This window comes from Eretmochelys imbricata, chromosome 22 (genome assembly GCF_965152235.1).
Source record: "Eretmochelys imbricata isolate rEreImb1 chromosome 22, rEreImb1.hap1, whole genome shotgun sequence".
NCBI lineage: Eukaryota > Metazoa > Chordata > Testudines > Cheloniidae > Eretmochelys > Eretmochelys imbricata.
Window position 1 is genome coordinate 13,138,795 of NC_135593.1, and position 121,896 is coordinate 13,260,690.

At 44.8% G+C, this 121,896-nt stretch overlaps 2 protein-coding genes and 1 long non-coding RNA gene across 10 annotated transcripts; 1 reads left to right on the forward strand and 2 right to left on the reverse strand.

Annotated features, from left to right (window-relative positions):
• Positions 1-11,770: 11,770 nt before the first annotated feature.
• TECTA (tectorin alpha) lies at positions 11,771-77,866 on the reverse strand. 6 transcript variants are annotated; one of them, XM_077839658.1, is made up of 25 exons: positions 77,613-77,866; positions 73,818-73,962; positions 72,628-72,692; positions 69,227-69,360; positions 67,152-67,439; positions 59,156-59,293; positions 57,960-58,125; positions 54,801-55,213; positions 53,781-54,351; positions 51,161-51,753; positions 47,915-48,488; positions 43,254-43,864; positions 40,910-41,471; positions 35,959-36,158; positions 29,773-30,156; positions 28,582-28,868; positions 26,426-26,706; positions 24,753-24,863; positions 20,124-20,326; positions 19,109-19,272; positions 18,133-18,381; positions 16,734-16,896; positions 15,804-15,891; positions 14,385-14,501; positions 11,771-13,459 (listed from the first exon to the last, which is right to left on the reverse strand). In XM_077839658.1, exons 2-25 carry the CDS (start codon positions 73,859-73,861, stop codon positions 13,359-13,361), a joined length of 6,507 nt encoding a protein of 2,168 aa, XP_077695784.1. In that variant the 5' UTR covers positions 73,862-73,962; positions 77,613-77,866; the 3' UTR covers positions 11,771-13,358. The 6 variants fall into 6 exon arrangements, 5 of the variants coding, with proteins under 5 accessions (XP_077695784.1, XP_077695783.1, XP_077695788.1 ...); XM_077839657.1 differs by lacking the exon at positions 77,613-77,866 and having other exon boundaries at positions 73,818-75,118; XM_077839662.1 differs by lacking the exons at positions 40,910-41,471; positions 43,254-43,864; positions 77,613-77,866 and having other exon boundaries at positions 73,818-75,118.
• Positions 77,867-78,412: 546 nt separating this feature from the next.
• Positions 78,413-110,568, reverse strand: TBCEL (tubulin folding cofactor E like). 2 transcript variants are annotated; one of them, XM_077839664.1, is made up of 9 exons: positions 110,523-110,568; positions 107,021-107,133; positions 102,539-102,688; positions 99,209-99,348; positions 96,743-96,924; positions 94,791-95,047; positions 90,744-90,870; positions 88,724-88,840; positions 78,413-83,551 (listed from the first exon to the last, which is right to left on the reverse strand). In XM_077839664.1, the coding sequence occupies exons 2-9, from the start codon at positions 107,022-107,024 to the stop codon at positions 83,233-83,235; spliced, it is 1,296 nt and encodes a 431-aa protein (XP_077695790.1). In that variant the 5' UTR covers positions 107,025-107,133; positions 110,523-110,568; the 3' UTR covers positions 78,413-83,232. The 2 variants fall into 2 exon arrangements, with proteins under 2 accessions (XP_077695790.1, XP_077695789.1); XM_077839663.1 differs by lacking the exon at positions 110,523-110,568 and adding an exon at positions 109,845-110,366.
• A 112-nt stretch (positions 110,569-110,680) lies between these two features.
• Positions 110,681-120,664, forward strand: LOC144278491 (uncharacterized). Of its 2 annotated transcripts, none has more exons than XR_013348592.1 (3): positions 110,681-110,962; positions 117,138-117,311; positions 119,283-120,664. It is a non-coding gene; the product is annotated as an uncharacterized LOC144278491 (long non-coding RNA). The 2 variants fall into 2 exon arrangements; XR_013348591.1 differs by having other exon boundaries at positions 110,681-110,958.
• The last annotated feature ends 1,232 nt before the right edge of the window (positions 120,665-121,896 follow it).

Here is a 121,896-nt window from a genome sequence, read left to right on the forward strand (position 1 = left end):
AAAAAACCATACCAGCCTCCTTTGTAAAGCACTTTGAGATCTATGGATAAGAGCTGAGTATTATCAAGTTACTCTACTGAATGACCTATATTGTCATTTCCCTTCTCTTTGCTGACTTCCTCTTTGTCCATGTGGAACAGACCGTACATGTTAGACTTGAGCATAAAATGTCCTTACCCACTGAGGTTTCAAAAGGCTGGACCTAAGAGGATGTGCAAATGGGTACTCCTTCAAGGTGCACAGAAACCCAGCATCCCTCTGTGAATTGTATTTACACTGCGGCCCTCACTTTTTTGGATCAGGGCATGCAGAAACACAGCAATGAGGAAGGCAGCTCAGGGCATACTGACTTTTTCAAGAATGTCGCTGGCTCCAATCCAGCCCAGATCAGTAGCAAGTGAAAGTTACCATCTGACTATTCAATGGCTTTGGCATGAGATGAGTTTGATAGGTCTCAGTCCAGTATCTAGTGGCCATTTCACAAGAGCCCTTAGCAGTGTGCACTGATTGACACCTTCATTACCAAGTGTCAGCAGAGGGGAGAAACAACTACCTGAGGGGTGGGGTGTCTCAGTCATTATGGGCACATAAGCCAGGAACAAAACCCAAAGACCTTGGCTCTCAGTCCCCTAGTAGTTTGAACAGTGACCAGTCAACTCAGTGTTCAGAAAGACAGAACTTTGTTTTTTCACTCTTGTGCCAGGCATCATTTAAGGGAGTCCACTTCCACTCTGAAGCATCTTCCTGACTTGTTACTGGATGAGCTCTTTGTGGAAGTTCTCAGATCTCTCAGCTGATGTCATCAGAAGTGCCATGAAGGATTTTGTGGATGACTACTTAACCAGGGCTGCCATTTTTGAAAGCATAGATGGAATAGTAACCAAAGTGGTTCAGATGGTCTTGCCTGTCATTGTGAGTAAAATGCATGTCTCTATACATAGACTTCTGGCCATTCCTAACTAGACTTGGAACCAATGGCTTGGGTCACTGAGGCCACTGACAGCCATCAGTGACTCTGGTCAGTAACCAGCTGGGCTGGATATTTTGCCCCATAGTTAGCAATTTTGCTTGGTAGGCTATGATGTCTAATCCCTTCAGATGTAAAAATGTTTTTCTTCTGCGTCGGCTCAGCTCTGAGAGGCTCTCCAAGAGATGGAATACGAGGCTATTCTCCAAGAGGTCATTTCACAGGTCGTCGAGGAGGACGCTAAAGCCTTAGCTCACTCAGTTCTCAGTGACTACGACGCCAAGATGATAAAGCTGCAGCAAAGCCAGGTACTGTTGAAGCATGTGTGGCAGCATGGGTTATTCCATGTAAGAAATTAATTCCAGTGTTCTGGTGAGAAACCCATGTGGGCAATCAGACCTGACAGCAAGTCACCATCTGGTACAATTGAAAAGCCAAGTTCAATATACAGTACATCCAGAATAGTTCAGTAGGAAGAGCTTTTTAAAAGGCTGGACAGACTCAGTTATGCATTTTCTTGATTATAAAATTAAACTAAGAGTACTGGACCATGATTAAGAGGCATCATCCCAGTCTGGCTTCATTCAAGTATTGGAATAACTCTCTAACATAGGTTTTGTTAGATGTAATAAAACATGCTCACACCCCACCACTTTCAAACCTGGGGCCTGAAGTTAAGCTCCCCAACAAAAGTGGCCTGATTTTTTCCCCACAAGTCCCCCCAAATGCCTAACCAAGATATAGACCCCCCTCTGTTCAGACACATAGCAAGGGAGTGCCCTGAAGAGCTTGCAACTTCAGTGGACAAGAGACAATTGGGGAAACTGAATCACAAATTGTGATTGGCCCTAGGGCCACACAGGGAGGCAGTGGCAGGGCTAGGAATAGAACTGAGATCTCCTGACTTGTGGCCCTGTTCTTTGTTTTAAGTCCTGAGATAAAATCTCATGAAACCGAAATCTTGCATTTTGAACATTACAGCCTCAATGCCTCATTACTCTTGTTCACTGTTGGATAACAGGCCTCCTCCCAGAGGGAAGGGGAGGACAGGAAGTAAAAGTTCAACACCCTTATGAGCCATTTATCCATCTGGCTGCCTAGTGCAAGTCTCATCTCACTCCTCCCATAAACGTGTGTTGGGTTTACTAGATGCCAATCAAAAGCCCCCTGGACCAAATACACCCCTGGTAAAACTACACTTCATTCCGTGGGGAGGAATGAGCCAGTGTCTGTAGATCTCTAATGGAAAAGAGATTACAGATCAATGACTAGCTGACACAATCCTCTTTATCACTTCTGTGTTGATATCACGGGCAACTCAACCCTCCTGTTCTCCCCTGCTCTGTCCCATTCCCCACCGCATCTCCTCTGCCTTCACACTTTTCTCTTCACTCATCACCTCTGAACTAAACCCCATCCTCACCCCCCCCAAAATTGTGGCCCTAACATGACAGTTGCACTGTTACCCGGGTCACTGCATCACTCATCTGTTTAAATTGAAAGCTGTCTGGTACAAGACCATCTACCACTCTGCATTCGTACAGTGCCTAGCACAATGGGGCTTGGATCTTAGTTGGTCCTGAGGCACTAATCTAAATAAGCTTGATTAGTCATAAGACACACAGAAGCTTTCTCAGCAAAGCAATAGTGGGAAGCATGTGGGGTTTCCTATTGATCCCTTCATTTCCTGTGGGGGCAGAGACCAGCAGAAAGTGACTTTCCTCCCAGTTACACAGAACCCAGGCAGACCGCCCTTAAAGGAAAAACCACCTCACTACTGAGGAGGTGGAAAGGCACAATGTGAAAAGCTCTTTGGTTGAGCACTAAAGTAGAAACAGGACTTGACATGCTGAGTCACTGGCAGGTAAGGTATAGATTACACCCTGTCATATGGCAGGAACCCTGGTGTGTATTGTAATGGATTAGCATGTCTCTGAACAGACCCTGTACAGTGTACAGGAAGTTTGTTTGCAGAGATTACACTGCCCTGTCTGATATGCAAATGCATGTAGATGGCTAGCTGCATTACACTTGAAGACAATAGGAATGGCTCTTTCCAAGTAATTAGAGCTTGAAGGACTGAGCCTGGGCTGAATGATGGGCCATGCAAGTGAGCCACATTTCTAAGCAATGAGGAGATGGGCTCGCTCAGCACAGCAAGTAGTGATACAAACACCCCTTATTGTGCTCCAAGAGATTACAGGGAATTATATTTGACTGAAAAATATTAATTGGAATTGCAGCTTTAAGACAGTGTGCACAGGGGAGAGGCATTTTTTCCTGCAGAGACAGTCTCTTTACCAAATTAGCCCTTAGAACAGTGAGTACATTCTCATGGTAGCCTAACAGCTTGACCTGCTTATCAGCCTAATGTGCCTTCTCATTGCCAGGTCCCTTCCTCTTCCCACATTTCTCCTGCTGTTCCCCACCTGCCTCCCTGTGGTGCTATTTCTTTGGAGACACAGCGCTTAGAGGCCCCAGCTGAGATTGAGGGCCTGTACAACAGTCCCTCCCCTGAAGATCTAGTGGTTTAAATAGACCAGATCGACAAAGGGTGGAGACAGGACAGGCTGCTATCCCCATTTTACAGATGGGGGAACAAAGGCCTGGAGAGATGAAGTGGCTGAATCTGTAGCAGAGCTAGGAATTGAACCCACATCACCTGAGTGCCCCTCCACTGCTTGAACCACAAGCCTGCCCTTCCATGTGTTCCCAGGGGTTCTGTCCCCCCTGCCCAGCAATCTGTCCTGCAGGTCACATGCCAAGCACAAAACCAGGAGGGTTTTCTGCAGCAGGAGAAGAGCATGAGACTTCCTCCAGTGAACTCGCCTAAACTGCCCTGGCCAGAGCTATCTCTGCTTCCAGACTAGAGCCCTCTTCTACAGCACAACTTGTAAGCCCTCAGATACACCAGGATTCCAGAGGTTGAGCCACCTGGGAATGGGTTTGATTTTTTGAGGGTTAAAGTGATCCTCAGCCTACCAAGTGAAGAGCTGCTTACCTTTGGTGCTCCTGCTCCACTTGTCCTTTGGAGAGAGGAAAGCTTTACAATAGCTGAACAAATCTTTACGCTCCAGATTCCTTTTTGTGAATATAAGGCTACAGAACCAAACTTGGCAGTTTCACTTCAGGGACTGTACAAACATTTGCTCTGGTGGTCATGTTGTAGATGTTAAAGGCCAGAAGGGCCTTGATCTCTTCCTGCATCTGAGCCAGGGGACCTCCCCTGCTCACTTCCGCACACAGCCCATAACTTCTGTTTTAGCCTGCACTGGAGAGCTCATCTGTATTGAGCTCCCCTGCTCTCCCCCACTGACCCAGAGTTTTGCTTTGTTTCAAAGGGTGCAATTGTTACTGCCCTTTCTGTGGTCAGTCAGTAAAATGACTCTGGGCCCCTGGTGCTCAGCTGATAAACTCTCTGCCCTGCCCCTTCCACAGCTGACCCAGCTTCAGTTGTTGTTGGGCCCTGGCTGATTAGCTGTATTGCCCATGTCTGAGCTAGGGACTCAGAATTGCTCCAGGGGTATTCATATTTCTAGCAAACTGGAGAGCATGGGACTGCTCTTCTGCACAGCTTTGGCATCCAGTGATATGGTTTAACCTGCTGTGGGGCAGCCCCCCTCCCCTCAGTGGCACAGAGCAGCTGTAGTGGACCCTTTGCCTAGCCTTCTCCAGGGCCCATCTTAACTGGTGTGTCCAGGGGCAAGGGGGCTGTCTGGGTGGGGCATCTGCACTCTTGTGTAGCCTCAAGAAGCCAACACACCTGGGAGCAGAGGGGCAATTGTTTCATGGAGATTTCAATATTTTGATCATTGGGTTCATTCAGATTTCAGAACAAAACCCCAAAATTTCAACGTCCTTCATGAAAGGAATGGAGCTCTGGCTCCAGGGCAATTGAATCTAGTGGGCAGACTGCCCCAGAGCTGTGGGCCCTGGAAGCCCTGAGGTCCTGACTCCAAAGCAGTCCAGATGGCAAGCTGACTCCCCATCAGCTTGCCAGGCAGGCTGGGGAGGAGCCACAAGCCTGGATTCTCAGGGTTTCCAGTCTCTCAGTTCCCCACCAGGCTACCAAGGAGCTGGGCAAGGGCGCTGGCAGGAAACAAGATGATTTTTGATGAGGTTGCATCAGAAACCTCATCTCCCTGAAACATTTTGATGGGGGGCAGGGAAGTCTTGTTGGAATTTTGTCCACAAAAGTGACTCCAAGGCTGCTACAGCTTACCCCCCAGGGGTCAGTCCCAGAATTGGGACCACTGCAGGCATGGCATTAGGAGGGCGTTGCCTGCTTGCCACCAAGCTCTGGATAAACTCAGTGTTTTAAATCCAGGGAGCCTGATGCTTTTGCAAGCAATCTCAAACAAGATCCCAGCAGCCCTTTTAGGCCATGCATGTGAGCACAGCTGGCAGAATGGGGCAGTTGTCCCCAGGAGCAGCAAAAAGGGTTCTGAACGACTGCCAGAAAACTGTTCCTTTTGAAAAGTAATTAAGGCTTCTCTTTAAGATTACAGCAATTGCTAGTAAACTTATTGACACCTTTCTTCTGGAGCACTTGATCGGAATGACTAGTACATATGACCCTGGATTTAGAGGGAAGGAGCACTCCAGTGTCATTTTAGCAAGTGAGTGTTGAACAGCTGAGAAGGAGCAATTTCTGCACCTTCTTAAACATCATATGTAGTGCTTATTTAACACCTTCAATGTGAGCATCCAACAGGCAGTTTGAAGACTGCTAGCCTTGCAACACCTCTATGAAGTAGGCAAATATTGTTACCGTCTCAAGGGAGGCAGCATGACCTAGTGGGTAAGGCACTGCAGTAGCAGTCAAGAGACCTGAACTCTGATGTGGGCAAGTCACTGCCTCAGTTTCTCCCATAAATGGGAATAATGACACCTGAAGTGCATTGATATCTCAACAGGTGCTATTAGCTCATAGATAGCATCAAAGACAGCAGGTCTGAGCCTGACCCTTTAATATCTGGATGGCAGGGTGCCCAATTAACAAATAACTTACAGCAGGGTTAAGTGACTTGGCCAAGGTCAAACTGCAGGTCAGTAGCAGAGGTGGGGAAAAATATTGTAATCCCCAGATCTAACCACTACATGTGCTCTCTCCTATAACTTAAAACTGCCATGGCACTTCTCTCCTCTGTAATTTCCATTTAATCCTTTTATCTGAATTCCCCGTTTATTAGTAAGAGTGGCTTTGGAGGAACATCCCTAAAAAGGGAAACCGAGGGTGTTTAAGTGAGTGGCTAGAGGAAGTAAACAGGACACCTGGTTCTATTCCCTGCTCTGATCACTGGCTCACTGTCCAGATCACTTTACCTGTATCCATAACATTACTACTTTGATTTTGCACCAGCACCAAGTGGGTGCAGTATAGTTGGTAAAATGTGCCCCGAAGATCTTCCAATTGAAGGGCTCAGCCTAGCTCCTATACTGAGGCCAACAGCCATAAGATGAGGCCCAAACAACATACGTGGCTACAGTGCAGGAGCCACACAAGCGTGGCTTATTTTCATTAAACCTGAAATGCTCCATCGGGTAGAGGGCTTTTTCAAAAACAGGCCCCATCTCTGTATACTAGTCTTCTAGCCACAGGGTGTTTGAGGCGCAATTGTTTGTAGGGTGCTCGGAGATGCTCAGAGGAAAGGCACTACTTAAATCTGCATATGTGAACAATGAGAGACACACTACTGTAAGCTTCTCAGGGCAGGACCCATCTTTCTGCTTTGTACAATGCCTAGTACAACTGGGTCCTGGTCTGAGACTAGGGCTCCTAAGCACCACAATCATAGAAAATGAATAATACCATGGCACAATCATCTGCTTTGGTTTGTCAGCAGAACCCCTCTGTGCTGGTTGCTTTCCTTTACCTCACGCAAGAAAGTTATGCAGAACCAGGCCCTTAAATGGAGGACTGGAAATGCTGTTTGTCTACAACTAGAAAGTAACCTGCTGATTTTCTCTCCTGCCATTCCCGCCCCGATGTGGGTCCTCCCCACTGCTGCTCAAACATCTTACCTGAATCCTTCTTTCTTCTCCCAGGTTGGATGTTTAATATTCTCGTCAGGCAGTACTTTAGCATTCAGGAGCAGCAGCAGACTACCTCTGAAAATGTTCCGCTGGGAGATTTCTATCAAAAAGCTTTTGAGGTGGTAAGTAACCTCATATTTAGAGGTTGATTTTTGCTGTCTTGTAGCTCCCCCTGTACAGCAAGGTGGCGGGGGGGAGGTGGAGGGAAGAAATCCACCAAGGCTAATTAAGGATGAAGGGTTGATTGTAACACAAGGGATTATACACAACAGTACTTGTAGTAATTTTGTTTTCTGCTGAACCCAGCCTGTTCTCTCCCCCATATTTAGATAGACCACCACTAACATTCTGAATTCTTTTTAACCCTTAGGATGCTCAGTGTCCTCTCCTCCCCATGCTTCTTCTAGACTATACTCTTGTTCTTCTCCAGAAGGTTACATCACTCTGCATTTCAGCCCTTTATCCTTCAGAGGCAGCTATACTGAGTACCACACAGCTAGCTGTGTGGGAGACTTTTTTGTAGGTGATGCCATACACCACAGATCCCTTTTTCTCTGCACAGGCATTAAAGATCCCACAGCACATCTCATCACAATAGGCATTTGCCCAGATGCTAAGTGATGGCATTTCATGGTTTCCAGGGAACTGTCCTCAAAATGACACCTGGCACACAAGAAGATAGTACCTTTGCTTGACAGGAACATAGCATTATTTCAGAGTTGACTCTGAAGATCAGGTTGAATCTGAAGGCCCAAAGGCTGCACAATTTCAGGATGAATTCAGGGTAAAGTTGTCAATACTACATCTATTATCTGGAAATAGCCACTAGATGGCAATATAGTAAGCAATTTTAAATTTATTGCTACACTAAAGGAACAATAGACCCTAAAATCCTTAATTTGTAGGTTTTTTCCTGTGCCTTCAGGTTTTTATTTCTCAAGACTATAGCACCTTCACTGCCTCAGATCTGAAGGGATATTATGTTTTGTCTTGGATTACTCCAGAGACACACAATTTTTCTGTTAAAATCTGAAACAAAAGCTGTAGTCTGAGTCATCTCTGAAAATTGGATCCATCTTTTCAGCATATTGTCTCCTTTGTTTAGCGTCACTTGCTAAAATACCTTAGTTTAAATAAAGTATTAAGCTCCCTTTTTCTTCCAGATCAGCTCCCAACCTCGCTTTCTTTCATATTAAGTCTGGGATTTCTCTTGTCTTTCAGGCTTTAGATGTTATCTTGACAGACCTAAATAATCTGGCAGAGGAAGACATGGAAGATCTCCTGGAATATGAAAGGGGAGTACAGGCAGCTGGCTCAATGTCTTAAGGGCTGCTTTTCACAGAACTAAACAGTAAATGCACCTGCCTTAACAAATGGATATCAACAGGCAATGAACAAATTCAGGCTGGAAGTTAAGTTTCTAACCATGTGGGATGGGGATGGGAGACAAGGTTCTGGAACAGCCTCCCAGCAGGAGCTGTGGGGTAAACAACTTAATTCTCTTGAAGAGAGAGATGGGTACATTTATGAATGCAATTAGATGAAGGAACTGCTTGGGGTGCTCAGTGGCAGGGCTCAGCATGTCTGTATTCTATTCCTAAAACTGAAGCTTCAGGTTTCAGTTGGCCATCAGCAGGGGCAAGGAGGGGATATTCCAATCACCCTCTCTACCAGTGCATTGTTTTTCTCTCCCCTTCCTCTGAAGATCAGGGCCATGGAGGGAGAGGGCTAGGGCTGTGGGGTAGCACCAAGCATTCTCTCAGGTGCAAGAGTGGCTGGTTCTTGCTCACATGCTCAAGGTCTGATTGCCACATGTGGGGTCAGGAAGAAACTTCCCCTGGTCAAATTGTTAGTGACCCTGGGGGGTTTCACTTTCTGCAAGGGGTGAGCAGGTCACTGTCCAGGTTTATCTGGGTCTCTCTCTCCATTACTTCCCTGCCTGGGTGGGGACCTTGGCACTAGTGCATCTCAATCTCCCCTATTCTCTGTGTGGCTCATAATAGTCTAGTCTCCTCAGGGCTGCAATACTTCTAATTCCAGCAGTTGGGTTAAGGGCAGGTGCAGGGTGGTGCTGGGGGCCTATGATATATAGGAGGCCAGCCTAGGTGAGCTAGTGGTTGCTTCTGGCCTTTACCTCTACAGCCATGTTCCCCTGAGAACAGAAACACCATCACCTGTTTGCTATAAACATGCATGGCTACACTAGACCTTACTTTGGTATTTGCAATATACTCATGAAGACATAGTACCCATTAAGCCTTACTTTACCATGAGGATCTCTTCTCCCCTAGGAGAGGCAGCACACCCCCTTTCCAAATTCTCTCCACCTTTCACTCCCTCCATAAGACAGCCAATTACAGCCCAGCTGTATTACAACCCTTTTCCTTACTGCTGTTTCTCTCACCTCTGTTTTAGGCATCCATGCCCTTCCCAACCCCATCTCCCCAAAGATCTGATCCCACTCTGTTCATCACAGGAGTAACACTTCTCCAGTGTGGGGAGGTTTTCCTGCAACAGCAGGAAAGGGGTGATGTGGGATGTGATCCTGTTTCCATCAGCTAACAGAAACCCTGCCCCTGATAACCAGACTAGGTTCTTCTCAACACCCCCATCCCCTAAGTACATTGAGATCTACAGACAACAAGTGCTATCTCTGAGCTAATAGTATCAAAGACAACAGGTCTGAGCCTCACCCTTTAATATCTGGATGGCAGGGTACCCAATTAACAAATAACTTACAGCAGGGTTAAATGACTTGGCCAAGGTCAAACAGGTCAGTAGTAGAAGTCCTGTTTACTTCCTCTAGCCACTAACTTAAACACACTCCATTCGCCTTTTTAGGGATGTTCCTCCAAAGCCACTCTTACTACTAAATAGGAAGTTTAGATCAAAGGATTACATGGAAATTACAGAGGAGAGAAGTGCCATGGCAGTTTTAAGTTATAGGAGAGAGCACATGTAGTGGTTAGATCTGGGGATTACAATATTTTCCCCCACCTCTGCTACTGACCTTAGAGCTTGTCTACACACAGAGTTATTCAGGAACACCTGCTACACTTAGAATTCACATCCAACCTTAATCAAAATTGACTTTCAAATGTAGACAAGCCCCTAAGGCTTTGTCCATGCTGAGCTGGTACAGATTAGACACAAGCATTTTTACCACTGTCACCTGGCTATAATGTCTTCTTGCAATATCTAAGAGAAGTATATCCTCTAAAATGCACAATGCAAGTAGCTGCAGCAGCCAAATACTCCACAAAATAGGGTTGTTTTCTTTCCTCACTTGTGTCAGTACAAAGCAGGTTTGGTCCCTTTATTATGCTGCTGTTTTATGCATCAGCTAGATTTCAGCGTGCAAAATTAAACTATCATTGCTAGAAAAGAGCCATATTACTCAGAGCCCAGCAACTGCCGGCTCCTTCATCAGATTACATAAGAGGAATTCACATGCAGTGAAAAAAGGATCGCTAAATATTACATGACAGTTCCCTCCTCCTGTTATGTGCCTTTCTACACTTCACTGAGATAGCTTATCCTCCCAGATTTGTCAACATGCTGGGGAAATAGGTTCTGGCATAAAATACAAGTCGCCTGCGTTTCCCTCAATGATATGGTATTGCACAGAGGAAGATACAGAGGCGCTATTCCAGTGATCTCCTTTGAATGATTTAGGTGTTTGCGTTTCCTAAAAGCAATTTGGCTTAGGAGCGCTACACTGGAAATTTTCTTCCTCCAAGGCACTTGTCGTCATTCCCTCCAGGAGGCTGCTGCAGTAAAAACATATTGAGCCAGATCCTGACCCCCTGTTCTGTTTGCTTTGCACAACTCTGGTAGTGTTAAGCAGACCGAATGCTGGCTTCAGTGACTCCCTGGTTTAGGATCATAGAACGCTGCTGCACTCCAGCAATCCTCAGGTAGCACAATAGCCCCGTAGAGGGCTGAAAACAGCCAGTACAATTTAGAGCAGCCCTGAGGTTTCTCTACACTGTGCCAAAATCCTGAACTGTGGGAGGACTTGAATGGGGTACCTCTCACCTCCACTGAATGCAATTTAGCTGCTACAATCTCAAAGCATTGGCAATCCCCATTTTGCAGATGGAGGCACAAAGAGATTAAGTGAGTGGACAAAGGTCACAAATAGAACACAAACCACCTGCTTTCACCACTAGACCAGGCTTCCTCCTTCAAAGCATAAGGTAGGCAGTGCCAGAACCTTAGGAGAGTTACCAAGAATGGAGTTGATTTCAGCCACCTTCCCAGCTGGTGGGTACCTCATTTAAAACAAGACGAAAGCAAGCAAGAAAATCTTATTCACATATGTTGAGATTCAGAAGGGCCCACAGTGACTTCTGAGCTTCACAGAGAACAGAACAGTCACAAAAGCACACATTAGGTGAATAGATTCCAAGGCCAGAATGTACCATTGTGATCATCTAGTCTGACCTTGTGCATCACCCAGGCCAGAGACCCTCACCTAGCGATTCCTGCATTAAGCCCAATAGCCTGCGGTGGAATTAGTGCACATCTTTCAGAAAGACAGCGAGTGTCTTAATTTAAAGACTACAAATGATGGAAAATGTACCGCATTCCTCACCCCTCTGTTCTAATGGTTAATTACCCTCTCTGTTAAAATCATGCATCTTATTTCCAGCTTGATGTTCTTTAACTTGGAATAAAGAATCAGCCCTATTTTTGCATATGAAGTTCATGTGACCACGTGTCCGCAGCTTTAAATAAGAATGAGCATTCAGTGCACCAAGGAAATGAGAATATTTGAACACAACATTTATTTAAGAATAAAACATGTTTAAATTATTTGGCCGATTCATATAATAAAAAAAAGTGGTAGTGGGGGGAAAGATTTGCCCAGATGCAAACAAGAAAAAAAATCCAGTGGGGGAAAAGCTGCTTTTTCGGTACAAAGCAATCATTATTTGCAGTCAGCGTGTGGATCCCGTTAGAGGAAAGAAACGGTAGCTCAGGCTAAAAAATTTAAGATTTCAGAGCATGTCAAACCTTTCAATCATCTCAGCACTAAATTGCATCAGAGGCAATTCACTCCTCTCAATTGGCACGTTGCTGCAATGGAATTTAATGGCTGTTTTGCAATTGAGAGAATGACAGGGGTACAAGCTGAGAGGTGTTGTTATGGGTGCTTGACTCTGATCAATTACATTTATTATTGATACTGTGTCATAGACAGACAGGGTGTTTTCTAGTAAGTAAAAATAAAAAATCCACATGGTTAGGAGCAGAAAACGTTCCTGCTGTGACTGACTTATGATCTAAAGACAGGACTGAGAAGAGAAAGAACAGGCAGCCCTGGAGTTATGTGGGATCATTAACACACGAGGAGCAAGATGGGTCTGAAATGGATTTGCAAGAGGGGCTGAGAAGGAGTTTGAAGGGTAAGAAGACTCTGATGTCCAGGGGACACGTGGGAGCTACTGAACAAAATGAAAGTGGTGACCGTACTAGCGGACTGAACCAGTTATAGTTCAAACTGTTCATTGCGTCCATACTAACGATGTCGAATTGGTTTAAGAACGGTTTAGGGTATCCTGTGTCCACACTAGTGGTGTTCTAAATCATTTCCTCGCCTCTCAGAATTCTCAGTGCCACTCCCAGAAGCAGTGGATTCTGGGAGAGATCAAAACGCTTTGCGGACTAGATGAACCCTCTTAGCTTGTCTGTTTCCACAGTGGCACCAAACTGGTTTAGACTGATCTGCTTTTTAGCCTGCTGAAAGCCTAGCCTGCTCCAACCAGTTCTTGCACCCCCATTGAAATATATCTGTGTGGTGCAAAGTGCCCTAAGGGCTAAACTGGTTCTTACACAGGTAAATTTCTCTAGCACAAGCAAAGCTAGAGGGAGCAGTCAGGAGAGAAACTTAGCTGGAGCTTACGGCCTGATTCAAAGCCCACTGAAGTCAAGGGAAACACTGCTATTGGCTACAATGAATGTGGGGCTGTGCAGGATAGGGAAAGGGGAAGCAAGAGGGAATACTGTAAGCAGAGAGGCTGGGGAGCATTGTAAGGGTGTCAAAGAGGTGCCAGAAGTGAATATGAGAAGAAGGCAGTATGGAGACTTGAGAAAGGAGGAAGATCTTGGTCAAGTGTTTTCTGCTGTGGCTCCATACCTGAAATTGTGGCTGCTGTTACCGCCCATTGTATTAAAGTAGCTCGTAACCTCATTTAAATTGGTGTACCAGGCAACCGCCTTCAGCATTGTGATAGTTAAAAGCACTTGTTGTTGTTTGTGGTACAGGTTGTGAGTCAGGGGCACATGCTTTTATCCTACAGGGATTCAGAGTAAGTAAATTACAGTACTTTAAATAGAAGCCTTCAATTGATTACGAGGTCGGCTCTGATTTATAGATAAAACGCCATAGTGACAGCTGGGTTACGATGAGAAGAATGAGCCAAGCTTGAGGTCCAATGGAAGAGCTGGAGGCTAGAGGGAAAGACAGAGAACAGTTCTGAAAATCAAAAAAGGCGCAGTTCCAAATAATCAAAGGCTGTATCATTTAGAGATCAAAACGTGAGAGTCTCGAAAGGACAAAACTTCTACACTGTGACAGCACGAGTCTGCCGATCAGGGGTGTGAGTCACAGTAATAATATCGCCTTGCAATTTACTAGCATCCTTCGTCCAAGGATCACCTGATGCTGCACAAGCCCCCTAGTGATGAAGGTGGTGATATTATTGTTTGTAGATGGGGAATGCAAGGCACAGAAAGGTGAAAGCCCCGCGTTTTCAGAAGTGTCCACTCAAGTGAATTTGAGATTCCGAGAATTGATTTTCAGAGGTTCTGAGCACCAGCAGCTTCCACTGACCTCAACAAGATGTGTGTGTGCGTGCTCAGCACCTCGGAGACGTGCTGAAATCAGGTCCCAAGGTATTTCCCAGTTGGGTACCCAAAAATGGAAGCACCCCAACCTAGCTGATGTGTGAGCAGGAATGGCTTTCCCAGGAATCAGCATCGAATCCAAGAGCTGTGACTTCCTAATCCCCCATCTCCCTGCTAGATGACAATGCTCCCTCCCTCTTTTATTCCTTTAATGTTCCGAGCCTCTGAAACACACGTATTTATTTCAGAAGTCTCCAAAGTCCAATTCTTTTTCCAGCAGTTCCCTTCAGTTCCATTCCTCACCATTCTCTCTTAATTTTTCTGATGGTTAATGGTAGAGATGGGCCCAAACCCTGGATCTAGATCTAGTTTTTAGCTTTGTGTCTTGGAGACAGGACTATTTTTCTACGGTCTTTCCATACAGATTTAAAGGGGGGTTTGAAAAGAAGAATCCCTTTTCCCATCTGCATCATGCTGCTCGTCTGTTCCATCTACCCAGCCTCCCTAAGGCAGCCCTTCAGATAGTCACCTCTGCAGCTCTTGCCATCTTCTTGCAATGTCCCGGTAACACAGCTGCACAGGGGCCCGTCGACCCTGCTCGTGCAGATCTGCTCGCAGCCTCCGTTATCCTCGCACCAGTCTAACCCTGGAACAGGAGAGATCGGGGGCTCAGGAGAGAGCAGCACGCAGTTGTACGGAAAAGGGCATTACAAAGCTTAATAGCTAGAAATGACACTGAAAGCATTTTCTTGATTAAAGCATTCCCCCCCCCCGACCCCCGTTGCATTTACACCCAGCTCTACGGTGCCATTCAACCTGCCGCTGAAGGGTAGGGAGGCTTTGATTCAGACCCACCCACATCAATTCTTTGGACAGCCCTGCACTTAGCTTAGGACCAGAGAGCCTGCTCCCACTTAAGTCAATGGCAAAATCACCGACCCCAAGTGCACTGATCAGTGCTCGTCAGGCAGAGCCCACAAAGCACAGACCAGTGCAATCTCCATTGGCCATGGGCTGGGTAAAGACCCGTCTATCAATTGTTCCTCCAGATCAGCACACGGGGGCGTGGGTTGGGGAGAAGGAGGAAAGATGAACCTTCCGCTGGTCAGGATGGTGGGGAAACGGAGAAAAGAAGCTGAGGAAGAGGAGCAGGAGGAGAAGGAAGGTGTGGCGGAGAGGGGAGTTAGGATGGAAAGGAAAACTGAGGAGGAAGCCATTCCCTAGAAGAGTGGTTCTCAACCTTTTCCCAGTTGCCGACCCCTAAAATATTTTGAATGGAGATGTGGACCCCTTTGGAAATCTTAGACATATTCTGCCATCTGGGGGCTGTGGACCACACAGGTTAGGAACCACTGCCCTAGAAATCACCTCACTGGGGGCTGGCAGTGGGTGCTCAGCATTTCTAATAATGAGACTCTCTCTCTAGTTGGGTACCCAAGGACAGGGATGCCTAGAGCTGGTGGATGCTTTTGAGAAGTTGGGTCCAGGGTAAGAGATGCCTTAGCCATACCTCGGCTAAAGAGAAGGGGAAGGACGGATACATGTAGGGATGAATGGGCAGACACGCAGCGTGGGGTTTTGGGTGAGGAAGTGGCTCCACACGGGACTCTCTCTCCCCTACGAAGTGATGCACAGAACTGAAAAGAGTTGCCAGCTCAGGAGAACCAGAAGGTGAAACTGACCAGACATCAAACGTGAAACTGGTCAGCTGAGTTTTAGTGCCCTGCTGCATAAAATGTACATGTGACAAATGTAAAAACAAATGGTGAAACCTGCACGATTAAAATGGGTTTCTTCCTACTGTAATACATTCAGATGGGGTAAAAGGACCCTGTTTCTCAATATATTTATGATTTATCTTGCGCTTGCCCATTTAATAATCAAAGGTTCAGAATAGTTTACACAGGAGGGAATATTTTCCTCTACATTCTTAGCTGTGCACACTTACGCTTTCTCCGGATGGGCCCTACCGAGATGATCTGCTCCTTGGGCTCTTTGGTATACTCAGTGGCCATCCTGGAATTCTGGGGGCAGTTCTGAACAAACAAAACCGCAAGGGGCGATTACTGCAAGGCTTTGTGATCACCGTGCGCTAGTCTCTGATCTCAACCCTGGATTTGGCCTTGCTCCCATTGAGGCTGCAGTGGTGTTGGATTAGCATCATTAAGGGAAAATTCTGGCCCTTCTTCTCTGATACAGTGGACCTGAACTTGTTCTGCTGGGTGGGATTCCATGTAGCCTAATTGCACAGGGGCAAACCATGTGCCAGGCTCTGGGAGGATGAGGGAGTGAGGAGAGGAAAGTTATGTCAATAAGGAAAAGTTATTTATTTGTTCCCCTAATATAAGAACTAGGGGCCACCAAATGAAATTAATGGGCAGCAGGTTTAAAACAAATAAAAGGAAGTTCTTCTTCACTCAGCGCACAGTCAACTTGTGGAACTCCTTGCCTGAGGAGGTTGTGAAGGCTAGGACTATAACAGGGTTTAAAAGAGAACTGGATAAATTTGTGGAGGTTAAGTCCATTAATGGCTATTAGCCAGGATGGGTAAGGAATGGTGTCCCTAGCCTCTGTTTGTCAGAGGGTGGAGATGGATGGCAGGAGAGAGATCACAAGATCATTACCTGTTAGGATCACTCCCTTTGGGGCACCTGGCATTGGCCACTGTCGGTAGACAGGATACTGGGCTGGATGGACCTTTGGTCTGACCCAGTGTGGCCATTCTTATGTTAATCTATTGGGCATTGCTCCCTTTGGAACAATGCCCGGGAGTAGCCCCCAGGAAACTGTTCGCCTGCCACACAGTGGCCTTGGGGAAATGATTCCAGCATGGACCACCACCCAGCCCACAGAACACCCTAAGGCCGCACACACGTACTATTTTGCAGGAGTATTTTTCCGAGTCACAGAGGGAGACGGCGCAGTGGAGATGAACCTCATCGTAATCCCCGATGAACTTGAAGACGGTGACGTGGAAGCGACAGGTCAGGGATACCCCGTTCTCCTCAATCCCAATGGTGTTATCCTTAATATTTTGGCAACTAAGAGAAAAATACAGAGTCTCAGCTGGGTCCAGGAATGGTTGTGAGCTTCTAAAAAATTCTACAGATCCCCAGTGTTTGTGAGTTATGTCAACAGGGAAACTAAATGATCCTTTTCTCCAGATGTTGCTTGAACTCCCCCTTATGAGCCCTCTCAACTCTGGACTGTTCAGAATCCAAGCCCCAATTTGGCAGCTCGAGGCCATGCCTTATTAAAAAAACATTTCCCCTTTACTGTTTGCTGCAGTGAGGTAAGTAAACTGAGGTAATGCCAAGCTATTCTGATGACTAATAAACTTTGAATTTCTACAGCCCCTGCCATCCAAGGATCTCCGAGCCTTTACACCAGTAATTAATTATGCCTCGAGACATTCTAGAAGCACTGCGGGGTTACCTGACTTGCCCACGTCATATAAGGATTCAGTAGTGGAAGCAGATGTACATATTCTGTTCCCAACCTTGCCACTATCCTGATGGCATAGAAGGGTCCACTAGCCCTACATGCCCAAGCTGCAACCCTTGGGGCTTGATTTTCAGAGGTGTAGAACTCACAGGCTCCTGTAAGTTCAATAGCAGCTGTGTGAGCTCAAAACTATCTGAACATCAGGCCCTCCTGGATGTCTTGTGTTGAGCATCCAAATTAGTGGACACTCTTGAACATGTAAGCACTTCTCTTTTGTGCATCAATTTCTACATCTGCCATATGAGGGTAATGGCACCTTGCAAAGCACCTAGTCGCTCCTGGATGAAAAGGTCTATGTAAGTGCAAAGCTTTATTGTTATTAACTCCAAATGCAGGTGGTAACATATTAAAACTGTTAGAATTTCTCCCAGAAATAATCCACAAATGGGCCAACATTTAACCAAGTATACTGATATCTGCAAACATCTGCCTGTCTAGGGAATAGCATGGAGTCCAGGTTCTCCACCACCAGAGGCAATGCTAGATGTCCAACTACAGCCTTCTTCTAGGTTCTTAAACTGTGCTCTTCAGCATGACACTTGAGCACCTCTGGCCGTTCCCTTGGGATGCTAGGAATAACCACAGAGGTACAGATCAATGGTCCTTCTATTTTGGTATGGGACAGCAGACCTTAGTGCATGCATTAGAGGAAGAAATAAGCCTCCTGTAATGTTCCTAGGTTCAGACCATCTGTTGCTTTACACCAGCCAATGATTTTTAGATCCCCAAAGGAAAATAAAACAGAGAGAAAAATCTTGCCAGATGTCACTGACCCTCCTTCGATGATGAAATATCTGAGTTTGTCATTGCTGTCCCGAGAAGGGGTTGCATAACATTTGTTCAGCGTTAGAATCAGGTGTGTGGAATCTGCCCCGACAACGAAGACCCCAACATAAAGCACGTCCCGGGTGGTTAGAACCACTTCACCCTGTCGGTAGGGGTGCTTATAGGATGAGTTTTTGTACAATGCCATCTTGGTTGTGAAACTGCCTTCTTGTGTTGGGACTGTCAGGTTAATCACACTAAAGGAAAGAAATAAAGCTCATGAGAAAGCAACAGAAAGATCGTCCTCTACAAAAGGGGAGGGTAATGGATAGGGTCTAAGGGACAGGGACCAGGAGATGGAGCTTTTCATATCTAGGTTACTAGTTTGAATACTGCAAAACTGAAAATTGTTACCATCCAATGGACGTTTGGTGGCTGATGTGACCCCGGTTTGATGTTCTCAGTCCCACAAGTGCCACCATAATTATCATTGACTGGCAGCATATAACGGAGGCCAAAGACTGAATGGGCCATGCAAATTCCTTAAAGGGCCCCCTACAGATCAAGGCTTAGACAAATTGTTGGAGCAGCATGAGAGAAGCTAGCCCTCCATGGCCCATACTGTTCTTGTACTGTGGATTCATAACGTAAAGACCATTATGATAACTGAGGCAAAGGAATTTCACCCAATAATTCCTGCATCATGCCCATATCTTATGGTTGAGCTAGAGCACATTTTTTACAAAAAAAACCCCACCCCTTCCATTCTCGATGTAAAGACATTAAGTGATGTAGAATCCACCACGCCCTTGTGGGGGTAGTTGTTGTAGTTAGTTACTCTCACCGTTAACATTTCTAGCCTGAATTAGGCTAGCTCCCTTTTCCAGGTTAAATAGAGGAGACTTTAACCTCCGGGCTCTCAGACCAGCATTAAATTCACACACACAAACAGGAAAATCTAAAGCACACACAGGCCAGTCTTACCTAAGCATTGGCCTCACTACCGAATCCAGAGAAATTTTGATATCAAGCTCATAAGCGCATGAGAATTCCACATTGATGGTTCGGTCCCGGGTGATTATGTTTCCAGTGTTGTTTGCACTTTCAATCCACACAGTGTTTTTGTACACGATATGAGTGCCATTGGACTGTGCAAGAGAAAAAGAAACAAATTTTATTCTTTTTAGGGGTTAACACATCCATCACGATTCCAGTTCACAGCTCTGAAAGCAGCACATTAAAGTCATTCCATAAAAAATAATTTGCAGACAGATTGTGAACTGCTTGGCGGCAAGGATGGCTTTTTGTTTTATATTTGTGCAGCACCTGGCACAATGGGGCTTTGATCCCTGACTGGAGCTTCTGGACATTGCAGTAATAGATTATAAATAATAATAAATCAGCTTGCGTTTACTACTAGACTGAAAAAAGACTCTAAATGTGTACAGAGGTTATGATGTTAAATTTATAACAGCACCATTCATCATAAAAGATCCCAACGCAACAGATACACACTACACGCACCACTGAAATGCAACCACCTCTGGGGAAGAACACATCATCTGTTTAACAGTCCTCATGAATACCATGTTCCAGTGAAATATCAGGGGAAAGTTTAAGTAGGCAAAATTTAAGCACCCAGGCTGGAATTTGGACAGTACACAAGCGCTAACACCTTGTATCTTCTGTCATGCACACAAAAGTGTTTGGAGCTGCCTATCAGAACACAAAGATAGAAAGAAAGAACCCACACTGTGAAGAGTGTGTATGTGATCATCCCCTAATGTAATTTAATGAAGCACTGAAGCATTATTCAGCCATCGTGACATTTGAGCTCAAATAATAAACCTGACACTGAAAGGAATGCGTGTTTCTCTCTCTCCTTTCTTTGCCGTTTGGTTCTGTTCCATGGCATGTGTTTCCACATGTCACCCCAGCAGCATCTACTTTGTAACCATGCACCATTAAATATGAGCCGCCTCCCCCACTCCTCTTTCACCTGCACAATGTTTCCGCAGTTCCCCTTGGTGTTGTTGATCTGGAAGGAGATGAAGTCTTCTCCTTCGATGCCAGGGCAGTGGCGGTCATTCACGCGTACGCCTTCTCTCTCAAAGCCCAGCTGGAAGAGCTTGCACTTGGAGATGGACACTTCCATCTGTGCCGCTTTGCAGGTCACCTCTGCGTCGATGATGTCATGCGTGTCTAGGAGCAACACGGGTGGTTTTAAAGGATAACAATTGAGAGTCGGCATTGAGCTGGCCAGTCAGGAGGGGGATGTTCTGTGCACATCAGCGTTAGAGATTATAGAACTACCAGTTATTGTACCATCAGTAAAGCTTGGACCAGCGAAGGACGTATAGAATAGGGATGGATCTGAACCAGAACTCTAGGTCCGACAGTCCCACCTATCCCCCTGACTTTGGGAAATTCAGATCCCGATCTGGAACTGAACCCATGACTGTGGCCCCCCACTACGGAAAGGATGTGGAAAAATTGGAGCAAGGTCAGTGAAGGGCAATGGAAATGATTAGGGGGCTGGGGCATATGACTCATGAGGAGTGGCTGAGGGAACCGGGCTTATTTAGTCTGCAGAAGAGAAGAGTGAGGGGGGGATTTGATAGCAACCTTCAACTACCTGAAGGGGGGTTCCAAAGAGGATGGAGCTCGGCTGTTCTCAGTGATGGCAGATGACAGAACAAGGAGCAGTGGTCTCAAGTTGCAGTGGGGGAGGTCTAGGTTGGATATTAGGAAAGAGTATTGCACTAGGAGTGTGGTGAAGCACTGGAATGGGTTACCTAGGGAGGTGGTGGAATCTCCATCCTTAGAGGCTTTTAAGACCCGGCTTGACAAAACCCTGGCTGGGATGATTTAGTTGGGGTTGGTCCTGCTTTGAGCAGGGGGTTGGACTAGATGACCTCCTGAGGTCCCTTCCAACCCTAATCTTCTATGATTTTACAATGTACTAAACTGGCCCCTACAATTCAGGCCCATCACTAGCATAAACTGAACAATGAAATGACCCACAGTACCTGCAGCTGTTAGATGAGATGAGGATAGAAGAGGTTAATTGTTCAGAAGGGTGAACTCCCTTTTATAGGCTCAGTTTGCACCCACGGTTCAGCTGAAGGTGCAAGGTGGATTAGCCAGAAATGCAAGTGCTCAGATTTGCACAGGCAGTTCATTTTGTGGATGCAGACTGCACCCACCAACAGGGAAGCTGGCACTCAGTCCTGGCCTGAAGCACTTGCAGCGGCTGTGTGAGCCGCTGTCTTGAAAGTGACCAGCCAGGATTACGCAGTGGGCTCTCCCATCCATACAGCATCAATGAATCACTCCAAAGACAAGCCTCAGAATTCACAGGTAGATAGTATCTTACTTACAGATAGTGGGCTGGGAGTTGGGTGACTAGATAGCAAGTGTGAAAAATCAGGACGGTGTGTGTGTGTGTGAGTGTTAATAAGTGCATACGTAAGACAAAGCCTCAAATATCAGGACTGTCCCTATAAAATCAGGATGTCTAGTCATCCTAGGTGGGAGGCCTGTCACCGAGGCAAGAGTGACAGAGCTGAAGGGGAAGTCTTAGTGGTCTAGCCATCAGGTTTATAGGCAATGTAGCCATATGATAGTTTAGATTCTATTCTCTGGAGCCATAGGTTGAAATCCTGGCAGCATTGACTCAGCCCTTCATCTCCCCAAGGGAATTAGACTGATTTCCATGATGCTTCTAGGCCTCAAAATCTGAGCTTTGGTGTGGATGTTAACGATCACAGGAGAGTTTTTCTAACAGAATTGGGGGTTTTGGTGGGATGTTCTCGGCCTAAAGTCCTCTCCCTGGACACCCAGAGGTGGCTGCATTTCACTGGTGCATGTGGAACTGCCTCCCCCTTGGCCAACACGTCGGGGCGGCTGAACCCAGAGCTAAAAGCATGAGCTGCTCCTGTTCGAGCTCATGAGCCTGGGGCCCCCTAGAGTATGGCTATAACAGCTCATGCCCTCTATAGATGGGTACCATGTAACACATGCCCCAGTGGGTTATATGGGTAGCCTTTGGAATGAAAGCTGGTACATAAATGTTAGTTATTATTATTTGTATTGGGATAGCTCTTAGGAGCCCTACTCATGGACTGCGCCTGTCATCACTGGACAGACATAACAAAACAGCGACACCAAAGAGTTCACTATCTAAGTATCCTTACCCTTGCTATACAAATGAGGAAACTTTGGCACAGAGCAGGAAAAGGACTTGCCCAAAGTCACGCGATGAGTCTGAAGACTAGAACCCTGGAGTCCTGACTCCTTTGGCACCGGCTGTAACCACCAGATCATACTCTCCTAATCTCCAGGTCTTTTCTGGAGTCTTATTTATTTTGTTAACTGAATGTTATTTGTGCTGCCTTCAGAGTTCCATTATTTGTGCAAAATAAAACAAGGCAGATTAACTGTAACTTCATTAAGATGGATATGCTTGGTGCTTAGGAGTGTGCATTTGCATATATTACCAGTTCTGGTGGTGCGACGCTGCTGTGATTGTACCCCGTATGCCGCCTATGCTACGTGGGTCTGAGTCCCTGCCGACGTGCCTATGAGCTGGCTACTCTTCTGCATCGTCACGCTAGTCGGTCTGATGATGACACTGTGAGAAAAGTTGCTACGGTTTCCTAAAAGTTCTTGGCATCTCGATCTTGTCCTGCAGCTTAAGCTGTCTTGATTCTTCTTTGCTTTTGGAGTTGTGACAACAGAACGGGTCTGAGACTTCAGGACATATGGGTTCTTTTCTCAGCTCTGCCAAAGATTTACTGGGTGACCTTGAAAATGTCACTTAACTGCTCTGTGCCTCAGTTTCCCCCATCTCTAAAATGGGGGTAGCATTTCCCTACCTCGCAGGGTGGGGAAATTAATTCAATGTCTGGAGAGTGCTTTGAGATCCTCAAATGGAAGGACTATGGGATGGGCAAAGTGACTTCATTTGGAAGAGCTTTGGACAATGCTTTCGTAAAGGTTATTTGTATGGGGGATTGATAGGACACAGCTCGGGCCCTCTGTGCTGGCTTAGGCGGTTTTTGGGGAGTGGTGATATTCTCTAGGGATTGTATCTATGAGCAGATCCAGGGGGACATTAGCCACCCCTTGCCACATCTGTTTCCGTGCCCCTCCCCTCAGGGGAGGCTGGTTTGTACTGCGGGCTAGGGTTCTTTTCTCACCAAATCCTTTTCCTCTATTAGCCAGTTTTGAGTTTGCATTTGTCGTGTTCTCGCCTACCTTAGACTGAGCATGTTTTGTATGGTCTGTGCCATTATGTCCTCGAGCTGGGGAAGGGAATGCATGCACAATACAGAAGAAGGGTCAAAAGTAGCTTGCAAAATCCAGTGCCTCTGAACCCTGTTAATGTGACGGCTGCTCCCCATTCCCCATAACTGCAAGGTGAAGAACAAAGCTGAGCAGATTTTTGTTGCCACTGAACTTAGACAACAAGCAATTTATATCCATTGATTGAAGAGAAGAGGACTGGGCAAAATTGATTTTTGATTTTTAAAAATGTATGCACATTTGTAAGGAAATTATGTGAGGCCCAGGGGCTTCCAGCAAGTTGAAAACAAGGCTGACTAAAATAGCAGAAAATATACCATTGGAAACTCTCCTTTGTTGGCCCTTGATGGAAAGACTAGCTGAATTAATAGGAGTTTTCAATATCTAGGACTGAATCCTCATGTTGCATAGATCTGCATAGCATCACCAAAATCAGAAGAATTATGCCAGTTTACATCTGCTGAGAATTTGCCCCTGTATTTCCTTGATTGTATGAAAGTCTGCTCCAGGCAGGAGTCATCTTTCAGCATGGACAGGCTGTGTGATGTGTCTGTGGCTACTTGTGAATTTCTGGTTTTGGTTCATGGTATGTTATCCCACACACTAACATGTTGTGTCTCTGTAGTATTGTCTGGTTTTGTAATGTCCGGTCTTGCAACTTCGACAAGTTGTAAAATTGCACCATTCCATAATTTTATTGGAAATCGCATGAAGCACGCAATATTTGGAAACATATATGAGCTGTAAAGTCATTTACCTTTTTGTACTTTTCACTGTCAGTTTCTTTATGAAAATCAATAAAAATCATCAAAAAATCTCCATTTTTACCAGTGGGACCAGATTTTAGATGCGATCTGACATGTTGGGAGTTACAAATCAACCCAACACCACCTTGCTCTTCTACAGCACATTCTCATAACGCTTGCCGAACATTAGTGACTTTAGGCTCACAACACCTATGTGAAGCAGTTATCATTAGCCCTATTTTACAGATTGGGAAACTGAAGCATGGGGAAGTGACTTGCCCAGGGTCACAATGCAAGTCAGTGGCAGGGACATGAGTAGAACCAAAGAGCCTTGACAACCAAGTCTTGGTGCTTTAATCACATAAACACCTTTCCTCCCTAGTGTACTGTAGCTCCACTGGATTTGAGGTTCGAAGTTTGTGTGGGTCTGAGTGGGAAGTGGTTGCTGAAGGAGTTGGCTTATCTGTGTCCCATATAAATACGTAAGGCCCATTTTTAACTTAGTTAAAAACACGAGAGCCAACGTTGCAATTAGCCTCCTGAGACACCGAGTGGATGCATGTGGGGTCACTCACTGTTTCCATAGGGTGGAGGTTCGATACAACCGCACAACTCCCCTCCGTTGTCAAGCTCACAGCTTCTGTTGGGACAGTCGGCCCCCACACAGGGATCTTCAACCACTCCTGCTAAAAAGGAAAAGACAGACGAAGACAACAACTTTATTTTCAGACCAGTACCCAGACAATTCTTTATTACCCCACTAAACCCCTGCAGTGTTGCTAACTCCAGCAATTTTATCTCATGCTATTTGATGTGTTTTTAAAGCCCCAGCTCCTGGAGTGATGTGAATACGTGAGAATATCAGCTTTCCATTTTTAAAAAAGTCAGTTTCTAGCCCTCCTGGTTGCAGAGAAAAGCTTGAAAGCATAAAATGAGTCTGACCTAAAGGCTCAGGAACTAGAAGTCTAAGGTACCCACCATATTATTTTTAAATGAATGTATACTTTTTTTAAAAAAATCTCATGATTATTAAGCCAATCTCATGATTTCTTGGGGCTGGAGTTGTGATTTTATGAGTACTTGAGGTTAACAATGCTGCCCTCAAAGTCCTTACTCAGGCGAGGACTGGACTGGCATCAGACTCCCACTGAGTCTGGGGAAAGTGAAGTTCCCACAGCATGGACCGATATTAACAAACAATTTATTCAGGTAGGGCTTCTGGGTACTTTACAAACAAAGCATCAACCCAGACTATTTGGATCATTTACCACCTACCCCTAGAACACCAGCGGAAGAACATCTCCAATATGTCCTTAGCCCTAGGACAGGCAAATGCTTGCCACAGCCAGTATACTTTGGAGGTGAGCATGATCCAGTTGGGGTGGACTACTAGGGGGAGCATGTTGCTTAGTTAAGGAGCCTCCAGAGACAGTGTCTTGTCTTTAGAGCTGGATGGAGAATGAAATCTGCCCTGCCCCTGCACCCCGTGAAAATGTCCACTTTTCAGCAAAAACTTGACAACCAAAATATTTGTACTCCAAAATGTTATCTATGTGCCTCATGGGAGTTGTAGTTCAGGTACCTCATGCTCCCTTTCTCCTCTGTAGGCCAGGCTCCCTGGTCAGACTACATCTCCCATGATGCACCACGGTCTCCTCCTCATGTTGGTGAGAGGTTGCCTCACAGGAGTCCTGGTCATGGTGCATCATGGGAGATGTAGTCTAGCTGGGGAGCCCAGACCACAGAGGAGAAAGAGGACATGAAGAAACCAACCTACTGCTCCCATGAGGTACTGCAGCAGGATATCTGAATAAAAAGATTTTGGTTTTCAGGCGTTCAGTTTTTCAATGACACATTGAAATTCTCCACAGAAAGAATGCACGCTTTGTGAAAAATATCAAGTTTATCCAAAACTCAGTTTTCTGTTAAAAAACAAAAACAAAACAGTTTAGATGAAAAATTTTTGACCAACAATATTTGTCTCCGCTCCTCAATCGAGGGCAAGCTACCACAGAAGTCCCTCTGCTGACTCAGCAGCCACGGTAGCACATCGGGATGGAGGTCGCCTCTAAGGTAGCCAGGTTCCAAACGATCTAGGGGACCTATCGCTAATTGCTCTGGCTCCCATCTCTCTGCATTAGCCTCTCGCTGATTGAGCCTGCAGTCCGGCTGGATACAGAGGATGGTGCTCCTAAGCGATAGGCGCTATTGGCCAGAGAACGGAATAGGGTTAGAATAGCGCTCTTACAGCAATTCTCCTTCTCTATCCACTCGGTGCTGAGGATCCCAAAGGAGCGGCAGGCCTCCCCGTAGGCGGCGAGAGAGCCGCAGAGCTGGAACTTCTTGTGGTTGTAGCAGCCGTCGAGGAAGCAGGACTCGTAGAAGGGCAGGGGATCCAGCAGCCCGTAGCAGGGCTGGAAGAAGCCTTTCATGTCCGTCAGCTTGAGGCAGTAGCCATCGCTCTGCAGCTTCTGGATCTGCACGTTGTCGCAGGCGGCGGCGTACTGGGAGTACTGGAGCTCGTTACAGCTGGGAGCGAGAGATTAAACGAAGGACATCAGCCTGGAATCGTGTGAAACAACCAGTCCCTAAATCCTCTCCTGAGGTGAGCCCACAGACAAATAGACCGCTCAGGTCACCTTGTTCTTTCCTCATTATTACCCCACTGTCCCCTCCCATGTATTTCCTAGTTCTTTTCACCTCTCATTATGAGATCCTCATGAATCCAGGGTGAAATTCACCCCTGTGCAGAAGGCCAGTACAAGGGCTATGGGCCACTTAAATCCCATGCCAGCCAGAGATCCAAGTGGGCTGTAGTCCTTGGGCTGGCCCCTTTGAAGATTAGATTCCTCCCTAATCTTTGGTAAGCATCTCTTCACATCCAAGGCCAGGTTTTTACAGGGCTGGCCTCTCTTTCCATGTACAAGATTTGCATCTTCATTGCTTGCATCCATAATTCCTGGTGGGTGGGATTTGGAAATGTGCTTAAGCGATCTAGGAACCCAAGCACCATTGACTGATTTAGGTATTTTTCCCATCTTGCCCTCTTTGGCTAGGAGTTTCAAAGGAATCTAAGGGTACCCAAATCCTATTGAACTTTAGCAGCAGTTGAGTGCCTAACTCCCTTAGGCTATTTACAAAATCCCAGCCTTAATTCCTCCTGCTTCCACAGCTAACTCTCTGACTTGCACCTCCAATCAGGTATGTAGTTATCACCACCTAAATGGTAGACTCTGTGCTCGCCATTAGCCATATGTGCAAGTACCATGGGCAGAACTTTGGCAGGTGCAGATTAGTTGGGCAGAGGGAGCCTTTGAAAATCTGGCCTGCTACTGGCACACCTAAAACTCCCGCTAACTTCTGTAGAAGTTTTGACTGTGTAGCCCATGCCCTCTGTCCCCCTCTAACATCATCAGGGACTCCGAGAGGTCAATGAGCCTGTTCAGCCGTGACTAACAGAGCCGGGTCTTTTGGTTCAGGCAGTTGCGGCACATGCTCTAAGATGCAGAGATCTCAGGTTCAATCCCCACTGCCAACCACCCACCCCAAGGGGTGGCCCATACAGGGATTTGAGCTGGGGAGATCTCTGCAGTTTAGGACAAGCCATGTATAGAGGTTGACGTACCAACTGCAGTGCACAACTAGGAGTGCAGGTTAGGGCCCAGGACATAGGTTCAAAGCTGACTTCCAAGTAGGTAAGGCCAATAAGCCTTATCTCTATTCACACCAAAGCTCCTTTACCCCATTTTGGCAGTGTAAAGGAGCCCTAAAGTGGGTGTATATGTAATTTACCCGCACGTTAAGGTCCCTTTGCACAACCAGAGTGGAGTGATATGGCCTTAGTGTAAATGATCCTATAGGGTTTAGGAATTGTCTTTTTGTCATATGTTCGTACAGCACCTAGCACAATGGGCTCTGGCTCCTAAGCGCTATGGCAAGGCAAATGAACAACACTAATGAGGGTAGGGTGACCGAACAGCAAGTGTGAAAAATCAGGACGGGGTGGGGGGTAATAGGTACCTACATAAGACAAAGCCCTGAATATCGGGACGTCTGGTCACCCTAAATGAGGGTGAAACCAACAGGGTTCTATAGAAATTACTCTACAAACCAAGAGAAATGAAGAGCAAATGATCTCATTTCTAAAGGTGATTTGAGCCCTCCTATGGGATTCTACAGGGGGATAGAATTTGCTATTATATTCCATGGCAAGGTTCACACTGCTCCAGATTATTGTTCCCTATTAAATACTGCAGGACTTTTCCTCCAGGGCTTATTTCCCTGCACCGAGCTGTGGATGGGTTCCTGATACACAACGTGGGCGCCCACTGGTGTCAATGGCCAAACACTCACTGACTCCAAGAGGAACCTTGGGCATGTCTACACATGAGGCCCCAGGCTCACCTCTTCTGCATGCCATTGGTTTTCCAGCTCTGGGCCAGAACCACACTGCTGACGACCGGCTTCCCCCTCAGGGTGACGTAATCGTCGGTCCGGTCCCCATTGAAGTTGCCGCACAGGCCACACACTTTGTTCTGCAGCCGCTCGCTGATGCTTATTTTGATGACGTTGAAGCCGTTGTAGAGGATCTGGATATCCGGGCTGGTGTCGATCACCAAGAAGCCCTCCATGCTGTAGATTTTGGTCGAGAGCCCGGTGACGAAGGGGATGGTCACCTGGGTGCCATTCACCTACTCAAGGGGAGGAGATAATGCTGAAGCCACTCACCTCTCAACACTCCAAGGGACAGACTGAACCTGATAGGCACAGGTCCCCGTAGCGGGCAGCATGGGAAACATCCCTTCATGCTGCCCCTCCCTGCCACCAGCCAGCTCCGTAATGGAGGCGGGGCAAGGCCAGGATCCATCCTACCCCCTGTCCCTTTTGAAGTCTTCTTAGCATTCTAGGAGGGAGAAGTGCCTGGGACGTGCATTAGATTGTGCCAACCCTTTGCACGGGGTAAGCTCAGCTCAGCTCGACGGAGATCGGGAGCTCTTTGAGACAGGGGCCATCTGTCTGGTCAGCACCTACCCCACAATGGGGTCCTGGGCATGCGGGGCTCACGCAGTACAAATAATCAGTAACAAGAGGCAAACCGTGCTCAAACCCATCACTCACGACAGCTTCCAGGGAGGCAGATCCAGTGAGGAAGCACTGCAAAAACCTTCCCCTTTGATTTACCTCCCTTCTGCCCTAAGGAGAACGACATTCCCAGCCGCCGCCTTCCCCTCCCACAAGCAGAGCTTCCTAGAACCTAAAAAGGGAGATGAGCCAGAGGCTGCATGAACTTCCCTAGAGCCTTTGCTACTGCCAGCTGGTTACCCGGTGTGGAAGGTGCTCAGATACTATGGCGATGGGCTGAATACAACACCCTAACAGACAGTGAAGTCAGGGGGTGACGGGGATGTTCCTAATGTGGGAAAGGGGTGGCAATTGGCTTTTCCACTTTGGAGAATTCCAACCCAGCCCTGCTTCTTGGTGGCCAGATACTTTCCCTCCTCCCTGTCCCAGTGAGCTCAAGCTCAGCCTCGGGGAGTGGCTAGTCCCCTAAGAGTTTCAGGGAGGAGCAGAGGAAACCCACAACCGGCGCTTTACCTTGATGGTGTTCCGGTCGCTGATGAGAATCTGCTCCTCGTTGATGTAGAAATACACCGGGGAGATGACGGTGAGGTTGGGCAACGACCACTTGTCGAAGCTGATGATCAGTTGGAAGGAGAAGTCGGGGAGCTTCTGGCAGATGGTGGAGAGGACAAAGGCGCAGTTGGCCGGGAAGTGGAGGAAGGCGCCGTCGAAGGTGCGGAAGACCCCGCCGCCCGCCGCCAGGCAGTAGGAACTCTTGGTGCTGAAGCAGCCACGGACGCCGTTGCGGAGGGCGCACTCCTCGTCCGACTTGCACTGCCGCGGGTCGCACTGGACTAGGTTGCGGCGGAAGCAACGGCAGCGCCGGGTGCAGTCGCTGTTCCAGAACAGCTGCTTGGGCTGAAGGAGGGAGCGAGAGGAAAAGCCATTTTACTGGGAACCGACCGACTCAACCATAAGGCGCATCACCAGAGCCTCTGGGCTCATGTCAAATTGTGGAGTTCTCTAAACTCTCTCGGGACCGTTGCCCACCCACTGTCCTGGCCAAATCTTATAGAAGGAGATGGGCCTTATTCGCAGTAGTATTATGGTAATGTCAAGAGGTTCCAGCTGCGATCAGGGGCCCGTTATAGAATCATAGGCCCATAGGGTTAGAAGGGACCGCCAAGGTCCTCTAGTCTAACTCCCTGCCAAGATGCAAGATTGTGCTAGGCGCTGTACATACGCACAGTAAGGGACAACACCCTGAAGAACTGGCAATCTAAACAGGTAGGACAGACAAAGGGTGGGAGGAAGAAAGGATTATTATCCCCACGTTGTACCAGGGGAGCTGAGGCCCGGAGGGATAAGTGACTTGCCCGTGGTCACCCGGGGAGTCTGTGGCAGAGCTGAGATGGGACACGGATTGCACTGTAGGTCAACAGGCCTGGGCTCTGTCAGACCCAGAGAGGTTGAATTCTGGTTGGAGGAGCTCTCAGTTGCCATCTCCTCTGGAGATTTAAATGGCAGCAAGTCAATTTGGACAGCTCAGGCTCAGCTAATCTGAACTGTGTGATAGAATTGCCAACACTTCAGCCAGTAGAGGGCAGTGGTAGCACATACATGCTAGCAGTAATGTGGCAATCTCAGATCAGATCATTGATCTAGCCAGTCCAATATCCCACCTCGAGAAGTGGCCAATACCTGATCCTTCAGAGCAAGGCTGAAAAGACAACAACCCTATAATGCCAATAGCACAGTACTGTACACAGGGCAAAGAGTCTTTGTAGAGCCCTGGGGAGGTTCAGCTTACGCCCTAAAGCCTGAAATTTAATTAGCCTTTCGCAGAAGCACAAAACAGTGATTAATCATCATAAAATCAGCCAGCCCTTTGAAAAAGCCCAGTTGCAGGATTGGACGGTATGCAGTGACTTTCAATAGACAAAAGGGTGACCAATAGATAAAAATAATCCAACTGCACTGAAACCTTTGGAAGCTGCAGAAGTGAGGAAATTTGAAGTTGCCGTTTCCACAGCAACCTTCCCCTCTTTCACTCAAGCTCGCAGTGCTATAAATATCCTATTGACCAACTTTTTGTACTGTTCCAGCAGAACACAAATTGACTTCAGCCCCTGTATCAGATTCATAGAACAATTGGATGTACGGGCTTGCTTTGCTTCTGATAAGAATGTAGGCACCACGGTTTCTGAAGGAGAAAAACAGCCCCCCGTGGGAGTATGGATGAAGACAACAACTAAACAAGCCAGTCTTTTCAAGAAGCATCCTGCATTGGGATGATGTTTTTTTTGCTTTAATGAGAAATGTGTTAAATCTTCTCTAGAGACAGATTTTCAAAGGGTGGAATCCTCTCATGAGCCCACAACTTTCACTCACGCGCACGTACTTTTGGGCACCATCACCTGTGTATGTGGACTGTTGCTTTGGGCTCAATTCCATCACCCTTGCATGCAAAGAATGGAATCTATCACCCTGGCATGCAGATAAGCTTGCAAAAAGCACATGCAAAATTGGGTGATGGTAAGCATTTAGAAAGGTAAGAATTGAGACAGAATTGTGACACTTCTGAAAAGCCAGGACTGAAGAGTCCAGTTTTCAAATGTGGGCTCTGTCACTACACTCTAGTCTACAGAAGATAATGTCAACTGGTACAGTTATAGTGTGAATCCCCCTAGTGGAGGTAGCGGAGTTTCCGCAGGCACCAATGTGCTTTACCAGTTTAACTGCGTCTATATTGGGGCTTTTGCTGGTATAAAAATTTCAGGGGGTGGGGGGAATCATCCCCCTAACCAACACTACTATGCTGTCAGAGGTTTCTAGATCTGGCCTTGAACAGTTGAGTACACCCCAGCTCTAGACATGCAGATCTGCACAGACATGCTCATCTGACACCCCTGAGCCAGTCAAACCGTGATCATCAAATTCAGTAAGTTAGTGGCAGTGAGGAATCGAACTCAGGAGTCCAGACTCCTGGTCCCCCTTCCCTCAGCTCACTGAACATTTCTTCCCTATACTGCTAAATAAACATAGGGACTAGGTGGGTGAAGGAATATTTTTTATTGGACCATCTTCTGTTGGTGAGAGAGAGACAGGCTTTCAAGCTTACACAGAGCTCATCTCTGTCACCAACAGAAGTTGGTCCAAGAAAAGATATTAATTCACCCACCTTGTCTCTCTCATATCCTGGGACTGTCATGGCTACAACAACACTGCATACAAATAATAACATACACATATAGCTTCACTGATCTGACATTTTCAATGGGGAAAAAAATTACCCTGGGGCTAATGTCCACCCATCCAATTGTCCCTCATTTTAATCCCAAAGTTAAGCATGTTCCACGTAAATGGGGTACCCTCACGCTCTTACTGTTGAAAATTATTTCCAGCAGAAATGCAGAATCGTGGAAATGCGGTGATAGACAGAGTTATTGACATTAATGGAAGGAATCCCACAATGTTTTAGCTCTCCTCCAGGTACTGTGTACCCCTCATCTGAGGGCTTTCTGTGCCCAGCATTTGGGTCCGAGCATTTTGAGAGATGCTAACCAACTTCGGTGCCCAATTTATGCCTAAAATAATAAATAACAACAACAACGGGATCGAGTTATAAGCTACTGAAAAACAGTGTGGATTAGTAGCAGGACAGCAGCTGAACCCTACCTATGCCACAATGGTTCTGCTAGGCATGGCAGCATTAACTTCCAAGAGCACTAATACAGCCACTTTATTATTGTTATTTGTATTACTGTAGTGCCTAGGAGCCCCCGTCAAGAATCACGACCCCTTGGTGCTAGGCGCTGCACAAACACACAACAAATAAAAACGTTTTTTGCATCTACAATGAGAACACCGAAGGTTTTTGGTCAATGAACTGTTTCATCCTGCTATCTAACAACATCAAAGCCTTGACTATTGGCACGAGATCCTTCTCTGCCGTTCCAGCAACCTAGACCAGCCTTCTCCTATCTCTCCACTTCATCCTTCTCATTCCATCTCCCTTCTTCCTCTTGATTCTTCTCTTTCCTCTGCTGTTTATTGTTTTAACCCTGTAAAATCCATTATGAGACTCGGGGAGCCTGATTCCCTCCTTTCACTTACACCAGTGTAAATTAGGAGTAAATCCACTGAAGTCAGTAGTGTTGTATGGGTTTAAACAAGGGATAAATCAGCCCCACTGCTACATGCAAATGCTGCTATGCGAATTTAAGTTTCATTTTTACTGCGAGCTAGACTAAGTTTCAGTCTCATTATTAAGAATTTGTCGTTCCGTTGCAAGGATTAAGCTGATGAATACTACATAACCTGAAGAACTATATGGCTAAATACGTTAAGGTTATTAATTATGCTGGCATCGGTCTCTAGATAACAGCAGGGAAACGTACTCTGCATTCCTGCTTCACAGCGCTGCAGCTAACAGAGGAGAGAAACTCTCTTAAATGGACCCACAAATTATCCTCCAGGAAGATTTCACTGTCCCACAGAGCCAGTAGCAGAGAACAAAATAGAATTCCCATCTTTACATCCAAAGTTTATTGGAGGCCCGTCCAGTTAGAAGGCAACAAGGGGCAGAAGAAACCATAGCAAATGGAGAGTGTTTCCATTCTCCATCTCTGTTTTGTTCTTATTTAGGGACCATTTAGTATGCAATTCCACAGGCAGCTCAGGGAAGAAAAACTGCATAATTTGCACTGTGCGTACTCAAATTTTACAATTTTTGTTATTTATTTTTTTTGCTGCTTGGCAGAATATAGATGAGGAGAGCTCCTTGAAGACACCCTCATTTAGATGCAATACTGCCATCTTCCCAGAAGTTGTTAGTTCAGAGCAGCGGACACAGAGGAAAAACACAAGGCACCTGTACAGAAACAACGGAGGGGAAAGCAGGACTTATATGCACAGTGGGACTGAGTCTCATTTGCACTGTGGCCCCTTTGCACCGTTATGGCAGCACAAAGGGGTCTTGAAGTGAGCGGAAATTACACTGACTTCCCTTTACTCCGGCAGAGTGGCGTGAAGCGGCATCAGACCCAATGGTCCCTTTAAGCTGCGAGCAAGTGCAGGTGCACAGCAATGTGGAAGCTCCCACACCCCTAATGTGGCCGGGAGCTCAGGCAGCACCTAGGCCTTCCACCTGCCATAACCCACAGCTGCTCTTCTTGGCACCGGGGACCAGCAGGGAGGAGAGGTAAGGAGAAGAATGAGAGAGGCAGGGGCTTTGGAGACCCCAGCAGGGGTCCTGCTCTGTCTGTCGGGCCTTCCTGTGGGAAGCCAGGGCAGCAACTCTTGGTGCCATAGGAAGCCTTGAGCCAGCAGGGAAGGGAAAGAAGAGTGGACTGGGGAAGGGCAGAAGCACCATTTAGGTGGGTGGTGGGAGAGGCTCTTCAGGATCCCATTCCAGGGTGCACAGAGCCCCTGGCATCACCCTGGTGGAGATGCTGATCCCTGCCGCTTGCAGGCTGCCAGGGCTGAAATGAGCCCCTGGCAGCCCTGCCCAGTGGGAGGAACAGGGGGAGGGGAAACCTGTGCCGCCATCCCAGCTGGGGCAGGGGTCCCAGTTCATGCACTCCTCTTCATGCCTGCTCCAGGCTGCAACAGCAATTCCCTCCTGGAGACCCCGGAGTCAGAGGGGAGAGCAGGGCTGGCTGAGGGACAGAGAGGGAAAAACCCTAAAATCCCTTCCCCCCAAAGAAACCTCGAGCCAGTGGGGTTATAAGGAGCAGGGTGGGAGGAGACAGCGGCTCCTGGGAGGGGCTGGTGGGGGTTCCCCCTCAAGGGCTGAGGCTCCTGGGAGGGGGAGTGTATAGGGTCTCACGGGGGGAAAGGCATGGCTCTTGGTTTCCTGGTTTTCCAACTTTGTATTCCAAAACTCTGGAGAGTTCATCGGTTCTCAACCTACTGCTATGCGTGCGTGTGTGACCCAGTATATCCATTACTGACACGTCACTTTACAAACACCTTACACTCTTCAATGCCATATTGTGTGAGACCAAAAAAAAAAAAAAAAAGTGAGCTTGCCCAAGGATAGAAATGGAGTTTGCAGCCCACACAGAACAAAGAAAAGTTAGAGGGAACATTGGTCTGGCCGAGGGTAATGTTTTAAAAAGAGAACCCAGACATCTGGTCATTTAAGATCTTGGTACTTTTTAGAACATCAGGGTCTGGTAGCCTCAGTGCCTTAGGCCGCTTTCAAAAGAGATTTGGGGCATATCTACACTACAGGTGACTGCATCCACACACTGGCTTTAATCTAGCTAGCACTGGTATCAATAATAGTATAAACAAGGTAGCACAGGCTTCAACACAGGCTAGCAAGCAACGTCCATACCCAGGCTCTCTGGCTGGTGTATGTTATGGTTGCTCGCCCATCCAGAAGCCCGCACCGGCATGTTCACACGTCTTTTGTTACAAGGCAAGGTCCTAGTGTAAACGGAAAGCTGGCTGTGGGTTGTTTCCACACGGGCACAGAGTAGCTGCATGGGTATGCGCCCCAGTGTGGATGCGCAGCACTAGTGTAAAAAGTGATTTGCACAGGGGTATGCCCCACTGATACAAGTCACTTTTTACACTAGTGCAGCACATCTAACCCTATGTAGCTACATCGGTGCGGGGGGGGGGGGGGGAACGACAACTCAGCACACACCCGGCCGGAGAGAAAAAGGAAGGAAGGAAAAGAGGGAAGGTGGAAGACGAGGACGGTCCTACCTCATAATATTTGCCATCTAAGTAGCAGCCGCAGTTGTGGGGAAGGATGCAGCTCTTGCCGTTCAGGACGTAACCAGGGTCACACTGGCACCCTTCCACACAGTAAAGGTTACAGTCGCTTTTCAGCCGGATGGCAGCACAGCGGGGCTGGCACACAGTCACACAGCTCTCGTAGTGACTGTTGGGGGGACAGCTGACAGCTGGAACGCAACGCACAGGGTTTAGCGCGCAGGAGAAAATGGGTAGTCACAGCCGCTTTGACTGAATTAACAGCCACCCCCACCCCTACCCCACAATGGCACAGTCCAGTAAGCTTAACTCGAGTGTTAATACTAAGCTATAGGGTCAAATGGCAGGTAGTCTCGTGCCCCCCACGGGGAGGAAAAGCTACAGTCCAGGTTTGCAGAGGTGAAAGGCTGATACATAGACTCCCTCAGCTATCCAGCCCCCCGCCCCCTCCCAACTCCTAAAGAGGAGCAAGACTCAGGTTGGCCAATGGGCACATCCAAAGATCGCAAAGCACCTTCCTTGCAGGCACTGATTAAGATTCATCCCACCAGGTAAGGCACATTTATCCCAATGTTACTGCTGGGTAAAATGAGGCACAGAGGAGGAAGTTGATCAAGGCAAAGAAGAGAACCAGACAGCTAGTCATTTAAGATCTTGGTACTTTTTAGAATATCAGTGACTGATACCCCAGGGCCCTGAGCCAATTTTGTTCAAATTTCTCAGGCACTGAATTTGGACACAGTGTTTCATCCTCACTTGCTAAAACCAAGGGACTGTGCTGCTGTGCTCTGTTAAGCTGCAATTTATATTCCACCCCAGAAACGGCTGCATTTTACTAGTGCGTGAAATCATCCCGATATTAGATTAGCTCATTCATTTGGGATGGAAGCTGTTGCATTAATGTAAGATGATCGGCATGGTCCTGGGCTATTGTGAGCCACACTTAAAACGTTTCCATTTTAACATGAAATCCCCTAAGGCTTCAATGATGGGTTTGGGAGATGTGGTCTGCCTGTGCCTTAGTCTTTCACCTCTAGAGGGCCAGCTTCAAATCTCAGAATAGTTATGGTTGGCCTCCCATCCTGAGCCCCCATCTGTGCACAGCACAGAATCCATTTTGAATGGCCAGTGGTCTTTGCCAAGAAAGACCCATAGAGTTATTGCTGGCTATGACTAGAGACCGTTAGCAGAACTACTACACTATTGTATTCTCAGCCAAGCAAGCGAGCAGCCAGCAAAGCACCCTCACTTAACGTACCACCTTCTTCTCCTCCTCCTTCTCTATGCTTCTCTGGACTCTAGTGGTGCCCAGAAGCCACAACCAAGATCAGGGCTCCATTAGGCAAGGCACAATACACACGCTGTGAACCAGTCCCCGCCCTGAAGGCCTTACAAGCTTAAAATATAAGACAGAAGAAGAGGAGGGGAAACAGATGGCCAGAGAGCTAAGGTGACTAGCACAAACTCTCACAACAGGCTAGTGCCAGAACCTGGACTAGAACCCAGGGCCCCTGAGAGCCAGTCCAGCACCTTATCACTAGACTACACTACTTCTCTCCTTTCACCTATCCCTTTAGCTCCCTCTAGTATTCCCACCTATGCATCGCCTCTCCGGACTTCTGCTCTATTCAGTTCACAGATACAGAATGCAAGCCATGGAAGCCAACCCAGGCCCATGCTGTACCTAGCTCCAGCCCCCAGAAGCAAGTCCCTCTGACTTGGGAGCATTACGTTTTAAGTCATGACTTTGCGTCTAGAAAGAAGAATAAACCAAATTTAATTTTAAATCTTGTTAGTGATGAAAATTACTTTTTGTCTGATTTGCCAGATGGTCTGTCTGCCGCAGAGGTTTGCAGCTCCATTTACGAGGGAGTTTAATTGAACAATGCATTGTCATCTTATTGACAATAGCAGGCAGCATCATTAGAACAAACACAGGATCTTCCCCTCCTATATAACTAATCAAATTCTTATTTAACAAATGAAGAAGAGCTGCTCTCTTTTGAACTTTGGAGTTAACCCTTCCCCGTCCTGGATTTGCTACGAGGTGCAAGATGCTCTAAACTGTGTGGCTCCTGATGATTCAATTGTGCTCTTTGTGGGTTTTCTACTGCAGACTTTCAGCACAGATCTTCTATCACTTGAGCTAAAGGAGTAGCTCCATTAGCAGGCATCAGTAGTAGGCTGTTATTAATTGGCCCAATCACTAGAGAGGGGAACATGACACACTGCCAGTGTGCTACTTCTACATTACAAGTACAGCTGTATAGAGGGAGGCAGCTACAACACACTCATGCCCCTGGTGCAATAAAAGCACCACCTATTTATACAGGCACTTACCGCCCTCTCCCTTGGGATGGTATCTGAGTGCCTCACAGTCATTAATATATTTATCCTCACAGCACTCCTGAGGACAGTATCATCCCCTTTGTACACTGGTGAAACTGAGGCACACAGAGAGTAAGAGACTTGCCCAGGGTCACACAGAGAGTCTGAGGCAGAGCCAGGAATTGAACCCCCATCTTCTGAGTCCTAAGCCATACTTTCTCCATAGATCCATTGGGCAGGGCAGAGGAGAACCTAATCAGGCTGTGCTGAAGCACTTGACTAGCCAAGATTTTAGCAGAGTCCAGAGACGACATTAAATCTCAGCCAGGTTCCTTTGCCACTAGAGCCATGCTCTGACTTGGTTGGAGTGCAACTGTATTGTAAACAGGCTCCCTGACAGCTGTCTTTATAACACGGACAGGATCTCAAGCCCTGTCCACAATACATTTGAGTCCCCGTACTTAGCCGGTTAGACAGTTCTAGCCTGGGGGGACTGGTTTCCAAAGGGAGCTGAGCCCCTGCAGCTCCCCTTGAAGTGCACCCGCCCTGTGTGTGAGATCCCTGTTAAACCATGCTAGAAGGCCCATCTGCAGGCTTTGTAATGTGGTTATCACACAACAGGCTGCTGGCACAGCGCACCTCACACAGAACATGGTTGAAAGATGATCCGAAAGCGTGCCAGCGTCTTGTGCTTTCAGCCGACTAGGGAGCAGGCCCGCACTCGGGCTCTTGCACGGCTCCGCCACTGCGTGGAGAGAAACGCAAACCAACAGCCTGTCTACAAACCCAGTCACATTGGGGAATCCGGTTACAACTCACTTGCCTGCTAACCCGTTTACAGACATGGCTCCGATCTGTAACGCCGGCTGGACCTTACCCAGGAGATGTCTGGTTTAAAGTCTTAGTCTTACCCGGGCTTTAGCCTTTTTTGCAAAACACAGTGAAGGGCTGGTGGGCAGTGCATTTTGGAATCACGGCCCCAACGCTGCAATTGGATCCATGCAGGCAGTTGCTTTTTTACCAAACCCAAGGGCTTCACTGGGGCTCTGCAAGCGCCGGATTGCAGAAGTGGGGCCTGTGTCTGAAACAGGATTTGGTATCACTTCTCATGGTTGTATTTGCAGTGTGGACAGGGCTTAATCCAATGCGGGGCGGTTTGTACGACCCGGCTAACTCAGCTCTCAGGGAAATAAAAACCCTGTTCTCATCCAGATTGGGGAGACCAAACTAGAAAGCTCCTAGCATCAATCACAGCATGCCACCAATCCTAGCACCTGAGTAGATTTGCATATAATACAAACAATAGCCCTCCTGACCGTTACACCCCCCAGGCTCAGGGTTTTCCAACAAGCCTGGAGAAATACCCGGAGACAAACTTGTTTCCTGCCAAGTGCTTAGGAAACCTTCAGATTTAGTGACTGCCCCATAATTCATCCTCCTGCAGCTCCATTTCCTTTACGGATCTGTTGATATGAGAGATAATCTCCCGTGACTCTGGTACACATCTCTTTCATGCTGAGTTATTTGTTGAACTATTTTTCTTCCCTGTCTCATATCGTCAGTTTAATTTTTAATCCATTATTTTTGGTTTTGTCGTTATTATGGGGCCTAACCTTGGTTCTTCTCCTTAGGAATCCCTGAAGTGTCAAGGATTCCTCGCCCCCATATTCACCACCTCCCCCCACAAAAGCCAGACACCACGGCAATCATACTTATCATTAATAACAATAACATTTGCATAGCGCTTTCCTGCCATGCATCTCAGAACATTCCACAACACTAGGCCACCATGGTTCCTGTTCTACAGATGAGAAGTTCTACACAAGGAGGTTCAATGACCTGCCCAAGGTCCCAGAGCAGGTCAGTGACAGAGCTGGAAACAGAATTCAGGTGTCCTGGCTCCCAGTTCTGTTCCCTATCCACTGGGCAACACTGTCTCATGAGGCTCATCCCTCCACAGAGGTGTCTATGATGCTGTTGCCTCTCAGAACTTTGCAGTGCAGCTCCATGTAGCTGCTACGGAGATTACCTACGCTGCTTGGCTGGGACCTGAACACTGATTCCCTCGCCTTGCCTGGTCACCAGACTTGGGGTGCTAGTGGAAAATGCCAGGCTGACAGTCTGGGAGACTGAGTTCCTCTGATTATGCATGGGTAAGGGCACTGCTCTGCAGGGATCACCGAGAACTAGCTCAGTCTCCATGGCCCACCCAGTGCCTGCTGCCAAGGTGGCCAACCAGGGGGCCAATTAGCACCAGGAGCAGTGGTGGTTTTGTGTTGCAGACACTTGCCCACTAGGAACTGGGCCAAGGCCACTAAATTCATCTCACGCCAGTCACCCAGAACAGCCATCAGATGGCACCAGTTACAGCCACTGGACTGGATTTGAATCTAGCTCCGTCTACTGTGTATTGCCATTTTCTCACCATATCGTCCCCCTCTCTTTGGAGAGGGAAGCTTTAGTTTTTGCACACAAAAAGACAGACCCTTTGGTGCAAAGCGGCATTGCTCTATTGAAGTCGGTGGAGCGACACCAGCTGAGGACCTGGTCTGAAAGCAGACGATCATCCAAGTAATTTATAGGGGCAAAGGTAGAAGGAAAAGGTTCTGCTCACAGCACGAGGTGAAGTTCCTCCAGCCGGTGATGGCTATTCCCTGGGTTTGGCAGGTGCTGGCGTAATTCTGCAGCCAGCTGCAGGCGGTTTGGACAGATCCCCCATCAATGCAGGTGTCAAACAGGCAGTTCTTGTAGAAGAAGCCGGGGTTGACTTTGCTATGGCACTTGGTGAAGATGCTGCTCTTGCTGGGGATTAGGCTGCACAGCTGCTGGGGTTTCCAGAACCCTTCCACCTTACTGCAGGCGGGGCACCTGTCACCACAGCCCACCTGGCAAAAGGTGTCCCGCTTCACCCAGCTCTGGCCGAAGTCGTTGATGTTGGAGGCCACCAGCCCGCTGGAGGTTTCCAGTTCATCGCCAGGATTGCCGTTGTAGCGGCCGCAGAGGCCGTAGGTGTTGTTCTGGAGGCTTCGCGGGACGGAGACAGAGAGGAAGGTCTTCCAGTCATACACCACCTTCAGCCCAAAGTCGGTCTCCACTACAATGTGGAAGCCAAAGGCAAAGATGTTCACCTTCCCTTGGCCCAGCTTCAAGGGCAGGTAGAGACGCTCATTGTTAATCTGCAAGGACACAGAAGCGGGTGGGTAATCATTAATCTGCAAGGACTTGAAGGTGGGATCAAGGGATGCCATTTGTTTTACGATATGCACCTCATGGGAGATGCTCTATTGTGCAAGCTCTAACTGTGATGTAGCTCTTAGAAGAAGAAAGTGATGATTACCATAATAATTATAACAACAACAACAACAACAGCCTGGATGAAGCACAGGGGGATGCTGCATTGGGCAGGAGCTGGGCTAGATCTGGCTCCCAGCTTTTTCCAGACTGGGGTTCCCTTTTCCATACTGTGTGCTGTTTGTGAGCACCTCTGTTCCAGGACTGGTGTAGACAGTGCAAAGAAACAAGCTACCCAACGGGTACGTCTGTCCCGCAATCACAGGGTGCGACTGCAGCTCGAGTAGATATACCTGAGCTAGCATTATTCCAGCTACCTCGAGTGCCTGAGCAGTGAAGCCGCAGTAGTACAAGCCTGCCTGGGACCCTAGATAATTACTCGGGTGGCGAGCTCATGCTGAAGCAGTTGCTGCTGGGGCTTCACTGTGCTAGTACCCAATGTAGCCATATTAAAACAAGCTCACATACGTCTAGGTGATTGCATTGACATGTCTTAAGAAAATACCCAGAATCTAAATCACAGATTTCTTCTCTCACAACAAACCAATCTGCAGGTCCCAGACATCTGCTACCACTTGGCAGAGAGGCCACAAAAGTGACAATAATTAGAAATGGGCCCAGAGCCATGAAGTTCTGACCCAGATTTGGATCTCAATTTGAACATTCCCAAAGCCTGGGCACGTTTGGATTAAGTGTTTTGCTTTGGCTCTTACTGGAAATAGGTTCTATTGGGACACCAGGATCCAGACTCCACAGACTTTTGTCTCACAGCCCCCAATGGGGGGAACTGACAGCATGGACAGCCCAGATGAGCGCCAGTGGAATATCAGCTCATCACAGGGAACTTCCTGCTGCTAAGAAGTGTTCCATGCTGCCCAAGGACGCTGCATCATGCCCTACGGGGTGTTCAGTGATCACTTAGTGCTTCTGCTTTTTGCAAGAGCTCTGTTTTATTCAGACTCCAGTTCTAGGTAGCTATGCATAACAAGAGCTTAAAGACACACCTCTAACACCACGCTGCAGCTTGTTTCGTTACCAGCTGCCAGGTTCTGCTCCGAAAACAATCAGACCTTGTAGGTCAGTTCGAACCTCACCCACTTTGCTTGCAGCTCTTAAGACAGCTCAGAAATACAATCCCCTTCCTGCCTTGATGTGGTTACCCAGTTATCCTGCAAGTCCTCCTCATGCAGCTCCCCCGTGGAGTTCCCACATGAGTTTCATATGCACAGACAGGCTTGGACCCTCCAATGCAGCTTGCTGGGGTTTTATCCTTCCAGAAAGCATTGGTACAAACAAATGTCACTGTTGATCTCTATACAACGATGGAGGCAGCACAGGGAAAAACAGAAGGCCCCTTAAGAAAGTCAAGTCAATGGCAGCCTCATGAAATGAAAGATGCGGAGCAGCAGAAAATGCTCAGATAGGAACCATAAGGAATTCTGGAGACAGAATTTGTTCAGGACTCAAGAGCTACAGCAGACGAGGGTGAACAAGACCATCGGTCAGGATCTACCAAAACGTCACCACCTTCCAATAGCGTCAACTCCTGCCCTATCCCCGATTAGATTGCAGTGTATCCTGTGCTCAACTGAGTCCCACAACCCCAGCCTGCTGCCTCTCCCTCCACCCCTCTACCGTCTTGGTCATACTATGACCAGCCGACTCACCAGCACCGTGTATTTGTAGGCCCGGTGGATGACGATGTTGTAATTGAAGACGTCCACTTCAACTTGCTTCACCCACAAGGCCAGGGACGGGTCCCGGTCCTCGTTCTTGGCTGTGACGGTGAATCCTGGGAAAGTATCCGACCTCTCCACCCGCTGCCTGGAAATCGTTGTGCAAAGGACCAGAGGGCAGCTGCTCTGGAAGTCAAACGAGAACCCATCAAAGGTCAAGTAATGGCCATAGCCGGAGACGATGCAGGAGGCATCTGTGCGGGGCTGGCAGTAGTAGAGGCCATTCTCCTCCAGGCAGTACTCATCGTCCTTGCAGGAGATGTTCTCACAGTGCACACTGTTGTCAGACCCGTTGCAGTAGCAGAAGAACTGGCAGTCGATGTCCATCCAGAAGGTCTGGTTGGTTGAGAGCTGATGCCCCTCAAAACTGCAGCCACACTCGCTCCTGGGGACACACTGGGACCCTTGGAAGGCAAAGCCCTCGTTGCACTGGCAGCCCTCCATGCAGGTGTCCACGCAGACGGGGCCGATGACCAGGGTTTCGCAGGTCTCGGTGCAAGTCATGCACTCCTCAAAGTGGCTATTTTCAGGGCACTGAAGAGCTGGAGGCAATGAAACACACACAACGTCAATGGCTTATTGGGGAGAAAGGCTCCACGGTCACCGGCGATGGAGATTCAGGTCAGAGAGAAGGAGGACGTGGGATCAGTGAGACAAAGAGCAAGTTGTGCTATAGGGGACAGTGCCACACAAGCTACTGTGAAAGAAAACAGAACTGTACCCCTCCCTGGCCCCGGCATCCTCCTGTCCCATTTTCACCTCCCATCTCCTCTGACTTCTCCCTCCTCATCCTGCCACCATATCTGGTTTCCTGCTCATCCCCCTCTGCCTCCTGCAGCGGCTTCCTCTCCGTCTCATCTCAGGATCCAGTTCAGTATGGCCCTCTTGCTCTTTTGAAAATTTCTGTGGATTTTCCCCCCTGGCCTCCCTCAGAGTTTCTCCCCCTCCATCTCTCTGGTCTTGTCCTTCTCCTTTTCCCTTTGACTGCCCCATCTGTCTGAAACACCTGTCTTCATCAGAGATGCTGACCTAGTTCACCGCATGAATCACACCTTAACTTCTTTCTTTTGCCTTCAGCTCACAGCTGCAACCTTGTCTGAGACTCACCTTCCTCACCCAGCATTGCCCTCCTCCATGAATCCCTTCCTGTCCCCTCCCTGCCGCCACATACACACCAGCACATGGCATTCAGGCTCTTTGCCCTTGCCTCCAAGAACTCCTAGCTCCAGGCCTCCACCTCTAGGCTCTCACTTCCTCTACATCTCCTGGTTCTCTTGCCTTACTGCTCCCTTCATCTCTTTTACCCGCTCTCAGCTTCATACCCTCTACCAATGCATCCCCCTACACCTGGATCAACCTCCCCTCTGCGTATCTGCTCCATCTCTCCTCCTTCTCCTTTAGGAATCCTTCCCACCTACTTCTCTGCATCTTCCTGTTTATTTATTCTTCCAGGTCTCATCTCCTTGATCTCAGGACCACATCCTGGGAGATGCTGAGTATGCTCAAGCCCCACTGGTCTCAGCAGTAGCTCAGAGGGCTCAGCACCTTGCTGGATCACAGTCCCTTACACGGCAAGTTCTTTAAGCCAGGGAACAGATGTTATTTATGACAAGTTTGTGCAGCCACTGTGCGCATTTGCAGAGTCATATCAGTGTTCTGTATCAATAACAACCACGGACTACATGTGACATGTCCTCAACAGCATGATGAGACCATTATGTTCTACTGGGAGGCAGTGGATAGAGTACTAGACAGGGACTCAGGAGTCCTGGGTTCTATTCCCAACTCTGCCACTGACTCTGCCAGGTGACCTTGGCTAAGTCACTTTCCCTCTCTGTGCCTCAGTTTGCCCATCCGTCTTTTGATTTGGCCCTCCTTTGCAGTCTGTAGCACGATGAGATCTACTGATGAAATGTGCTGTATAAGAGCTAGGGATTATGATGTTATTATTGTATTAATTGTGCCTAAACATCAGTTTGCCAACAGTCCATTCTAAACTGAAGGTGGTCGACTTTTCTGGACTCATTGTCCACATCCTGCTTCTCTCCTATCACCACCATTAATATTTGCATTACAGTATCAATACAGGATAGTCCCTGGCTTAAATAATTTACAGTCTAAACAGGCAAGCTGGACAAAGGTTGGAGGGGAAACCGAGGCACAGAGCAAGAAAGTGACTTGTCTAAGGTCACAAAGCAGGTCAGTGTCAGAGACAGGAATAGAACCTCAGGTCTCCTGACTCTGAGAGCCCTGTCCCCTAGATCATGCCACCTCTCCTTCCCTCCTCCTTCCACAGACTCCCATAAGCCCTCAGTTTGAGACAGGAAGGCTGGTTCATTGCCTGTTATGCACTTCTGCGGTGTGGGATTTTTACACGTGCTTTTGAATTATGAATGTTACAACATCGACGGCAAGCTGACAGCGACAGCAAAAAAACACAACATATTCAAATTACTCTCTGCTGATGGCTTACACTATTGTTAGAATCCCTCTGCAATTCTGGAACACTCAGACACAGTGTAATACAACTCCTGATGTCTCCTGAAATGCCATCATGAAATTACTTAATTGGGAGACCTCTGTCTGCAAGTGCTTAAAAAACAGCCTGAGCACAAAAAACAACAGCTTTGTGTTTTTGTGCCCAAACCAGATTACCTTCTTAATTTGTACAATTTTCCCATTTACTTGCCAATTCTTCCTGACAAGTATAAATGTTTTCTTTCTGCAACACAAGACTGTACTTTGCTACAGTGCTACTGGGGCTGAAGCTGGTGCTCATCTGAATAAGGAGCTGGTAAACAAGTTAAGAAACTCCCCGACTATTTCCTTTTGTTGACCCCAATGCATGGCTTAAAATAGCGACGTAAGAGACTACTTCTTCTTGCATCATTGGCTACTGTTACAAAAAACCTGTATTGACTGAAGCTGGTGAAATAGCAAAAAACCACCACCAAGCCTTCATTTGCAGAGATTTTTGTGAATCAGAGCATCAAGTTCTGTTCAGTGAGGTCATACTGGGCTAGATGCAGGAATTACTGCATGAAATTCTCTGGCCTGTGCTAAGCAGGATATCAGATAAGATGATCACAATGTTCCCTTCTGAACTTAAAATTTATAGGTGAAATTCTGGCTCCTTTGAACTCCCATTGAATTCAACAAAGCCAGGTTTTTACCCTATGAATCTATGTTGCACCCAGACACGATAGTGATGGGCAACCTTATAAAAACCTAAACAGAGGAAACAATAGATATTATTAACTATGAATTATTATTTATTATAGTCATACACCAGGACCCCACTGTGCTAGGCACTGTATAAACGCAGAACAAAAGATGGTCTCTGACCAAAAACACTCACAATTTTCCATGAAAATGTTTGGTTTGGTCAAAAAGCCATTTTTTTCTCCCTCCAAAAATGTTGAATAGATTCATTGATTTTAAGGCCAGAAGATCATCTAGTCTGACCTCCTGCATAGCACAGGCCCAACAAAAACACGTTTTGACACTTTGCATCATGGTGTCACATCCCAATGATGCCCCCTCCCTCAGGGAGTCTCCAGGGAAGGCAGATCAGCATTGTATGTGGCTAACACTGTTGCAAGCATCGCAAAGCATTTTGGGGAGGGTCAAAGATGTGTGAGTGGAGACTGGAAGTTTCCTTTGCGGAATATGAGAGGCCAAGGGGAGAGAAAGAAGAAGAGCAGAGAACGGGTTAACTCAACGCTTCAGCTAGCTCCATGTGAAGATAAGATGCTGGCCCTGGCCCAAAGTCATGGGCTCGACGAGAAATCAGCAGCTGCCCAGCCGTGAGAAGAGGAGAACTAAGTTGAGCAGAGCTACAGAGATAGCAGCGAGAACAGTGAGAGCAAATGAGACGGCGACAGCGAAGGCCAACAGAAGGGGAAACAAAGTCTCCAGAGCGAGGATGTTTTGGGAAACTGAGGAGGCCACAGCAAGCCGGTTTGGACTGGGACAAAGAGCACCAGAAGCAGAGGTCCCTGAGTGGAATGTCCCCCAAGGTGCCCAGGACTTAAAACCCTCGAGAGCTGGAGCAACTCAGAGAGCAACAGCAGACTTGGATGGCTTGGGCCCAGGACAGCACTCCCGTCCACCTTCCCTGCACCCTTTTCTTCTGACATTACACCCAGATCTGGCCAGTCTTGGGTAGTGCGTGTGTGAGTATGAAAGTGGGTTACGGCTTGGAGCGTTAATGCTTTCTTTCTTCCCCTGAGTGACGTGGGAGCGTTCCCAGCACTCTCTGCTGTTATTTTATTATTTTATTAATAAAGCTTTAAAATTTAGACACTTGGTGTGCCTTGTCATCTCCTCCCCAAAAAGATCCTGTGGCCCCAGCCTGATCAACTGTGGCCCCAGGCAGATTAGTAATGAAAATCTGTCACAATGGGACCACGAAAACATTTTAGTCGATAGTCCTCAGATGCACAGGCTGGAGGCACAGCTTTGAGGGGAAGGATTTGGGGGCGGAGGGGAAGGAAAGATGGCAAGGGAGGAGGGAAAAAAATGAACATATTTGTCCTCAGAAGAAGTTCAAGTTCACCCCACCCAAAGTCAAAGACTTTTCCCCAACTTACGGCAAAAGTTGAAGCTCCTCCACTGACCGACCTCCACCTCCGCGGTCTTACAGGCGCTAGCATAACGAGCCACCGAGTCACAGAGCTCCGACTGGTTGCCCCCACTCTGGCACAAACGGAAGAGGCACGTTCTGTAGTAGGCCGACGCATTGACCACACCATGGCAGTCCAGGAAGGAGCTGTTGGTGGGGTCATTGATGATCCCGCACTTGGAGCGGCTCCGGTAGTACTTGAGCAGCTCCGAGTCGTTGTTGCAGGCCTTGAGCAGGTCCCCGCACTCCCCATTGCAGATCTCGTCGAAGGTGGTCCAGCTCTGCAGGAAAACCACCAGGTTGTCCGTGCACTTGCCGTTGGGGAAGCAGAACTCGTCGCTGATGTTCCCGTTGAAGAAGCCGCACAGTCCGGCAGTGCAGTTGAAGTAGGCGGTCGAGAGGCGTATCTGCAGCATGCCCAGGTTGGAGTACTGGATTCTCACAAGCCCTTTGGACTCAATCACCGTGCCGTTTTTGCTCCGATAAATTTCCAACTGGCTGGAGGGGAGGAAAAACGGCAGCTCCACTTCATAGCCGTTCACCTGCAAACGAAAGCGCGTGGTGGATGTGAAATGCTCGCCGCGATGGAGGTGACCACTGAAAGCAGAGAGCCTTGTGTCCTACTCCCGCAGCTAGCAGCAGACAGTGCTATTGCTCTGCATCACATCGTCATCTGTGTCAAATACAGCGTGGTCAACAAGCATTTAAACTGGTGCTAAGTTATTTTAAGAGTAGGTTGGACAAACACCTGTCAGGGATGGTCTAGATAATACTTAGTCCTGCCATGAGTGCAGGGGACTGGACTAGATGACCTCTCGAGGTCCCTTCCAATTCTACGATTCTATAATGGATTCTCATTCTGACGCTGTACTTCAAACCAAGCTTGCACGCTGCCTGAAAACAACCCATGTGCCACCAGTAGGACAAATACCACAGCATGAGAACCACTGATCTATGCTACATCTCCCATCACCCTCATGAGATTAGAACTGAAGAGTTAGTGGAAAAAACAGGAAGGTAAGGGAGGGCCCATTGTAAGCTGAGCAGGTTGAATATTTTATAACAAGCCCAGGGTCATCTAGGAACCTCATGGCTGCCTTCACCCTGCACACAGAACTCACTGGAACTTCATAGCAACATCTGGATTTTAAACTCTTTGGGGTATCAACTGTCCTTTTTTCTGTGTTTGTACAGTGCACAGCACATTGGAGTTCTGGTCCATGGCTGAGGCTCCTAGGTGCTGCCACAATACACGTAAATAATCTGAGATAGAACCAAAATTCTCCTTCAAGAAAGAGCACAGGTCTTAAGCTACAGGAGAATCTCCATTAGCAGTATGGAGCCTATGACACACAGTTCAGCAGTTCTGATTGCCACCAGTAGAGAGCAGTGGTGCACGTGCACACTACCCAGTATGTTGTGAAGCAGTGGTAAAACTGTGTAACTGCAAGCATGGCAGAAGAGTATCACACAGCTTCATGTATGACAGCGACACCCTTTCCATGCTGACATTCGTGGCTGGTAAAACCAACAAATTTGGATCTGAATAAATAAGGATCGCTGTCAGCTTGACACCCCATGTTCCTAGAGCACATTCATTTGTAAGCAGCTCTGGCTTAAAACAAGGTTGCAAAGACTATTTGTAAGTAATACTGTAATGGATTTTGGATTTTTTTCTGTCCATGTGTCCTGATCAAAGTTGCTCACTCAAGAAATCAGTGATTTATCGAATTGCCAGCAGTACAGACTCGAATGGGGGTTTGACCAATCAAGATGGGCTCTAGCGGTGTCTTGCATCATCCTTCACCACTAGTAACATTCAGCAAGCAGAACTCAGCCGAGAACTGCAAGAGTGACTTTAGTTAACGATGCATGAGCCAGAAGAGCATCCTCGCTTCTCTCCTGTGGCTGTCCTGACTCAGCAAGGCTAAGAAGAGCAAAAGCTCACTGGTGACAATAAAGCAAGCAAAGCCTCACAGGGAACAAAACCGTTCAGTAAGAAGGTTCCTTGTTTTCCATAGCTGTTTTGTTGACTATAACTACACTGTAACCCCAGGCTCTGCAGGAAACGGTATTTTAATAAAACCCACAGACTTGCCGTACAGGCATCGTACATTGATTTCCACCTACGTCCCTTTTGTCTTGGCATCCGTTCAGAGTCCCCATGGGCCAGTCGCTCCCAGCACCAGCTTTCCCAAGTAGCGTCTGGATCTGCTACAAATTAAATCCTTCGTCTTCCGTGCTCTGTCTCATTCCGGGACGTCTGTTTTCTTTGCTCAGCCTCTGTCCCCTCCACCCCCACCCTGCTTTGCCTCTCTCAGTTAGAAGGACAAAACAATCAGGTGCAAATAATACACCCACAGTTGGTCTGTGTCAGCTGACTGGGGCTCAGGCTGAGGGGCTGTAGAATTATAGTATAGATGTTCAAGGTTAGGCCGGAGCCTGGGCTTTAGGACCCTCCCCACTCACAGAGCCTGGACTCCAGCTTGAGGCCAAACATCTACATAGCAATTTTATAGCCCCACAGCCTGAATGAGCTGACGCAGTGCAGCCACGGAGTTTTACTGCAGCATAGACGTAACCCTCAGGGTCTTCGGAGATGACAAAGGTTAAGGATGGGATTTGGGGGCAGCTCTTTTGAAAATCTCAACCTAAATGTCCACCAGCATGTTTTGGTGTTGGCAGTGTTGTCTAGTGGGAAGAGTCAGGGCTGCTGGACTCTAATCCCAGCTGTGCCACTCTGCCTCAGTTTACCCCTCTGTAAAATGGGGATAAATACCATCTCTTTCTTAGGGAGATTAGCTTGTATCATCAAGCCATCCTGCTTAGGGTAACGGCAACATTTGTTTCTAGTGGCCCCAGCAAAGCAGCCCTTTGGTATTCCTCAGACCCTGGGAGTTTCTGTGGGCACCTAATGACAGCTACATCCTAAAGGGCTTTGTGCTTGGGATGCCTACAGAGCTTGCCTCTGGTACATCCGGCATGCTACCAAACCTCCAGGGGATGGGGGTACCACAGCACTCACGGTTACCCTCCACAGTGGAGGTGGTGACAAATCACAAGACTTTTTTGAATCACATGTGTAAAGAGTTCGGCGATTCTCAGATGCAATGTGCCATGGAAGCACAAAGCTCTCTTGCTCTCTGTGAGCAGCAGAGAGAGACTCCTCCCTCGCTTCCCGCAATTGAAGACTGTCCCTTGATAGGATTCTTACCTTGATTTCAGATGTGCTGGAACCTCCAACTTTGACCTCCTGGCCAGCTACCTGGATTCTCAGGGGTCGGAGCCAGTTAGGTTTGGATTCGGGTTTCTTTTTGCTGATGTCAACCTCCAGGAAGTGTGGTCTCTCAGAGCAGGTTTTGAGCAGGGTGTAGGAATGCTCCGGGGGGAACATGAATGACACCCCGTCAAAGGACTGCAGCACCTGGTTCTGGCTCACCAAGCACAAGCTCTCTCGCTTGGGGTAACAGCCCCGGTAGCCGTTCTCTACCGCGCACACCTCTCCTTCCCGGCAGGTGACGTTCAAGCAGCTGATCTCTGCACCGTCCTCACACCGGCACTGCACCGTGCAGCCCGCGGTGGCCCAGAAAGACTCCCCTACGGCATAGTACCTGCCGTCGACATCGCAGCCACACTTGTGGATGGGGACACACTGGTCCGTGCTGAGGACGTGGCCTTTGTTGCATTCACAGCCCTCAGTGCAAGGGGAGCTGCAGGCCAGCGGAGCTGTTAGATCCGAACATGTAGCTGGGCAGCTGTTGGTGCAAACCGAGTAGTGACTGAACTCTGGACACTGGACAGCTGCAGCTAGGAGAGGGAAGGTTGAGGAGAGGCTGTTACAAGGCTACTCGTGTTATTCGGGGCCGAGCTGTTTTCAACTGCGGGCCAGATCCTCCGCTGTGGTAAATCAGCAGAGCTGCACCAAAGCGTACGGGCCACTTTACACCAAGTGAGGATCTGGCCCAAAATTTCTGCTGTCACCTAACCCTGATTTCAGAGAAAGTGCTCCTAATTCACACACCTAAGAGATCAGAATGGGGCCCTCTCAGCACCCACACTAACCGTCCTTTTTCCGGTTCACACCCACAGCATTCCCCGTCCCATCGCAATCTCACAGCACTGTGGGTTTCTCTCCCACAGTTCCCAACACAGCTCCTCATCTATGTTCCCCCACGAATTTTCTACTTGTGAAACTTGTGAGAATAAGAGATGAAGGGAGGGCAGGAGGAGGAAACAAGAAATCAGAGAGGGGAGAGAACGGAAAGAGATTAGAGGAAATCAGGGATGGGACTATGGGCTGAGACATAAAATCTCCCAGAGAATTTCATAGACCCAGACACCATTCCGGTGGTGGTAGTTACATTCATTTAGATTCCCTCCTAACTCTGACTGCTGTCCAATTTTATATGAATTATTACTATTCCCTTATTACTCTTTGGATTATTATTATGATTAGGCAGTCATATGCCACAATGATAAGTGAGATAATGTGTCCGTCTGTCTACCTATCTATGTAAGACAATGATCAACAGACAGATAGTAAGTATGGTGATGATAAATAGAAAAAGAGACATTAGTATTCAATATTACCGCTGACCTACTATATGGATTTCTCTCTCGTTATCATCTATCTCTTATTGCTTTCTAATTTATCATAAGGCAGTATCGTTTGCTGTGTTGTAGCTGTGTTGGTCGCAGGCTGTTAGAGAGACCACGTGGGTGAGGTCATAACTTTTTCTGTAGGTGAAAGAGGCAAGCTCTTGAGCTTCGAGGCTGAACAAGAGCGCTGTGTAGCTCGAAAGCTTGCCTCTTTCAGCAACAGAAGTTGGCCCCAGAACCGACACGACCTCGCCCACCTTGTCCCTCTTACCATTCAGCACTCTGATGCCAGAGTAATGAGCCTGGCATGAATCCCTGGGTAGAGAGATGCGATTAGATTGCCATTATTAATAAGTATTATTATCCCCTTACTGCTCTGTGGTTGACACCGCTACATACGCTGGCTGGCAGAGGTAATTTAGCCACTTGCTTTAACCAGTTACATTTGTGGCGGAGGGTAGCCTGGAAAAAGGCAACCATTCCACTTCTGCCATTCCGAACTGGGACACAGGTGTCGCCACTGCACACTGGGTGCGTCAGATTTAGCAGCCCATCTCCTGGCAGTGGCTGATGGTTCAGAGGGAGGTAGGCGAAAGGCCTCCATTACACCCCCTTCGTCTCTAAATCACTGAGGTGATATCCCGCCCCCGATTGCACTCAGAGAGTCAGATAGCACCGCACACACAAGGAAAAGTCCTTTCCTGACACCTCACAGAGGGGGTCAGCTTACACCCTGCACTATGGGACGCGGGGCCCCGTTCTCCTCTCACTCGCACTGGTATGAATCAGGAGTAACCCTGCTGACGTCAGCTGAGTTCCCTCTGCACAAAAGTGGCGCAAAAAGAGAAAGCAGGTGGAGAGATTTAGATTTAGCATCTCAGCTGATGGCAATGGCCATTAAATGAGCCAGTCCTGTCTTGAGTCCAGCTACAATACCTGGCACACCAGCATTGAGTTCCATAGGGCGCTCAAATTTCCTTCTATTTGTTCAAAACACTAACTGCCCTTTAGTTACTAGGCATGCCCTTGTCCTTCTCGTGTTGCATTTCAGGATTGAAAGGAGGGACTGCTCGACTTTCACCGTAACGCTGGCTGCCTCAATCAAGTCCCCGCCGGCTCGTCTCTGGGCTTATCTCAGGCAGGGTTTTCACTTCAACGGGAGTCTGCTGCAGGCCCCCGAAACCACCTCCCGCCTCCTCAGGGCAGCCGTTCAGCCGGAGTACGTGCAGACTTACCACATCCTGTCTGGGTTCGCCAGTCTCCCACTGGAATGCCCAGGGCTTGGCACACCAAGGCGTAAGCCTGGATCGCCTGGCAGAGGCCGGTGCCGTTGTCTCGGATGCTGCACAGGTCATACACGCAGCTGTGGACGAAGGCCGTGGGGTCCACAATGGTGCCACATTCCCACAAGGGGCCGCCGGTCTGGTTGATGAAGCCGCAATACTCGGGGGTGAAGTAGAGAGACTCCATGGCCGTGTCGCAGAAGCTGCAGTTGTCTAAGCAGCCTGGGGAGCATTTCCACTCTGGGTGGTACACTCGCCAGCTCTCCCCCAGGTCCAGCACCGACGCCGCCGGCCTCCCGTCCGAGCGAAGGGTATCGTCTTGAGGATCCTTGTTGTAATTCCCGCACAGCCCACAGGTGGCGTTGATGTAGGTGCCCGGGACAGAGATGGAGGCATAGTGTTGCCCGTCGTAGGTCACCAAGATGCCAAAATCAGTCTCCACCGCGGTTGACAAACCGCTCTGGTAGATTTTTATGGCTCCCAGTTCCAAGGAGAGGGGTAAGGAGGTCACCAAATCGTCTACCTGCAGGAGCAAAGCAAAAGAGTAAAATCAGGCAAAATGGCCGAGTTTCCACGCGGTTAGGAGCCCAGGGGGTGGTTCTGCCAGATTTCCACTGCAGCAGCTGAACTGGATCCTGGGAAATGGGCCCCTTCCAATGTTGGAATCTGAGCAAGATGGTGAATTGGGAACCAGTGATTGCAATCCAGCCCCAACAACATTTGGAGAGAGGGTTGGATTTTAAGGGTCTGGTTTGGGCCTTTCCAGTTTTCAGCACTACCTACACTAACACTCCCCCTCCCCACCACCTCCCCGAGGAGTCCTACAAGGCCTGGATTCCAGACAAAGACACTGGTCCAGATCCTGAGCTGCTACAAATCATCATAGACCCACTGACTTCAACAGAGCTAAACCGCTTTGCACCAGCCAAGGATCTGACCGAAGGAGTTTTCCTTCTTTGCTGGGGCTCTTACCTTAACTTTCCCAAAGCTCCCTTTGGGGATAACGATCTTGTGAGAATAAACCTCCACCGAGATATCCTTCAACCAGGAGACGGAGGAGCCACCTCGGTTCTCATTCTTGGCCTCCACGCTGAAGAAGGGCAGGTTAGATTCTGGCCAGCACTGCCGGGTAAGGAGGTAGGCGCAGGAACCCTGGAAGTGAAAGAGGAAGCCATCGAAGGTGTGGTAGTGTGGGTCTCCAAACACCACGCAGGTGCTGCTCTCCACCGGCACGCATTGGTAGAACTTGTCCTTCTGCTCACACGCTTCGTAGGGGCCGCAAACCATCTCCTGGCAGAAGATCTCATTGTTAAAGTCCAGGCAGCGACACTTGGTGGAGCAGTTGGCGTTGTCCCAGAATATCTCGCCTGGATGGAGAAACTGCCCTAAAAGAACCCCACATTGCGTTACTTGTCAGAACACAGGACCCGCGACGCGACTTAGAAGAACAATCAAGAGTTCCAAGTCATTTGTTCTTTCTGATCCGGGTCCAACACTTGGGAAAGTTTACGGGCCTTGAAAGCAGGACCACCAGCTCAGTACCTTTCTAACAGGGCGTCCCATGTGATATGGCAAATAACATCACACCGCCCTCTAGCATTATAACATGTCACAGCCCAATTCAGCAAAGCACTGGAAACACATGCTTAACTTTAATTTTAAGATTTTCTAGTTTTGAGAACTGCTCAAACTATTTTGGGGAGGGGGGGAGTGCACAGAACTAGTTTGGGTTCATGAACCTTTTCTCCCTGGAATTTGAAGTCATGGGTGCTTAATATATTGCAATATAGTAAGTCAACCTGTTTTAGTTACCCTTTATAAGAGTGACTGTGAATCCATGGTAATTATTCTGTAATTACACTATAATTAACTCTTTTGATAGCTGTAGTTACTAATTTCACACAACTGGAAGGTGACAGAGTAATTATGGAACAAACACAACATCGTCAATGTACCTGAATTCTAAAAATACATGTACTAACTATAAAATCAAAGTCATATTGATAAGTAATTCCATAACATAGTTGGCCTTGGGTTATATGAATTAGCAATTATTAATTATCAAACAGCATAACAGCAGTGTAACGACACTTTACTGGGAAGTCTATTTTATGTTTTTCTAGCTGAATGGAGACCTGAAAGGAGGGAGGAAGATCTAAGAATTCAGACTGGCAAAAACAAGGGTCTTCCCCCACCAATTTAGAGTCTCTCTCTCTTCCATCTGCTCCCTCTTCACATCCTCTCTGTATTTGTTTTTCACTCTGCCCACCCTCTGCTCATCTCTCCCCTGGATTTTCCTCTCTCTCATGTTCTCTGTTCTTTTTCTTTTTTTCTTTCCACCACAAAAATCTCTCCTAAACATAATGAGACCCCAATTATGTTTGCTTTGGAGCCAACCTTTCAAGCCCACGATATTCAAGTAGGTTCCAAATTAGGCAAAACAAACCTGCTCAGACCCACTTCCTACCACTGAAAAGTTGAGATTCTTCTCTTACAAATGGCATTGAGCTGTCAGCTGTGATTTCCATATTCATCTATGGGATTTAGATGCACTGCTTTCATTAACCTGAAGACAGAACTGTGTGTCTAAGTCCCTTTGAAAATTTCAGCCTTCACTCTGAGCATTGGTGGGTCAAGCTTAGAACATAAGAATGGCCATACTGCTTCAGACCAATGGTCCATCTAGCTCAGTATCCTGTCTTCCGACAGCGGCCAATGCCAGGTGCCCCAGAGGGAATGAACAAAACAGGTAATCATCATGTGATCCATCCCCTGTTGCCCATTCCCAGCTTCCAGCAAACAGAGGCTAGGGACACCATCCCTGCAGTACATCAGACCTTGAACTTTTTTAGGGGCTACGCAGGCCCTTTGGACTAGCAGAGCTATATCAGCACTAGTCGAGGGCTGCATATAAACAAACTGCAGATCTCAGACCAGTATACATTTTCAATCCTCGACATTTCAGGCTTCCAGCAGAAAGTGAAAATTCTCTCCTGTTACAAAGATTTCAGGAGCGAAGGAGACACTTGAGACAGTTTTATTTGTAAAACGATAATGCAATAATCTTCATGCCACCAAGTCCCCCTGGTATCACAATGAGTGCTTCTGTTACTTTATACCTATGGACAGTCAATGGCACACTGACATACCCAGCAGGTTGTGCAGGGCCATTGAATTTATCCTATGCATAGAAGCGGCAATCCATAATTCAGAAGTAAGGGAAAGGAAATCAGAGTATTGTCTTTTCACACCGATGGCATTTTCATCAGGCCAGCCAGAAGCGTCTCTTTTGCTGTTGTTACTCTAGCTTATCTGCAATGCCGAAAGTACAGGGATCTCAATCCTTACTAAGAATTTAAACCCCTAGTTTCACAGGTTTCTAACTTTGAGGTGTGGGAAATGTAGGCTTTTAATTACAGCCGGATACTAACATCACAGAAGGACAGGAACAAGGCCAGCGTATATTATAGCTTCCCATTGACATTAATGAGTTACACAGCCATATGCGAGACAAAAGAACAGACTCCCCGCTCTTTGTGGGCCCATTCACCCCTTTTAAAATGCCGTGAAGTTAGGCTTTCTCCATGCTAGCAAATTGTCCCAATTGCAGTCACTGATGCCAAATGCAGCCACTGGTTTAGCTGCCGCAGTGCAAACCTTTAGTGGAGACAGGGAAAGCCGTTATTTGGACTAGCCCTGCTTGAAACCAAACTAAGTTGCCCCAGTGCAAATTGCAGCTTATCGTGGCTTACCCAATCTACACCACTAAGGGTTTGCTACCCAGGGATGAAGTCTTGGCCCTACTAGCAAAACTTCCATTGACCACAACAGGGTCAGGATTTCATCCCTGGCATCAGGCGACCATCATTAGGAAATGTAGTGACCTCTGTAGGGTCGAGAAGCGAAGTCTTCTGACTCTCAGTCCCCCACACCAACCACTAGACCATTCTGCCTTCCAAAGAGGCAGCCTCTATCCCAGAGCGTTTACAGTCTACCCTTACGCAAGTTGCAAAGAATACGGGCAATACCATAGCAAAGCAACAGCAGCAGCATATTTGGTCATTAACTTTCAAACTGGGTTGTCTTGTGTTATATGGTAAATTTCAAAGACATGAAAGAACCAATTTTTACCTCTCAGGCTGCAGCCATTGGCTGGGTCAATTTCTCTCCCATCTATTTTGAATACCCAGCGTCCAGGGACATTTACATTGGTTGTATCTTCAACATTGATTATCTCTGGGGTTCTGGACCCAGGAATGCTAAAATAATTGGTGCTGTTTCCACCGTTGAATCCTGCCTGGAACACAGAAAGAGCAAAATTCACCTGAAAACACAGAGACCACCCTTCCCTTAAGTCTGTTCTGTCTCATATTTCTTGCCATCACTGATGTTAATAACCCCGATTTGTCTGTAAATTTTGCTGTTGATTATCTTGTGTTCACCTCCCCTCTCAACTGTGATCACATAAGATCCCAGTGGCAGCTACAGCAACTCTGTACATAGAAAAGTCACACTGGGAAACTAATTGGAACTGATTCATATTTTTTTAACCTAAACTTTTTTTTATTATTACCGTATTTTAAATACAAAAAAGGCTATTTGGCCAAAAGGAAATCTTTCGTTCGTGGTTGTTTTATTTGTCTGCTTGTTTTTGACACAAAAATTGAAAATTATTTTTTGTTTTGTTTTTTCAAAAACAAACATTTTCAGAAACAAAACAAACTTACTTTTTCTTTTTGATTTTAAATGCAAAGCCAAACAATTTTTGGAAGGAAGGAAGGAAAGAAAATGGAAAGGAAAAGGGCATGCGAGTAGATGGATGGAGATGAATGGATGAGAGGTTTTTTTAATTAAAAAAATGTTTCTTTTCAGCCAGCTCTTCATTTCACGTATTTTTAGCTACCTTTACAATGTTAGGTGTTTAACTTTTATCAAAAGGAGTAAAACACACAGTTTCCTTCTGCTTTTCATTTCATATCCTTTCTCTTTCCCCTTCAGTCTGGGAAGAAGAAAGAAAACCAGCACCACGTGACCAGCCAGGTCTCCTCCGTTCACCAGCAAGTGCCCCGTGAACCAAATGATCTACAGACCCCGGACGGATCATCTCTGGGGAGTGAACCTGAGCTTTCTGGATCTAAAAGCATGAACCTCGTGTGTTTAAGCTACACGACCTGGTCTAGCCACTAGAAGACAAAAGCCATGCTGTGTTAAGGCGGGTCACGTCTTCACTAGATCATATTTCTCTGCTGACACTGTCATAACAAGGACAGGTTGGAGGTTAGAGCATAAACAAAGATGATTGTGAAGATGCACAGCAGGAGCCTTACCTGGGCCATCACTCCACCGAGTCCAGTTAAAGGATCTCCCCCACTTGCTGTTCCAGTGGTCCACAGGATTTCTTCATAATTAAACATTGCAAACGTGGACACCCCATCTGAAATCAGGAGAGCTTGAAAGGTGTTCACCTGTTTAAAACAGAGACAGGCAAATTCACAAAGTGAGATTGCCACTCCCACATCTTTTGCGCCATTTTTCTGCGCTGCCTTCTTCTGCATCAATCCCATACGAAATGCAATAGGGAAGATTAATAATTAAACAGCAAAAGTTAAGCATGGTATAGGATGCTATCCAACAGCTGATTCAATCCCCCTTAACTGCATCCATAGCTTTCCAGAGCATGATTCCATCTGGGACACCATGGGAGACAGATTAAATCCGTGATCTATTTTAGCACCGATAGATGGCAGCATGAGAACAAGCACTGAGAAAGCAATCAGCTGGGCTTGGATTGCTACAACCTGTTATCTTAGCATTCTTCTATCTCAGCTTTATTCACCACAATGTTATCTTACTGGGTTACTTTCCCCATTTGGATGCTATAATAATATTAACAATGGCTTCTATAACAGTCAAAGTGTATTGTACCCAAGGAAATCTTGCTTTCCCAAGCTGCAGGAATCCCAGACCAATCTGCAAAAATTTATTGACAACTTTCACACTGTTTTTAAACAATTCTTCATTTTTTAACTATAAATACTTCAGATAAATTCATTCAGCAACAAGCCAGCACCCCATACTAGGAGGTACGTTGTCATCTTCTAAAGAGGATATAAAATGAGCTCTTGACCATAGAATCCCAGAGCATTGTCCATAAAGCCCTATCCTACCTGGGTCCACATGAGCTAATCGTGCAACTATATTTCCAGGGATGCAACATCTGCCCCTAAGAGCCTACTGGCAAATTCCACCTGAAGTAATTCAACCTTACCCATCTAAATTCCACCTGCATTTCTAATTGGACATGGTATCCTTCACTTCCTGTCCTAAACCATTCTACTTTGGTAACTCTATGCTGATTAACAGTCATGCTTTCCTCCCAAGAGTTGGCTGCATTTCAGTGGTGAGTGAAATTGACCATGTATGTTCCCTCACTTATTTTACAGGGATTCTGTGTGCCTAATTAACCAAGGTCTGGAAAAATGATTTGAGATCTTTGCATGAAAAGTGGCTAAAGTAGTGCACCATATCATCATGTAACGTTAAAAAGTCCAGATGACTCACGAAAACATACTGAGTCATCCAGAACCAGAGCCTCAACCGATGTGAGCTGATAGAGGTCCACTGAAATCTAGGTAGCTATGCCAGTTTACACTAGCAGAGGATCTGGCTCACTGTAAAAGGGAGCATGTCAAAGTGATATTGGTTTTGTAAAAAGAAAAGGAGTACTTGTGGCACCTTAGAGACTAACCAATTTATTTGAGCATGAGCTTTCGTGAGCTACAGCTCACTTCATCAGATACATACCGTGGAAACTGCAGCAGACTTTATATATACACAGAGAATATGAAACAATACCTCCTCCCACCCCACTGTCCTGCTGGTAATAGCTTATCTAAAGTAATCGTCAGGTTAGGCCATTTCCAGCACAAGCTATTACCAGCAGGAGAGTGAGTCTGTGTGTGTATGGGGGTGGGTTTTTGGAGGGGGGTGAGGGAGTGAGAGAACCTGGATTTGTGCAGGAAATGGCCTAACTTCATTATCATGCACATTGTGTAAAGAGTTGTCACCTTGGATGGGCTATCACCAGCAGGAGAGTGAATTTGTGTGGGGGGGTGGAGGGTGAGAAAACCTGGATTTGTGCTGGAAATGGCCTAACCTGACGATTACTTTAGATAAGCTATTACCAGCAGGACAGTGGGGTGGGAGGAGGTATTGTTTCATATTCTCTGTGTATATATAAAGTCTGCTGCAGTTTCCACGGTATGTATCTGATGAAGTGAGCTGTAGCTCACGAAAGCTCATGCTCAAATAAATTGGTTAGTCTCTAAGGTGCCACAAGTACTCCTTTTCTTTTTGCGAATACAGACTAACACGGCTGTTACTCTGAAACCTGTCATTGGTTTTGTAGAGACTTCTGATAGTCAATTCATGCCATTTTTATTTTCTGTTTGAAGTGAATCCATTGTTTAGACCATCATTTTAAAAAGAAGCCAGAGGCCCACATTCATTCTGGTTTATTATTAATTATTGTTATTATTATTTGTGTAGTAGTAGCTTCCAGCAGCCCCAGTAACAGACCAGGACCCCACCATGCTGTACAAGGAGAGAACCCAAAGGTGGTTTCTGCCCCAAAGAGTTTAAAGTCTAATTATAAGACAAGAGGCAACAGATGGTTGCAGACAGGCCGATGGAAGAGTACAAGGAAACAGTGAGACAGCACTGGTCAGCACGATAGGCTGTGGGATCAGAACACCAGTGGCCTAACCACTGTCATGAGTTTCATAGGCATCACAACAACGGAGAGTTTGAAGAAGGATAACGAGGCAGCTTTGCAGATGTGAATGGAGAGCTCCTCCCAGCCGGGAAGGGCAGAATGGGCGACTGCATGAAAATTTAACAAGTGTATGATGGAGGCTGGCACCATTGGCCAATCGGCGGTGGGAGTCGACACTTCGATAGTGAATGAGAGATGACAGGTAGGCAGGGGATACGCCTGGAATGGCGCTGAAGACGAAGACAAGCACTTTGTGTTTCATGTGATGGAGAAGGTCAAGCTACTGTCTTTAATGGCATTAGATCAGGGATAAAGCATGCCCAATAAATCTGAAAACCCACTCCAGAGTGGAAAAGAAACCCTTTTCTAACTTCAACTGACATTTTTACTGATTTTTTTTTTTTTTATATACTGACAGTCAATTTTTTTTAACCCAGCCAGTATATTTCCTGGTCTTTGCCAACTCAATTTCCAACACTGCAAGGTATGAAACTTAAAAGGCATAAAATCTATAGCCTGCAGTGCCTGTAGGAATGCAGAACGTGATGGGGGAAAAAAATCTTCCTCTCAGGATGTGATTTTCCACTAAGTGCAGCCAGCTCCATAAAAGTGATATTCACCCCAGTGAGTCGTGAGCAGGCATGATCCAAAGCCCACTGAAGTCAATGAAAAGATCCCATTGACATCAGAGGACACTAGATCAGGACCTTAAGGTGTAGGTCTGCCTTAAAAGGGTTTACATAAAAATAGCACCTTTTTACCCAACCAGTTTACTCCCACTGGGTCCAATTGTACCTCCAGGGAAATCAGTGTTAACGTTCCAATTGATGTCAATGATTTGTGGGAGGTCATTGTCGTGCTCTACTTGGCCTTGGTGAGGCCTCTGCTGGCGTACTGTGTCTTCTTGTGGGTGTCACCCTTTAAGACAGACGTAGACAAATTGGAGGGAATCCAAAGGAGCGCAACAAAAACAATCAAAGCTTTAGAAAACCTGACTTATGAGGAAAGGTTAAGAAAGATGGGCCTGTTCAGTCTTGAGAAAAGAAGACTGGGGAGTGGGGGTGGGTGGGTTTGATAGTCTTCAAATATCACAAGGGCTGCTATGAAGGGGGATCAATTTTTCTCCATGCCTACTGGAAGTAGGGCAACACGTAATCGGCATAATCTGCAGCAAGGGAGATTTAGGTTAGATAGTAGGAAAAAAATTCTACCTATAAGGATAGTTAAGCACTGGATCAGGTTCCCTAGGGAGGTTGTGGAATCCCCATCATTTTAAGAACAGGTTAGACAAATACTTGTCGGGGTGTTCTAGGTTTACTTGGTCCTGCCGGGGGGTTGAACTAGCTGACCCCTCGAGGTCTGTTCAAGCTCTACATTTCCGTGATTCAGGCTTGGTTCCCTGTGAGAATTCAGAGCCAGATCTGCTGGCTTTAGAGACAAAAATGAAGCTCCGACCTTGACAGCTGATCACAGAGGGTGAAGGGTGCACCTGTGTGGTGCTCCACTCACGTCAATGGGGTTCTGAGGGCTGCAGGAGTCCACCCCTGCAAAGCCAGCAGAGCTAAGAGAGCATGAGCTGGGCCCCATTCATTTCATACATTCTACACAGATGAGGAGGGCTGCTCCTGCGGCCTGTGACTCAAAAGATCTGGATCCAATTCCCAGCTGTGTCGCAGACTCCCTATGTGACCTTCAGCAAATCGCTGCAGAACTTCCCACTTCTGGCAAGTGGGGATTAACAATCCTTCCTTTCTCCCACCCCTTGTCTGTCCTGTCTATATAGATTATAAACTCTGATGCAGAGGCTGGCTCTTACTAGTGGTATGTACAGCGCCTAGCACATGGGGCCCTGATTTTGGCTGAGGCCTCCAGGCACTGCCATGCTATTACTAAAATAATCAAACTAAAGTTCTAGTCAGTTAAACCTGTGCAAACCCACTGAAGATGAGGGCACACAGACGTCGCTGAGGTCCAGTGTGGCCAGCAGAACCCTTATCATCGGAAATGATGTACCCAGACAGAAAGTTCCCCGTTTGAATCTCAGGACTGAAGTTTGCAGCACTAACTGGCAGGAGAAACCTCTTGTCAGTTGAGGATATTTGATCCAGAATCACAATAAACATGAAATTCCAGATAAAGTTGGGTGAAAAACTGGTTTTTCGATTCACTGGCAATCCTGAAAATCCGCTCCAGCTGCCCCCCCGCCCCCAATTTTTTATTTCAGTTCAATCTGAAACCACGATTTTTCAAAATTTTTCATGAATCAAAAAATGGGGGCGGAGGGGGAGGAAGGAATCATTTTTGGCTTGAACAAAACAGTTGCATTGAAAGGGAACAAAAATGTTTTGACTGCAATATTTTCAAACTTTTTTTTTTTTTTTAACAAAATGGAACAAAATTTCGAAACGAAACATCATTCGGAACCAAAATCAAAAGGTTTCATTTAGAAAATGTTGAAAGGAAACAATTCAATTGTGGGGTGGAGGTGGGGGGCAGAAGACAGGTGTTGACCAAAATAATTCGGCAATATGAACACAAATTCTCAAAGCGTTTCAGTGCCTCCCAATCTGCATTTTTGGCCGAAAAAGTTTTCAGCTGAAAATTTTGGCCTGTCTCTAATCCCTGATGCCATTTTTTCTGAGTCACTCTTCAAACCAGGCATTAAGAAGGTTTTGCACAGGTTTTCTGCATTGGGGTGAATTTCACCTTCAAAAGTTGCATATTCTATTTTACAGGTAAATCAAACGCATTCTCTGATATTGTACAGGAAGGATGCTATATACCAAAATAAATTGCATTGTGTGCAATTTTCCCAGCAGTACAGGGATCTCAGTACTGCTTCTGGCTCAAAACACTTTGGAACTGTGTGTCAATGAGATTGGAAAAATGCATTAAATTTCAAACAACCCTAACAAATGGAAAGGAACAGGGCTCTTTGTCATAGCTGACTTCTTAAGAGATCAGATTCTTTTGTGTTCATGGAATTAAAGAGCAGCTAATCCAGCCAAATCACTGGCAGGGTTTTATGACCAATTATGATACATCTTTTACTGCACTGATTGTCATTGTGATAATGCTGCCAATAATCATAGAATATCAGGGTTGGAAGGGACCTCAGGAGGTCATCTAGTCCGACCCCCTGCTCAAAGCAGGACCAATCCCCAATTTTTGCCCCAGATCCCTAAATGGCCCCCTGAAGGATTGAACTCACAACCCTGGGTTTAGCACGCCAACGCTCAAACCACCGAGCTATCCCCTACCCCCGCCCCCCCATCTTTTTGATTTCCTACATTTATTTGGGATTTCAAAGCAGCTGTTCGACTCGTTCTCCTGAAACGTCCTGACTGCTCGCTCTGATTAACATGGCATAGAAATAAATCCAGCCACAGCCACAATAAAAACCCATAAGTCCTTTGTGGCCCCAAAAAGGTCCCCATTTTCTGTCCCCAGTCACAGGTTTTTAAGAGAGCAGATTTCAGCCAAAGATTAATTTATTGTGGCTTCCTGGATATGAGAGTTTTCTTAAGAAGCAGCTTCACTTCTGGAGCCCGTTAGGGAGAAGAGAACTTGCTTTGCCTAATTTTGAACCCAATGTGGCCTTGGACGTTTGATTCTAGCTGAAAAATTATTTGGCTCACTTTTAACTCAGGGTGGACGTTGGTGGGGGAGAAGCCGGGGGGGGGGGGGAGGGGGAAGAGGAGAGATTACAGAATCCAGTGAGGGGAAAAATAAGATGGACAATGGCAGTGAGTGGGAGAAAAGATTAGAATGAAAAGCTCAAGTCTCCCATCCTTCCTGCCCTCACAAGCCATTTGTTTCTTTCACCCCCCGTTGTACTTTGTCTTTTACTTACCCTAGAGGATCCACTGTGCTAGGTGCTGTATACTCATTGAGTAAAATTACCAAAGAATTTACAACCCTATAGCTTGATCCTGCAATGCTCTCCATGCACACAGACTTTTCCTCCTACTCAGAGCCCCAGTGAAGTCAAAGGGGGCCCACCCATGCAGATCACATCTCGGAAGCAGGATATAAACCTGTAAATTCTTTGGGGCAGGGCCTATACTAAATGCCTGTACAGTGCCTGCCACTACGGGGAAGCTACTGTAATAAAAACATCTGTAGGCTCACCTGACACAAACATTCACATTCAAGATACTGTGCAGGGCTCTTGTTTGTGCCAGGGCAGCTGTTGGGAGGTGGATCTATACAGAACACAGGACTGAATACTACTGTTATGTTCATGGCACACACACAAAGATAAAAACATATATACCGTGCCTAGAAGGTTGCAGGGTAATGCTATTTTATTTCTTAGACTCCAGAACCCTAACACAAAACAACCCAAAACCAGCAAGAGACAAGGCAGGCTGCTCCCTTATACAAGGAACCACAATTCACCCCACCTTGTTCTAAGCCGTCTGTCTGCTGACTGACTCTGATCGCAGGCTTCCCTACAGAGCTCCCTAGCTTGAAAGCAGTTCAGGAAAACACTTACAAATGAAAGTGACAGCCAACAATTCCAATGCAGTTTTCAAATACCCCACACCTACAACTAGAAAAACTTGTCTTGAAATTGGAAAAACTAAAGGACAGGGGATTAGAGGTTTGCAACCTCTGAGAGTTTCACAGCCCCCCAAAGGGAACAAATGTATCCTGTCCCTATTTAAAGAAAAAGCCCTGAATCAGTGTTCAATTAATAAATATTTGGCCCTTCTTTATAAAGTGTGCAGAATCCAACCTCTGAAGCGCCTTGCAAAGCAGTTAAGTATGATTTCCATTTTACAGATGGGGAAACTGAGGTACAGAGAAGCTGAAGGGACTTGATCAAGGCCACACAGCAAGGCATGGATAAGAAAATAGACTCCACTCTCATATCTAATCAGTATGTAATAATAATAATTAGCTGTTACTGTAATATGAATAAAGTCCTCGAAAGAGACTGGAGCCCCACTGAGCTAGCTGCTGTACAAACACATGCTAAGAGACAATTAATCTTTCCTTTGATGAGTTCACAACATAACTAGACAAGACAGACTAAGGGTGGGAGAAAGGAAGGATTATTATCCTAATTTTTCCAGTGGGGACCTGAGGGCCAGAGAGATTAAGTGACTTGCCCAAGGTCACCCAGGACGTCAGTGGCAGAGCTGGGAATTGAACCCAGGTCTCTTGAGTCCTACTTCATCCATCTGCCCATTAACTAAGGCCATGTCTACAACAGGAGTGCTTTACCAGTGTAGGAATGCCTGTTTACCACCCCAGCATAGCATGCCTGGTGTGGACAGGTTTTATTATCAGTATAATGAAACCACTCCCGCCAAGAGAAAGAAGCTGTGCTGGTAGACGTTATACAGCATAACTGCACCTCCACTAGGGGTTTCTGATGGCATTGCTCTGTCGGTCAGGATCACACCCCTTCAAACTCCAGACCGACATCACTACGCTAAGGTCTATAGCGTGTAGACCTGACAGCCGCTATTCCTGCTTCAGAAAACAACACCTTTCTAATATCATCACACAAGCGAAGAGATTGAAACGTTTGCCCTTACAGGGGTCGTGCTGCTGCCTCCGTAGAAGGTGACCTCTTCCCAGGTGACGACAAAGAGCCAGATGGCTGAGAAAGAGGGCAAGTTTTTGAAGTACTTCCTGATGTCTTTGGAGACTTTCTTCAGCAGGGCGGGGTCCATGGTCTCCCTGTAGTAGATTTCTCCTCGGATTCCATTGTGAACGTCTGCCCAAAATGGAGCAATAAAGGCCCGGCCATCTGCAAGGGGGAAAGGCTCTGGGGTGAACTGGCTGACTTGCACATTGAAAGAAATCACGCCATTGTTGTTGACCTAGAAAAAGAGGAGAACCGTTTGATTTAAGCCAACCAAAGCCTTGGCTGCAAGCGGAGAACTGTCATCTTAAAATTATACCTGTGCTGATGGCGATTTTGGTGAAGGCTGGTTTATGCAATTATGTGATGGAAATAGGCCTATCCATCTAGGTACTTATAGGTCTCTCATTGCTCAAGCGAGCAAGGCCTGTGCTATGGAAGATCTTAAGCTGGGGCTAGGAAGACAGAGATCAGGAACTGCAGAGGGTACAACCCCACATAGATCAAACTGTGAAGGTTATTTAGCCGCAACAGTTCTTTGAGATGAGCCTCTCTGGATCCACATCATAGGAGAATTATTTACCAAGGAGATTTTGTGCCCGACGTAACTGGCCCCAGGTCACTGGGTGCATTCAGGTAAATCAAATCCTTAGCAAGCAGTGCTGCTGAGTCCTCGGTACTGGACTCATTTGACCCAAACACTTCCAGGGAGCTCAATATCTGTTATGTTAAGCACAAACCCGTCAGTGCCAGGTCTTCAGCACTACATTGGGGACACTGGTGTCAGAGAACCACAGAATCATAGAATATCAGGGTTGAAAGGGACCTCAGGAGGTCATCTAGTCCCACCCCCTGCTCAAAGCAGGACCAATCCCCAACTAAATCATCCCAGCCAGGGCTTTGTCAAGCCGGGCCTTAAAAACTTCTAAGGAAGGAGATTCCACCACCTCCCTTGATAACCCATTCCAGTGCTTCACCACCCTCCTAGTGAAATAGTGTTGCCTAATATCCAACCTAGACCTCTCCCACAGCAACCTGAGACCATTGCTCCTTGTTCTGTCATCTGCCACCACTGAGCACAGTCGAGCTCCATCCTCTTTGGAACCCCCCTTCAGGTAGTGGAAGGCTGCTATCAAATCCCCCCCTCGCTCTTCTCTTCTGCAGACTAAATAACCCCAGTTCCCTCAGCCTCTCCTCGTAAGTCATGTGACCCCAGCCCACATGCTGGACACCAGACAATGGCAGCAAGTGGTTCTACTATACGTGGGAATTGGCAAAGGCCACCTGAAATAAAAACTGAGATTATTATCCCGAGCCTCCAGGAAATGACTGTATTGTGCACATGCTATGCATATATCACTGACACAGGGAGAGCATGGGTCTTTATCCCCCTTGGAATGGCTGGTGCACCAAGGTCTCACGTTCAGATCCCGCTGTTGTGCCAGACAGGGTTGGCCTGGGCTGGGCTCAGCCCAATACCTGAATGGAAAATCCCTGAATTTGAGATCGGGATCAAATTTTGCTGACTCGGTCCCATCTTGAACACACTTTTGATGCAGCGAGATTAACCCTTTCTTAGCGCAGCCTGGCAGGCATCCTTCTCCCATGCCTGGCTTCCTGTGATGCCAATGGGAAGCAGCAGGACCAGCCCAGAACTTTCTCAGGCACCCACCAGAGGGTGGAAGGAATCCTTTCCCCCCCTGCAGCTCTGTATGTTCTTGTTTCTTGTCATGCATCTGGAATAATGCTCATGGCATCAAGGCCTTAGCTTTGGCATTTAATCACCTGCAAAGGTAATTTATTGCCTTTTATACTCCTTTCCCGTGAACATTATCCCATTAAATACACCTTTGACTTTTTTAATCATAAAACCTATCAGTTCATGAAATCTAAGAACTTGTCAGGTAGGTACTAATAAATCTTCTATGTCTTGAACACTGGGAGAGTGTGCTTCAAACGCAGCTACTAATGAGGGGGAAACGAGTAAAAAAGCAGTGTCTGCCACAGAGTTGCTCCTCCACTTACATAAATGCTCCTGTATGGGATTCCAAAGAAGATGAACGGGATGGACAGCTTAATCTCAGAGGAGCTTCCATCATCCACTTTGGGGGTTTTCGTATCATTCTGCCAGAACGGATACAAAATCTCCATGGACTGAGCTGGAAGAGGACAGTATAGTTATTATAATTATATAAGGACTGGTCCTGTTCCCACTGACTGCAATGGTACAGGATCAGACCCATAGCATCACACCTCCTGATGCTCTTTACATACTTTGTACTTCAGCCACTACTGAAATGCAGCCACCTCTGGGGTGAGAATGGCAGCTGGTTAATAACATGCCCCAGTACTATGCAAGAGTTTAGAACAGGGGGTGAAAAGAATAGTCTCTACAACTGCAGCTGCAGGAGGGATTTTGTATTGGTGGAACGTCGCTACCCAAACTGGAATTTGGCCAGGCATAAGATTTGATGTCACTTCCCTTGTATAAAAAGCTACAGGATCCTTCATGACCCCTAAACGGTCAAGGCCTCTGTTTTACATCGTATTTAGCATCTTCAGCAGGACAGTGTCTCCTAACACAATAGCTGGGGCATTAGTTCAGTGCTATCTCAGAGGGAAGAACAATAAGGAAGAGGGTCCAGTGGTTAGGATGCTAGCCTGCGACTCGGGAGACCAAGGGTTAATTCTCTGCTTCTCCCCAGACTTCCTTTGTGATCTTGGACAAGTTATTTAGCCTCTCTAGGCCTCAGTTTCTCACGTGTAAGATGGGGTTAACAGCACCACCCTGCCTCACAGGGGTGTGTAGGGAAAAATACATGAAAGATTGTGAGGAGCTTTGATATCACAGTAATGGGGGCCAGATACATACCTAAGATAGATGGATAATGACATCTGCTGAATTGACAGGTTTCAGAGTAACAGCCGTGTTAGTCTGTATTCGCAAAAAGAAAAGGAGTCCTTGTATCGGTGCACATGCACATCCGATGAAGTGAGCTGTAGCTCACGAAAGCTCATGCTCAAATAAATTGGTTAGTCTCTAAGGTGCCACAAGTCCTCCTTTTCCATCTGCTGAATTAACACTCCTTCCTGTAGCACTCTGCCTTTTTCTTTGAGCTCTTCCATTCACATAGCAACCAGGCCTGGCCTTGCTTAGCTTATGAGAGGATACTAGGGGAAAGCCTGAGATGCTATTGCTAGGCCAGTTTAATCAAAAATTTCCCACTGAAATCAGGTTTTCCATTAAATTAAACATTGCACAGAAAGTAGCTTCTTTTCCCCCTACATCTTTTGACGGAAAAAATTAAAGAACAGTTTTTAGCCAAAGATTGTTTTGTTGAAAAAGTTGAAATTTTCCACTGAAAATTTTGACAAAAACTAAGCATGCTCAGCGAATTTTTCCACAGGGAACAAACCCCATTTCCCACCTGATCTAATTGCTAGGTCTACAATCGCGGATTATGCCTCTATAGAAAGAACTATGCAGCCAATCCTGTGCCACTCGCAGACATCTGTTATAACAGAATTCTCCATTTATTTAGCCCTATGAGGTGATCTACCACAGAGGGAACACACATTTCCTTAGCTAGAAAAGAAATGGACTGTCCTCATTATATTCAATCAGTGCTGACCCAAAGAGCTAGACTCAAAACAATTTCATCTCTGTTTAAGTTGATTCAGGACATTCTTTTATCTTCTAGGTCCTAACCTGCAATTTCAGAGGTTGCTAGCTGACGGGTGATTGCTCTGAGCCTGGGTTTTAAAGATGCAGTGGGTTTTCTTCCCATTCCGTGCAAGTATAAGCTGTTCGATTGTTGTACCTTTTAAGATGTCCTTCACTAGAATCTGGTTTATAATAGGGACAACGGGAAGCCGACCCTTTTATGAAGGTTCTAACCGATACAGCTTTCTAGCTCAAAAGAAAAATACCTGTACTGAAAGTCAAAAAAGGGCTTTTTTTAAAAGTGTGTGTGTGTATATATATTAATTTTCATGCTGGAGAGAGTTTAAGTGGTGTGTGACAGAATCCTGAATGTATGACTACACTTATATACATATTTTGTAAGGGCTATCGCAAATATCCTGTTGCCAGGTAGTAAAATAAGTCATTTCACAGCTGTAATGTATCCAGCAGGCTATTACATCTGAGGTCACAGCTATAAATTATAGATTTTTCTTTTAAAAAGGGTGATACTCAGCACAACCTTTTAAGCAATCACTTTTTAAGCACTAGCATTGGAGTCTAACTCTGCACGTATAGCCTCTCCTATCCAAGTATCCCAACAGGCTTGGCTAGCAAAGGAATCTAGCCTTAATGCCCTGAGCTTCAGGCAGATTATTATCCTCATTTTGCAGGTGGGGAAACTGAAGCACAGTGGTTAAATTATTTGCCCGTAGCCACACAAGGGAAACAGCAGGCATCAGTACCAAGATCTCAAGCCACATAGACCTAAACCTTAACCCCAAGACCAGGATATCTCCCCCAAAGAAATTAAATCAGTCGTGTAACGTGAATATGCTGAGTTAGCATGACAAAAAAACAAAAACAAACCCATCTACCCAAGACTGGCCTCAGTCCACTGTTCTTGACCCTCTTGAAATCAAATTTAAATTAAAAAAAAGAGAGCAACAAGAAATCTTCTGGAGATTTTCCTGTGCCTTTTACAAAACTACACAAGGAAAAAACACAAACAAAACATGGATGGAAGTTTTGTAGAGTGAATGATCTTAATAAATGTTTCCTCAAAGCTGTATAAACCACAGGGAATATCAATGAGGATACACCTAAGACTTGGAGTTTGGATGACTCCACAAACCAAGTCAGAGCTCTAACAAAAGTAAATTAGCACACAGTTGTGTGGTAGCTTGACTTCTCCGCAGACTCTTTCTACCCACCTGCCTTTCATTCTGCATAAGTTTGTCTGGCAGGTGAACTGTCCAAACTCTAGAAATGTTTTAAAGTCCTGCTTTCATGACAATTGTGATATCATCCCATACTCCTGAATTCTGCATGAAGAGCTCAGAAATGTGCGGAGACTCTTTAGTCTGTTGATTATTTTGACTTTCATATTTGAAACCGAAAGGGCAAGATGTAAATTGGCCTAGCTCCATTAATTTCAGTGGAACTATGACAATTTATATGAGTTGAGGATCTGTCCCTCGCTGTGCATAAATGTCAGCGATGCAAAATGATCATGTATATTTACCAGGCAAGGCACAAAAATCTACTTGTTTGCCCCTCGGTATTAGGATTTAAAAATAAATTACCCTGCTACTGTACTTGCTCTCATACAAGTATCTGAGTAGAATTTTGCAAGGCTTTCCATGCACATGAAGTTTGCGTGTAGCAAATTTCTGAGGCAAGCGCTTTCCTATTGTAAATGTAGAGTATCAGTATCCGAGGACCAAAAGTCAGAAATACTAACCTTGCTGCCGTACAACCATGAACACAAAGGCCACCCAGGTTCTAATGAGTGACGGATAATTCATCCTAAAAGGGGGGAAAAAAAAAAAGTAACTAATCATCAATCCAAAACCAGATCTGCTAAGCAAATCTCAGGCTAATGGCTAATAGTGCCTTGAAATTGTGTGATTGCTCCAGAGATGCAGAAAATTGGGAAATGTAGGTCCTTACCCATGATCTAGCCCAAAAATGACAAGCTAGATAGCTAGTATAATGAAATCACTGATGATAAAACAACCTGCCCTCCAGGTATTCTCAGGGTATATGTACAGCATGATTTCAGGAATCAGAAATGAACCAGTATGTTGGAATTAATGAATAGCACCCAGCTCCCAGTGTGTCTTCAATCCCCCTATTAATCCAACACAATTCTTTGCTGATCTGCTTCATGTGAGGATATTACTGCAGGCTTTAAGATGAATAGCTTTTCATTGTAAGAAAATGAGAGCGAATTATAAACCGTAGTGTGTTTATATAGTTAGAAGACTTCAAATGTTGGTTTAACTAATCCTTTGTACTGGGTGGTAATACAATGATCACTTAACATTCTTGACAGGTGTGAAGGAAGCACAAATATTTACACAGCTTGACAACTTCCTTGCTATACAGAAATCAACTATATATAGAAGGGGGTGGAAATGCATCTGGGTAAATTAAAGAGAAATTTTGTGTGGTATTTTAATTTCTTTTATGCTTACTATAATTTGTTATATATTATTAATCAAAGAGGAAGTAGGACTACAGTAGCTGCTTTGATTTAATTACTTTATCATTTCTATCCATTAAACAGAGGGAAAGGTTTTTTATATACCATTTATATAAAACTACAGTGTATACACAATACACACAGTGAGTGAATGAAATATGTATGATCAGATTCAAGTATAAATTAGAGTGATCTATTTATACAGAGACAGAATAGTCACACTTCTATATTAAATATATATCTATTCATGCATTATATTACATCTATGTCTGTACTCCAACATTATAGACATTACATCTCTATATAACAAAATACCTCTATAGATCTATTTATATAATGGAGTACACATATATAGCTATATCTATTTCTATATATATAGATAGATAGATAGATGTAACATATATATATAGCTAGATACATTGTCTGTATAGCTACATATTACTTACACTTGAATCCAATTATAATGATGTTTGAAGTAGTGAAACACCATATATAATCAAGTCGAATGACAGTTCCACACTTCTCCAATGCTTCTCAATGTGTCATTGCAATTAGATTGAAAAAATAAATCTTGTTTACAGCAAAGTTGTTCTGGAGTGAGAAAAATTAATTTAACTATGAAAGGGTTCCGCTGTATTCCTTACTGTAGAAAAGAAGCAAGTATCATGCTAGAATTTTATATAGATCTTAAATCTAAGTCACTGTGGATTCATTAATTGAGAACACACACAATGACTAGTGGAGAATATAAATGTATTACATTAAAACCTAGAAGATGTACCTCTGGGGAAGCATGACAGAAAATAAAAGAAACAATGCTTAATTTAGTACATCCCCTAAAAGAAAAAAAAAGCAATTTTTTAAAAAAGTATGAAAAAAATACCAACCTGTTTTGCAGAGAAGGGAAGAAATTAAGTCCGAAATTTTAAATTGAATCTTGGTAAACCGGGGGAAATCTTATGTCAATGAAGAATACATTTCAGTGCTCTTTTACCAATTATTGCTGATGTCTGAAATGATGTCTCAAACTCTTTTGCTCTTTCAATTGAAAATTCAGTTTTTCTCTGTGTTGTTTTAGGGCCAGAACAGTGTTGAGTTGCAATCAAAACTTTTTGCTCTATTAATTAATGGTAAATTAATCTACAGCTCAGATTCTGGGCTGTAAAAGTGGAGAGGTTTCTTTCTGGCAGAAAAAAACCCTAATCCTTCAGGTAGAGTTAGATGGAAATGTCAGTAAGTTGGAGCTAGATTTGTGGCTGTTCTGATCAGAATCGCTTTTCACTTGGGCAGGAAAAAAACAACCCACAAAAGAAACAAGCCCCTTCCTCCTTTGTGCAAGTGGAAAAAAAGCTTCTATATAGTGTTACAGAATTAGCATTAAACAGCATAGGGATTAAAACACTAAACAAAGTCAGAGCCCTTGAAATGTCCATGAAGATAATTTTCTATCAAAGTCTTGTTTGAATTTTCATAAACCAATTTAGTTCAGCTTTGGCCGAGAGGAAAATAAAAGCTATTTAAAGAAAAGTTCTTTCCAAATCTTCTTCAGAAGATTTTATTTTTACTCCTGATCCTACCACCCCTAGGAGGGAGTGGGATTGTCCTGGTTTTAAAATCTAAGGATTTTGGCAAAAATTAGTTAATATTTACATTGCAGCAGCATCTGGAAGCCAAGTATTTCAGCACTTCATTGTGCTAGGTGCATTATGTGCACTATAAATGAAGGTCTCTGGCCCAAACTGCTTATAGTCAAAGACCCTGATCCATGTCCCCAGTTGAAATCAATAGGACAAAAGGTAGTAAAAAAAATTCAGCACATGTGTAGGTGTAGTGCAGGATTGGGGCCAATAAATCAAACAAGCGGGCTGAGTAGGAGGAATAAAAGAGGAATTTTTTTTTTTTTTTTTAAAGTAAGATTTAGGTTTCAGTTCCACAAATACGTCCCCATGCACTTAATTTCATGCATGTGCGTAGCCCCATTGATTTTAGTAGGGCTACTGGTGTGTAAAGCCAAACACGGGAGGAAACGTTTGCTGGATCAGGGCCTTAAAGTACGTTACCGACACAAACCTCCTACTTGTAAACCTGATTCCCAGTCTATTGAAGGGAAGAAAGCCCTCAAGGGGGAATCTAGGGCTAGATTCTTCTAATACTACCAGCCATTCAGTGCCTTTGGAGTCATTCCAAAGGCAAAAACAAAACAAGCCTCTCTCTCTCTCTCTCTTCAGAAGGCTCTTCACAGATTACCTGCAAAGGGAAAATAAACCGGGCTTGTACTCCTGTATGCTGCTTTATGATGAATACCGAAAATCCGAATGTATCCTTTTCTCCTCTGATTGTTTTATGTTTAAAATTCAGCTTCTGTCTGACTCAGGAAGTTCTATGATGACTAGAGCTGCTTTGATTTTACAGCTTGCCTGACAATTTGGAGTGAACTTTCTATCTTCCAGATTTTGTTTTTTCTTTTGGGTCAGGGCCTACCATTTTGTTCTGCATTGTACCGTGCTGAGCACATTATGGCTAACCAAATAAGTAACAATATTTTACTTTCCCCACTGAGGCGCAAGACAAGCAAATCATTCAAAAGAGGTGGGCTAGAATTTCCAGAGGCTAGTCCTAAAGCAAGTAAGCAAAGGTCAAAATAACCACATAGATGGGAACCGGGTCAAACAATTTCCCCAAGTAAGGATTTGAACGAAGTCCAAAAAAGGTTTTCTGAAGCTGATGTTGGAGTCCGGTGGAAAGAGGATTTTTCCAGATAGTAATTTCCTCCAGGGAAGGTATCACCTGTCTCCCCATTATACCTCCCTTTATTGCTTACTGCAGGACTGCTGGCCTGGCCCAGCCCTGCTACCTTACAATTGCCGCCTGCACCTGTAGCCATTCCTCTACTGAGAGCTTTTAACTCTCTCTGTGCTGCAGGAGAGGTTCCTGACTCAATTTCAAATCTGGTTGACAATTAAACCTAGACTTAGATCCAGGACGCACAGAAATTAAAGAACAAAAAAGACCCAGCAGATGGGTTTCCTTCAACTTTGCCAGTGCAGGATTGCTCCCTCCCCACTGTGAGAGTGTGCCATCTATTTTAATTGTAAATGGCATGCAATGGGGCTCCGGGAGACTGCTCTGCAGGAGATAGATCTCTCTGTCAGGGAACATTTGCTACTATTCAGATTAAATTTTCCTTTTAATTTCATCTCATTATCCCATTTATCTCTATCACTCCCTTTGAATGGTTATAGACACTTCAGGTTGCTGTATGGCGGTTTCTTCCCAAAGGTTGGTGTGTACCTAAAGATATGTCTGCACTGCAATCACGGGCTGTGATTGTCATATAGACATTCCGGAGCTAGCTTTAACCTATCTAGCTCTGGAAATGCAGCAGTGAAGTTATGGCAGAGTGGGCTTCAGCACGGGATAGCTACCTGAGTGATTACCCAGGTGGGCTTATATAGCAGCACTAAAGTCTATGCTGCTACGACTTCATTGCTCTGGTACCCACAGTAGCTCGCTTAATGCTAGTTCTGGTACATCTACTTGAGCTGCAATCACACCCCATGATTGCAGTATAGACATACCCTCAATCTGGCTGCCAATGCTAGAGAGGACAATTTACTAATTTTGGTACCAGACATAAGAATTTAGTCACATGCTCTATACAAGAGAGAAAGACAAAGACAATGAGAGTAATTTTCCCTCACTTCTAGAGAAGGCGTGTTAAACCATAGAATTATCTGGATTATGCGATTTAATATGCTCAGATTCTTCAATACAGGTGAGATACAGCGTGCTGCATGTTGACCACGATACACAAAGGGGACTTGGGTGATGCATGGGAAATGGGGGTGATTAAACCTTAACCTCTAGGTTGCTTGTGGACACCTAGGGCTAGGTCAGCCTTGTTCTAAAGTTGTTAGCTGATCGTTGGTAGCACGTGTAGTAATAATATTTAGCTCTTTTATGCTATTTTTATCTGCAGATCTCAAAGCCCTTAAAAAGATGATTTACTCCAATTTTATAGATGGGGAAGCTAAGGCACAGAGGGGCAAAGTGACTTGCCCAAGGCCATTGAGCAAACCAGAGGAGGAGACACGAATCAAACCCCAAGTCTCCTGAGTCCCAATCCAGTGCTCTATCGCCTAGCCCCCCCCACTGCTTCCCAGTGAGTAAAATGAGTTGGGGGGTCTCAGCTCAGTCTCTAAAAGACAAGCATCCATTTTAGAAGAAAAAACCCGCACAACCTGTATAATGGTATGAGCCGTCTCATTCTACACGAGAAGTTCTTGTCGGACGTAGCACGGGAGGAAGTTGCTTTGTGTCTGAAACAATGGAACAATTCAAGGTCAGCAGGCAAACCAATATGTCCTTGAGAAAGGCTGTTAACAGCCAAAACATTAGACGTGCTGTTTATCTGCCCTAACACCGTTTAGCCCACGCGAATCTCCGGGTGTTGCATTACATGTTAAAGAAACACTATGGGATTAAGTCTTTCTTCACCTCCATGCAAACAGCGTGATGTTCCAAACCAAGTCAGAAGCCAAAGAAACAATTTTATACTTTTAAAATCAATTTCACGTTCCATTTTTATTTCAAGTATTAGCTCCAAGCTATTTACAAATAGCCAAAAAATATGAAATCCAATAACCTGACCTTAATTTTAGTGCTTCTGTCTTTGCGGATAAAACTCATTTAACTTGAATGGCAGTGTGGTGAGTGGGTTGAGGAAGGGGCTGATGCACGGGCTTTATTCCCACTTGTGCCACAACTGTAACACCCTAAGGCAATTTTGTTCAGCGGAGAAATAAGTACAGAAGCTTTGAGACTTTATAAAGCACAGTAAGAATCCTCAATAGAAAATGCTCTATTAGGCCATCGCTATAGTACCTATTGCTGTGATATTCACGATTGTATTAAAGGTATTATCACTAGAGTTTACGTTAACCTAGGTATATGGGACTAGGCTTTATATTGAAGTACTAAATTATTTTGCATAGGTGCTTGGAGCTTGGTGGATGCAGGGAGGAAAAAGGGATGAAGAGATAAGAGCTTAAGGGTAGATTTTCCAAAGCACTTAGCCTTGGTCCAACTCTGCTCTCACTCAAGTCTATGGGAGCGTTACCATTGACTTTAATGGGAGCAGAATTAGGTCAACACTAAAAGCTTTTCAAAATCCAACTCTAAAGCTGTGGGCTCCTGCTGACTTTATACCTGTGCTTAAGATAATGGCATGGGAACATTGAGCACTGACAATTCAAAATCACTTTCAACCCGTCTCAACAATAGGAATCTTTCAGGAGCAAGACAATGTGCATTAGCTTTTGGAGACACAAGCTGCCTTAACAGATATTTATTGCACCAAGGAACTGATGTTCTAACTATCCCAAAGGCAGAGGGGAAAGTATGCATGGGATAGGGGGTGCAGGAGAAGTTTTGCTATAAGAAACAAATGAGGAAGTTGTCAAGAAACCCCCTGGACACTTTTTTTGTGTGCGCAAAAGTTCAAATAAGTTTATTGAAATGATCAAACCAATTACCTAATCGATATGCGTTCCTCAGCAAACTCTGCCATTGAACCAAAAGGAGATTTTTGGAACAGGAAGCACATTCCCCCTGACTCCAGTACCCAGGAGAGAAACCAGAAAACAGGAAAAAAGGGAGACCTGGAGCATATTTTTTCTTGCTAAAGATTACACAGTTTTACAAATAGTGCTAAGAATAGACCTTCACGTTTAAATTATATTCAAAAAAGGAAAAACAAAAGAATTTCCAGTAACTTCAGTAGACAAATCAGTGAGGCAGAAGATTGAAAAATGGCTGCCTGCCTTCTCCATGTAATGGAGAGGGAGTTTGCTTGAACGTCTACAAAAAAAACCAACAGCCAAATTATGATGGCGCATGTACTGAGAATACACACCACAGCTTCTGGGATGCTTTGCATTTTCAGATCTGTACATGGACAAAACCAAAAGCATGTCATTTACAAGCACAAATGGCAACTGATGGAGGAACAATTTTGTACTTGGAATCTTTAGGGTCCAATCTACTGCGAACAAAGAAAAGGGTCACACTGTAGAGCAAAGACTATGGGTATGTCTATACTACATACGTTGACGGAAGGGGTTTTTCCATCAATGTAATTAAGCCACCTGAGAGGCGGTGTTAGGTTGACAGAAGAACTTGTCTGTTGACCTAGCTGCATCTACACTGCTGGTTAGGCAGAAAGGCACTCAGGGTGGGTAATTGTTCACAGCCCTGAGCAATGTAGCTAGGTCAATCTAATTTTTAAGTGTAGACCAGCCTATGATTACGTTTGTTAGTGGTTTCCCAAGATCATGCTGTATATTAGGCCTAACTGTCCACCCAGGGTACATACTTAAACTCCCATGAGGGTTAATAGCAGTTTCTAACACACACATGGATGCATCCTTTGTTACAACTGTACATCCCATACATTTGCTGTTTTAAGCAATCTAGCTGTACCATCTGGTCACATCGTGGATATTCAAGACACACACAAATCAGAAAGCAAAATGTCACAGTATCTAACCTCATTATACAAAGCTGTGTAATGTTCTGATTTGTAATTCCCACCTAGTTCCCTGTAAACTAGGTAGTTAGAAAATCCATTCTATGTAAAGGCTTATGTGCATGAAGTAACATCAATAACAAAACAATAGCTGGCAAAAGTAGCACTTGGTTAAAGGACGCAGGAGGGGGTTTTTGTGTGTTTTTTTTTTTTTAAATAAAAACATAACTGGACCATTTATTGAACTGGCAATGTCTACAAATACAGAGCATTTCGGCATTCTGGAGCATTAGGCATCAACTAGAATTAGGTGAAAATTTCTGCAATTTTATTCCTTTACAATTTTAGGTTTCCAAAATTCTATGAAATTGCTCAGAAGCAACCTCATTTTAAATGGGAATATTGTGCAAAAATAGGACCCAATTTCCAATGGGCAATACAATTGGAAGATGATCAAATTTTGAGCATTTTGAATTTTGTGCGATTCCCGCCCCTGCATTCAAGAGCTGAGCATCTGGATGTGTAAAACATTCCCTTTTTTGGAGTGGCCTTTTTTCTTACCCAGCTGAAGTCTACCGAAATTTTTATACAAAATGCATAGTCTGCTGCCTGGACAGACTGTGAATGGTTCTATAACACTGGCTAGAGACAGCCTGTTCCCCAGAGTGGTGAAATTGCAGTGTCTGTGCAGTGGCTTTTGCAAACCTGGGCGGATCATTGATCTGGTTTATATGATAGTGCTAAATCTCATACCTGTGAAGAAGGCGTTATCCTTGTTCACTAAAAACCCTTGTTTTTCTATTCAGTTTTCCCATTCCTACCAGGTCCATTGTAAAAATAACATTTAACTGTTGTTCAGAGACAACATGGCGAGAGCACCAATTTTGTTTCTGGATATAATCAAAACTTTTCACAGGCAAAGAAACTTACAAGCACATACTTGGCCTTTTGTAAGATCCCATCGAATGTTTTAATTGACTTTATTTCCTTCTCTAAAACCAAGATATTTAATTGTGCTAAAACAGTTGGTCAATAATTACAGTGTCTCGTTAATACCAGTTACAATGCCATAAATATACCCAAGATAGGTGATTACCGTTCTATAGAATTAGATCAGATATTCCTTTGTATCTGCATCAGTCACATAACCTGCACAAGCTTATGACTGATGGGCAACATACTCATACAGTAAGTCAACAGGAGAAATAAGCTTCTAATATTAAACAACCATATCTTCATAAAATTTTGTTTTATAATAAAATATCTTATTAAACACAACTTCTTCTATGTGTATGTATGTATATATCATACATGTGTTGGCTTGGCGTTCCATTGCAGGGCAGCAAATGGATTTACTGCCCAAATGGGCAGAAAATACATCCTCAGTTATGCTACAGCTTATAAAGCACATTCTGCAACAAGAGTCCTTAAAAGTAAAACTTTATATTACACTGTCACCATTTCATGGTTCTTTATTCTTATTGGATCAAGTCAGGTCATATGGATTCCATGTTAAACATGCAAGCCTTGGTCTGTTTTATATTGCTCATCTTGATGTTCCCAGGAGATCAACTCTTACAGCAGAAGACCAGGCACAAATAATTAACTTATCTTGAAACCTCTTATTTCTACGTTTACTCTAGATGTGGAACCAGTCTCAGCTGAATAGTTCCTGGACACTGAATCTGAAGCGTATGAGATTATATCCCTCCCTGGACAATCCAGGTAAAATATGAAGAGAATACACAACTCCAAGAATATAAAGGAGTTCAGTAACTCAAACAAAAGCGTCATGAGAAAGAAAGTGCATGGGGAGGGAGAGGATGTTAAAGAGCTAAGGTCAGAAGTTCATACGTAACTAGAGCCCTGACTTCACTGCTTGAAAAACATTTTTTAAAAATGTAGTTGCTTAAAAGTCAGTGTAAAGTCTTCAACTTGTCAAGGTGACAGAGGAATAAAGGAGGGCCCTGTAAAGGGAAGCTTTACATCACTGTAAAGCTGTAAATCACAGCTGTGTGATTTACAAGAGATACATAAAAGGGCTGAGGATTTCACGGCAGGATCATAAGAAAGAGACCCAGCTCTAAAGGAAAAAAGTGCCTATTTAAAATCAGCACGCTATGCCCATGGAGAGTTTGGTGGAGGCCACGAGGGAGTGAATCTGGATCGTGAACGTCCGCTTTACAATCAGTGAGAGTGGTTTCTCATCTACTCACCTTCTACAAACGGATTTAAGTAAAACTGATACCGATCTTAAACAGGAGGTCCACATTAAATTGGTAGGTGGAAAAGTGCTAGATTAGGATAAATTCCTGGAGTAAGAGTAAGAAATAGGACTCTATACTAAGGAATAGGACTCTGTCAGGAGAATGATTTTAGTCTTTCTACTCTCAACACAAACTGTCCGAAGGGTAAGTGTTTGTTAGTGGATCTTGCAGGCAATAGGGAAAGGACATTCAAAGCAACTCCATTATGCTGTTCAGCATACTGTTGTGCTGTTAATTTGGATTCCCAGTTGACACAAAACCCATCCAAGAACAGCCAGAGTTTTCTGCAAATTAGCATATAAACATATTTGGCTAAAATACTGTTAATTCCAACCTTCGGTAACATCAGATGTGCCATTCAACTACACACAATGCCAGAGGTCTAGCGAAGTTGAACAGTTTGCAAGAGATCAGAGTAGAAGTGACTACTCTAGATAGTGAGTTTTGGGAGGAAAATATATATATTTTTTTATTTGTACATTTTCTCTCTCCCATTTTATTTACTCTTGCAAACAAGTGTAGTTTAGGATGCTCTGAATACCTGAGTTCTAACTCAAGCTGAATACTGCTTAAAATCCTTTCACTAACCTCCACAACAACAAAAATGTAAAGCGATCACTTTGCTGGATAAACAGCAATTCAGCTATTTATAACCAGAGTCAAATAACTGGGTGGACAAATGCTGAGTCCAATCTTTAATGTAACAGAAGTACTGACCAAATTCTGCACTGAGCTCTGACTCCCTTACTGATGGACCATAATACCCCTCTTAGCTTGAAGAGCTGACCATTCATGCTAAATTCACGAGTATACCGGAAGAGTAACAAGAACATCAAGGTATCAGACATCCTGAAACACACACACACACACGCTGAAGTCAGTTATCTCCTCTTAAGTTCATTCACATCGGATGGTGGCATGTCTCTCGCAGATTTGGGCACACTACCTGGGCTAAGAAGTCAACTGGTATAAAAACAAAACCTCAACCCATCAACCAACCTAAAAACCCTGCAAAAAGTCTTTAACTCGTGTGTGTGTGTTTGTGTGAATGCACAAAGCCAGAAGAGGTTATTTAGATTTGGGCTCCACAAAAAATTTGTCTCCATCCTGAATGCCATAAGAATGTAATGCCCGTGAGTTGTATTTCATCTCCTCGGGACCAAAGGGAACTTCGTGGTCAAAGTAGTAGAGCAACATGTTGCTTGTTGACAAATGCACTACCGTTTTTAATTGTTTCTTGAATTCTGCCACCGTCTGATCTAGACGGATGGATATTTCCTCCACCTTATCTTTGAAGTGAACTTCAACCTTCGCGCTGCTCCGGGGCCGAAGATCCACTACTGCTAAGGGTTCCAGCTTTCCGTATTTTGTGACTAGCTCATGATACCTAGAAAATAAAAAAATAGAAAGCTACGTCATACCTGCTCATACAATTGTCACACTGCTCACAAATTACTTGTGCTCTGTAACTATAATACTGACACCTTCCACCTGCAGATCTCCAAGGGGTCTCTGCAGATAAGTTGCAAGGCTCAATTAATTCCTGTGAGTTAAGCATTGTAACCATTTTAGAGATTGGTAAACTGAGGCTCAGAGGGGTTGAAGGATTTGTCCAAGACACAGAGTGATTCAGCAAAAGCCAAAAACAAAACCCAGGCATCCTAACAACAAGTCACCCTGCCCCTCTTTTTAAGAACTAGACCACATGGCATTCACCAGTCAATCTGCAATCAAGTTAAGAGCCAATCAATTAACTTGAAGTGAAATCTCTAATGAAGACCATCCCCTGTTGCGTGAAGAACACTGTTTAAGACTGTAATAATTCAGAAGTAATACAGAGCCCTCCTCATACACTGACACTGTGCAGGAACAGCAAAAAATGCACCAAATATCTGGTTTCACATTTGCCACTAAATCTTGGAGATTTAAGGGAGGTGCTCATTATAACTCACTAACTACATGGGGCAATATTCATTCCAGATGAAAATTAAATGGCCTTCCACAAAGGATGAATCTAGACCGTGATGTTTGTACTCTATCATTTTCCATACAATGCTTGGGAAGAAGTACACATTTTGATACGAATTGCCATACTAGGAACAAAAGCAGAAGAGCCATCTACTATAGTAACCTTGTCTCAGACTATGGCCAAAGCTGCAAAGGAGCAAAGACATCAGACTGAATGGAAGGCAGAATATAGTGTTTTAGAAGGCGGCATTATCAGCAACTCAAGATGTGTATGGAACACCTGTATACTGCTCTGAAAATACTCATTTAATCAGTTAAGGAAACTGAGAAAAGTTATTCAATAACTGGAAATTCAAACCACCTATCTTGACTTTGGGAGAATATTGTTCTAACCATAGCTTACGTCTATTGCCCAAATACGTAACAAAAAAAGTATCAGAACTAAATAATACTAAATAATAATAGTACAAAGCATTTTGGTCAAAATTTTCAAAAACGAGTGAGTTTGGGTGCCTCAATTTTAAGGTACTTCAGACACTTTAAAGGAACCTGATTTTCAGGAAGCGCTGCACACCCATCAGAAGGCCACTTTGATCTGATACGACATTAGACTTTCTCTGAATCCAGCAAGCTGCAGCATGGATCACTGAACTTTCCCTGGCTGGAGGAGGGTGCGGAGAGAAGTATTGGCTTGGTGGCCATGTGGGTTTGATGGAGTTGTGAAAACAATGAAAGGCTTATCCGCATGAGGAAACTGACCAGTAGAACTACAACAATCTAATTATACCCCTGTTGCTATGCTGGGATAATTCCCCAGGGAGACACTCTATTCCAGAATACAAGTGAATAATTATACCAGAATAAGGTAGCTTTTATTTCAGGATTACATCCACCAAGAATTATACTGCTACAGTTCTGCCGGCCAATTTCCCCGTGTAAATGAGCTTTAAGAATTGTCTTGAAAAGGTCCAGGCACAGAGAGATGTTCCCTGGAAGAGGCAAGTCTCTCCTCTACTGCCCGCCGCAGCTGGTATCTCTTCCATCAGGAAAGAAAGGTAGCACTTCTACTGACGGGCTGGGAAAGTGGCAAAAAGTCAACACAAAGTACAAGGTAATTGAAATGACAAAGCTAGAGAGCTGCAGACAGGAGGTAACATTTCAGAGCCTCTCCACAGTGGGCTGCACAGAAAGCTCTTTTTGTTTCCCATCTGACTCAGGGCTTAATGTAATCAGTGCTGTGTCACTGCCCCACTCAGGGGATGATGGAGCCTGGCAATATGGGAGCCCCCAGGGACTCATGTTAAAGGTAGGAATGTTCCTTCACAACAGCAGGCCCTCTGTCTGCACAGAGCGTGAGGTAATGGCCACAGCGCGCTAGGATTTCCCTATCATCTCAGGCGAAACAAGCCTTCAGTAGGGAGGAGTGCCCAAATACAGGCCACTGTCCTGTTCTCACAATAAACAGGGAGATACAATCAGGCCTATTTAGAAAACCATTAGTTCTGAGAGGAGGAAACATATTCCTCATATTTTACAAACAAATAATTAAATTAGCATTAATCACCTTGACACCAGGAATGAGGATTTCCCCAGTACATTTCCTCATGCCTCCAGCAGGAGACAGAGTGAGAGAGAGAATGTGCTTCTCCAGGAACCTGCTCTCTCTGCAGGGCATCTCTTGCTATTTAGGGTCGCCAGTTTTGGTTGGACGTATTCCTAGCGGTTTCGTCCCATGATGTAATCTTTAAAATTAAATCTTTAATTCATGGAGACTCCAGCACAATCCTGGAGGGTTGGCAACCTTAATATTTGCAGAAAAGTAAAGAGTTGGTTATGCAGAGAGCGTGGCAGACTCAGAAGGTCTGTGTGTATCTGAGATGCACCGAGCTCCTGCTGCAAGAGGGCTGCAGGTGAAAAGTGTGGATGAATAGGGGGACCAGTACAGTGGAGGAGGAGAATGAGGGGATGTGAAAACACACACTGTGAACTTGCTGTGTATTACGAAACATTAGCCCATTTCCCCTCCTGGGGAAAAGGCAGAGAAATCTCACAGCCTGTTTCTTGTACCATAATCAGATTCTGCAGTAAAACAACTGTATTCCCCCAAGTCCATAAAGACTAGCACATACTACTCGTTTGGTACTTTGATACCAAGGTAATAGGCACCTCTGAGACTTACATAATCACCTTCCACAGCCTGACAGACACTGACTGCCAGAGAAGACAATCCTGAAGAAGTGAACCTGGCTAAAACAGTTTGATGTTCTATGTATGAACAGGTTTCAGAGTAGCAGCCGTGTTAGTCTCTATTCGCAAAAAGAAAAGGAGTACTTGTGGCACCTTAGAGACTAACAAATTTATTTGAGCATGAGCTTTCGTGAGCTACAGCTCACTTCATTGGATGCTGTAGCTCACGAAAGCTTATGCTCAAATAAATTTGTTAGTCTTTAAGGTGCCGAGCAAGTACTCCTTCTCTTTTTATGTATGAACAGTGGCCCAGACAAGCACGTAACTCATTAGAAATCCACCGATCAGAGGTGTCACTCAAGAAGCAGGCCTTAGTTTTAACACAAGCCACTGAAGGATTGCAAGTTCTACTATACATTTCACTCCTTTTCCAATTCATGCAGCATGTAGGCTGTGAATACTTACAATGCAACTGGGCTGATTTAAAGAGACAGAATACTATTTTCTTTACAGAGAGGTGTATCCTGTTATCTAGCCAAGAGAGACATTTCTGTTTGCAAGCTTTTCATGTACAGACATGTCCAGCTCAGCTGTTTTTGGCAGAATTTCCAGGATCCCTGTATGAGCAATGCAGACGGCATCCCTGCCACTTAATCAGCTACAGCTGCTCTTGATCTAACTAGGAACAGACTTTAAAGACAGGTTTGAGAGCAGATGCCAGACTTGGGGGCGGGAGGTGAGAGAGGTAAGAAAATTCACTTCAGAAACAAGGGACACCAGGTATGTGTCGGGGGAGGGGATAGGGGGTACAATGGTCCTGGAAGTGAAACCTGAACTCAGCATTGGAGACACCTCAGCCATCTGTAGCATGGTCTGAAAAGGCACACAAGCTCTCTGGAGTGGAAAAACAGTCTTTAAAGCTGCACAAGTCTCTCAGAGAAGCTGTAGGGATGAAGGCATTCAGACAAAGAGCTCATTGATCAGGAAGATGGATGCAATGGTCTTTAAAGGCCAGGAACTGGAGGGGACACACATTTCTTTCATCTTCACGTTAAGTCTTACACAGATAGTGTAGAGAGATAGCAAGTTGCTCAGTAAAGCTTCCACCCTAAATCTAAATCCTCTTTACAGGAGTTAGATTATTACTATTTCAGACTGTGACAGCATCCAGAGGACCCAACTAGAATCAGTTTCACTGTGCTAGATGCGCACGAACACATAGGAGAACACAGTCCCTACCGCAAAGCTTACAATCTTCATAGAAGCTTGATGTATACTTGAGTCTAAACCCATTTCTCCTTCTCTCATTAATTTATCATTTAATTACACATGAGGCACCCCTCACTGTAGTATTTAAACAGGGATCCCTTTCACTGAAGTCATTCAGAGGCTGCGTGCAAGAAACTGTTTAGTTCTTTTAGTACCATCTCCTGCCCCTCCCAAAACAGCCTCAGGGTCATTTGTGAATCGACCCTTCTGATGTAGTGATTGCATAGGTAGGTTAAGACTGCAGAACTGTTTTAAGGCAGTTTTGCCTAGTAGTTAAGTATGGGACCGACTGTCCGGATGCCTGGATTCTGTTCTCAGCTCTGCAACCAACTCCCTGTGTGACCCATTGTGTCACCTGAGTTCTCTGTACCTCAGTTTACTCATCTACTTCCTTATCTCAGAGAAGGGATTTGTGAGGCTTCATAGTCTATAAAATGCACTAGGTCTCTGGATACAATGCAAAGTACTAGGAGCAATGACTTGATGCTTGATCAAACCTTCCTCATTCCATTAAGAAGCAGTAAACACATATAGGTATCAAAGGCTACTGACCACACAGGTGCTATCAAAGTTCATTTGTTTATTGACATCAGATAATGGAGCATATTTTTGGCAAAAAACCCACACAAACTTGTGTTCTGAGTTTTTAGAAGAGGGAAAGCTTTTATCCCTATGTACATTCTACCCAACAGAGGGCACGAGGATTAGCCATTTTGTTGTGGTACCAGAGAGAAGTATTAATACGGGCTTCAAGAGACTCTAGGATGCAGGGGAATTAGTGAGATGGCAGTGGGGGTTGCCTAGAAGAGGCAATGAGGATGACGGACAGAACAGTCGAACAGCCCTTGGAAGGGACAGTTTAAGGCTGGATCTGACACAGTAGTGAATCAGTAAGATATCAGACACACTCCACGGAGGAGTGTGGTGAGAAGATCAATTAATATGGACTGAGGGAGGAAAGGATGATAGGAGGGTAAGGAATTTTTTGGTGTTACAAGGCTCAGACCTGATTTCCAGTGTCATTTCTCAGCTGTAAGACACACTTTCAGCTGCACACTTTCAAACTGCCTAGTGAACATCATTCTCCTTCCCTGTGCACTGCGCTTTCTCTGAATTCCAGCTCTGAACTTCGTACCTGAATGGGACTTCTTCTGGCGGGAAGTCCAGGTAATACCGAATGAAGAATCGCTCAGAGTCCTCTCGCTCCCCATCAGTAATGACACTCCCATTAAGCTTGATGATAGATGGCAATCTGCATGAATACACCGAGGAACACTGTTAATGAGGGTACGAAAATCTAGCCACGATGATTAGCAAGACTCTAGAGCTAACAGCAGCATGTGATTTTATCCTCAGGGCCGCATAGCTTCGATCTCAAAACCTTGCTCTCAAAGTACTATGCAGTGTCTTGGACAGTAATTAGAATTATGCATCATTTGACTACATTTTTATTTCTGTGCATACATAATAAATAGTTAGCACTTCTCTAGTGCCTACCCATCAGAGGATTTCAAATCATTTTTCAAATATTTGTTACTTACCTGAAAGTACATTCTTACTATACCCATTGTACTGATAGTGAAACTGAGGCATGGAGAACTTAAGTAGCTTACCCAAGCACTATGACTCAGTGGCAGAGCCAGGAATGCAATCCAGGAGTCCTGACCCCCAGGATTAAGCATTAGAGTCACCAGCCTAAATTTTCAAAAGTGACTAATGATTTTTGGGTGCCTCACTTGAGACACATGAAAGCAGCCTACCACCCACCCTTTGAAAATAGGGCCCCTTTAAGGTATCTCAAATTGGTCCCCCAGAAGCATTAGTTACTTCTCAAAATTTAAGCCATCGACTCCCACATCCAGTGGAGAAACTGCATGAGATTCACGTTCCTTCAATTAAGGTTCAGTTTGTGGTCTAATCAGGATATAAATTTCCTTTTAATAAAATAGTACAGTATGTTAATATGGGTCAGTGTATTGCAGGTATTAATTAGAGCTGATCAACACTTTCCTGGAAACTTTTCTTGGTTTTTTTGGACAATTTTTGAATTTTTTTTTCATTTTGCTCAAAAATGTCCCATACAATTAAAAAAAAAATCAGTTATTGGAAATAAAAAAAATTACAATTTTCTATTTCCCTCTCCCACCTTTCTAGATGAGGGGGTGATTGATTTTCAGTTTTTGGAATTTTTTGTTTTTCATCAAACAAATTGAAAACTTTGTTTCATCCAAAATATTCCATGGGTATTTACACAGAGTTTTTCTACCAGCTGTAACAGGTACACAGTAATATGCGCTATTCTGCAGTATATTATTGGTTTATAGTAATATAGTATAGCATATATAATTGCACTTAGTTCACTCACACCAAAAGGGGTTGCTACACATTTTAACCCTTTGGGCACACCCAACCAAGAATCTTACCCACCTTCCTGAACAGCCAGGTATCCCACTCACTGGAAATGAGGGACCCCAGGAGGCGTAATCCCAGTTTTCATGACCTTGATGCTACCCTTTTATCACATACTAAATGTTCTATTTAAAACACGAGAGATTGGAAATGTGGAAACATTCTCAAAGCAATATTTACTGTACAAATAGAAAAGCAGTACAACAAACGTTTCCCCAATAGAGCGTCTAACTTGGAAATATCCAGTGATGCGGATTCTGTATCTGTTGAAACAAGTATTTAGAATTTGTAATGGACAAATAAGGCTGTATTATTCAGAGATTTGAGATAATCCTAAATAACCTAATTGTTTTGAGGGCCTGCTTCAAGACCCATTTTAAAGTCAATAGTCTTTGGACTAGTACCCATTGTTCCTGACAGACTAACGTCTATGATGGGAGCCTTCTATTTAGATTATTTCCACTTCCATGTCCCCTTCTCATTCTGCAGAAGTTCCATGTCCTTTTGCAGCTAACATTACATAAGAATGGCCATACTGGGTCAGAGCAAAGGTCCATCTAGCCCAGTATCCTGTCTTCCGACAGTAGCCAATGCCAGGTGCCCCAGAGGAAATGAGTAGAATAGGTAATCATCAAGTGCATCCATACCACATGAATCAGCAGTGCCCCTAACAAACACTTCACCACATTTCCCACCCAAAATTGTGCAGTATGTTTTACTGAGCAGAGCAAACTGAAACACCAGACCTGGCTATTAACAGCTTCCTGCGCTCTTCGGTGGTGTAGGACTGCAGAAGAGGGATTCCAAGCAATCTCACTTCCTCAAGCTTGGGGAAAGAGTTTAGTTTGTCAATGTCTTCCCAGCAATGCAGACCTGCTTTAAGAAATGAGCTGTTTAAAGACACATACACATAGAGCATATACAATATATCAAAGGTCAGGTGTAGCCAATTTGTTCATTTTATCATCCATTTATCAGTGTGTTATTCAGCATACGAGTTGACCCTAACACTATTTCATGGATCTCAACAGGAGAATGACAATCTACGTTTATTTGACAAGTCAGTGCATTGCCGGTGAAATGGTAGAGACTGAATTCCTTTATTCATGGACATGAAGGAGCAGCATTAGCTCACCCATGCTGTCCTACCAGTCTGGAGGGACAATCTCTGAGGGGGAAGTTCAATCTCCATGGCCTATTCAGTCCCTGGCATCTTGGCTGAATGACAATTAGCATTACTTATTATGGCTATTTCGATAAAAAGGACTCTGGTTAATACCGCTGAAGCCAGACTTGTGTCACTTCAGGGACCACCAAGCAGCCATCAAATGGTAAATTTTAGGGTCTACACCAAGCTAGGTCTGGATTTGAACTTGTGACCTGCAGGTATCCTATTCCCATGAGCTTTCTGCAAATCTGTGCTGGGTTCTGAGAATTGAAGCAAAGTTGTGAGGAAAGCTGGGGATCAGGTGACAATCTATTTGCCTGTGTGTTCAAGATTAACTCTGATGCTTATCTTTGCTTCCTTTTGCTGTGGCAGAAGATAGATGCTTCTTACATGCACGGTCTAGCTACTAAGTCTAACATACCAAGTATTACACGCTTCTATTAGAAATTGGTGGGACGTTTTCACCACTATAATAGATAAAAGGAAATCAGCATCTCTAAAAAATTAAAGCAAACCCAAGTCAGGTAATTAAGTAAAGGTCAGACACTTCTGTTGTTCCAGGGACTGCAGTGGTCTCAGAAGGTAAGTGATCATTCAGACCAGAATTGCAATTTCTTTGTGTAGCGGGGCATACTAAAGAGAGATATTTGTCCCCTTCTTCCATGTCAAGTGTAATATCCTTGTCAAGTCAACTTGCTATTAAAATACATTCCCTGGGTAACGAAGTCAGCCATGAGTGCATACCACATGCACAGGGATAGAAGTAACAGCTTGTGATACTGGCTCAAAACCCTTCCCACTTCTACCTGTGGACCACTCAGCTGGTGGTGATAGCAGAAAATGATTGACAGGTAACTGGGTCATATTCATCTTCTAACTAAACTATTGCCAAGAACCTGGCCTTTGCAGGTCAGAATGCTACTGTGCCTGGGAGAAAGCGAATAGTTAGAGGCAATTGCATTTGAAAAGGAAACAGCTTATTTATACTGCTGGAGGTGTCCACTCTGAAGAAAATCTGCTTGAACTCCCATCATCCCACACTGAGATGTTCCATCACAACTCCTGTGAAAACCAATCACCTTCAAATCACTGGAGTTCTTTGTTAAACCACAGCAGCCAGCAAGACAAGAAGCAGGTTTAAGCAGGACCAAGTTCATCAATATTTAATATGCAAAAGCCTCAGTAATATCAATAGGTAATAGCTGTTGCAGGGGCAGGAACAGCAGTATTAGACTGGGACAGGCAGAAACAAGGCTTAAAAAAAAATGATTTAAAGTAGGCAGAGGAATGAGTAATAAACCCAGAAGTGTATGGTCTAATGCTTTAATTCACTTACATTAGGGTGTGAATAAGACCACATCACTATCAACTATTCAGCCTCCAGAAAATTGAAAGACATGGGATCTTGCAGCAGTGGCCATAACTGTTATTTCACCAGTGAACCATGGCAACATTCTTTCAAACAGTAGTCTCAATTCAACTAACGAATTACCAAAGCTATCCAAAATACAGTGGTGCATTTCATCTATTTGACACCTTTTCACTCCATGTTATGCCTTTATTTAGATAGTTACTTTGACAACTCCAGCGGCTGTGGAGAAGATTTTAAATTATCAGTTTTCAAGAACCCTCCATACCCCAAGTTCCCCCCTCCACGTGTGATTTAATTCACAGTTATGTCCTCATTCGGCTTTCTGTTCAACCGGGGGCTCCTCAGATCATCAATGTACTGCATAGCATCCAACGGGGCTGAATGTCTGGTTCCAGCCCAGCAAAACTGCCTCCCACAGGATGCTCCTCTCAATGACTCAGCTTTTTTCAAGTCTGATTTAAAAGGTTTATTTTCCTGTAGTTAGCTGCAGTTTTACTAAACGGTGTCAGGTTTCAGCATGGTAGCGGTGTTAGTCTGTATCAGCAAAAAGAACGAGGAGTACTTGTGGCACCTTAGATACTGCCTGAAGCTTATACTGGATAGCATGCTGATATCTGTGAAAGGGGCTTTATTAATGCTTCAGTCCCTCCATGGCTCTCTATAATAAACCAACAACAACTACAATAATGCATTAAGTGAATCTATACTAGAGTCTTTAACATGTGCATTGATTCTAATAAGTTAGGGAGAGGAAAAAGGCCCATGATTGCTGGTGATTATCAGGCAGCCAAACTGGAACAAAAACTCACCAGGAAATTCATGGCAGAGTTCTTGAGAATGAGCAGATCAAACAAACACTAGGAAAACCGCTACAATTGAACAGATTTTTTTTTTACACAGCACTTTATTCCAAGGTTTTCCAAAGTTTTCCAAATTCAGCTAATGAAGCATGTACATCTGGGAGATGGAAGTCAAACAGCATTTAGCACCTGTGATCTGTCCCATAGCTACCCATCATTGGGGCTTGAAGGTACAAAGTGTGTTCACTGCTATGCCAGTTGCTTCTCCAGCCTCAGCTTTCGGATGAGAAAAGTATCTGGGGCATATTTGTAAGGAGGCCTATGCCAAAGCTTCTGGCACACCATCTTCCATATGTACAGCTAAAGAATCTAACATCTAAACACAGGAGATGGGGTTTGCTCTACTTGATTCCCTGTGCGTGCTCCAGTAATACACATAAAAATGTGTGCGCCTGTAAGTGGACGCTGGGTCTAGAGGTTGATTAAACTGTAACCTAGCCTCAGAATGCAAACTGGCTCCTCAGTCACTGACATTCCAAACTACTCTGACTTATTCTTCCTGAAAACACGGTGGCTGGAGAGCACAGAATACCGGCCAACCTTTGGAATCCATAGCAAAGCTGTGTTTTTCATTGCTGCTATCAGTGGTTTGTCCTCATCAGGATGGTAGCTCAACTACTGTAGTGAATCTTGTGTACTTGGGTGTGAATGACAGCAGCAGGTAGACACTTTAGTCTGAACCACTGTTTAGAGAGCGAGAAAGCGCCAGAAGTGGCAGAAAAAGCCAAAAGAAAAAAATGGGTAGGCAGATGTCTTGTTTATCATCTTCTCCTCACATGTTTCTCAAGTTATCAGATTGGAATCTGTTTGTGTGTTCTCAGATCAGCACCATTAGGAAATAGAGCTTCAATGTTATTCCTAAACCTTAAATCAGGGTCACATGTAGTGTGGTTTGGGGTTAGAGGGAGTATGACTTGTGTTAGACCTTTCTCTAGCCCAGTTAGTGACCTACCTCACTAGCCAGACAGCTTGTATTACAGACCTGCTTGGGCTGCATTTATGAAGAGCTTTCCGACTTTGTTTAAAAGCTGGGATGAACAAGACCAAAAACGACTGTCGTTTCTGGCACTAGTATGTCCAATAAGTTTATGCTACCCAGAAGTCTAACAAGGATATTCTACTGTACAGCCTTGTGCTTTCCCCAGCTTCTCTGATCTGCTTCACACACAAGTAGCCAGCAGTAAGCAATACTGATTGCAACCTGCTCATTTCTAGCAAAGATGTAGGGTGCCACTAGCAAAATAACATACCTCTCCCCACCCTGTTAAAGCACAGGTTTCAATTTGCACCAAAATGAGAATATTACTCCTCCCCTCTGCCAAAGCAAAGGTTTAGATCAGGCATTATCATTTACACATGGAATATAAAGAACATGCTGCTTTCAGTACCTCACCTGATCTGTGCAAGCTGATGGATCGCAGGTTAGGGAACAGCCTTGCCAAAGAATCATTTGATTCTTCAATGGTTGTCAGGTGATTGTTGGCCAGGACAAGCGTGTCCAGTGATGGAAACATAATTCCGAGCTTTCGGATTTCAGTCCAGTCTTGAAGATTATTGTCAGTTATGTGGAGTAATTTGAGAGACTGACAGCAAACTGGAGAACAAGACACTGTTTCATAGTCGTTAAGGCACAGGAAGAGCTCCTCCAAGCTGCACACAGAAAGAAATATGCTCTTACTTGAAGGCTTCTTGTTAAATTGTAACGGTCTTACCTAGAGGCCCCTGTACACACAGTTTTCAAGAATTACTTAAACATGAAGGGGCCCCAGCACTCTCTGAAACCTCAGTGTAGATAGGATTTCTTATAGCATCTTTCAGCTAGATGGCTACCAAAGTGCTTCAAACTCTGGAGTATATTTTCAGCCAGGCCTCTACTTAGACACCATTTGTGAGCATGCAGATTTGTGCATGTACTCCACTGGTACCCACTAAAAGTTCTGACAACTCTTTGGAATAGTTTCACAAGTAACCTTTAAACGGTCAACACATGCACATAAAGAAATGTTAAGAGTTTATACCCAACAAAATCCATTGGCCAAGGCCAACCAATAGGTGTTGCAGGTGAAAACACCACGAGCAAAAGGGCTTGAACAAGCATGCTGTTTTTAGCAATGTTTACACCTTGCACCAATTTGGGCGTGGGTGGGCTCAACACTGCGCAAGTGGAGGCTGAAAACTCATTCACGTATATTAAATTTATGGACATTCCCATCACCAAAGTCATGGAGGTTGTAAAAGAGATTTAAAATGAACACCAGGAACATTAAAGACTGTACACACTATAACCCCGAGCTCCTGGCCAAAAGTCATCCACCACTCACGTGACTACTTTTAGGGTGAAAGGTGGTGTGCATTTGTCAGATGACAGCGATGCTACCTAACTGCTTTAAATAAGGCACGACAAAATAAATAATAATAATGGTGAATCCCTTTAACTGGGAAAAGACTCTGATAAGCAGCCTCCCATCCCAAATAAGAGGCCAACAAAAAAGGAAACCGACTAAAGACATTTAAAATGAAATATTGTACCGAATAAAGAAATTGGAATAAAAATAATCCTCAGTGGATTTTTTTTATTTTAATATTTACCACCTTTCTGTATTAAGACTGGAACTTAGAATTTCACATCTGATTAAATCTTTCTCAGACTACGTTGGCAATGGCCGAACATGTCTCTATTAGACAGAATTTATGCTACCATTGTCCCATTTAAGCAGCAATCATTACTGTTAGCTATCAGTAGGCTAAATTGGTTTCCTGGGAACGAAGTGGCTGTCTCAATTAAGGGTGTACTGGTTAAGCAGAATACTGTAATAATAGATTTCTTTACAAATTTGCACGAAGAGGAATCTGGTATCCAATTGAAATTGAAAAGGCATTTCAGGGAGGCAGAGTGCCACTGTCAAGGTGGAAACTGGACAGGACCCTGAGATTAACACATGAAAAATGTGATGAGATCTTTAATGACAATTGACCAGGACCTCAGATTTATGTCCCAGCCAAAAGCCATTAGCACGGTGCATTGCATTCGCTCAGTCGTGGCTGAGTGGAAAAGAGCGTCACATGCTGCATCATCAAGGCCATAATCATTAATTCATGCCAGTACATAGATTTATTCAATGTGTGTATGCACCTATGCAAAGCTCTAAGCAAGTTCAGATATAGAAATGCAATAAAACATTCAGCTGGCCCAATGGCAAGAGTTAAACCCTTCCAAGTCCCAAAGAAACTAAATCCCATTCCTCTGCTCAGCCCACTCACCCCCACCCAGCAACCTTTCCTGCTCTGAGCTTTGTCTGCATGCAGTGGGCACTTCTCCTTCCATACCATGCTCCCCACGCTTACTCTGGTAGTTCCTGCAGTATTGTATGGACTGTTTCCCAGGAAGCTTTGCTGTTGTTTAGCACCAGTTTGCGAACACCAGCGAAAGATCCAGCACATGTTCTCTCTAAAACTGACAAATTCAGAGGGTTGGAACTCAGGTTTAGAAACTCCAAGTGAGGAACATTTGACACAATTTTACTGACCTAGTGGGGGAGAGAAAAAAAGAACAAGAGAAAGAAGCGTATCAGGAGGTAATCAGACCTCATTCAATAATATTCCATCTTGTAGAAAGGGATCCTCCAGCAGGATTGTGAGCCAAAGAAATTATATGGATACCAAAAAAAAAAAAAAAAAAAGGCTTTTAGATAGCTATCTGTAATTCATACTTAAACTATTCACTGATCTCAATTGATTGGCTAATTGCACATTCACCTCAACAGTTCATTTAATTACACTCTGACGGTAGCTTGATAAGGGAAAGCATATCCCTTGGGAGAGATCAGAAAGTCCACCTGAATACCTGCCTAAGAAATAGCAAGTCACAGAAGCCAGCATCTTAGAAGGCTGCTGGACCTTTCTCTAGGCAGAGAGAAGCAAGAGCATGTCCCTCAAGCGTATGATTGTTACACAGATCAGTTGCTCAGTTTTTCCACTGTTCTCCACCAGGAAGAGACCACATATTTTTGCCTAAAATAAAAGGCTGATAGAATTTCGTTGTACATGCACAATGGATTCCTTATTAGATTCCATTAATCTATGGCAGTACCAGCTTTCTTACTCACATGGTGCTGGAGTTGAAAGGTTATGAATTCAATCCAAACATACATGTAACAGTGCTTGGGGCTAGCTATTCCGTTGGCATGTATCAGGTGCGTATGTGCGTAGCTTGGAGTTAGGGTGAATGGTTAGAAAAAGGGGACAGCTGGGATATATGTATCGAGGGTGCAGAATATATTAAGGGGCATGTGATTGGGTGCGAAGAAGGGCGTGATGCAAATGACTTGGGGGAACTGTAGCAGAGGAGCAGGCTGTATAAATGGGAAAACAGGCATAGGGAGCACCATCTGGGGGAGATGGTGAATGGATGTACATGTCTTTCGAACATGTTTCACAACTAAAATGAGCACAACCACAAATAAGCACTCAAACAGACCAGAGTGATAGAAACTAAGTTACCAACTGGTGGACTTTCAGGGGTCAACATAAAATGAGCTGCTGGTGTTCTCACTCCTGTTCCTAGTGAACGCCACCACAAGATCATCATCACAGCTAGCACAAACGAACTCTTAAATTGGCAGTCGCCATAGACTCTGAACAAGCCCCATGGAAACTGAACTCCTATCCTAATGAACAGAAAGGGCCCCTCCAGGTCAGCACTGAGCAAAAAGCAGCACGGGGAAAGCCTATGCCGTCCCTGGCCTAGCAGATCTGTTCTGTGGTCAGAAGACTTACATCAATACTATATCCACTTGTGATTAGGAACTAATTTAAGATAATTTTTTTTAAAAATAAGGTTAGGTTTCAGTTCAGCTTTTTTCATGTCCATTTCCAGTAATGAACAGTGGGATAAAAGCAGAGCGTGAGCCGGTGAGGACACAGACAGTTTAATGTACTCTAATTATTCTACTACTACTATATTGTATTTATGTCGTGCATTTCATCCAAGCACCTCGAAGCCCTTTACAAGCATTAATTAATTAAACCTCACAAGACCCCTGTAAGGTAGACGAGTATTATTAATCCTGTTTTGAAGAGGAGAAATCTGAAGCACAGAGAGGATTTCTAACTTTCCCAAATCATACAGGATCAGTGGCATAACTGGGAATAGGACTCAGGAGTCTCAGCTGCCAGTCCTTTGCTCAAACCCTCGATTGCACTCCTTCTGTTACTGATCCATATTCCTCATTAACCTTTTGGTGCATAGAATGATGGTTCCAATGCTTTGCACTGAAGGAAAGTATATTTCTCACCTGCAGGACGAGTTCAGAAAGTACTAAGGAAAGCGAGTTAAATGCCTGAGGGCTGGTCTATGGTATGAAGTCAGGTCAGCTTAACTACATCACTCAGGGCTATGAAAAATGTCATGCCCTGTGGGATGTAATTATGCTGACGTAAGCCCCAACACAAACACTGCTAGGTTGATGGAAGAATTTTTCTGTTAACCTAGCTACTGCCTCTCAGAGACGTGGATTTACTATATTGACAGAATAACCCCTCCTATTGCTGAAGTAAGTGTCTACACTACAGCTGTGCCGCTGTAGCATTTCGAATGTAGACATACGCTGAATGTGGCATAGTGATCAAGTTTATTTACTTTGACAGCTACAGAGCAACAAACATGATCTTCAAATGTGAACTACAACACTCTATAATGGACACATTTACCTACTTTGAAATAACTGAGAAGATCCCAATCTAGCAATATAAATACAGCGAGAGCAGCAGTTATTGCTGCTATTTAGCAAGGCACAGTCATAATTGCTTTACCTCATGCCAGTTGTCAAGTTTGTTGTCAGAGAGATCCAGCTCAGACACATGAGCACAGAAGGCAGCAATTTCATTCTCCTCTCCCGCGCAGGTTATTCCACAGCTGTTCAACACCAACACACTTGGAAGGTTGAGGCGATCTGAAATGGGGGAGGAACAAGATGCTGTCCAGTCAGCCTCATATTTTCCCAGCTATAGAAGATCATCCCTTAGTCTCATCAAAGAACACAAACAAGTAAGAAATCCAGCAAAAGGAAAGGATTAATCAATAATTTAGTAGTTATATAATGATTTACATTTGCCAAGCAAGTCAGGTTAAAGTCATACATTTTAAAACAGATAAGTGTATTACCAATTCCATTTTAGATGGCTAAAATGGGGAAAAATTATAAGAATGTGAAGTTTCAGAGTAACAGCCGTGTTAGTCTGTATTCGCAAAAAGAAAAGGAGTACTTAAGGTGCCACAAGTACTTCTTTTCTTTTTAAGAATGTGAAGTAATTTCACGATTTATGCTGTTTGCATTCTCTCTCACCTATCTCAACGAAAACACATGGGTCAGTTCCATTTTAGTTTACAGTCAGTTTCTAATCAATTTTACTTTTAGCACAAGGCTGAAAAATTTCAGTGGCAAAAATGGCAAAAGAATGTTCGTTTAAAAAACTGCCTCCACTGAATTTTTTACAAAACAAATCAAGTGCTTGTATTGATCTTAGGTTTTATAAAAGCTTGGTTGACGTATACCATTACACAACTAAACCTGGGCTTAAATTTGACCTGAGAGAGTCCCTTTGCTTAATAGAACTTCACTGTGATGCAGCTATTATGCTTATTTTATCAACAGGGAAACAGACACAAAAAAAGTTAATAGCCTCATTTTCTTAGGTGATGAGTACCCAAACATCCCATTGCAGTTAATTGTAATTGTAGGTTCCTAGCACTTCAGGAAACTTAGGCCATGAGTGACTTGCCCTAAGACACAAAGGTCAGAAGCAGAGCCAGGAACAGAAACTGACTTCCAGTTGTGTGTTGTGACTACTACATTATGCTGCCTCTCATGGTGGAATTTCCACTGCCAAGAATTCTCTCCAAAAATGTTTGGTTTATAACAAGAAGCTATTTCAACAGGGAAAGTCAGCATGTGGATAAATCGTACCATATTATACACGTGTCAAGCACAATATAATTTTTTTCTTACCCACTCTGGTAAAGCACTTTGAGATCTTCTGATCATACGCACAACATAAGAGATTGTCTTCATAAAACTCTCTTTTCTCTAATCCCTTTTCCCGCCTGTATTTTAAAGTTACTGGACAAGAGAAGAACTGTAAGAGTAGGGGATTATTGGAAGTCAATTTGAGATTTGAAGTTACCTAGCTCATAGATAGTAAATTATATTAAACTACACAGCTGTAATTATCGTATTATTTGTAATTTATTTTTAAGTTATGTCAGGGGTGCCTAGACCATATGGATAGGGACCCTCTTGTTAGCTTCTGTAGCAATCTATATAAATAAGAGGGCACACTGAAAATTTTGTTAAGGTGATTCTCTACTGAGATTAACTTTGAGTGACATATGGTACATTTTGTCCTTGACTGAATTTTCTGACTTTTGTTCTCTGCTGTCAAACCCAGTTATCGTCATTTTCACCCAGTGAATTTCCTCGTTTTTTCCTCCTTTGGGGCTGCTTATGATACAAACCAACCTAATGGGAATTTAAACTACAGTCACAACTAGAGATGGGTAAGAGCTTAACAAATGAACGGTGGCTCTGGTTTGCTAAATTCCAAACCATAAATTGTCTGAATAAAAAGTGAACCAAATCCAAATACCTCAGAGCATGGGGAAAGATTAGATAAAAGGTTGCAAAGTCGATCCAGTTCCAGCTAAAGCCTTTGGAAATAGGGATTTTTATTTTATAGATCCTAGGAAGTTCAGGTGTGTGTGTTTGTAATAGTATGCCTATACCAGAGGACATGCATCTCTGGATCGGCCACAAGGCAGTAAGGATATTGGGTAAGGAGAAAGGGGCATTTCTTTAGGGTGTTCGTGCAATATGTCTTAGTAGCCCTAGTGTCTGCATCCAACAGGCATCCCAAAGTAAATAGGAAAGCGACCTAACATAGCATAAAAGACTGAAGTCATTGCGATTCCGCTGGACCAAGGACCCAAACCTGTGGTGTGCTAAACTCCCTCAACAGCGATAGACTTCAAATCAGAGCTGAAGGCACTCTGCATGTTACTGGATTGGGCCCAGAAAATACAGAACAGCTGTGCTGGGTGGAATCCAGAGAAATTTTAAATGTTTAAGACACCTGTGCCAAATACACATTGCTGCAGCCACTGAAAAATTGCTGAAATGGGGACAAGCTGGGCAGAGTTTACGTCCCTGAATCTCAGTGCTGTATAGGGCTTTACTTTATTGGCAGGAGAACCTTGGGCCAGGATTCTTTCAAACTGACAGTAGAGTAGGGTGGGGAGAGTCAAACTAATTTTTCAGCAACTATCCCCTTGCCAGTAATTAAGAGCTCTGAGCAACTAAAATGAGCAGAAGTTCACATTTCACAGATGAGGAAATGGAGGTGAAGTAATAGTCCCAAAGTCAGAGAGGACGCGGAGGAGGACTGGGGACTACAAAGCAAGAGTTCTTGGCTCCCAGTTTCGTGCCTAGAAACCTGCCCCAGCACCTTTGATCCAAACCTGTAAGCCTGTTCAATTTCAAGTGGCTGCTGTGGACAATGCCAGGCTAGCAGCGTGCGTCTATATGGTGCCCTGATCCTAACTGGGGACTATGGGCCCTACTGTAGTATACATATTAAACAGTGATACAAGCCATACAGCAACACAAGTGTGATTATTTGGTTTTGTAATTCAGTAGGATTCTTCCTCCTGGATGAGTGGAAAGCTTGGTTCTCAACCAGGAGTCTGGGGCACCCTGGGGGGCCGTAAGCAGGTTTCAGGGGGTCTGCCAAGCATGGCCAGCGTTAGACTCGCTAGAGCTCAGGGCAGAAAGCTAAAGCCCTGCCACACGGGACTTCAGCCTGGGGCACTGAGCCCCATCACTCGGCGCTGAAGACAAAGGAACTTAGCTTTGCGGCGCCCCCTTTGGTGTGGGGCCCCGGGCAATTGCCCTGCTTGATTCCCCCTAATGCTGGCCCTAGCTTTTATATACAGAAAAACAGTTGTCATGGTACAGCTGGGCCAGGGAGCTTTTATAGCATGGGGGGGGGTGGGGGGCGCAGAAAGGAAAAGGTTGAGAACCCCGAGCTATGGGATGAAATGATCCTGCCCTCAAGCCCTTGTATGCACAGCTCCAGTAGGAACCCTACCTTTCATAGGTGATCCCTGTGGCGTTGCTGGGACATGCACCCCCATTCCAGGACCTCGACGATATGGGAAGTTCTCGGGGCTGTATTTCTCACAAAGAACTTGCATGAAACTCCTTCCGCTGGGCTGATCCATGTTCCCTTCTTGGAATTCTACAGTCAATGCAGAAAACATCAGACAATATACACAATCCACTGCTAATCAGCTCATCTCCAGAAGGCAGCAGTGAATCTTATGCTACACTTCCTTAAGTAACGGACAATTTTTTAAAAAGCTAAGGACAGCTTGGCAGTAAACAGAGTATACCACCGTATATTTTACTCTTCCACCCACAAGCACCCTGAAATACTACCAGGTACTTCCTCAAGACAGTGACCCACAGCAGAAATGGGCTGCTTACTGATCTTATCAGTAACTGTGAACGCTTCCTAGACTCCCTGGACCAACAGGTTTGAATCCTGACAGAGTCAACTCAGCCCTTCATCACCTCGAAGGGGATAACACTGAGTTCCACGAAGTTTACTGTGCAGGGATGTTTTAAACAAGACCATAAAAATTAAAATCCTGCCTGCTCTGCATGGACATTTACGATCCCATGGAACTTAATTTAAAGATTCATCTCAGAGTCGTTGGCTAAAATCCCCAACCCCAAAGTTATGCAGCATGCTGTCTGACATGCTCCACCCCAGAAGTGGCTGCATTTCAGTGATGCCATGTGCATATAGTTCGCAAAAATCATTGGGATGTGTCAGAATGAATGGCGCTAGGTAAATATTATAATCATTAGTCCACATAAGATAGTTATTACACACCCAGAGAAACAACACATTGCTATTATTTAAGCACACAAGACACAGGAGTTAGAATTCCAGAGGGATTAATACAACTATACCCACAACAAACCTATAAAATCCTAAATTACAACTGAGCTGCCATTGTCATCATAACAATATCTTGCACCTACATAGCTCATTTCCCCACAGGATTGCAGAGTACTTTACAAACATTAATGAATCCTCATGATGCTCTTGTAAGGCAAGGTAAGCGTTATCTCCATTTTGCAGATGGGGAAGCTAAGGCAGAGAGGTGTGTGACTTGCTCACAGTCACAGGACTCTGGCATAGCTTAGATCAGAACTGCAGGGTACAGGTTCTAACTCAAACTATTTATCTTAGGTTTGTCTAGGGAGCCCATCATCATAGACAACAGTGCCTCATTCACAGCAAGTTTAGGGTGAAAAAGATCAGCCTTTTTCAGCTGACCATTTCCAAAGGTGTTAAACTGGGACTGCTACCCAGGCATGGAGAAAGGATGGAAAGATACAGGCTTTTGATGAGGATGTTAAGACTGTGCCATGAATCAATAGCACAAACACATGAAGAAATTGCTTGGCCAGCCATAAAAAAAAAAAATCTTGCCAGTTCAATTTTGCAGCTCCCTAATGTATTTCGAAGATGCATCTCACTTGGGTACTTTTGCACCACATGAAGCGAGGTAACATGGAAATTACAAAGCAGAGGCTCTTTTATATGCCAAATCAAAGGGCTTTGTGTATTGTGGTTTGCTGACCTTTACAAAATAGTATCAAATGTCGGCTGGCAGTTACTCAGTGCCTAGATACTATGGTGACTGCCATTCTACATGTGCCCCAGAAAGAAGTTAGCTCATCTGTCCTAATTTCCTACCCAGAGGTAGGAACATTTCATATTTATGATAAAAAGAAATAGTGTTTCATCAAGTCAAGCGAACTGCACAGCACAAGGGCTTAATACAGCCCCTGCATCCTAAAATGTAGCCTGCAAGGTATCTGGGTTGAGGAGAAATCCAGAAAGACTAGTGATTTTAACAGCCCAGGGCACAAGTCTACAGTGACTTAGCGCTTTGAAGATGTTGAACAATACAGAAGTGCTAAGGATTATTTTCCTCTCTAAAGTCTCTGAGGACATCCTGTTTGTTTCAGGACTTTGTCTTTTTAAAAGAAACACTGCCATCCCATCCTTTCAAAGAGTCTGCAAATGCTTCGCATAACGGCATGCAGGGTGAGGAAAAAGCTGAGCAACTGCAAGTTTTCACTGCGGCTAAACTTAACCAAAAAACAATTAGCCAGCTGTTTCAATTGCTGAAGAAGGCAAATCAAACCAAGAATATGGCACTGCCTAAAGTCAACTTGATACATCAAGTCAAGACACTGTGATCTAGCATTTAGAGCACTGGAACAGAACTCAGGAGATCTGGGTTCTATCCTGGCTCTGCCTCTGGAAGAACTTGGGCAAGTCACTTCACCTTCCTGTGCCTCAGTTTCCCTAATTGTAAAAAAAAAATGGAGAAATTATAATGAGCTCCTTTGTAAAGCATTTTCAGATCTATTAATGAAAAACAATAAGGACTAGGTGTTATTATTATGTTTGCAGGACCAGGGCTATAAAGTTCCCCCGAAAAAAAAATCCTATCGTACAAAAGCTGCCTAAAATTATGCTCCTAAATTCCATGAAATGCAGTCGAACAAGCATAAATGAGGTCAAAATTGGGCCACTGGTGTCTGAGTTTTCCAAGGAAGGTATAAATAATGAAATATTTTCTATTACCAACAGAAAGGTCAACTCAAGCTTGTACATTTCTCTTCATCAATCTGACGGCTCCAAGAATCTGCCTTCCCTCTACCTAACCAGAAGACTGTGTTCATGTCCCCTCCCTGCTGCAATTAACTCTTCCTTAGATCCACTATAGGTGGAAACGGATGGCAGATTATGAAAGGAAGAGGAAAACATCTGCTGCATAGATTTCCCTCTGCTGTTAATGATCTGCTTGGAGACCGTGACTTTGCTTTTTCTTGGATGATTTATCTCCGGTCACAAGCTGTTGAAGTACCTCTATCACAAAGGAATTAAATATCATAAGCAGTGAGATGACCTAAACCTACCACCAACATTCTATAAAAGATAAGTTATGCTTGGTAGGTAGGGATTCAAAAGCCCTGTGCTACACAGAATCATAGAACTGAAAGGGACCTCCAGAGGTCATCTACTCCAATCCCCTGCACTCAAGGCAGGACTAAGTATTATCTAGACTATCCCTGACAGGCGTTTGTCCAATGTGCTCTTAAAAATCCCCAGTGATAGAGATTCCACCACTTCCCTAGGCAATTTATTCCAGTGCTTAACCACTCTGACAGGAAGTTTTTCCTAATGTCCAACCTAAACCGCCCTTGCTGCAATTTAAGCCCATCGCTTCTTGTCCTATCCTCAGAAGTTAAGAAGAATTTTTCTCCCTCCTCCTTGTAACAAACTTTTATGTACTTGAAAATTTATGTTCCCTCTCAAGTCTTCTCTTCTCCAGACTAAACAAACCCAATTTTTTCAATCTTCCCTCATGTGTCATGTTTTCTAGACCTTTCATCATTTTTGTTGCTCTTCTCTGGGCTCTCTCCAATTTGTGCACATCTTTCCTGAAATGTAGTGCCCAGAACTTGACACAATACTCCAGCTGTGGCCTAATCAGCGTGGAGTAGAGCGGAAGAATTACTTCTCGTGTCTTGCTTACAATACTCCTGCTAATACATCCCAGAATGATCTTTGCTTTTTTTGCAACAGCGTTACGCTGTTGACTCACATTTAGCTTGTGATCCACTATGACTCCCAGATTCCTTTCCACAGTACTCCTTCCTAGGCAGTCATTTCCCATTTGTATGTGTGCAACTGATTGTTTGTTCCTAAGTGGAGTACTTTGCATGTCCTTATTGAATTTCATCCTATTTACTTCAGACCATTTCTCCAGTTTGTCCAGATCATTTTGAATTTTAATCCTATCCTCCAAAGCACTTGCAACCCTTCCCAGCTTGGTATCGTCCGCAAACTTTATAAGTGTACTCTCTATGTCATTATCTAAATCATTGATGAAGATATTGAACAGAACCGGACCCAGAACCGAACCCTGAGGGACCCCACTCGTTATGCCCTTCCAGCATATTATCAGCATAACTGATAATACTCTCTGGAAATAATTTTCCAACATAGTACAACACAACACAACACATAATGGGAATGAAAGTATCTTCTGCTGAAATTCCATGTGTGTGGACATCAAAGCCGCCATGGCATTTTTGTAAGAGTTTGCCATTTTGTCCTAAGCCCCTTTTTCTTTTAAGTACTCTATCGTCACATGGGGCTGATCACCCATTTGGCGCACACTCCTTCCCCCGAGGCAGCTTCATTTGAGTGATGCAATGTGTAGCGTTTGTGAATGGCAACACTCAAGGAAGGGTCCCTCTCTCATAAAACAAACATTTCATGTTGAAATGCACAATATGCTGCAGGGATGATACTTGCTAACGATCAAGGCTTTGGGCTGAAATGCCCTGATCTTAACATACAGTTGTAGCTCAGTTACACAGAAGAGACAGCTATTTGCTTCCAAACATGCACTCAGACCTTCTGTGTTGGAACTTTTAAAATTTTAAAGTTTTTAAACAAAAGAAACTCACTCACCCATAAAGCGCTCTCTCCTTTACTTGGCTTTTTAGTCAACTCCACCGCTGTTCGTGCACTGAGCTAACATCGGTTGGTAAATTCCACATGAGAAAGACACCTCAATACAAACACTGGAAAAGAAAATGTCAGAAATAATTTAAAAAATATTTCATATTGAATTTTTAGCTTAGCAAACCAATTTTGTCTCCAGAGGACAGCAAGCTTAGGGTCTGAGTAACTTTCCCAATTCCCTTCCTGAACAGTTAACACTAGTCATAATTATTCTAGATGCATTTTGCTTTTCCAAAGCTGCATCACTGTTCTACCATGCAAGTATGCATCAATATGGCAAAATATTCAGGGTTAATAATAAAGGGTTAACAGAAAATGCAAGAACAGCATATGGTATTTCAAAGCATGTCTCACACATACAATGGCACAATATGATAATTTGCACTGTGAGCATTTTTACACAGCTGATTAAAGGGGCGTCAACTAGTTTTAAAAAAATTCTTAATTTTGGATCTAAGTGTTAATGTGGAAATAACTACAAAACCTACTCTGGAAAGGTACCCATGATATTTTAAAAATGTCAATGAAAAGTGTTTTTCTGGATTTAAACCTTTCTCTAAAGTGTTGTGAATTCAACCAACTATATGCTAAGTGTAAGAGAACCAGAAAGTGAAACCGACTAGTAACCAGACTGAAACTGACTCATCCCAGCCAATGAAATATAAAAGAGACAAACCAAGGGAAGCAAAATGTATATCAGAATTTTATGCTTTCATTTCCAGCGATCTAAGGCACACAGAGGTCAACTTTAATGAAGTTCCAATAGCAGCAAGACTCCACCAGAGCAGAGCCAAACCAGTCTTTCACCTAAACAATAATGCATTTTGACACGCACAGGGACATAAAAAATACTGTTTTTAAAAGGGATGAATTCAACAGAACATGCTCTTTGCTTAATGAAGTTAGGATGTGCATCTCCCATGAAATACTGGCGAAAGTTATTTTTCAAGACCTTTAAAATATTGCATAAACAATAACTCCTACTCATTGTTATGAGGGTTTTCTTAGGAGTTGCTAAGACACATCTGAACACTGAACCATCTATCTGAAATGGTTAATACTACTGGGAGAAAGAAAAGAACCATGTGACAGATGCTAGTCATAACACTTAACATGCTTCTGGAAGGGACTCAGACACTACGGTGAGGGACTGGGAACAAGAACCTGAGTAGAATAATGCTTCCGTGGTTAACAGAAAACCATAAACCCTCATGCCGTACCAACTGGACAAGATATTCCTCACTTCCTGTCCTAGACTGTTGTATAGTGTTGCTCTGTGCTGTGAAACAGATGCCTAGTTCCACCCTAGATGTGCTTGCATTTCAGTGTGGGGAAAAGGGTACTGAAAGGTTTCTTTAGTTAAATGTTATAAAGTATATTGAAATCTTTGGAGGGAGGGAGTAACAAGCAAGTTGTTCACACTTAGAGAACAAAAACACGATAATAGCAGCCAACATGGATTTGTCAAGAACAAATCGTGTCAAGCCAATGTAATTTCCTCTTTTGCCTGTGTAACCAGCCTAGTGGATAGGGGAAAAGCAGTAGAGGGGACATATATATATATATGGACTTCAGTAAGGCTCTTGGTGCAGTCCCACATGAAATTCTTAGAAGTAACCTAGGGAAAAATGGTCTAGATGAAATTAGTATAAGGTGGGTGATAAATGGTTGAAAGACCGAGTAGCTATCACAGTTCACTGTAAAACTGGCAAGTTATATCAAGTGGGGCCCTTCAGAGATCTGTCCTGTCTGGCACTATTTAATTCTTTCATTAGCAATTTGGATGAAGGAGTGGAGAGTATGTTTATAAAGCTTGCAGATGACACCAAGGTGGGAGGATTTGCAAGCACTTTCTAAGACAAGATTAAAATTCAAATTTATTTTGATAAACTGGAGAATTGGTCTGAAATCAATAAGATGATATTCAGTAATGACAAATGCAAAGTTCTACACTTCAGATGGAAAACTCAAATGCACAAAGATAAAATATCGTAGGAAATAACAGCAGTATGACAGAAGAAGATCCAGCGGTTATATTGGATCACAAATTGAATGAGAGTCTACAGTGTGATGCTGTTGTGGGGGGAAAAGGCAAATGTCATTCTGAGATGTATTAACAAGAGTATCATAATTAAGACACAGCAGGTAACTGTTCCACTCTAATCAGTGCTGGTGAGGCCCCAGTTGGAGTACCATGTCCAGTTTGGTGCTTTAAGGAAGATGTGGACAAATTGGAGAGTGTGCAGAAGAGCACAACGAAAGTGATAAGAGGTTTAGAAACATGACCCATGAGGAAAAGTTGAAAGAAATGGGCATGTGTAGTTTAACTGAAAGCTGAGTTTTCAAATACATAAAAGGTTGTTATAAAGAGAATGGTGATCACTTTTTCCTCTGTGTCCACCGAGGGTAGAACAAGTAGTCACCTTAGTTTGCAGCAAAGGAGATGTAGGTTGGATATTAAGATAAACTATTGCTATACTTAAAAAGCTTGTTGCTGAAAGAGGTTACCAAGGGAAGTGGTGGAATTCACACCCTTTTGGGGGTTTTATGAACTAGTTAGACAAACACCTGTCAGGGATGGCCCAGATATACTTAATCCTGCCTCAGTGAAGGGGGTGCAGGAAAGGGACTAGATAACCTTTCGAGGTTCCTTCCTGTCCTACATTTCTGATTCTAAGGTGGGAGAAGTGCAGATGATTACAGCACATATTAGGTACAGCCAAAACCAGTAAAAAGTTAGTACATAGCGGAGTTTAACTGAACCTTATACCTTTTTTTTTTTTAAAATCACACGCATCACTTTTTCTCCTCCATGATGTAGTGAAAATAAGCCAATATCTAGGACATTCATGCACTTGACTAGTGATGCTCAGCCTCCGGGGGGGGGGGTGGGGGTGGTGGAGGGGAATCAAAGATGCATCTAAATGAAACTGGCTTATATCTGAACTCTCCAGGTGCAACCGGGCATTCAAGGCTAGTTCCACAGACGGTCCGAAGAAAAGCCTTCCCTCTGTTTCTCTCACCAATCACCCAGGCCCCTCGGGCCCGGCCTTCACCAGAGTCAGGAATCGCCCGAAGAGCTGAGGGATCCAGAGTCACTCCGCATTCCCCCTACCCCCACCCCATCAGGGCCACCGCACCCAGGGTGCAGCAAGCACTCAGCCCGCCTGAGGACCGGGGGGCAGCGACCCCTTGTGCAGCCAGTGCCCTTCCCCCCACCTCTCAGGAGCCCAGGGGACACCCGGGGCGCAGTGCCCTGGGCCAGGGCAGAGCAGCCCCCGCCCGCTGCGAGGAGGCCCTGGACGGCTCGGCCACTCAGAGCCCCAGCGCCATGGGCGCCCGGCGGGACCCTGAGAGGCCCCCCCCATTCCTGCTCCCCCCCCCGCCCCGGGGGGTGGGGGTTGGGACGCGCAGGCCCCGGCTTCCCGCCCTCGCCCCCGGCTCTCACCCGGCCCCGCTCTTCCCCCGCCCTGACGCCGCGTCCTGCACTGAGGCCTGACCCGGAAACAGCTTCTCGGCAACCAAACATCACGTGAGCGCCAGCTGCGCGGGTCACGTGAGCAAGGTGCGGGTGGGGAAGGGGGATAACAGGGCGGTTACCATGGAGACGGTGAGGCTTCGGGGCCTAGCTGGAGCCAGTCAGCTTAGTCCGGCATGCATTGCGCTCCCCGGGCCTGGAGGTCCCGCAGCCCAGACTCCCCCCCTGGCCAGTGAATGGGGCAGCATCACAGGGCTGCAGTGACTTCACACCTCATGACATCACAGTCACACGGGGGTGACGTCATAGAATGACAGGGAGGGAGACCCCAAGATGCTGTGTTGCATCATCTCTGCCCAACAAGCTGAGCGCTGCAAAAAAGCAGCAAGAGATACCCTTGGCGCAGGTAGGTGAGTGCTGCTTATTATTCATTATTGCTAGTGTTATTGCTGATGATAATATTTGGAGGAGGGGTGCTGAGAGAAGAGTCCTTTATGTTTGAAATGCAATGCTGGCAACCTTAATCCTCACACTGACATCACTGTCTTCGTGCTGCACCAGGGTGACAACAGGCAGGGGGCATCCCATCAGCATGGCATAATGCAGGGACATCCCATCCTGCACTCACGTTGCCTTGTCGGGCCGTGACGTGATAGCATGAGGCTGTGGCTTTGCATCATCATACTCCTTCTTTGGAAAATTATTTGAAAAAGCTCTGTGGGCATGCTGCAGACGGGGCCAAAACAGAGCCTGGGATCTGAACCCCCTTAGCTAAGGGAAGCTTAGCTCCAGACCCAAATTGTGCAACTCACACCCATCTATAACCAATACAGATATGTCCTGCTGTAAATACAACCATACAATACAGTGCTGCTGTTGCCCCAGGAAACGGAAAAAAGTATTCTATGGAGAAAAAGTTACTGCTATCATCGATATTGTATTCCAAATTTAGAAAAAAAAATACAAATGAGGGATGATATAAAAGGGCAAAAAAGAGTGACAGGGTGGATTTTTGTTCCACAGATCTGAAACCTAATCCACAGGCAGTTTGGATAAAGGTCCTATTTTAAATACCGCACTGCCTTTCCACCCCACTTTTCACCTAATACTTACGGAGGCTTGCAGGAAAGCCCAGCCATCATTTACAAGTTTGTCTGTTTCTGCTGCTTAATCCCTCGGTCATGGCTCCTCTCTGCATGTGACTGGCCATGATGTCACAAGGGAGTATGATAAGACACGTGGAGGATAAAGCAGCAGCACTGGATAAACTTGCCTGGCAACAAATCTTCCTGATTTCCCACAAACATCCTCAGTGATACTAGACGATAAGAAAAAGAAACTGTCTAAAATGAGGGATTTCACCTCTGCTACAAGTCATCATTGGAGGAAATTTGTCAGTAGGGTTACATCAAGGATGGTGAAATTAAATGGGTTAAAATCTTTCCACGAGGCATTAGCAGCTCTGTACCTCTCCAGCATCACCAGCAGAATACTACTTTTACAAATAGGCACCTATCCACAGCCCATCAAGACAACTGAACACAATAGTATCATTATGGATGCTATCTAGATGGATGGAAGGAAGGCCAGTCGAGCGTGTACAGCGCTAACCTGGGCTGTGAGAAACCCACATCTCTACCACAGACTTCCTGTGTGACTTTGAGGAAGTCATTTAGTTTCTCTGTGCCTGTTTCTCTGTTAGTAAAATGAGGATAATACCACTTCCCTTCTTTGGAGGGTTATTGTGAGGGCAAATACATTAAAGACGTGCGGCACTCAGATATTGCAGTGATGGGGGCCAGCTAATTATATCAGATCTATTGTGAGCTCTTTGGGATAGTAGCTTTGTCATCCTACCTAACTAAAGCACATTCCATGCTGTTGGTGTAATGCAAGTAATAAACAACTTATTGAGCCGAGGGCAAAACTCTTGGGACAGAGCAATATCAGCAGTTGCCTCCACAGTGAAACTCCACACCAGAGATCACAACGAGCCCAAGCCTGAGCATTTTCAGAGCACTCTGCTGTAACAGTAGTTGTCAACATAGCATCTAGGTACCAGTTACAAGGTTAAGAGCTGCATTAAGTTAGTTCAGAACTGGTCCTGCCTACTGCCACTCTTTGGTTCAGCCTCTTTCTCTGATTCCCCACCTCTGCTGGTTGCTGGGCCTTCATTCATACAGGAAGGCTTTTAAACTAGAATATTGGGTTTGCAACTGTAATAAAAAAAGTCTGGTAAGAAATATATCAATTTCCTGGTCCCGGTCACTTGTCCTCATTCAGGGTTACAAAAGGTTCCTACCCTGTCAGTGTCTGGTCAGTTACCACAGTTGCTGTCACAGTATGGGCCTGTGCTTTCACATCTTGTATCCCCAGTGTCACCCTGAAGTTTAGGTGTGTGTCATACCCATGAAGTCAGAGCCGTGGATTTGTTACCATGGCAATATGCAGTGTTAGAAGCCACACTATCAACACTCCAAAATATACACACAGCTTTCACAGGGCTGGTTTTCTCTTTAACAGAGAAGAAACACTTATCTACATTCCTCTGAATGGAATATTTGCTTCCTTTTATACATTCCTGAGAGTGCTTTGTCTCTGTTTTCTTTGCTTCCCGCCTCCTCATCTGTTTTCATAAGAGAAAGAACCCAGATGCATTCAGAATATGCAGTCTTCTTCTAACAACCCTCATGTTTTTGCACAAGGTACCTAAGCTATTCAGTCACTAGTACACAAAGAGTAAGAATGTACCTTAGCTCATAACTTGTGCCATCAGATGGCATTTTGATACCAAATTCATTTTAATTGCTGCGTTCTAGAGTTACAGATTCAACTGGACATAATAGATTTCCTTGTTGACCTCTACTGGGTCAATACTGTGAGTGTGAGATTATGACCAGTGCACTCCCATGGCTAAATACAAGTCTGCTTTAATGGGGACTACATAACTCAGAGAATTGGTAATGGGATATAGTCTTTCACCTGTGGCTGCCAGTCTGAATTTAGCCTAACCTGGTTGTGATTGAAAGTGCTTATCTGTTGGCTGTCTCATGGTCCACGTGAAAAGAGTTTGGTGGGTTCCAATCCAGTACGTAATAAACAGGTATCCACATCACAAAACCACACCCGCCACTAAGTGCACCCCTTCGCTGACAGTCTCAGCAGAGAGCTCAAGGACCAAATAGGTTATGGGAACTAAATTCACCTCTTCACATTTCCTCTAATGGTTGAGGACCCTGTTGGTGGGAAAATGTGGGGGAAAGATGTACTGCTGCTTACCTGTAATGTAGCTATTTTGTGAATGGACAGTAGGCTTCACTCAATAGGGCATTAGTCCTGCACTATTCATGAATAATAAATCATGCTGGGTGAAAGACGAGTTTAATCCTTATTTCATTATTCTGACACATTTTAAAGAGGAACTAGTACCCTGGATGCAAACATCCCCAAACCCAGAGAAAGTTTGGCTCAAGATTCATATCCCATGGCTTATGCCCAACTCTACTGTACCATATTTAATTTCACGTAATAAGAATGGTTGGGACATATGGGAATGAGGCACCCAAGCCCCATTGATTTTCAGTAGTATTTGGGTGCCCTATCCACATTCCTAGCTAATAAAAATAATAGTTAACACCTTTAAATCTATGGATCCAAACACATTTCAGAAAAGTTGGTAGGTCTCATTATCCCAAATTTACAGATGGAGAAACTGAGGCATGGAGAGGTGAGGTGAGTTGCTCAAGGTCACACAGGGAGTCAGTGGCAGAGCCAGTACGAGTTTAATATCTGCTGGATGCTGCTGCCTCCAAATCATCATCTAAATATTGAAATGATTCATTAGTTTTATTTTTTCATGTTTGGCAAAAATTTAAACATCTGTGGCTTTTTACTTCTTATTTTTTTAGCTTTTACATCCATTTGCTTATTGGTTTGACAACCACATCTTCCTTCACTCTTGGGGATTATTCTTCAGATCCTCAGAGAGACTTCAGTTTTCTCACACATCTCTCTTCCTTTCACTTAATTTAAACAATTTTGGCCAATTTCATAATTTTAATAATGAGAAATAAATTTGGAGTTTTAATAAGCGTTGAGAGGAGAACTTTCATTTCAGCTGGGGATTAAGAAGGGAGCTAAAGGTGAAAATCCCGTTAGACATACCATCCGAATTTGAGCTCTAGAGCAGCAGCAGAGCCCGATCCTGAGAGATACTAAGGCCCTCCACTTCCATTAACATCAGTATGGGTATGTCTGTTCTGCATCTAAGCGTGAATCTCCCAGCACAAAGCCGCTGACTTGTGGTAGTGGGGCTTGTGCTGGCACGCTAAAAATAGCAGTACAGATGATGAAGCTCAGGCTGGAGCCTGGGTTCTATAACTTTGGGGTGGGGGCGCTTCAGAGCACCGTCTACACAATTATTTTTAGCATGCGTCCAGCTAGCACCGATCTGTGGACCCAGGCTCTGGGGCTCGCTGTCAGATGCAGTGTAGACATACGTGGAGATTTTGAGGGCCCTGAGCCTTTTAAAATGTGATGCTATAATATAAATGCACAGCATTGGTAGCTCTCAGATATTTATCTAATAACTTTAAAATCCAACTTCACTTACCGCTATCCCCAACTGATCAGCTCAAAGCAGCTTCTCACTAAACCATTAATTTAAAGTCACAATTCACAATGACCTCAGATTTCACATAAGAGCTTCATGAATCATTTTGTGGGTCTTTGTAAGTTATCCAGGACTAATGCACTCTCATGCTACTTTTCTAGTAGGCATCACTAGACTATAATCATTTAAGTATAATATCACCAGCCCACAGATAACACTTGATTCACTTTTGATTTAACAAAATCAGATTGCAAAATAAAAAAACAAATCAATAAATAGCCGCACATTTCTGCTAGTTTTTGGTTGGTTTCTGAACTCACCTTGAGATGATCATGGGACGAAATGGACTTTAACCCTTTTGTTTAAGATTTTTCCTGCTGTCCTGGCTAACCATTAACAGCTAAAGGGGAGAGCTTTTCAGGTAATTCCCTGAAACGTGCAAAAGTCTTGTGCTGTCTATTTACACAGCAGATTAATTTTACTCAGCAAATATGCAGTGTAGCTGTAGCCATGTTGGTCCCAGGATATTAGAGAGACAAGGTGGGTGAGATATTTTTATTGGACCAACTTCTGTTGGAGAGAGAGACAAGCTTTCAAGCCATACAAAGTTGGTCCAATAAAAGATATTACCTCGTCCGACCTCTCACCCAGACAGGGAATAAACAGCTGAGCTTCCAGGCACACTGCAAGGTCTAACTTACCATCAGCTACCTGATATTTAAGAGTTTTATACAGTTTAAGGCCAGAAGGGATCATTAGATTCTATAATCTGACCACTTGTATATCATAGACTATTAAATTTCACCCAGATACCTTTATATTGAGCCCAAGGACATTTGTTAAATCAAAGCATTTCAGTCCTCAGGGGACTAAATTGTTGTGTGCCCCTGGCAGACAACAGGAGTGACCAAGGTGTCACCAAATGTCCAAGGACCCTGGAGAGGCAGAATATTGATTAAGTGAGTCATGCCCAGATGATCCCAGCAAGTGATCCACACCCCATACTGTAGAAGAAGGTGAAAAAATCCCAAAGTCCCTGAATAGGGCAGTGATGGTTTGAGACTCTGGCAGGGATTGCACAGGGAAGCTGATGAATGTTTGTTATATTTATGCTGTCTCTGGGTTATTTGATTTCGTCTGATCTGGTATAATTGATGGGTCTGTTAATTTATCTGTGTGTTTTTACAAGATAGACAAGGGAGCCCAGAACACTTTAGGTGGGCTGGTTTTTTTGGTACAGTTTAATAAAAATAGGAATACATAACAAACGGATCAAGGGACTGTCGGAATGTCCCAGCTCACTTCTGTTGTCAGGTTACAGCACAAAAAAAGCAGGTGTTTCTGAGATACTATTCTTAATTGTATTACCATAATGCCTCAGAGTCCCAGTCACAGACTAGGACCTCATTATGTTTGTACAGGGCCTAGCACCAAGTGCTAAGGTTCCAAAGCATAAATGTCTGTACAGTGCAAAAACAATGCAACTGGCACCAAAGCCAATCTGAGCAAATGGTAATCAGCGATATGGAGGCAATGCAGCCTACTGGTTAGAGTGCAGAATTCGGGGTTCTAACCCCAGCTGTGCTGCTGACGTGTTGCGCAGAATTGGCAAGCCACTTCATGTTTCTGTGCCTCATGTGTAAAAAGGGGCTAATGATACTTACCTAGGATTACTGAGATAATGTCTGTACAGCATTTTGAAACAGCGAAACTGCTGTTGACTTCAATGGGGCCAGTATTTCACTTGTAAAGTGCAATCTGAGTGAGGAGTTTTGTTACTAGACATAGCAGTGAATGTGGGGGACCAAAAGGTGTTAATCTGAGTGCCATGATCCCTGAGTATGAGTGCCATGATCCCTGAGTATGTGTGCCCCACCAAGTGAGCTGCCTAGTGTATTAGCATTACAATGTATCCCCACTCAGAACAGTGCTGAGGCCACGACTGAGAAATACCTTCCTTGTATCCTCTATAGGAAAAAAGCTCTCTGCACCCACAAGCAATGGCAGACCTTCCATTCAGCTCCCAGAGCGCAGACACCAGCAGCACTAAGAGATACCTGAGAGGGCACCGTGGGCATTAGCATACAAATCAGCTCAGCAAACTCTGGACTCCTGCCACATAACAACGCACCTGTGAAACACAGCAGGTATGAAAGGCAAGCATGGGTACAGATTATGCTAAGAGTCCTCACCAAGCTGAGAAGGGTCCCTGGTGCAGCCTACTTAGACCCTCCTAAGGGGTGAATAACTCCTTTGGTAAGCTGGGGGATTGTCTGTAATTCTCCAAAGAGGAGCCAGCACTATCTGTCCTCCGCACAGTTTGCGGAGACCTGATTCTAGCTCATTCTCTGCCCAGAATGGAATACAAGGAGCAGCCAAGAAAGAATCCGCTGTCAGCTGCTCGTCACATCACAGGGTCTGACAGTCAAGAGCACAAGTGGCATGGGATAGTGTCAGCTTTCTGAACCTTAACCCAAAGCATCTACGGACCTAGCTAGAGGGGAACAGGTGATGAGGCTCCAGGCACGGAACTGGCTGGGCCTTCCTTTGCCAGCCCTGCTAGAGTATGGCTTCTTTCGGAGTTGGGAGGAAAAATCACGAGCTCTGTAGCTCTCCCTGATCTTGGAAAGGGAAGTACATAGGATCTGGCCCTTGGAAAGATGTTGGCCTATTGATAGGATTTCAGCTTTCCTTATGTTGAAGCAATTATTATTTGCTAACACATGGCAATTCTCCAGCACCTTTCATCCAAAGCTTTCAAAGCCCTTTGCAAATGCAAATGAATGAAGCCTCACAACATGCCTCCCCTCACTCCCATATATCAATCTACAGCACTTATCTGGTCCCCATCGCCCTAGTATCTGAGTGTCTCACAGTCTTTAATGTATTTGTCCTCACAGGGCAGTGCTATTATCCCCATTATACAGATGGGAAACTGAGGCACAGAAAGGCTAAAGGATTTGCTCAGGGTCTCACAGGGAGTCAGTGGCAGATCAAGAAATTGAATCCCCAACTCTCCCAAGTTCCAGCTAGTGCCCTAACCACTGCATGATCCTCTTTCTTCATAGTAGCGATAATCTTCCCCATTTTACTTGTGGGAAAATTGAGGCACAGAGAGGTCTAGGGAATTGCGCCAAGTCCCACAGCAAGTCAGCAGGAGTCCCAATCCCCTGCTTTAACCATGTGGTTACTTTGTGCTCTGTAAACAAAATAACCATATGCAAAAGCAAGGACAGGCTGAGTGGCCAAGGACACAGTACTGAGGTATTGTGGCATGCTGTGGCCCTCCATCTTTGGATAGGTCCCTTTGACATTGTGATTTGTCCATGTAGGTCAAAGGTGTTCCCAACAGACAGGTCATGTGCAGTGCTGATAGACTGGTAACATCAGATTTGATTTAAAGACAACAGGCCGAATACTACATGGTGCCTCACGGGGAGTCCAGCCCAGTGTGTGCATGAGTGTTTGAGTTTCACAGTTTTGCATGTCTGGGATTCTGGGCTGTTCCAGGGACCAGCTTTAAGTCTCTGGCCTAAATTAGAGTAGCCTCTGGAGCTAGATTAATTTACAACTACTTCCCCCCAGCCACCCATGGTCTGTTCTCTAATTCAAAATAGCTGGATTATCCCAGATGCTCCCCCTCCTGTCCTATGACATCCCTGGCCTCTCCCCAATACTGGTGGTGGTGGTGGGTACTGCGGGGGGGGCATGCTGCAAAAGTTCCGCAAGGGAGCAATCCTCACCATTCTGCCTCCAGAGTGGCGCAAAGGGGCTCTAATGAGGGATGGGATCTTGCCCAGGGGCTGCTTGTGTGGGTTGGTAGTAACTGGGGTTTATAATTTACAGAACATGGGGGAGTCACTAGGATCCAGGGCTGTCTCTGCAAAGGCTGTGCCCCTATATTGTCTCCTGGCCCCGAGCTCCATTCAGTCCCTTGGTGATAGCTCTGGTAGAGCAGCACCGCCAGAGGCTTCAGAAAACACTGCTGCCCTGTCCCTTCAGGCAATGGAAGGGAGAAGTGGTGGTGGGCAGGGAAGGTGACTGATAATTTACATAGCATAGAGAAGGAAGCTAAATCTGATTTAGTCAGTATTAACTCATGCTCTTTTGTCCCACAGGTTTGGGAAAGGAGAGAATCCAGCAGAGTAATTATTCCAGAATAGTGTATCCACGTGGAGCCATTAGTGGAATAACTATAGTGCAATAGCTATTCTGCTCCAGCTGGGCTCGTCAACTTCCCCATGTAGCCAAGTCCTAAGAAACCTCAACTGTTACTTTTGATTAGAATTTGGTATAGAAATCTGCATTACATTCACACACATATCTGCCCAGCTCCGTGCAATCTGAAATTACCAACAAACAGACCCTCTTAATGCGAGAGTGAGTTGTATTGACACTTGATCCTTAGTACAGAGGCACTTAGCAGTGTCACTCTGGATTTCAGGGTCCTTACTACGCTCTGACCTCCATTTAGGCTGCCTACAGACTAAGCCTGTCATGGCTGATAAGTGGCGCAGGAATAAAACTGGAAGCTGTGTGTTCATCTAGTCCTGGTTTAATCCTGCAAGCAATAATCAGAGCATCTCCTGTGATCCTCGGGCTGTTTACTGTAGACTCTGGAAGAACAATAGGTTTTTGGCAGACAAATCAGTCATCTTAACGCTCACCTGGGAATAAGAGAAGTATTTTTTCCATGCTCATTTGCATTTGCTTTAGGCTTAGAAATAAATTACATCAAATCTCAGTTCAGCGAGAACTAAGCCTGAAGAAAGTCAAAGGACTAAACTTATCAACATTACCTGGGCCCTAGGGAAGGGCTGATGTGAGATAGGAAGTGTTCTCTCTTTGGGGTCTAAAGCGACATGAATTGTTGGGGGGCCAAACAGAGCTGCAGAGATACAGGGCCAGATCATCAACTGGTATAAATCAGTGTAGCTTGACTGATGTCTATGGAGCTGTGCTGTTTACATGAGTGGAGGATCTGGCACATATAGGGTATTAAACCCTCTCTGTGCTGCACTTCAGTTTGTGTCTATAGTACACAGTTTGTCTAGATCCCTAGCTGGTGTAAATCCCTTGAACATAACTCCCTTGAAGTCCCTACTGATTTATAGCATCTGAGGATTTGCCTATTTAAGAATGCTAGCAGCTCATTAACAAAAATCTAAGCCTGTTAGAAATGATTCCATTGTTAGTACCTTTAAATTCCAGTGAGCACCTTTAAGCAAACATTCCATTGCAACCCTAGTGCATGAGAACTGGAAAATAGAACTGACCAGAAACAAAAGTGAAACTGACTAGCCTATTCTCCTCGATCCAACTGAGAAAAAGGGAATGCCAAATAACGTAAATAGTGCAAAAAGTAAATATTAAATCTTTTCAGTTTTACTAATCCAAGCTGTTATTTGTCACAGTGATAACAATGTTTGTTTTGAAACAAATGGTTCAGTATTTGATGTGTGATATGAAAACATATCTAGAAAATATATAATCACAAACATGACTGTGTCTGTCTTAAAGCTGGCCAGTGACATTTGGGTCTTAGAGGATTGATAGCTCTGTTGATAACCACAGTGCTGGAATATGAAGAGGAGACTATTGGGCTAATAAAGTTAGCTTCCTTCCCTTTTATTATTGATCTCTCTTTAGCGGACCTTTTTGGAAGCTGGTTTTAAGTTGCACTTTACACTGTTAAATGGCTGCCAGGTTCCACCTGAGAAGCAGCTGCACATTAATGGGGTTTCAGCTGGTCCCTGCCTACAGTTTGTGAAGTACTTTTATCCCAAAGGTGCAATATTATTTGCTGTAAAAGGGAGTATTAATTCAGCTGGAATGGAGTGCATTCCTTCCTGAAAAATATCTGAGTTGTATCCATTGTACTGATCCAACTGATAAGAGACTGAATTTCTCACCATTGCATCGAGTATCAGAGGAGCCTACTTTTGCTGAATTCATCACTACTGCTTTCAGGTGTGTGTTTTCAATCAGTTTGTGGCCATCAAATCATAATGGGATTTCTGGCACTTTGGGTTCTTTATATTCTACTCAGCAGGCATTTGTGCACATTTATCTTCTCCTTTACAAACTCTGTTCAAGTTCCAGCTTCTCCTTTAATTTACAAATTATGCCCTCCAGCATTTAGACTTTTCCCAGTACAGCAGCAGCATCTTTGGAAGGGAATGTATAAGACACTGAACTTTCGGGTATCATGGTTCTCCCCAATTTTTCTTTTAGATCTCTATTTAAAATCTGGTTTAGAATTTTTGCAGATTTAGGGCCCAATTCTGATCTTATTTATGCTACTATTGTATCAGCATAACTCTACTTGCTTCTATGGAGTTACTCTTGATTTACACCAATGTGAATTTAGTATCAGGCCTTTAAATGTACAACCACATCCCTATTTCCCCTGAAGTCAATAGAACTATGCCAATTTTACACCTGCTGGCAGTTGGGCCCAAATGTCCTGTTAGAAGGGATAGGAAGGACAAGTGGGATATTATAGGTAATTAGTTAGGGACAAAGAGATCCAAATCCAGTTAGCTGTGGTTTGCCTCTTTGAACAGGCATTTTTTCCTATTCTCATAGGCAACATATAACATGGTTTCCTTAAACTCAGTGTTGAACCCTGCCTCTGTTTCTCCTTTCTCACATACCCCAGCAAACCAACTCACCAGCCAGCTGCATCAATGAATCAAAGCTCTTTCCTTCCCTTTTCCCAGGAACCTATTT

Excerpts from the sequence above, each read along its gene's own strand:
- TBCEL (XM_077839664.1), bottom strand. Across the intron at positions 90,871-94,790 it reads CATCAGCTTGCACAGATCAG|GTCTGCATTGCTGGGAAGAC; the intron begins GTGAGGTACTGA and ends TTCTTAAAGCAG. Across the intron at positions 88,841-90,743 it reads AGGAAGCTGTTAATAGCCAG|ATTGCCATCTATCATCAAGC; the intron begins GTCTGGTGTTTC and ends GTATTCATGCAG.
- TECTA (XM_077839658.1), bottom strand. The coding sequence starts at position 73,861 with ATGGTGTTTCACTACTTCAAACATCATTATAATTGGATTCAAGT. Across the intron at positions 28,869-29,772 it reads GCGACCGGAACACCATCAAG|GTGAATGGCACCCAGGTGAC; the intron begins GTAAAGCGCCGG and ends CCCCTTGAGTAG. Across the intron at positions 24,864-26,425 it reads GATAGAGAAGGAGAATTGCT|CAGGAGTGGTTGAAGATCCC; the intron begins GTAAGAGCGCTA and ends TTTCCTTTTTAG.